This window comes from Oryza sativa, chromosome 11, assembly GCF_034140825.1.
Source record: "Oryza sativa Japonica Group chromosome 11, ASM3414082v1".
Lineage (NCBI taxonomy): Eukaryota > Viridiplantae > Streptophyta > Magnoliopsida > Poales > Poaceae > Oryza > Oryza sativa.
The window spans coordinates 25,046,681-25,186,273 of NC_089045.1; the positions used below are offsets into that span (position 1 = coordinate 25,046,681).

Sequence of the window (139,593 nt, forward strand, 5' to 3'; positions counted from 1 at the left end):
GCCGCCCGTCGCGTCCCGCCCCGAGCCCCGTGCCACGCGCCCCCACCCCCAGCCCCGCGCCGCCGTCACGTCTTCCCCTCCCCTTATCTCTTTCCCTTCCCCTATATAAGCCCCGCTATTCCCCTCTTCTCCTCCGTCTCCACCCCCTCATCTCTACCACTCCTCCACGCCATCGCGCCGCCGTCTCCACGCCGCCACGCCGTCGCTTAAAGCCGCCGCGCCCCCGCCACGAAGCCGCCGCGCCGCGCCTTGCGCCAACACCGCCACCGTCGCTGTCGCCGCCGTTGCCGTCGCCGTCGTCGGTAAGCCGCCGCCCAACCTTTCCCCCCCTCGCGTCCATCGTCGCCGCCGCCCGGGAGAGCAAGAGCCGAGAGAGAGAGATAGAGCCGGGAGAGGGAGAGGAAAAGAGTGCCGAGAGGGAGAGGAAGGAAAGAAAAAGGAAGAGAGAAAAAGAAAGAAAGGAAAGAAAAGAAAAGGAAAAGAGAGAAAAAGAGAAAAAAGAAAAGAAAGAGAAAAGAGAAAAAGGAAAAATTTAAGAGATTTAGAATATTTAACATATTAGAAATTAATTATAGGATTAATGAGAATACCGTTAGATGAACTCCTACTATTTAAAATACCTAAAGTACTAAGATTTGATTATAGAACTAATTATTTACGAATTAAAACAATTAGATGAATCTTAATAGATTGTTATAGATTATTTTTAGTAATGTCTATAGGAGATCAATTCGCGGTAATAATTTAGATCAATTCGCGGTAATTATTATAGATTATTTTGGGTAATCCCTATAAGTAATCAATTAACGGTAGAAAATTCGGATTTAGTTACTAGGGATTATAGCCGTGTAATATATTTAATCGTTTAGTCATAGACTAAATTAAATCATATAATGTTTCTAGGATTTTGTCAGATAGTTAGCTCGCGCTAGAAATCTCTAACCTATTATATGGATATAATGCTCAGGTAGATTAAATTAAAAATTTGTGACAATAAAACATTTATACCCGCAAAATAGTTTAAATCGAAATTGGGTTTGTCATAGTTCACAGATAGTAAAATTAATAAAAAGGAATCGACTTTCGCATGTGACTTTTATTTGGATTTATTTGGATTTTTATTTGAATTCTAACCGAATTCAAATCAATTCTTGCACGTAACTATAGAGCCCGAGGGAGTTGCGGATCCAAGCGAAGGCCAAGACCCGCAAGACTTTGAGCAAGGCAAGTCATCACTATTCTTTGAACATGTTGATCCCAATTGCGAAATTGTTTTGTTTACAAATAAAATTGCATGCAATTATGAACATCCTACTTGTGATTATACCATGCCTTGATTATTGTTCACCTTTAAATCTTTGTAACCATAGATACGTACGAGTCCCTAGTCAACTATGACACTTGCTTAGAAATGCTATTTTAGATTCATGCATACTCATATTTATCAAATGCTATATGCTTGGGCAATTACCTTTGGGAAGGTAATTGAGATGCGGCATGTGGAGACATGAGCGCCACATTGCCATGATATTGACGACATAATTTGTGAAAGGAAAATAAAGTAAAACAACTGTTTTCGACTGGGGCGGCTGGAGGACTTGGGTGGTGTCTGGAAAAGGCTAGTGCCGTCCCTGGTCAATTAAGGACCGAGCCATGAAGTTAAGCATGAAACGACCCCCGTACAACCGCACTTCTCGTATGGGTATAGACCTAGCGGAGTAGATAGCTGAGCGGAGGCAGTATCCATGCATAGTGGTTTCTTGATGTGTGAGGCAGGGGCTCTACGGTGGGGGCAGCCATTGGTAGGACCGCGAGGCGGGTGTCTACAGTGGTGTCGCCATCGGTAGGACTGCCATGTGAGAATCTAAAACATAATTATAACTTAATGCATGTGTGAGTCTTCCCTTCCCGGGTGCGCCAGAACTCCTCTCACTGCTAGAAACCGTGTACGCCTAGAGTGCATGAGGATGAAAAGTTCATGGAGCGGGTACTGCCAATGCGAGGTTATCAAAAAGCTTTGCCGTGACGCGTCTCATGTGTTGGGACGAGGCTCATGTGTTGGGCAGTCGCGGAGTGCGGGTAAAGTGTACATCCACTGCAGTGTGAGTAAACCAAATCTATTCGAATAGCCGTGCTCGCGGTTATTGAGCACCGGGACGTGTATTACACTTGGCTAGACTCTAAATTCTTAACTTGTGTGGGAAGGGATATTGCATGATGAATTTTATGCTGTTGGAGCCACTTCCTGAGAGGCGGGAAGGTGGACGTCCTCAGAAAACCATGACGAATCAATGGTGGGAAGCTATCCTTGGGATCACAATGGATGGTGGACAGAACCGTCGTTGTTTAAATACAAACTCTGGTACTAAAATTTGATCAGTCAATGCTAGGTCTTAGGCTTGTGAAAAGAATTACAAAACTTGCTTTGCGCAAAAGAACTATGGCCATCCTTTGAACTCCCCCTTTCATATGCATTGTTGCTGTGGTGGCTTGCTGAGTACGGTTGGTACTCATCCTTGCAAATATAAAATTTATCAGAAGCGGGAGATGAAGCCTCGGAGGATCCCTATGTCTACTATCAGGAGGGAGACGAAGACGATGGCGTCCAGTAGGTCTTAGTACGGTCGTTGCCTGTGGCAATGGCATGCCGCTGCCTGAATTCCGCTGCCTTATCTATTTCTGCTTTTGGATGTATTCCGGACCTCTCGGTCCGATGATTTAAGACTATGCCTGCGGGCCTATGATGTAATAATTCGTATTAGATACTCGTGTATGTGCACTTGATATTCCAGCTATGAATTCGTGTGTACCAAACTACTTGATCCAGGGAAATGGTACTGTTTACACGATTGATTCCTGTTATAAAAACGGGGGTCCACAGAAGCTATGCTAAAGATATCCCATATCTTGTTTTATGAGGATAGATATCCCATATCTTGTTTGATGAGGACTCTTAAATGACTTTAATGACATGTTCATCAGTGGTAGAGAGAAAGAGAGGCTCTGCTAATATGACATTGATAAACTTAACGCCATGTAAGCTAATGGCAAAAATATATTTGTTGGATTATTCATGCGTCGTCAGGAGGGATCTGGTCAATTTTACCAATATGTTTTTCAAGAACTGATTACAATCTAAACTTTCTTGATAATCTAAACTAGTTACTTTTCAGCTTCCTCCACCATCTTATAACTTTTCGAAAAACCATCCTATACTATACATGTGTGTGTGGTTAGTCTTCACATCTACTATCTATTTATATTTCATATATCACACCTCAATTGTCTCCCTTCTTGTTTAAAGTTGGTTGTATCTACAATGCGTTTATGGTGATGAGACATGCAAATGTTGCTTGATGAGAAATAATAATGAGTATAATTTTTTCCTATGATTTTCTCGACCCATTTGACCGGTAAAAAAAAGAAGGGAAAATCTGGTTCTATAACACTAAAAGAATGCAATTTTTTATTTATACTATATCAAAAATTTCCAGTTAATTCTAAAACCACTAAAAGTTTGCATGGTTTCCCTTTAAACCATTTCTTCAATATCTATTAGTTATATATTACCACCCAAGTCAGTGTTTATTCATTACATATCTCTACCAGATCATTGTTTAGTTATTATTAGTTAACAATATGAGCACAACTTCACCACCAACCAGCATACAAAATCACTATTAACTAATTATATGAACTACTACCTTTTACCTATTCTGATCCGTTTAGATTGGGCCATGAAACCCAACACTTTCACCATCGCTATATATACCATACCTTTTATCACTATCACAATGCAAGCACTTCCAGAAGAATTCGGTAACAACCAACGAATTAATTAAACGAGGCACTAAACAACATATTACCATTCTAAGGACTTTTTAATAGGGAAAATTACAAAAAAAAATCACCCTAGAAGTCACTTAAGTTTGACATTCCATCTTATAAGTCATTTTATTGCAAATGTCCACCCTCTACTCGGTTTTGTAGCAAAAACCACCCTAGTGCACACGTGCTTAAATGAATCGATATGTTTTCATAAATTGTCTTGACACTTTTCTTGAGTTTTCACAAATATAATTACTGATGAGAGGTTAAATGTTGTTGCACTAAGTTTCATTATATGCAGAAACAAAATAATGAAACACAAAGAATAAGTCTAATGCAAACACTTAGATAAGATTGACCCGGCTATCTTAGCCTATGAGACTATTCATCAATGATAACAGACTAATTCAGCATGAAATGGAGAGGGTGCCACTTGCTTAATTTACTCTATTTTAGATCAAGTTCAAGCCGATGCAAGTATCTAAATTTGTATTGAGGGTGGTACACACATGGTGAAAATATGTGAGGTATAGCTAAAAATTTTTTTTAGGCTGGGTTCCTGGGCACCCCCCCCCCCCCCCACATACTCTAGCTCCGCCCCTGAATTCAGCTAAACACGTGCGAACGGGATGGTTTTTTTTTACCAAAACCATGTAGAGGGTGGACATTTGCAACAAAATGATTTATGGGGTGTAATGTCAAACTTCAAGTATCTTTTGTGGTGGTTATTGTAATTTTCCTTTTTTATATGAACTTTTAGCACGTAAGCATGCATGAACTTTCTATGCTTACCTGTTCACTACTAAATAAATGTGTACATGCATGATTTATCACATTGGAGCGTCCTAAGAATAACTAATATCATGAATAGTACAAGCATACACAACATTTCCTGATCTAGTTCACCACGAGCAAAATTCTGATAAGCCCCTAAAAACGCGTGGGACATACGTTCTCAATCCTGTTCACATGATCCAAAGACCATAATTAAGCGGCCCAGCTGAAGTACACCGAGTAACATATCTATGCTAATTGCATGAGTTTGCCATCTCATACACAGCGATTTCAACTAATTGTGACAGGAATTTGTTCGATCATGCCTGATGTATTTATTAGCTGTGTTTTTGTGGTGACCATGCATCCATGATCAGCTGCCAGAAAACATATGTATATGATGTGTTCTTAACTGAATAATATATGCATAGTAGTGGTGTGAGACAGGGATGTTGATTCCATCCCCATGTTTGGACGAATTTGGCATGAGAAAGCAACATCTGCATTAGAGCGTGACTTTGTACATATGTTTGGCAACATACAGCCAGAAATGTGTTCATTTAGTATATTTTGTCTACTTCATCATATGAAATGGCTGGTACATAGCATGATCAGTTTTGGTTATATAAGGATTTCAATAAGAGTGAACGGGTAAACACATGTCTATGTTATCTTATATTAAGGTTATCTTAGATTAAGGTTAGCGCATTGCAAAGTTATATTAGATGTTGGAGGAAACTAAAAAATGGTGATCTATAAAGACCGTGTGTTATTATTTTGGATAGACTAGCATGATAACCCATGAGAAACCTGACCTCCCTAATATTGAATATATTTTGAGTGTATTGAAGGCGTGACCATCAACCAATCAACAAGGAGGAGAGAGGCCATCTTAATGAACAAGAATGATTAAAAGTTGTCTGAGTTCACAAGTCATCGAAGATTATAATGGTGGATCAAAGATTATAAATGAAGATGGGGTGGGCACTAAATAGTTTTGGGTGAATATATTGAGGTAGGAATATAATATAATATAATATAAGATTGAAATTTGATTCCAAAATAACGATAACAGTTTTTTATTAATGAGCAGCACAGAACTAAATATTGTAACAACCGATATGAATGGCCACCACTTCTATCTTAATGCTTATCAGTCATGCTATCACATGCAGCCGCAGTTGTATATCATTAGCTTCTCGTCTTAAGTGAAACTGTTACCAGATCGTTAGTTTGAGAATGTATTTTAACTCACTCTGTATTTATATATCCAATTATCCACTATTATGGATTGGGGCATCAAAGGCCTCCGCATTTGTCGTGTGCCTTTATGTACATACTAGTATAGATCTTGTGGTTCTCCTACCATCTCTCGCTTTATCCACCGGCAGAATTGAGCAACTGAAAAATTTGCTATGGGACATCCAAAAAACGTGTAATTAGCTAGGAGACACTGCAAAAACGCTTATTTGCTATAGGACACCACCAAAAACTGGTAATTAGCTACTGGACACCTATAGGATTATTTTATTATATCCGGAGAAATTGCAGAGAGAAACAATTGTGTAAGTACGATTCTACCCTTCGATTTTTTTCTTTTTATTTTTTATCTATCCTTTTCTACTCCTTCTTCCTTATTCTTCTCTCTCTATTCTTTCTCGCTTTCTCTCTTTGCTCTTCAAGCGAGCCCGAGGGAGCGCCGGTGACCGCGCGACGAGGCGCGGGCTAGTGTGGGCACCTCGGTTGGAACGGCGTTGCGCATTGCTGAAGTATGATGGCCTGTACTCGGGCGCCAGTGGCGCCGGGATGTACTAGCGGCGACCGAGCATGGGCTCCAGCACAAGGAGGCGGAGCCGGGTGGGGCTAAGGAGGAGGACGCGCCCGCCACGTGAGCCGATGACATGCCACTCGGCGTCATCGCCCAAGGCAAACACCCCGCCGGGATTACGCGCCGTGGCACCACGGCGGCGGCTCCGACGGCAGTCCCTGGTGCTGTCGACGCCGACAGGGATGGAGCGGTTGTTCGCCCAGGCGCCATGGTTGTGGTTGTGGAAGAACCCGACAAGGGAGCCCCTGGCGCGCCGCCGTGGAGGTCGTTGAATTGGCAGAGGAAGCGGCGGCTAGTGAGCATGCGGCGGAACCGACTGCTGACGAGGGAGACGTGGTGGAGGCAGGTCAAGTGCGGCGGTAGCAGTAACACGGCGAGTGTCACTAGCCACCCCTCCACGTTCTCGCTCGACTCGGCCACGCCCACCACCGCCCCGCCACGCCGCCCTCATCCGCCGCGTCGCCGCTGGGGCGTCTCGAAGGAGAACGCGGCGTCTCGCCGTCCTCGTGTGGGTATGCCATGGCGTGTTCCGGCTGGTCGACGTGGCGCTGCGTGGGAGAGAGAGAGGGGGCTTAAATTTGAGCTTACATGTGGGGCCCACGTTTGGATTCATTTGAGCAAGGGCAAACTTGTCTTTAATGATTGTTTTTCTATCCAATTTCTCCGGATATAATAAAATAATTTTGCGGGTGTCCAGTAACTAATTACCAGTTTTTGGTGGTGTCCTATAGCAAATTAGTGTTTTTGCGGTGACTCCCAGCTAATTACACGTTTTTTGGATGTCCCATGGCAAACTTTGCCTAAAATACTCCCTCAATTTCAAAATGTTTGACGCCGTTGACTTTTTATCACATGTTTGACCGTTCGTCTTATTCAAAAAATTTAAGTAATTATTAATTTTTTTCCTATCATTTGATTCATTGTTAAATATATTTTTATGTAGGCATATAATTTTACATATTTCACAAAAGTTTTTGAATAAGACGAACGGTTAAACATGCGCTAAAAAGTCAACGGTGTCAAACATTTCGAAACGGAGGGAGTATTAATCATGCATGCCTGATGAATTACACGTTGCCATTTTGTAGTGACTATGATTCCTCAATGAGCTTTGAGCTAGTGAAAGACATGCTCCTGTAGAAAAACTAATACAAATCACAAATGGTGTATTTTTCGTTATTAAAACGAATGATATTTATCTTCCGTTGCTGCTGGGAATACAAAATAACTTCCACAACAAGCTCTCAGTTTTATCTGGATTGAAAAGGCCTATTTTGATATTTTCAACTGTCAGAAAGAAATTCAAAGAAACATATTGAATGGCCAAAAGACTAGACTTTCTATCAGCTAAAAAAATATACAGTAGCAAATTGGAATTGCAATTTCTGACAATAATTAGTATAGCGTAATGGTTAGGCCTGTGGGAACTTGCTAATTGAAATATTCACTGTTATCTTCATTGTCTCGTCGATCTCACTGCACATACACATGCAAGATACTTCGATGTGCACAAGTGTTTGGTCAGTAATTCCCCATACACAAATCTTAATGAACACAAAGAAATTTGGATTTGATGTGTACTGTAGTATGTAAACAGATGTGCTTTCCTAGCGATAGTAGCTAGTATACTGATCATGTTCCTTCTGCAACTGACGCATAAGTTCCATCCATCCAGCTAGACTTGGTAAAAATTAAAGACAATAGATAAGCATGCGGCATACATGTGAACCTGACTGCACAGAATTGGAGATGTATATATATATATATATATATATTACACATAGAGTAACTTGAGGAGATGCTAAGCTAGAGAGGGGAAATATTTATGCTAACGGAGTATTATAGTGAAAATTTGAGATTTGTTTTTGTAAAATAAACATTCTAAGTAGTTTGGTAGTGCTATTGAAAAAGTAGCATAGCCAGACAGTTGGTGAGAATACACATCAATTTTTGTAATTGAAGAGTGATGTTTAAATGAGAGGAAATATGCTGGGAAAGTTGAAGCGGACACAACTGTAAAAGATGTTAGTTAAACCTTAATCGACTACAAGATTAAAAAACACTAGTGCCGATGGCTAGCGAGAATGAAGTTATAGTCTTTTAGACCAGTTAGAGATGTTGGTGAATGCTGAAGCTACCATAATTATAAGTGTCAGTAGTAATGTTGATTGAACCTTAAAAAACCACAACATTAAATCAACATTGGTGCTGGCGGATAGTGAAAATACAACTTAGTCTTTTATACAATTGTGTTGGTGAAAGCGAAAGGAATCACAATAACTAGTGTGAATTGAAATGTTGTTTCAATCTTAATCAATAACAAGATAGATTAAATTAATAGTGGTGCTAGTGGGAGAGAGAATTTAGTTTAATTGAGAGTGGTAGTAGTGGGAGAAGAGAATTTAGTTTTGAGCCAACAAATGGCATAACATTTTGATATTATTTCCGTAAATAAATCCACCACGATGATTAGAGTCAGATGATGCACCTTCCCCTATGGAATAGAAACCACCTCTTTTAAGCATGTAGGTAGGGATGGCAATGGGTCGGGTCGGGTACGGGTAGAGCAAAACCATGCCCGACCCGATACCCGACATTGCCCGCCCAAACCCTACCCACTAGAGTTAGCGGGCAAAACTCCATACCCATAACCATGCCCAGCGGGCGCGGGTATGTTCAGTGGGTATCCAATGGATCTCACATAAATAATAACTTGAAAGATATGTAATTTAACAAAGAGAAATAAAATCAATAATTTACCAAATTGTCGGTTATCAACAATAATTTGAATTACATCACAATTAATTATATCCCTTCGGAAATATTTTTTCCTTGATAATAATACCCTCCACGATTTTACTACGGTTAATTAAGATGGTATTATAAATAGATTTGAACCCTTCGATCAAATAAGATTAACAGTTCAGATTACTTTCTACTACCAGTAGAGAGCACCGTAATGCGCCTCTAATTAATTAATAGTGCAGTAATGCAGTGGTTAGGCCTGCCTGTGGGAGCTGCCAATAGAATGGGATAGCTATTCTACTGTCATCATCCTTTGGCTGTGTTTAGATAGTGGAAAAGTTGGGAGTTGGTAGTTTGGAAAAAAAAGTTGCTAGTTTATGTGTGTAGGAAAGTTTTCGATGTGATATGATGTGATGGAAATAAACTAAACATGGCCTTTGTCTCGTTAATTTACCTGTGCACTCACGAAATTCCTATTCCACGCATATGCACCAGAAGTGCTGTGTGTTTCTATTCCCTCGTGCGTCCCACCAGCTATATGCATTTCCCTTTTTTTTTCTTTTTTTGGATCTGGAAATAAAATTAGCCCCATCAACTACGCCATATGGTATACATGTATTTCCCTTGCGCATGATTCCCAGATCTAGAGAAACAATGATGAGTTTTTTTTCCAGGTAAGTGTATGTGTTTCATTTATTTGGTATACATGACATTTTTTTAACAAAAAGCAACAACTCAAATTTGAAAAAAAAAAAGGTCCAAATAAAACCTTCATCTCAAAATTCAAAACTTTGAACTCAGGTTTTCACTTTCAACTCAAAATTTGAAACTTTCAACTGAAATTTAAAAACTTTCAAATAAATATTTAAAACTTTTAACTCAAGATTTAAAACTTTCTATCCAGATTTAAAACTTTCAACTCAAATTTTCATCTCAAAATTGAGAACTTCTATATCGAAATTCAAAACTTTCAATTCAAATTTAAAAAACTTTTAAGTCAAAATTCAAACTTTTATCTCAAAATTGAAAACTTTCAACTATCTTTTTTTAAGTTGTTAACTAAGTTATTTATGTATTTTTAAAAATTAGAGCTAAGCATCATCATTAGCGTTAATAGTGATTTGCGTGAGTGACTGGGACGTACGGGCGCTTTATGCAGCCCGGCACACGTCCACTAGAAACCCCCGTACACTCATGCTAGATAGTACTTCAATATGCATGAGTTTAAGCTGATCAGCAATTTCAATCATGCAGAAACTAATGCCGGCGAACACAAAGAAATGTGGATTATTTTTCTGCACACTGTAAACGAATATGCTTTCCTATTGAAGAGAGAAAAGGTAGCATCCTTGTCGTATTCTTTTTCGACTAACACATATAAGTTCCACGCATGCATACAGCCGGTACCTAAGTAAAGACAATAGGTGTGCCTGAATCTGATCGCTCTGAAGCTTCGAGCAGCTACAGCTTCAGTTCTAGGATCTAGAGCTTCCCAAAACATTTCAATTTTTCGTCCAAATTACAAGAGCTTTAGTTCTATGGTCTAGAAAATGAATTTGAAGACATTAGTTGGTTTCCCCCGATTATTTGGATATATTCTTATCAGCTTTATTTTAACCAGCTGTTTATCTGAATATAAAGTTACCAGAACAACCCCTTGGTTGGTGACGAGGAAAGTGCCAAGAAAAAAAGAAACATATGTATGGAACAAAAACTGCTGATCAACTGATCAAGAAATATGAACTCGAAATCCAAAACATATGTAGTACTAGAGATTTTAACGGAGTTTAGCATCGGAATATTATTGGTAGGAACTATAAGAAAAACTTTGTATATAGTGAGTAATGGAAGGCAGAGAAAATGGTTAATGATTTGTTGGAGTCTGAAATCAACTACAAATCCAAAATAGATTAGTAAAAACTGCTAATACACCACGAATAGATGAGTAAAAACTGCTAATACACCATGAGCTACTATGCGTTGCCATTGTATTGTATTGTGTTGCATGTCATGCATATCAATAAAATTGTACTTCTCTTCGTAAGTTCCACTGACTACTTCTCTTCATGCATGTGACAACAAACACTCGTGTTAAACATACCGTGTGACAGTTAAAAGTGAACCGGGGAGGCAGGGGATGTAAAAACAACATGAGCTAGCTATATATATATATTTCATCACCATATCAAGGTCGTGCGGACTCATTCACAACGTGTGACCGAGATAACTATCTCCAATATAATAGCGTTTTTTTCACTTGTAGTTTCTCTGTGTAGTTATCCTAACGGTGGCTAGCTTCCACCTTATTAGCGCACTTCATACGAGGAGAACAACAAAGCCGAGATAACATGTTTCGAAAGAAAACATGTAATTAATATGATTGAAAGAGAGGAGCGGGTGGATGACATGTGAATGCATATATAATTAAAATATCCATTACCCATTAGAAGGGGATCAGCTGAAAAGCATTATAGCATTAAGATATTTGGCTGAAACAATTCAGTATTTTATATGTGCTACTAACATAGCGCGACTAGATAAGTGAAATGCGAGAAAAAAACAAATATGGAAAATGAGGTTTTGGAGGAAGCCAAAGAAAGACAGGTGAAATGCGAGCAAAAGAACAAATATGGAAAATGAGGTTTTAGAGGAAGCCAAAGAAATATATTTAACAGGATGATATGATGGGGATTGGGCGGAGGCCAGGGCTGGGGAGGAGGGATACTTGTTATAATAATAGCATTACTACTCCCATATTCTTGTCAAAAACTAATTATAAGGAATTTTTTGTGATAGATTGGATCCAACAGATCTTAACCCCTACATATCTAGTGCTATATGTGAGGAGATTTTTTATGGGATTTTGACTGGGTTTGGCATCGGGATTATTGGTAATATTGTTTGCCCAACAATAAAAGAGTACTGTTCTAACAGTATGAAACATCACAGGATATGTACTGAAACATTCGAAATAACACTACGTGCAACATTTCCAAATCAATTGCAGAACATCGAAAAGTACTTACTAGAAAATCCAAATAATACTGTATGCAACTTAAAAAATCTATGATAACAAATCGGGGACGACTCCGCGTCGAACGTCCGATATTCCACCAAATATCGGACACCCGTCTGTCTGCGCGCCTGTCATGCCTCCTGCTGATGCAGCATGCATCTTCCGTCTATCATGCACCTCTGTATGCCACATGCAGCCTACCACATATATTCTAGTATATGCGCCTGTCACACCACCTCTTCCTTTTCCTCTTTCCTTCTCACGTACTCCCTCCGTCCAAAAAATGACAAACCCTGGTTTCCGTGTCCAACGTTCGACCGTCCGCCTTATTTAAAAAAATTATAAAAAAAATTAAAAGACAAGTCACGCATAAAATATTAATCATGTTTTATCATCTAACAACAATGGAAATACGAATTATAAAAAAATTTCATATAAGACGAACAGTCAAAGTTGGACACGGAAACCCAGGGTTTGCCTTTTTTTGGACGGAGGGAGTATAGTATACTAGCACTTTTTTCTCCTTTTTTCTTTCACCAAAATTTAATCAAAATTTTCTTTTAAAATATACATCTAGTTTATGATCTAATTATACCATTAAGTTTGTTATATTTGAATTTTTTTATAAAAAATCTCATACAGTTATATTTTTATTAAAAATATATGTATAAAAATCAATTGTTGTTCACAATTTATATAAAATTGTTTCACCTCACTAATGAAATGCGTTCCAGAGAAATGCAACATATAAAATATATTGACTGTAACAATGACAACCATTGTATGAAACATTAAATACGAACTGGTGATACATAACAAAATCATATGAATATACAAAATATTTATAAATACTTAATTACTTGAAATATTTTCTTTATCTCATCCATGAAGCACAGCGTTGTAATTGTTGAAAAAAAAAACCCTGCTGAAACATAAAAAAGGATTATGTGCAACATTTGTACATGAAGTAGTGAGACACCCGGAATTACTTATTGAAACATTTATATAATACCATATGCAACATTAAAAAAAATTAAACGTGCAACATAGTCTAATTTTAAATGAAACATTCTCTTCTCACCGAGTGAAACATCGAGTTTTAATGGTTGAAACATATAAATATATGTTATCGAAATATAATCATGTGATATCTTGTTTTGAAGATTTAATTACAACGAATACTTCGATATAATTAGAGCTTGGATCGGATAAATAGTTTTGAAGAAAAATAATTTTAAAGACCACGTTTCATTTACACATCGGTGTGACCGTATATATGTGCTTGCTTGCATGTTGTGCATGCGTGCATCCATGGATGACGTAACGGAGTGAGCTGCCGTAGGCGTCCGACGTTTTTTATCTGATCGGACGTTCGAAGAGAAACATTTTCATAACAAATCAGCTATAAAAAAATTTTTCATCAGAATACTCTCTCCATCCTCTTTTATTTGACGTTTCCGACAAGTTTGATAAAATTAAGGTTTGCACGAAATGTCTTTTTTATCCTTCGTGAACTTCGTCTCCCCCAATGCTGCAGTGCTATCGTGAGCGAGCGATGGCAAAGAACAGAACACCCACGACTGACAAGCTCAACCTCAGCTGCCCCTACATAATCGCCGCTGCCCCGATCGATGTGCTGCACCATCTCAATCGTATGATGGTAGAGAGATTTGTGCCGCGGAGCTGCGCGATTCGCGAGCTCATCAATACCACGGTGGCCACTGCACAGCTCCCCGACGATGGAAATGAAACCCAATGGCAACAGCTCTTGCTACGTGATAGTGATTTAACCCCAATGACGGCATCTCTCCTCAGGCGAAGGTGAGGAACGAAACCCCAACTCCTCATGGTCGCCTCCAGCGACGCATATCCACCCAATTAGGAATCCATAGGGGGTAATTCATACTTTTTCTATACTATAAAAAATATACTTGAGTTACAACGGGTGAAGGCTATTTTAATCAATTATTGTTAGAATTTTTTTTGTCTAAAAAGTATATGCGATTTTATTTTGATAGTATTGATATCTAATTTGGGAATCTTATTGGGATGATAGTCATATCCAGTAAGTTGCTTTCTAATTATCTGGCAAGAATTCTAAAGCAATTATGAGTCCGACTCTCGTCCTTTGTAAAGCCATATACCACCCCCAAAGGGTATGAAAATACCGGATGACCTTAGCTTTTCAATGAATCCTCATCTCGTGTAGCGAAGTCCTGTTAGTAAGACCCCGCACAAAAATGGATTATATAAGAATATAATTCCGAATATTCCTCCGGGTGCGTATAGTAGCATTGCGATTCCAAATCTTTTTTCTTTATGAATAGAAAAAAATCATTGTAAAGTTGATATGTGAGTTTACTAAAATGATTTCTTATACGACTCCTTATGTATTTCCAAAAGTGTACGAACTTAAAAACTAACTCAATACGAATGACGTACCAAAATTCCGACAGAAACATCTTCAATTTTTATAATAGTAGAGACTGAAAAAATACCCATGCGTTGCAATGGGTAAAGGCATTTTTTTCTAGTGATACAACTATTAAGAGCCAAGGAATAAATTGAAACATAACTATTGCTATACATTATAATTGAAAAGGCGTTGACTCCTGCTTGCCTCTCTTAACTTCCATAAGACAGTTACGTGCCCGTGCAATGCTGAAGCCGATCCCGCACAATGCCAAAACTGTTCACTGATCATCCCATCAAATCGATTTTTTATCAATCTCCCAAAATTGATTGAGGGCTTTTGATCCACTTGATCAGTTCTTTAGTTTTTCCTAAAATCAGAGCGAATCCGTAAAACTCAGGATAAAAACGGCGGGGCAAGATCATCTGGATAAAAATGGCGGAGAAGATCATCGGCTAGCAATCCTTCACAACTGTTAAACAGAGATTAAATCTTGTGAATTAATGCCGAATTGAAAGGTGAAATTATGAAGGAAAGGATGAGTGAGGAGTGGAGAATCGGTTTTTGCAATTAGTTAGAGGAGAAAATGCATGTGGAGGTAGATAGATTTTTGCAATTAGTTAGAGGAGAAAATGCATGTGGAGGTAGATAGATGTGGCGGCGATATTAGGGTTCGGCCTGGGCGGCGCGGTGGCGGCTGGAGGCGTGTGGCAACGGATTAGACACGTATAGAGGACGTACAAAATCAAATTAATGGAATCATTACTTATTATAGGTATAAAGAGATAGGTTAGATATAAAGATAAATATTAGAAAACTAACTCAAACATGGATGACGTACCAAAAGAATGACATATATTCCATACGTATGACGTATATTCTATCACCATATGAAGGATGTATGTACGGACTCATTCACAACGTGAGACAGAGATCACTATCTCCAATTGCGTTTTTCATTTTCAGTGTCCCTACGTAATGGTTGTTGTCCTACCTGTGGTTAGCTTCCATCTCATTAGCACACTTCATACGAGGAGGAGATGAACAACAAAATGGAGATAGCATGTTTCGAAAGAAAACATGTAATTAAGATGATTGGAAGAGAGAGTAGCAGATGGATGGCTTGTGAATGCATATATAATTAAAATATCTATTAGTGGAAGGGGACCACCTGAAAAGCTTTATAGCATTCAGATATCAGATAATATTTGTCTATAAGAGGAGTTGGAGGGAAAGCAACTAAAACAAGTGTAGTCGGTATCTTAGCTTATTCGTATGTACTGCTAACATGCCGTGCATGTGGCAACAGAAAAAGAAACGGAGAGGCACAAGAAAAAGAAACAGAGAGTGAGATTTTGGAGTAAGTCAAATAAATATTTGATTACAAGATTTAACGGGATATATATCAAGATTTAGCGGGGTGATATATATGATTAGGGAATTAGGCATAGGCGAGGTTTGTGGGGAGAAGGGAGGCGAGCGTGCACGTAGTAGCTGAAAATGTCATGGGTTCATATTGAACTTATGGTGCTTGCATGCATCAATTAGTTAGCTAATTAGTTAGCGAGACTAGTACCGGTCAGTGCATACAACTGTTGCATGCAAGTAGTTAGTAGTGGCCGGATTGAGTGGATCGAGTGGAGCATGCATGTGTGGGCATGGCATGAGACTCAGACTAAGGTGTTGTGTGAAGGTGTGTGTCGCCGAGGTTATATAAGGCATGTATTGCGTTATTAGATTTCTAAATAACAGAAAAGAGAATAGACATTTGTTGTCATAATGCTCCTGCGTTGATTAGATTTCCGAATAACAGCAAAAGTATTTGTTGCCATAACACTTATTTACTTACTTGTATAATAATGTATAATAATTTACTACCTTGGGATGGATTGCTGGTATAATATAATGAATTGTGTAGAAATATACCTACGTATTTTTCATTCAAATAAAAAAAAATTCAATCAGCGATCATGGTATGTGATCGTGCATCACTCGTGAAATCACACTCGAAAAACATGCGGTCTGGTACAATCCTTGCAATCCCCCAAATTAATCTCTCTCTCTCTCCAGAAGGAAGCCCAATTACATAAGAGTGCGCGCCCCATGGGCCTAAGTACAAAGCAGCAAGAGAGTTTTGGCCCGTGCCATGCCCCACTATCCCGTCACGGGCCTCCACAACTCTACGTCTAAAGCCCAAATTCTCCACAGCCGCCCAATAACTTGTCGCCACTGTGATCGATGGATCGATCTGTCACATCCAGTCCAGGACGATTGGAAGAGAGGAGGGGAGAGGGGAGAGAGAGAAGAGAGGTAGAAGAAAGTGCTACCCACTAACATGTGTGGCCCGTGTGGGTCCCACGCCGACTCAGCTTGCCACGTCAGCTAAAACTGGTTATAATAATGTATAGTATTTCGGGTGATTCGGTTTTGTAAATTAAGGGACCCGCTATATCTGGTATTTCAATTTAGGGATGAATTTCGGACTCGGCGATAAATTGAGGAACCTAAGGTAAACTTATTCCTACTTTTTAACCCGCAACCGTCTGAGGGTTTTCCCGAATGCCTAAGAAAGCCCAATTATAGCTGAGACCGTATGAGGCCCATGATATGAATACGGCCCACGCTAACTGATCAAAGGCTAGCACGTTCGCGGATAAAATTTAAAATTATACTGTTGTAGTTTTTTTCTCAGAAATATACTAGATGCGAAAGGATTTACACAAATAAACCGTCGTCGTGGTTTGAAAGTGCGAAATCACAATGAAATCGTAAGACAAACGCGCAATACTGACAGAAATGTGCTGTCACGGGCGGTTTCGTAAGGCAGAAATGCGAGACCGACTTCGGTGTCGCTAATTGGCCGAGCGGGAGAGCTATTCAGCCTCGGTCTCGCTTGTTGCCCGAGCGAGATGGCCACACTGGCCGCTAATTAATAACACAATTAATCATACTAATTAGTGATTAATTAATTACCAATGATATTAATTAAAGAGATAATAATTAATTAATTAATTGCTAATGACACTAATTAATTAATTAATCATGTGAGTTTTTGGGTCTCCGGACTCGCAGCGCGATACTGCGTGGTGTCGCCTCCTCTCCACGCAAGACCGCTTTATCACACACTTGCCTTATGGTCTCGGATTTTTTATTCTGCGATAGTGGTATATTTTTGTTATTTTCTTCTAAACATGTATATACCTATAAAATTATTGAAAAAAACCTCTCGTATTTCTCGGATGCTTTCATCCACTAGGTTATCTATATATTTAACGTCTGAAAATTTATCAGAATACGCAACGGAAAGAGATGAATGTGTCATGTGTGACAGTAGAAAAGTTTAGCACAACACAAATGATGTGTTATCCTATCTTACTATAAAGTTATCCCCCACTAACTCCTTAAGCTTAACATGCAAAGATGCCACATCATCATCCACTAACGAGATGCCACATCATCATCCACTAATTAACAATATGTCACATCATCATCCACTAACAATCATTACATTTAAACATCATGCAAACATGCTATATCTTTATAGTTTTTATAATTTAAGAGCTTTTCAAATACAAACATATTAAATTATCATCCAACATAATTCACATAATGTTTCAATGTATATCTTCATGCAAAGATGCCACATCATCATCCACTAATTAACAAGATGCCACATCATCATCCACTAACAATCATCACATTTAAACATCATGCAATTACATGCTATATGTTTATAGTTTTTATAATTTAAGAGCTTTTCAAACACAAACATGTTAAATTATCATCCAACATAATTCACATAATATTTCAATGTATATCTTCATACTAAATTCCCGCAGCAATGCGTGGGGTTTCACCTAGTTAACTGAATAGCTAGATCATGCATGTTGGACGAACTTGGCAGGAAAAGAGCAATATATATACGCACGAGCATCAGATAGGGCGTGAGTGCGTCATGCACTCATGCTTAGCATATTGTTGAGCAATGTACCGAAAAATTAATGTTTTCTCCCCATATACATGTTCATCTCTATTTTCATCCTATGAAATGCATGCATCATCTGTAAAATCGGTTGGCTATATAGAGGAGCTAGGTAAATGGACATGCTCATTCTCTTTGAGAAGTTGGTGTCTCTTGGACAAGACTTTGAGTTAAGACTTCTTTACTTTTGTTTTTTTGTGACACTAAGACACGCGTGTCTATTAGAAAAGTTAGAGATAATCTGGTCAAGACTTTTTTTACATAAGGTTTTTTATTAATACATGCTAATCCTCTTTGAAAAGTTCATAGGACATGTAGAGATGTTGGTGAGAACTGAATAGATATAAACAAGCTATACTTCCTTGAACAAACAATAACTGAAACATCGCCTGAGAACATGCTAGAGTATAATTCTTATCGCCACATGCTAGAGTATAATTCTTATCGCCACTTGGAAGATATAAATTTTGTTCCATAATCAAGTTAGATAACCCTAAACGATTAAAATACATGTTGTAAACATAATTATGCATTAGTTTCTAATATTGAGTATATGATGAGATTTACCATTTTGTTCCACATTCAACTACGGATACAGCATGAGCGCGGCGGGGTCTTGAGCCCCCACTACTGGCGTGAAGACTATAAAGACCCCACTAAATTTTTTTAGCATATGTAGATGGGAGAGGGGACTATAACTCTATCTAGTTTGCTTAGAACCCACTGCTATTTCTTTCTGGATCCGCCACTACGTAATCCTAGATAATTGAAATATATGCATGCATTAGTTTGTAATATTGAGTATATGATGAGATTTACCTATTTCATTTGTGTTTCCCACTATCTAATTTTGTTGAAAACATATATTATATAATAAGAGGTGTAATCTTTTCATATTCGTCTAAGTGAGAACATATATATTATATAATAAGAGGCGTAATCTTTTCCATACATGTCTATATAAGTGTAATTATGTGCCGAAAAACTGCCTTGACATAGTGGTACTTTTGTTGTTTCAATATTCGTTTGTAGAGGAGGTCAATCGCCACCGACCTGCATTCCTGAACAAGCCCCGTTTGATCGATCGAACTTAAATGACTATTAATGACTATTGGCGCTTGAAAAATGACATGCCATCATGTGTTTTCTGGCATGAATAATTAGGTGAAACCCCACGCATCGCTGCGGGAATTTAGTATGATAACAACAAAAAAAATAACGTGTAAGATAGCTACATAACATCAGATTAAGTAAATTAATGTGGTTTATGATAATTTAAATTTAAATAGTATATAGAATGGTGATTCAAACTAAAAAGTAAGGTGGAGAAAAGTAGGGAGATAGTTTGGACCGTAGATTAATCATCTAAAGGCTAAAAACAATTGATGTGATATGACTTAATTAGAGAAAAAAAAAGGAGAAAGATAATTTAGACCATAAATTAATCATTTAAGCACTAACTAAGTGAGGATAAACTATATAAGCATATAGGATATCATAAGACATAATAAAGATATATATTGAAATATTATTTAAATTATGTGGGATGATAATTTAACATGCTTGTATTATGCTTGTATTTTAAAAGCTCTTAAATTATAAAAACTATAAAATTATAGATAATATAACATGTTTGTATGATGTTTAAATGTGATGATTGTTAGTGGATGATGATGTGGTATCTTGTTAATTAGTGGATTAGTGGATGATGATGTGGCATCTTTGCATGTTAAGCTTAAGGAGTTAGTGGGGGATAACTTTATAATAAGATAGGATACATGCCAAAACCATGTTATTATTGCACAGTAAAAAACAGAGATGTATAAATATAAACTTTATGTCTCTATAATTTTGATTCGAGTGAGATATGGCATTAAAGGTTTTTGTTGTCCTTATAGCGAGCGGAATGTATTAATTTGTTAAAACACATATGTTGGCGGGAGCTGAAATTACAAAGTCATGAATCAGTTAACACCAAGAACTCCAATAGATGCCATCATCCCAATGCAATAAAGAAATCTCTGAAATAACTTTCTATCACACTAGCTAATACAATTATTATGATCGTCAGTCAAGCTGATTGTGATAGTCCATATATATTGGCATAAAAAAACCATAGTTAGAGAATGAAAGGCAATTGAACTATCCTCTCTTGGTACTTTTGCAACAAAAAAAATCATATTGTTTCATTCATCCAAGTGTGTCCTTCAGACAATTGTGGTATATAGACATATTGGATGTCCTTAAACGTTTTAATCTGATTCGGTGAGCTCACCTGGAAAGCATTTCTATTTGCGGTACGGTTATGGTGTAAAAAACAAAGACTTCAACAATCAGAAGCACCTAATTCCGCATGTTAGTCAACATCATGGCGTCTGCTAATTCATTATATTTCCCAGATGACAATTTGATTGGACGTCACAGATGCTTATTGCTAACTATAGTTCGTTGTCACAAACGTACTCAAAGAATGTGCTAAAGACAGTGTGTACACTTTTGTGGTACGGATTGGATCTTTTGCTATGATATTTCTTAGACGATTTTTTAAGGAAAATTGTCTATATATGATGAGTGAAGAACAACACAAGTTGTTCTTCCCCACCCCCAATATATGTCCTATATAGTATGGAAATAAAAACTCACTATTTACACCTGAGGTATTATTTGTTTGAAAAGTTGTAACATAAACACGAAAATTCCAAACAAAGTTGGAAATGGAAAATGGATGAAAGAAAAAAAAGAGTTTGTTTAGGTTGATTTGGGTAATTTATATAGATGCAATCCACTGTTTGATTCAGAAGAGTAATACAGTGTTATAATTTCTGTACAACAAAATATACAGTACGATGCAGATCAAGACTAATTTCCTTTCAGTTTTTTCGAATGCATAAAAGCTTTACATGTCAATATATTAGAAGTAACATTTGAATACAACGGTGACACAAGTAGTGGTCAGGGGGGTTTTGCAGAAGACTAATTTCACATCGCGATTCGCAATCAAAACGAACCGAACAGACCTTTGAAACTCTTGAACAAGTTGATCGTGGCGAGGTGTTTTACAATTGTCTCTATCCGCAGTAGAATCAGTCTGGACCATAAGTATTTTTACCATCCAATATAGGTATAAAAATTTGTGGTACCTTGAGATACCAGATATTGGATGGTAAAATTGCTCCGAAACCATTCATATTAATCAGACGCCGAGAATAGAGACCGTGAAGGTACTCTCGTGTAATTAACTACTGAGGAAGACATAATACTGGTCAATAAAATTTCCAAGATCAAAATAAACGTACACACATTGTTGGAAGTATCTGATTTCATTCTATTTTGGCTCGTTACCGGCGAGAAGAACGAACGAACAAAATCAACATGTGAAGCGGCATACGCTTGTCTCACCAAAGATGCCGACATGAGTGACGTCATCGTCGTTGTTCCTCAAGGTAGAAGACGAATTCCCACAACTCTGCCGCTTAATTTCTTGTTGGTTCGTGTTCACCGGCGGCGTCGACATGATCGACATCGTCGTCGTCGCCGCCGTCGTCCTCGTCGTCGGCCACGATCACCCGATCGTCGCCGCCGATCCGGACGTGTGGTTCAACTGCGGCGCCACCAACTACACGGCGAGGAGCGCCTACGAGTCCAACCTCGAGCGATTGATTGCTGGGCTGGCCAAGAACGCGTCGACGCCGTCGCTGTTCGGCAAGGGCGCCGCCGGCGCCGCCCCGGACACCGTGTACGGCGTGGCGCTCTGCCGCGGCGACTTACCCAACGCCTCGGCCTGCGGCGACTGCGTCGCCGGCGCGTCCCGGGTGGCGCGGCGGGCGTGCCCGCTCGCCGAAGACGTGGTCGTCGCCGACGACGCCGGCTGCCAGCTCCGGTTCTCCGGCCATGACATCCTCAACCGCAGCAGCAACTCTACGACGACGACGACGAACGCGGACGATGCCATGGTGCTCATGAACACGGAGAACATCACGCAGCCGATGCTGCCCGGGTGGGACCCCGGCAACGCCGACAGCGTGGCGATCATCACCAACATCATCAAGGTGCTCGTCCAGGAGACGGCGAGGACGGCGGCGTACAACTCGTCGCCGCCGCCGCCGGCGACGACGACGTACTACGCGACGGGGCGGATGGACGTCAGCGCCACGTTCCCGACGCTCTACTCCATGGCTCAGTGCACGCCGGACCTGCGTCCCGGCGGCTGCTGGCGCTGCCTCCAGAGCATCAACGACATGACGACGAGGTACTTCGCCGGCCGCCGCGGCGGCCGGATCCTTGGCCTCTGGTGCAACTTCAGGTACGAGACGTATCCCTTCTACAAGGGACAGCCGATGCGGCGCATCGGCTCGTCGGGCGCCGACGCCGTAGCTCCGGCGGTGGCGGCGAACGCCGTCGCGTCGCCGCCGGGAGAGAAGCACAAGAGGAGGAGGAGGAGGAGCAAAGTCATGGCCATGGCCACGATTTTCCCACTTCTTGGATCATTTTGCTGCGTCATCTTTTGCTTCGGATTGGTCAGAAGGTACAAGAAAGGTAAAAGCTACTCTATTTCATATTATAAGTCATTTGACTTTTTACTTAGTTAAATTTTCTTTAAGTTTGACCAAATTTGTAAAAAAATATTAACATTTTCAATATAAAACAAACATATTATGAAAATATATTCAATATTAAGTTCAATCAAACTAATTTGGTGTTATAAATGTTATTAATTTTTCTATAAACTTAAACCTAAAGAACTTCAACTAAAAAAAAGTCAAACAATGGAAGGAGAAAACTGTAATTTAGCCACGCAATTGTGCAAGAAAATGAGCGGTGCTCTACTACCAGTATTATCGCACTAGAAGTATCTCAACATTTGATTTATGAGTTGTACCGCTCGTCGGAAAAATTATTCTATATAGTTGATAGGTTAGTACAAATAGATATGGTGTATTTGATTAGAAAAATGGTTTAGATTAATTCTACTACCGATAGAAAGCATGGTAGAACACCTCCGAGAAAATTAGACGGCAGCGGTTTTACTGAAAGAATTGTTTCAATTCTGAATTTAGGTGAAGTGAGCTTGCAGGGTGATATGAATATGCAGACAGATGAAGAAGCATTGGCCTGGGGAAGAGAAGCATGTAGTTCAGAGTTCACATCGTTCAAATTATCACAAGTGTTAGATGCTACAAACAACTTCTCTGAAGATAATAAGCTTGGGAAAGGAGGATTTGGCCCGGTATACAAGGTAACAGCAACATGCCCTATCATACATAGACTCGTAGAGATATGGAAATCTTAAAATCAGATATATCTCTTTTTTTAAGAGAGTCAAAAACATATGGTCCAGCATCTGGTAGCTGGTTGCTAATGAATATGTTTCAAATCCTCTTACAAGTCATACAATGAAAGTTATTTTCTTAGAAGGATGAGTAAAATGCTGATATACAGTACATAATAAATGTAAATAATTTTGGCGTGTACATCTGGTTGGATGTAGAGTCCAGGTTTTACCCACTTTTTTATTAAAAAAATGTACATAATCATTTATCACTGATAAATCTGTTTTGATGTTTTTTCCTAGGGTCAGTTTTCTGATGGATCCGAGATAGCAGTTAAGAGGCTTGTTGCTTCACATTCAGGGCAAGGTTTCACAGAGTTCAGAAATGAAATCCAACTCATAGCCAAGCTTCAGCACACAAATCTGGTTAAGCTCTTGGGATGTTGCTATCAAGGAGAGGAGAAAATACTGATATATGAATATTTGCCAAATAAAAGCTTGGACTTCTTTATCTTTGGTATTACTTCTCATAATATCCTAGTGCAAATTCATAGCTAAATCTGGCTGTTGGAGTTGTTTTTATCAACTACTTACGTTTATTGATATGCAGATGAACGAAGAAGAGTTACGCTAAATTGGAATAATCGCCTAGCAATAATTGAAGGGATAGCACATGGACTTCTTTATTTGCACAAACATTCTCGGCTGCGAGTCATACATAGAGATCTTAAAGCAAGCAACATTCTCCTAGACTGTGAAATGAATCCTAAAATTTCAGACTTTGGGCTTGCGAGAATATTCAGCTCGAATGATAAAGAAGAAAACACAAAAAGGATTGTCGGGACATAGTGAGTTTTTCTTACAATTAGCACATCCAAATTATATCATCAATTTACATAACACAAACTTCACATATAGTTTGTTTCTTTATAAATTTTACCTATGATATTTCAGTGGTTATATGGCTCCTGAGTATGCTTCGGAGGGACTCTTCTCAATTAAATCTGATGTATTCAGCTTCGGTGTCCTAATTCTCGAGATTGTTAGTGGGAAAAGGAACTCTGGTTTTCATCAATGTGGAGATTTCTTCACCCTACTTGGATATGTGAGTTCTTTTTCCTATACATAAACACATAACATTGTGTTGTCTTGTAGTAATCAACCTCTATTTATTGTGACCAAATTACTTGAAGGCATGGCAATTGTGGAAAGAATAAAGATGGGTTGAACTCTTGGATGCTTCGTTGTCTACTGAATTGCATGCATTTCAGATGATGAGATGCATTAACATTGCATTGCTGTGTGTTCAAGAGAATGCGGCTGACCGGCCCACAATGTCAGATGTGGTTGTGATGCTAAGCAGCGAGAATATGACACTGCCTAAACCCAACCATCCAGCATATTTTCACATAAGGGTAACAAAGGAAGAGGCATCCACAGCTCTTGAATCTCCCAGTCTTAATGATGTGACAATGTCTATCCTATGTGGCAGATAGTTTTTTTTTTTTTGGTTTGTCTCATATATGTTTTTTGTGCGATTGCTTTGATTTGAAGGGGATGTGTTCTATGTGTCATGTCTAATAATATTTGTCAATCATAGACGAGACAATTGTCAATGACTAGCTAGCTTAGTTGCTGCAAAACTTACATGTCTGCATATGAGCTTTTTTTTTCCAGTTTTTGTTTGTTCGTGAACAGAGAGGATGTAAAAGAAGAAATTTTGGCCATACCAAATCCCATCTTTATGCATCAGTTGGCAATTCTGAACAACTGAAAATAAGATGTTTTAATTGCTTATACCAATTGTATTCTTACCAGAATGACAAAATGATGTTATTTTTTAACCAAGCAGTATCATTCATTTTATTGCCAGAAAGTCACAATGATCACTCATCAATATATAATATTTCATTATAAGAATATCTGGTACATTTTGGATATTCATACATTCCGGTCGTCAATTTGACCATTTGCGTATACTAAATCTCATAGCATTGAACAAAACTGACAAAAGTGTGGGCTGGTGGCCAGTTGCCATGTCAAGAGTTGGGGCAAGCCAGGCGATGCGGTTGCAATGGGGCAAACCAATTAATGTCAACCATTTTAGGTTTTGAAACCAATTGCCTCAACATTTCAGCTTCCACCAACATGTCGTGCCACCGACAGTGGCGTCAGGCGTCTTACTAGTAATGTGGTGAAAAATGTCACTATCCTCACATTTTTCTCTTTATTCAGGCAGCAGCAGATGCCAAAAACATGTCCTTTAGACAAAGGATCGATGAATAACACAATAGGTCTGTCCATATATATATATACCTGAAGATTAGTGTAAATATCACTACGAAAACAAAGGCAACACACTGTTGTCTGGATTGTTCATTTCTAAGTGACTGCAATAGCTTACAGTCACTATAAAAACTGCATTGATCTCTCGTTAGCTTTTGTGAACCACATCACGTACATGACAAGGAGCTCGCCACCCTAGCTGCCTGCTTTCGTACCTGGTTTTTTTGAGGATGAACAGCATCGAAGGATTTTTGAGGATGAACAGCATCTCGAAAGATTTTGCACATGCCGGCCGGCCGTCAGTATTGCAAGCTTCCTAAGAGCATTTGCAATGTGGGTTTTTGAGAAGGTGCTAAAGGAAAGAGTAAGAGAAAGTCCTAAATATTGCCGATGTGTAGGGATCCGGCTCCTATATTGTGCTTTGTGCTGCAGTGCAGAATAGCGATTTGCAAGTTGTTAATGTAAAGCGTAATGTACAGAGGTACTGTTGATGTGCCCTGTAGCGCTCGATCTCGTTCGTTCGCTATAAATCGGACGGCTGAGAATACCCTCTCTTACTTCGCACATTGTAGCATCCTATACTGACAAACAGTTTCATGAAACTTAGGCACCTTGCTTTGAGCGAATATAGTGAAGGAGAACGTTTTTTTTTCTTATTAATATTGGAGAAGAATTTTTTTCTATTAATGACTGCAACGAAACAAAATAATAGCCACTAAACTGCTCAATCTAATCCATTTCTCGTGTAGGAATGGTAATGCAAACGCGGGAGGTGAATAACATCGAAAACAAATCGTCCAATACGTTCTGCTACTCGATATATTCCTCACAATCGGGCCCAAGACAGCCCAGAAAGAGCTTAGGTCTGGGCCTTCTGAAGTCTCGTCAAGGAAAGGCCATTAGGCCCGTTATACAAATACAGCCCACGCAAGCCAGTCCGGTCGGATTGGGGGCTTGGGTTTTTTTATTTTATTTATTAAAATATTTAAACAAATAGTTTTGTTTCAAAGTTTTATAAATCTACACCCCTAACGCCCAATGTACATGTGTCACGTCATAAAAAAACACCATCTCTGAGGCGTCAGGGGTGTAGATTTGTAAAACTTTGAAAAAAAATTTGTAAATATTTTAATAAATAAAATTAAAAATTTAAAAAATTCGGGGGCTTGGGGCACCAATGCAACATATTGAGAAACTAAACATCTTTTAAAAAAAATATAGATGTGAATGTGTAAAGTGTGACAGAAATATTTTTGTATCATGCATGGTTGATGACTTATGTGCTCAAGTAGAGAAAGTTTAACACAAATGATGTGTTTTTAACTAAATAATAGCTGGTAGTGTGAGCGCAGCTAGGATGTTCACATTGGATGAACTTGTATGCTTGCGCCATACACGCATGAGCATCCGTTGAGCAACGTGTGGAAAAATGTTTCTTTCCCATACATGCATGTTCATCTATTTTCATCATGTAAAATTGATTGGCTATATTTTTTTTAGATAATGAATAGAAAACCATCCTAGCCTTTGCGAGCTACAACCAATTATTACACCAATTCGTTCAAAGCGAGTGCAACTCAAAGAAAAAAAACATTTTATAAAAAACACTCCCAAACATGAAGCAAACCCAAACTAATAAAAAACAGCTATATAAAGAGAGTAGGAGTGAACGGAACCTCTTTGTAAAGTTGGCTATAACGTAACGTTTACAGCGAAAGCCCATTGCGTTTTTCTGCTGTTTCCTAGCGATGCAACACAAAAACGTTCACTATTTGTTAGAAATCGTATGCATAGCATTTTCGTTTAATCATGTGCATGCCATGTCGATCATGGACCGGATACGGTGACGAAGAATCGAGGAGATTGCCACCGGCCGGCCTGCATCCCTGCACCTACGTTTGTATCGTGCAAAACAAGCCGTTCAATCAAACTTAACGACTTGTTGGTGACATTTCTTTAATGTGAGAAATGTCATGCCATCATGTTATTTTTCACAATTAATACACGCCAAAACCATGCATGTTGTTCTTGGACAAACTATAGAAAGAAAAGCCGTATAAATATAAACCTATGTTGCTAAATTTGTTGATCCAATTGGAGAGATGAGGCATTACCATCGAAATTGATTGATTGTTAATGTTGAACTCTGACTGATATTATAGTAATAAAGGTCTTTTTCTGATTTTTTTTAGGGATCAAGGTATATTAGGTTGATGAAACACGATCTGACCATCATAGTCTAAACCTGATATTATTTATCTTGAGAAGTTGAACTATTATTAGAGCGAGTGACGAGTGAGATGTTAGCAGGAGCTGAAATTATGAAGGCACTATTGGATTCAAAGCAACAACTTTATTTCCTTATGAGCATTACTTCAAAATACTATCCCATGGTTGCATCATAAAACAAAATATTCTCAATAGTATCTAGAGTCACTCAAATTGGATAAAGTGAGGTAATATAACACCAAGAAGTTCGGAAAAATTACGAAGATTTATTATGTATAATCTTAATAAAAACTCTATACGAATTATTATGTATAATCTTAATGGAAATTGTATACATTTGGCATTTTGTTCATGGTATTTTACATATTTCTCCCTCTAGACGTTTTAGATTGGAGGCATTATTGGGTAGATAATTAAATATATTGAAGGATTTGCATCTTATCCATTTTTGTTGATGCTTAATCACTTTTTTGTTCTATTATATGGAAATAAGCACCTACACTACATGCTCCCTCCGTGGACATATGTTTGTCTTAAATTCGCAGTAATAGGATATGTCACATCCGGTACTGATTTGTTTTATATTGGACAGAGGAGTACTACACACCCATAAGTTGCACCATTAATACACGCTTAATTAGTTAGAATTTAATTTGTTCTTTTTTACAACCTATAGTTTTTAAATTTGAGCTTGCATGTTTGTAGGGTACCACGTTTTGATCAAAAGTTTTAATTTTTTTTTTCATAACTTATTGCATGGCATTCTCTTAGTAGGAAATAGACAAGCCCAAGATAATCAATCAAGTAGTTTTGTTTGCCATACATTTATGATATATCCACTTATTTCCCGGGCAGAAGTAGTCCAATTTTTATCCATTGGATTCAGTGATTCAGTCCAAATGTGTGATAAGGCTTTGATGTATTTCAACTAGTCTATCTATCTATTATATACTAAAAGCCTATTAAACTTCCTGCAAACGCTCTCAAGTTATCACATGGCGCTCTAATAAATTAGAGAAAATCCTAGAAATTCTAAGAAAAAAAGTAAAACATCTGCCCCGTAATTTTCATTGATTGGCTATATAAACGTGAAAGCCTGTCACGTTTTTCTGTTGTTTCCTAGCGATGCAACACATGTCGTTCACCATCCGTTAGCAATCTTATACGAGGATCGATATCGTACATAAAAAACGTACGCATAGCATTTTCATTTAATCATATGCATGCCATGTCGATATGGACTGGATATGGTGACAAGGAATCGAGGAGATCGCCGCCGGCTGGCCTGCATCCCTGCCCCTACGTTTGTGTCGTGCAAACAAGCCGTTCAATCAAACTTAACGACTTGTTGGTGACATTTCTCTAATGTGAGAAATGTCATGCCATCATGTTATTTTTCACAATTAATACACGCCAAAAACATGCATGTTGTTCTTGGACAAACTATAGAAGAGCCGTATAAATATAAACCTAATTGCATAGATGAGTCATTACTATCGAAATTGGTTGGTTGTTAATGTATAACTCTAACTGAGATTAATAGTCCTGATTTTTTAGGGAACGAGGTGTACGAAGTCGATGAAACATGATCTTGAGCATGCAAGTGACATGTTGGTGGAAGCTGAAATTAAGAAGACAATAGTTTTGAAGGAAACAACTTTAGTTCCTTCCATTAGTTAGAATTTAATTTGTTGTTTTCTATACTCTATAATAGGTGTTGAATTTGAATTTGCATGTTTGTAAGTTCCCCGTTTTAATCAAAAGTTTTAATCTTTTTTCATAACTAATTGCATGACATCCTCTAAATAGGACATAGACAATCCCACAATAAATAAACAATCTAAAATAGTTTGTTTGCTATACATATATGATATATCCACATGTTTTCTGCCCTTGCATCACAGCCTCTAAATAGGACATAGACAATCCCACAATAAATAAACAATCTAACATAGTTTGTTTGCTATACATATATGATATATCACATAATTTCCGGGCAGAAGAAGTCCAATTTTTATCCGTTGGATTTGGTCCAAATGTGTTATGAGACTTTTGATGTCTTCCAACTAGTTTAACTAAATATCTATGACACACTAAACTGCATAAAGCAAAATAGTTGAAACACTTTGTAGATAACTAAACCATCAAAATAGTTCTAAAAAAATATAAAAACTTTTTTAAAAAAAGGGTAAAAAATGGTTCGTTTTTTACCACTCAGATTATTTTTCCATAAATCGGATTTCAAAACATTTGCATTTTTCAAGCTTAATTTTATCGAGCAAACACTCCCCTTTTTTTCCATAGACTCCTCTTCTCTGTTCGTGAATCCAAGATCCGCTTCTTTCTCCTGCGGTTGCTCTGCGCTCTCAGCACCAACCAAATCCCCCTCCAATTCCTCATCTTTCTTGACCAATTCTTGAAATCAATCAGACGCAATAATCAACCACTATTCTTATTATAGTTGGATCATAATTAATCAAGGTTCCGTGCGTCGCCACTGTGATTTGTGCACTTGCATTTGATCGAATTCGTTGCCGTTGATTGCGTTTCTTGATGTTGTGTGTTGCAGGTTTGAGGTGGATCCATGGCGATCAAGGGCGGCGGCGGGTCGGCGGAGAACAGGGGGCGGAGCCCGCTCGCCATGGTGGTCGCCGTCGGCCTCTGCTGCTTCTTCTACCTGCTCGGCGCGTGGCAGCGCAGCGGCTACGGCAAGGGCGACAGCATCGCCATGGCCGTGAACCGGCAGACGGCGGCCTGCGGCGGCGTGGGGCTGAGCTTCGAGACGCACCACGGCGGCGCCGGCGTGGAGAACGAGACCATGGCGGCGCCGGCGCCGGAGTTCGCGGCGTGCGCGGCGGCGATGGCGGACCACACGCCGTGCCACGACCAGGAGCGCGCGATGAGGTTCCCGAGGGAGAACATGGTGTACCGGGAGCGGCACTGCCCCGGCGACGGCGAGCGGCTGCGGTGCCTGGTGCCGGCGCCGCCGGGGTACGTGACGCCGTTCCCGTGGCCGCGGAGCCGCGACTACGTGCCGTTCGCGAACGCGCCGTACAAGAGCCTCACCGTGGAGAAGGCGGTGCAGAACTGGGTGCGACACGAGGGCCGCCTCCTCCGCTTCCCCGGCGGCGGCACCCAGTTCCCCGGCGGCGCCGACAAGTACATCGACCAGCTCGCCACCGTCGTCCCCTTCGCCGACGGCTCCGTCCGCACCGTCCTCGACACCGGCTGCGGCGTAAGCGACATCATCGCCGACCACGCGCGCCGCCATTGATTCATTCCACCATAGCTCGCTCGCTCGCTCATGGAGGTGTTCGTCCGTGCGTGGCGTGTTCAGGTGGCGAGCCTGGGCGCGTACCTGGACGCGAGGGGGGTGATCGCCATGTCGTTCGCGCCGCGGGACTCGCACGAGGCGCAGGTGCAGTTCGCGCTGGAGCGCGGCGTCCCGGCGTTCATCGGCGTCCTCGGCTCCATCAAGCTCCCCTTCCCTCCCCGCTCCTTCGACATGGCGCACTGCTCCCGCTGCCTCATCCCCTGGTCCGCCAACGGTAAGCCCTACCCTCACCGCCACCGCCGCCGAACACGACTCCCAATGCACACATATACTACCTCTGGGGGCAACTCCAAAATTTAAGATTAGGGGGTGTGGGGTGGGGAAGAGGCCATAAGACCGAATAACCAATATCGATAGCAAATGATGTCAAATAGTCACCGTTAATAACAATCAATGTGTAAAATAGTTCTTTAAAAAAAACTTAAATTTTAGCTTTTTAATAATATCATTAAAAGTTTGGAACTAGACTTTATTACTAAATCCTTTTAATGTAAACTAATGAATAATCTCACAAATAAGAATCTTCTATTTTACTTTAAAAAGATGAGAAATCACAAAGTAATTTTGTAGATCATGTTTCTTGCTAATGTTTTTAGACTTTCTAACTAACTAAATTGATAATAATTGTAAGCTACACAAATAAACTAGATAAATACATATCTTAGTTAGCCTCAATATAGAGTAAAAACAGGAGGCGTGATGGTGGCGGTGTTCGTATAGGGGGGTGTTGACCTCCTCTGGCACCCCCATAGTTGCGCCACTGACTACCTCAATTTCAAAATGTGAGACACCATTAACTTTTCATATGATGTTCGATCATTCGACGAATTTAAAAATTTAGTATATATATGCACAAGTATAAGTTAAGACTATAGTTTCTTTAGTGGTAAAACAAGTCAGAACAAAATAAATTAAATTATAGTTATATTTTTTTAATAAGACGAATAGTCAAACGTTATATGAAAACTAAATGGTGAATCGTCATACATTTTTAAATGGACGGAGTATATGCTGCTCCCTCCGTCCCATAAAAACCAATGTGACACATTCTAGTACTATGAATCTAGACATATCCATGTCCAGATTTGTAGTACTAAAATATGTCACATCCAGTCCTAGATTTTTTTTTTTTTGAGATGGAGGGAGTATGTAGCAAGCGAGCATGAACTTTGATGCACATGTCGCCGGCTCGCGCGCGCAGGTGGGATGTACATGATGGAGATCGACCGGGTGCTCCGGGCGGATGGCTACTGGGTGCTCTCCGGCCCGCCGATCAACTGGCGGACCAACCACAAGGCGTGGGAGCGCACGGAGGCGGACCTCGCTGCCGAGCAGCAGCTGATCGAGGAGTACGCCGCGATGCTGTGCTGGGAGAAACTCGCCGAGATGGGCGAGGCCGCCGTGTGGCGCAAGCGCCCCGACGCCGCTGTTGTGTCTTGCCCCACGGCCACGCCGGCGCCGCCGAGGACGTGCGACGCCGCCGCCGCCAGCCCCGACGACGTCTGGTACAAGAAGATGGAGCCGTGCATCACGCCGCCCCAAGCGGCCGGCGAGGTGATGCTGCGGCCGTTCCCGGAGAGGCTGACGGCGGTGCCACCGAGGGTGGCCGCCGGCGAGGTGCCGGGGCTCACCGGCGAGTCGTACGCGGAGGAGAACGCGCGGTGGGAGAGGCATGTGGCGGCGTACAGGAAGGTGAACTACCGGCTCGACGCCGGCCGGTACCGGAACATCATGGATATGAATGCCGGCGTCGGCGGGTTCGCCGCCGCCGTCTTCTCGCCCAAGTCGTGGGTCATGAACGTCGTCCCCACCGCCGCCGAGCTCTCCACCCTTGGCGTCGTCTACGAGAGGGGCCTCATCGGCATCTTCCATGACTGGTAAATTCAACCTGCATTTCCATTTATTGCTTTCCATGACCTGAATATTACTACCTCTTGTTTCTCTCTGTATAACGTTGATTACTTTTCACGTAACGTTTGATCATTTATCTTATTAAAAAATAGTATAAATATATAAAAGTATAAGTTAAGATTACATATAGTTTCTTTGATTATAAAAGACATGTCACAAGAAAATAAATAACATTTATATTGTTTTTTTATAAGATGAATGGTCAATCGTCATATCAAAAGTCAATTGTGACATACATTAAAAAAACAAAGGGTGTATTATCCAAGAATATGTAAATATTTTTCTATTGATTATTTTTCACCTTCTTCTCCTTCAGGTGTGAGGCATTCTCCACTTACCCAAGAACATATGACCTCATACATGGCAATGGTGTCTTCACTCTCTACAAGGACAAGTGAGTCTCACTCACATTCTGTTCATATCTGTTTCTTGATTGCTTCCTCAGTAAGAAATAAGTAAGGTTTTGAAATACATGTAGTCAATGCATTTAAACTTTGACTATCAATATCTCTTTGAAATTTTTTTGGTTCAGTTCTGAAAATGCTATGATTGTATTTTTCTACAAAATTACTTTCAAAATAATATAACCTTCATACATTTTTATGATAATAATTAACAATTCAACTAGTGTCTTGTAACCATGTTAATGTCCAAAATGATATACTTATTTATCACTGGAGGAAGTATATGCTAATCATGCTGCTATGCTCTGTTGAGTGATCTCTGAAGTGATGAGAAATTATGAATTCTTGCTGTTTGATGATGTTCTGTGCCTAAACAATTTGTTGGTTTTAATGTGTGAGAGAAGGTGCAAGATGGAGGACATCCTGCTGGAGATGGATCGGATCCTGCGGCCGGAGGGCACGGTGATCCTCCGGGACGACATTGAGGTCCTCCTCAAGGTTCAGAGGATCGCGAGCGGGATGCGGTGGAAGATGATCATGGCGAACCACGAGGACAGCCCCCACATACCGGAGAAGGTGCTCTACGCCGTCAAGCGGTACTGGACCGCCGACGACAAGAGCTCGGAGCCGGAGCCAGAGCCGGAGAAGATGAAGAAGAAGGCGGGGAGCTCTTCACAAGAGAGGAGCTCCGAGGAGGAGGAGGAGAGTACAGCAAGTTCTTCAGAAGAGAAGGGTTCAGAGGAGTAAGAGGTGCTGATCATGTGTGATTATTTTCAGTTGTTGGGGAGTTCAATTCTTTTCAGTGTGATAGGGGAGATCAGGAGTTGTGTTCTTTCGATTTGATGATTGTCTTAGGATGAACAATATGATGTTCGGTAGCAGGACTTAGCATTTCCATAGATTCAAGAAGCATATACTTTGCATGTCTCATGGTTTCAGCTGTGCTTGTTGATCATTTCTCATAGCCATAAACATGCAGTTTGCAACAGATTACAAATATTTCTTCAACTTGTAATGCTGAAACAAGCTGCCCATGAACATACAAGATCAGATTTTCATGACTTGGTGACAGGGATCATATAATTATCATCAGTTAACACTGCTATCGAATTGCATCATTTTTCTCTCTTCCTGGTAAACAACTCTGTAATATGGCAACATATATCCGTAAAAGGACTGGAAGTGGAAAACTATAGTCAAACGTGATCTAAGTTTCAGAGCAAGCACTACAAATACAAATTACAACAGAGGGCAACTATCACAGTAGGTATCAGTAAGCGCTTCGCAGTATTTACAGGAGTGTGTAACTATCACCATTCACCAAGTATCGATTTATCGATTCTTTTTTAGCAACTGTCAAGTGTCAACTGGCCGGCTAGCCCTTTTTTCGACCTTTCTTGCTGCCGCTGCTGTTTTCTTCTTGAGAAGATTGCGGGAGGCTGAGGCGAAGCTGCCCTGGCAAAGAATCCGTCAGGCCTGAAGAAGTAGCCGGGGTGCTTCCACTTCCAGCTCGGGATCGTTCTCGCTCTGTTGATACTGAGGTCCCTGGAAAGAGCTGCAGCTCCTGAGGCCGTGACGCATAAACCTGGCTGGCACCAGCAGACTGATGGTGCTGATTGTGCAACGGAGATAATGTGTTTGTTGGGTGCACCATAGCTAAATTCGGACCATTGCCCCATATGTGATGTGGAACGGGTTGAGTTGCTGAGTTACTGCCATTGTTGGCTACTGGTTGTGACATCGCAAGATTGCTTTGATTGAGGTGGTTGTTTCCCATCCTTGCACAAATCTCATTATGCAGTTCTAATATTTGGGCTCTGAGCATGATATTCTCTTCTTGCAGCTCATTATTCTCTGAACCAACCTGTTAATATGTTCATTTTAGTATTAGCTGCAAAGGCAATGATGAATAGTACCTAAACAACTATCGGCAAGTAATAAATCAAGCAAACAGTTGAATTAACCCACTGGAAATATGAGAGGAAAAGGTGAATAAGAAAGTAATGTCTGCTAATTACATATTTGCAGTTTCCATGAAGGCATTTCAACTGCAAGTACACCTATGTGTGACTGTTACAGGAAAACTACATTACTATATGCAACTTAGGTTCTACTTATAAAACACACCAATTTCATTAAAACAACTCACGTATTGACGCTCAGTTAGAAGAGCGGACTGTTCCTTTCTGAGAGATTCTACTTGAGAAACAAGATCCCGCAGAACTCGTGCAGCATCACCTAACACAGTAGCCTTTCCACTATTTTGTCGTTCAGGATCTGTAATAGCAGAAGTACAATGATCAGAAAAGGTATATGAATTTGATATTTGAAGTAAAACTAAGAGCAGTAAACACAAAAAACTGTTTGGTCAAGGTAAGGTTCTCCAAATAATTCATCATGTGAAGAAAGTTCAGTGCAACGCACTAAAATTTATATGCACCAATCAGCAGACAACTTTTTCTAACTGTTTATCAATTTGCACAATTATGTCCTAGATCAGCAAGAATTATTTAAATTCTAATATTTTATTACATGTGCACCATATCAGCTCTGCATATATTTCTAATTATGGAGTACAATAAATGTAGCAAAGGTTAACATTGTGCTGTTTTGACAAATTAGCATCTTCATTCATGAGCAGGCTGCTACCGAATTGTCATTACTCCATATCAGATGAAGTTAGCATGGAAGATGCCAATGAGCAATAAACACAAAATTATGGATAAATTCATGGTTTATTCGCATTGTGTACTTGAACAGTAAGTGGCCGTTCAAAGATAGGGTTAATTAGATCTATGCAGTTTAAAGCAAAGATAATGCAAATAAATAGCAATCTTGGATTTCAGATTCACACTAAAAAATAGCATTGCATCAATCTTTTGTAGGGACCAAACAAGATTCTCTTGAAATTTTGTTCTCAGATGGACCACTCAAAAGGGGGCTTCGAATAAAGCAGGAAAGCCAGAACTTCACATGGGGATATTTTAGCAAATTGAACAGTGTAGGACCCATTCTTTTTGGGATCATAGAATGGCAGGATAGGAATGGCACAGTCTAACACTGCAAACTCCAAAATAGATAGAGACAACATATAACTATGGGACAATAGCAAATAATTGAATTCAGGAACTAACGTATGTCCACTTAGGTGTTGTATTCCTAATTTCATACTCTAAACAATACGCACATACTTACATCAGGTACCTGCGACCTGCTAAAACACAACCTAATTTAAGTTGACTTCGTATTCTCCGCAATGTACACTCAGTTACATATCATTAAGTAATTAAAGGAAAGATGGATTCAAGTAATAGAATGCAAGTTGCTGGTACTAATATTTATTTTCTCGAAAGAGCATAGTATATCTACTATAAAGATATGACATTGATTGATGATGATGGGACTGTGCTAACCAAGCATACTGCTGAGCTCAACAAAAAGGTCATTCAACTGGTCACGCTTAAGTTTCTCTCGTTCAGCTTTATGAGTTTTCTTTGGAGCCTTTTCCTGAGATCTTTTGTCAAGAGACCTGCACAGAACAAAAATAAGCATCACGGAAATAGAAGTACATCATGGTAGGAATTGCACTGCTATGGGAAATAAATGTGCGGAAAGCATGAACAGCAACAAGATTCAGAATAATCTGAAAGTGCACATGTAAACATAGGTCAATTTTAACTCACTGATAAACTTAAAAGGCGAAGCAATTCTGAATCATGGTGGATATCTGAATATGAAACTAAGCATCATACATATTTTGATTATCAAATATCATGTAACGTAAGCTCCTTAAATGATACCAATTGTCAACTGAATTGATGTTTTGAATATTTAATATTATTGCTACTCTGTCAGCAACTTACTATGGGCAATAATTTTTAATATCTACTCTTTATGCGAAAATCATTACAGCACATATAACAGATAAATAACTTCAAATCTATCATCCATAGTGAGCTCACTCCCCCGTCATATGACAGGATCACAGGGTAAAGGAGAATGGACCCAACTGCACGATCCTGTGTTTAGTGGTTACTCTTGTCATAATTCCTAAACAGTCTCTATCTCAAGAAGGTTTCTTGTCAACTATGTTTCTAATAAAGGAAACTCTATCGTCTTGGATTTGTCCATTTGTGCATTGTATATAACCTTTCTCTTTCAAAGTGACTTCAGAGAACAAGTCTCAAGCATACGGAGCTATGGTTAGCAAAAGAATATATGCATGAAAAGGAGAACTAAGACGAAATAGATGATGAGCAGTGCTATACATACTAAAAAAAAATCTTACCAACAAAATTCTTGGAAGTTATAGAAAATCAAGATTCAATCATAGTGTGCCACATCTGTGTTTGTAAAAATTCAGTAACATTTTCTTTATGTGTAGCTTTTTCCTCAGTTGGTTGATCATGATGAAGGCAAGTTTCTTGTGCTTGAACTACTGGCCAAATTACGCTTTCATGCACTTTTGCAATGGATATTTACAAATTACAGCTAGTTTCAATGTGGGAACCAAACCATGGAGATAAAAAAAAGAGAGAGATATTATGATTGACGGGTAGATGTTGGCCCTGTTTAGTTCACATCAAACTTCCCCCCAACTCCCAACTTTCCATCACATCACATCCAAAACTTTCTACACACATAAACTCCTAACTTTTTTTTCAAACTACCAACTTTCCCCAAACTTCTCCCCAATTTCAGGAACTAAACACAGTCGTTATCATTGTTCCACAACAATAGCCCAAAACAAGTAGTACAGAAAATGTGGTGATAAATACATTCAGATTCGGCAGGATATTAGAAATGAGAATGTAAGCACGTTAGCCAAAATTAGAGCATAAATACAACCTAAAAGTGTCTAACGCGACGACAATAGCCTAATTGTCCATAGCAATAAAAAGACATTGGTTATTGTTATGAAGCTTAATAAATGGGAATTGGATAAAAAGAAAGTAAACAGTTAACAACGAACCCATCAACAGCCTTGTCAGAAGCAGCATTTGAGCTGCCACCCAGTGACCCCGAGCTCTCCGTGTCAGCCACCATGCCCAGATTCTGGTTCCTGCATCACACAAAGGTCTACTGGAGCACCAAAAGAAACAAGGCTCAAAACCAAATCGAAAACAACTCCTCCTCCTCCAAACATCATCAAACTATTAGAAGATCAGGCTCAGTCCATTCAAAAAACCCAACAATGATAACACAGAAATCACCAGAAGCTACACTTTTTTATACCTACACAAGAAACCAAACTACAAATACACAAGAACTAACCATGTGTACTAGGAGACAAAGCTAGCTTAGCCCGAATTCTTCTTGCAAGAAACAGTAGTACTAAAGATCTGCACATAATCCCACCAAGAAACCGTTTTCTTCTCTTTCTTTTCCCCCACATCAAGAACAAGAAGCCAGCATGATTAGTTAACCAGGAGGGGGGCTGACCTCACTTGGGGCATGGGGAGGGGGGTTCACCCCCGAACCCCCAAAATCTTTCTTTCTTGGACCCTCAACCAACCCAGCCACCCGATCCGGCAGGTGTGGAAGGGGAAGGAAGCCAGTCAGGCGGGGTCAGCAAGAAGAGGAGGAGAAGGCGACGCCGCCGCCTACCACCACCAACACCACCAACACCAGCTTGAGCTGCAGATTTGGAAGGAGGAGGGAGGAGAGGGGAGGGAGACGAAGACCGAGAGGGAGGGGAGGGTGGGAAGTGGGAAAGGTGGGGGAAGGAGGCGAGCACGCGGCGAGCGTGTGGCGGCCACCCACCCGCACACTTGGGTGATCCGGACGCCAGCGAGCTGACACATGGCGACGACGACGACGAATCCCGTCGCCATCGGTCCCACGGGGAATTCGCGGATCGAGAACAAAAGCTGAGCTCCCGTTGGATTGGGATGATGGATCATGGATGGGATGGCGGAGGAGGATTGGGATGATGACAACTTTCTTTGCTTGCTTCTTCGTCACCTCTCTTGGTGATAAAAATTCGATCTTTATTCGTTCTGTCCTTGCTGTAAATTGTTGATGCCATTCTTCTTTTTTTACTACTTCCTCAGTTTAGGTTATACATCTATGTAAGTAAATATGAGCATTGCTAGTAAGAAAACTTGAAACAGAGATAGTACTACCTTTATCGGTAGTATATTATTTATGGGTTAAATCCGATTTATCTTCTTAACTATTCAAAAGTTTAAATTATCCTTTTAACTTTTATATTATACATTTTACACCACATAATTATTTAATTCGAACAAATTACCCCTTTTCTAGCTATTAGGTGGTTTTGGCTCTCATATGTATGTGCAAAGCCAAAACCAAATGTGAGACTAGTCACCTCCTTCCTCGTGCATCTACCCTCCTCACTCGATCGTGCAAAGCAAACCTCACCAACCACCTCCAACTCTAAGGCAATGTTTGGCTAATGGGAAATGGAAATGATTTCCCACCCACCAAAAGGCATCTTTAAATACTAACCATTCATTCTCCCTCTTTCATTTAATCCTAACCCTTCATTCATTTCCCAATCCCAATCCCACCCTCTATTTTCCATTATCCAAACACACTCTAAGTTCTTAAAGAAAAAAAAAACTCCAAAACTAGCTACACACGGGCCATCCAGCCCCATCATTTGGTATATTGGAGTAAAAAGCAAAACAACATATTTATCGAATGAAAAATAATTTGTGAATATAACTTTTATATACGTGTTCTTAATAACGATTTAAAAACAAATGAAAAAAAATAAACTACGATAAAAATACCTTAAAATCGACTCTAAATTTACGGTTGAAAATTCACGAAGCCGCCACCGCCGTTTCGCATCTCATCCTGAAGCTGGTGCTGCACAGCATAAAAACCAATAGTGTGTGGCGCGCCTACTCTCATGCTAAAATCTAGCCGGCATGCATGCAAAGATGCAATGGTGTAAGGGCAGGATTAAGGCCCTCCTTGTTTAGGCTTATAAGCCAACTTATAAATCGAAAAGTTTAAGCCTAAACAAACAAGCAGCTTTTTCATTTGTCTTTTTTGAAGCTGTAAGCCACTCTAACACTATTAAGCCAAAAGCTAGGTTAGAGAAGCTTTTTTGGCTTATGTGAGGTAGATGTATGACTCAACTACTAAATTTAGGACATTAAATCTACCGGCTTATAAATCATATAAGCCAATAAACTGACTTGAAAGTCTAAGTCAATAAGTTTAAGCCTAAACAAAAGGGCCTAAGTCGTTTTGCCTGTGAGCTGAGTCAACCTGATCAAATAACTCACAAGGTGTTGCTTCCGACTATTCAGACTTGAGAGCAGTTTACTACTCGTACAAGATAGTGGCCTTAATTAACTATTTGTTGATGGATGCTTACGCAAAGACTAGCTACCTTACTTCCCTAAAACCTGTATTAATTATGCAACATATATATGTAGAACACTTTTATGCGCACACAGCGTCGATTTCGAGAGAAAGAAGCTGACAAATTGGTCTTACGATTTGTTTCTAAGGGCAAGTTTTATAATATAGGTTGTTGTTACCTCTAATTTCATCTCTATCACCAATCTATAATTAAGAGGTAATCTATACAATAAAAGTTACCTCCAATACACAAAACCCAATAACTTGCTACAGGACACTCAAAGTATGTAGCATTTATCATGAGACACCCAAAGAACGTGTATCTTCTCGTGGACATTGCAAAAATATGGTAATTAGCTGCTGGATATATGTCTCATTATTTTATTATTTTTGGTGGAAACGGAGAGAGAAACATTGGTTAAAGACAAGTTTGCCCAGGGACCCACTTCTCAATCTCTCTTTCTTTGTTCATCTTCTTATGTGGCTACCTTCTTTCTCATGCGCGTGTTGTGGCAGCTATATAGCACGTGCAACAGCTGGCTGGGCTAGAGCACGGGGCGGCGCGCCGCCACTAGGTAGGGGTGGACGAAAAGCTCGTGGCTCGTTAGCTCGTTCGACTCGCGACAAGCTCGGCTCGACTCGTTTCATTTTTCTAACAAGCCGAGCTGGCATTTTAGCTCGTTAGAGATAACGAGCCAGCTCGAGCTAGCTCACGAGCTGCTCACGAGCCTTAACAAGCCCATACCTCATCAGGCTGCCAGGCCACAAAGCCCATAGGCCCATTTATTTAGAAGGCCCAATAGACAATAGTGAGCACTAAAAGTGAAAACCCTAGGTCATTCCCTTATCCCTCCCCTGTTCCCTTGCGGCTGGTGGCTGAGTTCCCCCACACCCGATGCCACCGCTCTTTGCCTCTCCCCCAGCGCCCGACGTCGCCGCTCTCCCCCAGCGTTCTCCTGCAGCGCCTGACGCCGCCGCCACCTACCAACCCACCCACCTGCGGCGCCGCCCGGCAGTGAACATGAGCTCCTCCCTATGGTGTCGGTGAGCTCGAGCTCTTCTCCTCCGCCATAGTGCTCCTCCTTGTGGTCCAAGTGCCGGCGGAGGTCAAGCTCGTCCCCTTCACCGTCGTGCTCCTCTCCGTGGTCACCGGCGAGCTCGAGCTTGTTTCCTCCACTGTCAAGCTCCTCCCTATGGTTGCAGTACCAGTGAGGTCGAGCTCGTTCCATCCACCGTCAAGCTCCTCCGGTTCTCCCCGTGGTTGCCAGCGAGCTCATCCCCATGGTCGCCTCCCTTCTTGCTTGCCCCCATAGCTCACGAGCTAAATCAGCTAGCTCGATCTTGCAGACAAGCCGAGCCGAGCTAGGTTTCTAGCTCGTTAGGATAACGAGCCGAGCCGAGCTAGCTCGTTATCCTAACGAGCCAGACCAAGCCGAGCCGAGCCAGCTCGACATCCACCCCTACCGCTAGGAGTCCTCCCCGGGGCTCCGTTTCAAATCGGGCAACAGCGAAGTGGGCGCCACCACCGTCAGCCAAATCCTCGCGCGGTATACGTGCCCCGTCCACCATTTTTGCCATGGGTAGATCGAGAGGGATGGCTCCGCCCACACGGACGAGTGGCTCATCCTCCTCGCCGGAAGGGGCGTCGAACCCTGACCCTAATCTTCTCGAAGTTCAACAATTTCCTCTTCCACACGCTTTACACCGCCATTTTCTCATGCCGCGAGCTCACCAAATTGGAGCTCAGGAGCTGCCACCTCCCGGCTGCCCTCGGACTTCTCAGGGTTCCCAAATCTTACTATGCTAATGCAACATCCTGAAAATGCGTCATTTTCTAATCCTGCATCATGCCGATTATTATGTTCTTAATAACTTCCTAAACCTAGGATAATATAATTAGAGGGACCTCCTAGAACTAACTCGCACAAAACCTCTCTGGTATTTAATCTCTTTTGTGTTTTTCATTTAAAAATATATATTTGGTTAAATTGAGGTGTTTCTTGATTTGGTTTAAAACCTTCTTTTGATTAAATTTTTTTTATTCAAATTTAGTTTGAAAACCCCTTTTTATTATTATGAATTGTGGTCCAAGAAATTCTCCACTATTGTCCTAGAACCTAAACCAAATGATTCCAATTTTATTGGATTTAATTGTCGACCCATCATTTGATTTTAAACCTATCCTTTGATTCCAAGCCTATTCTTATTTATCGCCAAATATCTAAATTCTTCCTTTTGATCTAGCCGCTAATTTAATTCCCGTGGCTTGATTTCCTTCTCGGTACAAGAAAAATATTATTACAAATATTGTGAATAATTGCTCTTGTGCTAAGAAAATAAATTTATATCCTTGTCACCTAAATTTCCTTTTAGCCTCAAACAATTCCTTGAAACCCATGCCATATATTTTAGGGTTCAAATCCTATCCTTTTGCCTCCACATATTTTCCTACCACATTCCAAAAAATATTTTGAGGAATACTATTAATTTACTTTTCTATTTGAGTGCTTCCAAATAAATTCCCTCAAACTCCACCTCTAAATATTGCACTCAAATAAATTAGAAAATCTCCTTTGTGAATTCTCTCCTAATTCAAATTCTTCGCAAAACCTAGTTATCCAAATCAAGTATACAAATTAGACTTCTTTCTTTTTGTCATCGGGCCGAAACTCCGTTCTTTCTTCCTTTTGGCCCAATCCTTTTTCTTTCTATTTTCCTCCTTCCTCTTGGGCTGCCGGCCCAGCTAAGCCGAGCCGGCCCAGTTCGGCCCACAACCCAACCGCCTCCCTCCTCCCAGTGCGCGTGCGGCGCACGCCGCCGCAACCGTCGCCGCTAAGGAATCAAGTCGGCGCCGTCATCCTTCTTCCCACGCCATCGCCGTCGCCGATTCTCCCTTGTCTTCCTCCTCTTCGAACCGCCTCTCATCGCCTATATAAGAGGATGAACCCCTTCTGTTTATCCCCCACAAACCGAGCTTGAAGCTCTCCTCTCTTTTCTCTCTCCTTGCCATGGCCGGCTATCACTGTCGTCGGCCGATCTCCCTCACCGGAGCAATACCGGCCAATCCCTCGCGCCATCGAGCTTGCCTCGATGAGAGGAATCCATTTTTCCCCTTTCCCCTCTTCCTCCACCTCTGAATCAAACCTCACCGGAGCTCTCTCTCTCCTCCCGGTTCACGACCTTCCATCCGCCGTTCCGGCTATTTCCCTTACTCCCTTTTCCGGCCACTGCCATCCCTAGGTGCCTTGCAGTCGGGAACACCACTGGCCGCCGGCGTCACCGCCTCCTCGCCACCGGAGCCCGGCGCCCCCTCTCCTCCTCCTCTCTGTTCGACCGAGGAGAAAAAGAAGAAAGAGACGGGAAGAAGAAGAAGAAGAGGAGAAAAAGAAAAAGAAAAAGGAATCCCTGACAGGTGGGCCCATGAACAGTATACTTTCGCAATTTACTCTATTTAATTCAAATTCCAATATTTAGAAGCCCATATCTCCTAAACCGTAGATCCGATCTCAGTAAAACCTAGACCTAAATTCATCTAAATTCAAATGCTTCATTTTGATGCCTAATTTGTTATTTTATAATTTTATTTGAATTTATTCAAATATCATTTGAATTTATATTTGCCTTTTTCAAATATTTTCTTTTACCCCAAAATACCCTTTAGCCACTAAAAAGCCGCCGGTTGGAACTTTATGCCTTCCATGGGGACGTTTGCGGTCTATTGGCCCCAACGTCGAACCGTTGGTTGTAAATCCCGGCAAAACCAAACCCAAGGTCGAAGTGCTGCTCCCGGCATCCCACGCCTTGATGCGTACAATGGTCGGAGCTTCACTATTCCCTCGACCTCCACAGCACGCCGTACAGTTAGCTCTTGAGCTCTGTGTGATCCTAGCCGCTCCGCCGCCACTCACGGTTGTCGGAGTAACACTTCCGCCTCGCTAGACCTGCACAAACCTCCCATCCCTCTGGCCGTTATATTGTCTATCGACACCGGCTAGAGAAGATACCAAACCTAGTCGTCATGCTTTAGCTACGACTAGCGAACACCCAAACCCTAGCCAATATTTATCTTACCTCGATATCGGCTTAGACAACTGAAACCTTAATCAGCCTGCCATCCAAATCCCACATCAACTACAATATTACTTATCCACCATATCTTAGCCACCTACTCTCCATCTACCCAGAACCTATACATAAAATATAGAACCTGGCCGATATACTGCCCTACTCCTCAATCGGCCTAAATATAACCGAACCCTAGGTATAATCCTACCCAAACCCACTATCAGCCAATACCAGTCACATATCTGCTCAACCAGTTCAATTATCCACTATACTCCCTATCCACCAACCAATCAGAGTCTGCACATAAAATATAGGTGACCTTAGCCGCTTAATTCCCTCTCTACCCCAGCCACCAACTCTTTAGAATCCACATATAAAATATCAGCCCAGTAATCCATATACCTGCATAAAAGAGATAAGCTATACCCTAAACCCTAGTCCTCCTAACCGTTTATCTCTTTCTTGCTATTTTATGGCTTTTATTGAATTTGGATCTTCCTCTTCTTCAGTAGAGTCTATTTTATATGGATGGCAACCTGTGGTATTTCAAGCATCAGATAATCAGGTTGCCTATTTCGGATTTATTTGCGTTGGAGCAAGGCAAGTTATTATTCCTCCCCTTGAGCATAATTACCCTATATTCTATATCCCTTTTCTATGCATTAGTCATTCATGATTTTGAATGCATAACCTGAACATATAGCAAACCAGATATGCTAGCTTTTGCTTAGCCCTGCCTAGTTAGATTATGCACAAAATTTAATGAACTTAGATTGGGATAGTATGGTAGAAATGGTTGATTTCCGGGTGGCTAGTACTGTTCCAACCGACATAAGATTGCCAAAGTACATGTGAAGAACATACGAGTACGACCGCAATTCTCGTATGGGCATAGACCTAGCTGATTAAGTTATCTAGCAAAGGTGGTACCTCTGTGTAGTGGTTCTTATTTAAGTCCTCGCGCAGGAGGCAAATTTACGCCGCGAAGGGCGATTGTGATATTTACCGAGGCGCAGGTAAATATATGAGATGAATTGTGATATCACGAACTGTTTGTAAACCCTGATTGCGATGACATGGTGTCATACAATCAGTTCTCTCTAAAGGCCTCGGGAACGCTAGAACTCCTCTCGCTGCTGATAACGTTACGTTCAGAGCGCATGGGGACTAGAGTTCATGGAACAAGTACCACTGATGTTAGTGACCGAAAAGCTTTGCCATGACAAGGCTAATGTGTTTGGCACGTCATGGATTGCGGGTAAAGCGTACATCTACTGTAGTATGAATATTATTAAAACTATTTGAATAGCCGTGGTCGCGGTTATCGGGCATTGGGACTCACAATGGCATCTTGGTTACAAACATAATTTCAAACTTTATTAAATACTGTTGCATTTAAAACATTATAGACTTTCCTTCTATATTCTCTGCTTTCTGCAAGTAAATCTAACCCTACTCAAATATTATTATTTCATGCATTCGTTGTTGATTAATATAATAGCTTGCTGAGTACGTTGTACTCACCCTTGCTTTAACCCCACCTTTTTCAGAGTCATTTTAGAGTTCTTACCGAAGCTGGGAGTTCAATCATATAAGTTAATCTCATTTTAACTTAGTTCTCAAGTATAGATTAGATAGATGGTTTAAGTCTATAGCAAAACACTAGAGTTGAGTCATCGTATAGCTTCTGCTGTAATAGTTAGCCACAAGTTTGTAAATACCCTATTATTTTATGTAAAGGAATCTCCTTTGGAGCCTTGTCAAAATATATGCAATGAAGAACCAGATTGTTGAACCTATATCAATCTACTGATCCAGGGCTTGATTCAGCCTAAACATGTCGGTTACCGAATCATTAGTTTCGGGACCCGACAGCTAACCCTCACCACGGTTGTTTTTCCGCCGCATGGGGAGAGGACTCGCTGTGGTCGAGAACAACGCATGTGCTCCTCGGCTCCAGCCGTGGCCCGCAGATCGATGGCACGACCTCGTCATCCGCCTCAACAACGCGCCCATGGCGGAGCAGAGCCCTGTGGGAGAAGAAAAGAGGAGAATAAAGAAAAAGGAAGAGAAGTAGGAAGAAGAATAGTGTACTGGGGCATTTTGGTACTTTCAATGCTCTTTCTCTCTCCGTTTCCACCAAGAATAATAAAATAATAAGGTGGGTGTCCAGCAGCTAATTACCTCATTTTTGCAGTGTCCATGAAAAGATACACGTTCTTTGGGTGTCTCACAACAAATGCCACAAACTTTGGGTGTCCTGTAGCAAATTTTGCCATAACTTTAGTACTATCACATTTTTATTGAATTTTGTGTAGAGATTATCCAGAGGTGGCTCCTTCACTCTCTTCTTCCTTCTCTTTTCCACATCAGCAAATGAGTCTACATGTCATCTAGGGGCAAGTGTTTAAGGGCTTATAGTACTTGCCCTAACTGGGCCACCACATCAGCTTAAAACCACAAAAGAGGATGTAATTTATCTGGATTAAATAGTTAGGAGGTGTAAAATATATGGTATAAAAGTTAAGGAGGGTAATTTATAGTTTTATGATAGGTGAGGAGGTTAAACCGAACTTAACCCATTATTTATCAGACTCTCAGGGATGTAAGGTAGGAAAAATTCAGAGACATGCATAAAATGAATTAAGTGACATATCTATACTTACTATAAAGTTATAAAGTTATAGTCCACTAAATCTAAAGCTCAATATATAACCATGTCACATCATCACCCACTAATAATAATACATATAACCTCATACAAGCATGCGACATCATCTACAATTTATTTAATTCTACAAATTAACATACAAGCATATCCAATTATCATCCCTCACATCATTTGCACAATATTTGAACAAATCTATCTATCATTTTTATAATATTTAATATATATTTAAATATGTTTCATATTAAAGTGCAAGTATTATTTGATTATTTCATGATAATTGCTGATAAACCCTGATGTTTCATTCTGTCTGTCATCTTTTGAAAAATCCACAGAGTTACGAGCTTTTTAATGAGTCCTATGACAGCTCATACTAATATTACTAGACATAAAAAATTGTCTCATATGTACTATTTGCGAGGGACCTAGATCGAATTACGGAAACATAGAAGGATCTTTTCGCAAAAAAACCACCCCACGCACCGTTTCTATCCAACGTGGCATAGCCGAGCGGGCGCCCCTTCCGCTGCTCTTAATAGTTTCTCATTAGATGATATATGTTGTAGACAGCTTTTCTTGCACTCCGGTACTATAATACGCGCCAGCGTGTCACTAGAGCAAACATAGAAACTGAAATTGTTCCAGTTGATAATGGTCATGCGCCATTTCACTAGTAAAGAAAAACACCTTAATTATATTTTTAAACCACGGTAAGAAGAAATTTCACAAACTTTTTATTCTTATTAGGCGCTATATATTTAAAATGAATGAATTCTGTAGAAAAATCACACATGAAAGTACATGACATAGTACATAATCGAGATTTCATCTCCATTCAAATAACATAGTTCTAGTTTTTTTAAAATTAAGACATTCCCATTACAGCCCCATTCTTTTTTACTAATGCCGAAAAATTAGGTACGGATTATTAATGCCAACTTTAAAAGTACAATTCAATTCCTCAGAAATTTTATTGCACATACCAATTCTCGATAGACATTTTATTTCAAGCTATCTATTAGGTTAATAATATATAATATTTAATTCATCTGATTTAAGACTTTGTTCTTTTTTGATGCTGGATTTTTATTTGCATGTTTCCCAATCTCATAAACGATACATTTCACACAACAACTTTCTTAAAAAAAGTTTCGTAGACTACTTTTCTAAAATAACCTTTTCACTTTGTAATAGTTTTTTTTCACTTGTTTATACCCACAAATAACTATCACAAAATCAAATTATCCATAGATCCATCAATTTTATCTCTCCCAAACGGGACTCTATCAGGTGGTGTCTGAGATAAAGTTGAAGTTAACGCATGCAAAACGAGAAATCCGTTAACATATTGTTAATTAAGTTTTAATTATTATAAACTTGAAAAAATAGATTTAGTTAATATTTTAAATTAATTTCCGTATAGAAATCTTTTAAAAACACACTATTTAGTAGTTTGAAAGACGTGCTAACAAAAACCAAAATAAAATCTACATCAGGGATGTAGGTATCGAATTTTCTCATTATTCGGGCTATAATAAAAATGAACCATGGGTGTGTTTAGTTCTTTAGGTGTAAAGTTTTTAAAGTATACGGACACACATTTAAAGTATTAAACGTAGATTAATAACAAAATAAATTACAGATTTCACCTGTAAACTGCGAGACAAATTTATTAAGCCTAATTAATCCGTCATTAGCAAATGTTTACTGTAGCATCACATTGTTAAATCATAGCGTAATTAGGCTCAAAAGATTTGTGTCGCAATTTTCATGCAAGCTGTGTAATTATTTTTTTTTCACGTTTAATGTTTCATGCATGTGTCCAAATATTTGATGTGTCGTTTTTGGCTAAAAATTTTTTGGAATCTAAACAAGTCCCGTTTCAACTTTCGAGCGGTAAACATTCACTACGCCGAACAAAAAAACGGCAGCTTCACACTTCACAGCAGCGAGACTGACAAGCTGACAGGCCAGTACAGCACACCTCCTCCAGTACTGGACCAGCAAACGAATCCGCATAATCTGAGAGGTTTACCCGCATAAATCCTAGGAATTATTCTACCGACTGTATTATTGATCTAACGATCTGAGAGAAAAATTATGCCCTACGAGCACTTGAACCCCCTCCTTATATAGGGGCAGGAACCGAAATTACAATGTACAGCCCATATGCCTTACGAACGACTAGGCTAAGTAACTGACTAAGATTACGGGATATTTCCTTAATATACAAGTTAACAAAAATACCCGAGTCCTTTCCTAAACATATTATATCTGTATAGGCTATCCCCTATAACCAGTTGGATATACATGCTATGGGGGTACGTGGTATCTATAATCTCCACAAGAGTATATTTAATTCGACTGTTACAATTCAGGGACTGGATTAAATACCTGAATTTCATGAATCGCTAGGATTTGCCCATTCATGTGTCACGAAGATGTGGGTGATTGAGAGTTAATTACTGACACATGCATTATGTTAGGGTTTTGGCGGCACTCAGGCGATTTTGCGGCGGCGGCCGTAAGTCTCGTCGTGAGATGTTTCTGGATGGAGCTCGTCTTCGATCCACGTGTGTTGTCTGCAGGGTTATCGCCTGCTTTGAGGATTCGTCGTCCGGCTTCCAATCAGATTGTTTGAGGGGTTTTGATCTGAGATCGGATTCATATTCTTATCATCAATGGTGTGTCCGGCCTGGTTGCAAGGTTCAGTCCTTTCCCTAGAATTTCTTAGTTCCCAATCGTAACATACCAGGAGATCTTTGCCTTTGGATATGGAGATGGATTGTGAAGAAGGAAACGTCACGATCTGGTCCGGGTGCCGTATTCGTTCTGGATTCGTTCTTGGTCTCCGGCCCTTATATAAACAACCCTGGGTCAGATCTGTCAAGCACAACCAACAATTGCTGCTTCTGCATCTAATCTGACGAATTAGGGCTCCGGTTTCTTTGTCGTCTCTTTCGGGTCATGGCGTCTTCTAGCGGTGGGGGTGATAAAGGGATCGTCACTGGGATGGTCACCCACCCGAAGCCCCTGGTCGACGCGATGCTCTCCCATCAAGAGACGTCTACTACGGCCAAGGAGATCATCTTGGCCCCAAATAAGCAGGCTTTGGAGTCAGCGAGTCAGAGTAAAGATAAGATGATCCACGCTAATCCCAAGACCTTGCCAGCGACGGGGGCTAGCGACACCTACTCAACTGGGCCGGGTGCATACACAGAAGGAGATGTGGAGGAGGAGGATGATGAAGCGGTGGAGGTACTGCTAGAAGATGATGAAGTACAACTAGCTGGGCAGTGGACAGTTTTGTCGAGATTCTACTCGCTTCGATCACCCAATCAAGCGGCTCTATTTGATGACATGAAGCGTGCATGGAGATTGCGAGCTAACATGAAGGTCAAGTCCCTGAGAGATAACATGTTTATCATCACCTTCAGCTCGGAAGGGGATTACAACTTTGTGCTCCAGGGCGGTCCATGGCTTCACCGTGGAGACGCTCTGCTTGTTGCAAAATTCGATGGCCTGACGAGCCCGTCCATGGTTCCCCTTGAGTTTGTGCCAATCTGGGTCAGGATTTATGACCTCCCCTTGGTGCTTATGACAAAGAGGAGGGGAGAACTGTATGGCAGCAAACTTGGACATGTGAGGGAAGTAGATGTTGGTGAAGATGGCAGAAACAAGCATGACTTCTTCCGGATCCTGGTTGATTTATCAGTCAAGAAGCCGCTGAAAACCTCGCTTGCTATAAAATTAATGTGCAGGGAAGTGAAGCTGTCTGACGTTTCGAGCTACGATATGAGAGGGTGCCCTTTTTCTACTTTATTTGTGGTTACATCGGGCACTCTGATAAAGACTGTGACAAAAGAATTGCCAATATTGATCAACCTTTTCGTTACTCAGCTGAGCTACGTTGTTCTCCGCTGAAGCCTTTTGAGAGAAGAATGAGCACAATCCATGGCCAACAAAAGTCAGGAGTGGCACGCAATCTGGCCTTCCGTGGAGCAGGGAGTGCAAGCTCGTCATCCTCCAAACAGGGGAAAGGTAAAAGCAGGGAGGAGATTATTCCTGACAGGGTCGATGCTCAGGATGGCTTTGAGGGAAGAGAAGATGTGGGGGACGGGGTGGTGGATGAACTGCTAGCTAGTCAGACTAGCAATCTGAACATGTCAGGTGAGAATATGGTGCAGAAAGGAGAACCGGTGGGTATGGAGGAGGAACAACGCCATCAGCTGTCAACATCTAACCTTGTTTCTGATACTGATATGATTCTAGCAATACAGAACCTGCAGCAACCGGCATCCTTTGGAGGAGAGTCTTCCGAGGACATCAGTGATACCAACCGGAAAAGAGTGCAACCACAGAGCGGGAGCAAGATATCCGACAGAGTTCAACAGGCCTTAGTATTGTATGGTCAAGGATCTGGTAGAGAACAGGCTAAGCAGGTGGACCCAAAGGAGCCAGCGAGAGCTCTCAAACGGTTTCGGAAGACGGAGGTGGAAAGTATGGAAGTTTTGGAAGCAACCAGTCCTGGGGCTACTGGTAAACTGACGGGACCCGCTCTCAGGGCCCGTCAGGAGCAATGAGTTGCCTATCATGGAACTGTCGTGGTTTGGGGAACGCTGCGACAGTTCGCGATCTGTGTGGCCTAGTTAAAGAGGCCGATTCCCAAATTGTTTTCCTAAGTGAGACTAGACAGAAGGCGGATAGAATCAGGCGTTTACGGAATAGGTTGGGTCTTAGAGGTTTTGCTGGAGTTGATAGTGATGGAATGAGTGGGGGGCTCGCTTTGTACTGGCATGAGTCTGTTAATGTGGAAATAAAAGCTTTGTGTGAGAGATATATTGATGCTTATGTTCGCTTGTCGCCGGATGGCCCTCTGTGGCATGCCACCTTTGTGTATGGTGAACCTAGAGTTGAGAATAGGCACAATATGTGGTCGATGCTCCGGTCTCTGAGGAATTCATCCAATTTACCTTGGCTTGTTATTGGTGATTTTAATGAAGCTCTTTGGCAGTTTGAGCATTTTTCATCTCACCCTAGGGGAGAGCCCCAAATGTGAGCTTTCTGGGATCTTCTTCAGTCGTGTGCACTTTTTGATTTGGGATTCAGGGGCACACCCTTTACTTATGATAATAAGCGCCAGGGAAGAAACAATGTTAGAGTGAGACTTGATCGTGCCATTGCTGACAATGCATGGCGTGATACCTTCCCTAATGCGACTCTTGCACACCTGGCCTCCCCCCGTTCAGATCACTGTCCCATATCCTTGCAACTGTCTCAGGAGATGAAACAGCCAGCCAGGAAGAAAATCTTGCATTATGAAATATGTTGGGAACGTGAGCCGTCTTTGCCAGAAGTTGTGCAGGAATCTTGGGTGGAAGCAGGGACTAAATCTGACCTGGGTGATATTAGTGCTGCTCTACGTAAGGTCATGGCATCTCTGCATTCCTGGAGTAAGGTAAAATTCAAGAATATTGGCCGTGAATTACAGAAAGCTAGGAAAAAGCTTGCTGAGCTGCTGGAAACATATGCAGATAGTGCTGCTGTTCGCCAAGCCTCGGATCACATGAACGAACTACTTTATCGTGAAGAGATGTTGTGGTTACAGCGCTCACGGATTAACTGGCTAAAGGAGGGCGACCGTAACACTCGCTTCTTTCATAGTAAGGCTGTTTGGAGGGCAAAGAAGAATCGGATTCAGTCTCTTAAAGACAGTGCTGGCACTGTACACCGTTCGGCAACAGCAATGGAGCAGCTGGCTACTGAATATTTTCAGGAAGTGTATTCTGCCGACCCTAGTCTGGATCACAGTATAGTGTCAAGTTTCTTCCAGTCGAAAGTTTCAGCACAGATGAATGAGGCTTTATGCAGCGATTTAACAGAAGAGGAGATCTCTACCGCCATCTTCCAGATCGGCCCGCTGAAAGCGCCGGGCCCCGATGGATTTTCGGCCAAGTTCTATCAACGAAATTGGGGCACAATTAAAAGTGAGGTAGTCAAGGCAGTTCATAATTTCTTCATCATAGGAGTGATGCCGGAGGGGATAAATGACACAGCAATTGTTTTGATTCCGAAGATTAAGCAGCCCACCCAACTGAAGGACTACCGGCCGATCAGCCTCTGTAATGTCATTTATAAAGTGGTAAGCAAATGTCTGGTTAACAGGCTGAGACCGTTCCTAGATGAACTGGTTTCGCCTAATCAAAGTGCTTTTGTCCCTGAGCGTCTTATAACTGACAATGCTCTAGTAGCTTTTGAGTGTTTCCATTTCATACAAAAGAACAAGAATCCAAACAAGGCTGCATGTGCTTACAAGTTGGACCTGTCCAAGGCTTACAACAGGGTAGATTGGAGGTTTTTGGAGCAAGCAATGCACAAGATGGGTTTCGCTCACCGGTGGGTTAGTTGGATAATGTCGTGTGTAACCACAGTGAGATACTCTGTGAAATTCAATGGGACCTTGTTAAGTGCATTCGCTCCAACAAGAGGTTTACGCCAGGGCGATCCTCTCTCTCCATTTCTTTTCCTGTTTGTGGCTGATGGACTGTCACTCCTTCTAGAGGAAAAAGTTAGGCAAGGAGCTATTTTGCCTCTTTCACGTTTGCCGACGGGCACCAGGGATCTCTCACTTATTGTTCGCTGATGATACCCTACTGTTTTTTGAAGCAGTGAAAGAGCAGGCTGTGGCAATCAAGCAAGTGCTGAATGACTTTGCCGCAAGCACTGGCCAATTGATTAACCCGTCGAATGCTCAATCATGTTTGGTGCGGCTTCCCCTGCAGCAATCCAACAGGATATCAGATCGATTTTGCAAGTTGGTGATAATGGTTTCGATGACAGATACCTGGGGTTTCCGACACCGGAGGGTAGAATGAAGAAAGGGCATTTCCAGAGTTTACAAGAGAAGGTTTGGAAACGAATTCTGCTGTGGGGCGAAAACCATCTGTCATCGGGTGGAAAGGAAGTGCTTATAAAAGCTGTTCTTCAAACCATACCGGTTTACGTCATGTGTATTTTTAAAATCCCTGATGCAGTGTGCGATGAGCTGACAAAGGCCATTAGGAACTTTTGGTGGGGAGCAGTTGGGGGCAAAAGCAAGACGCATTGGAAATCTTGGAATTCCATAGCCAAGTCGAAGCAAAGAGGGGGTCTGGGCTTTCGTGATACTAGGCTCTTCAACCAAGCGCTTTTGGCCCGATAAGCTTGGAGACTGTTAGAGAATCTAGATAGTCTCTGTGCACACCTTCTAAAGGCAAAGTACTATCCCAACGGTTCCATCGTTGACACCTGTTTTAGCGGGAATGCTTCACCTGGGTGGAGAGGAATTGAACATGGGTTGGAGCTACTCAAGAAAGGAATTATTTGGCGGGTGGGTAACGGACAGTCCATAAGAGTATGGCGAGATCCCTGGTTACCGAGAGATTATTCCAGACGGCCCATCACCCGCAAAGGTAATTGTTGTATCAAGTGGGTGTCGGATTTGCTACAGGATGATGGAACTTGGAGGGTTGATAAAGTGCAGGAACACTTTTGGCCGATAGATGTAGAAATGATCCTGAAGATTCGCACCTCAGCTTCACTTGAATCCGATTTTTTGGCTTGGCATCCTGATAGATTGGGAAAATTCTCGGTCAGGAGTGTGTACCACTTGGTCGTTTCGCTTGCAGAGACCGGTGATTGCTCCAGTTCTACAGAGGTGCTAGTAAATAAATCTTGGAAGCGTATCTGGGCGTGCAATGTCCCACAAAAAGTCAGAATCTTCGCTTGGAAGGCTATATCTAATAGTCTCCCCACAATGAAGAACAAAAAGAAGAGGAATCTGGAGTTGTTGAGCACTTGCTGCATATGTGGAGCCGAGGAAGAGGATGTTGCCCATGCGCTTTGTCATTGTCAGCAAGCGAGGAACCTGTGGTCGGCTATGTATTCTGCGAGAGCCATCTCTCATGACGTGAATAGTGCTTGGTCCGGGACGGATTGGATCCTGAACCTTTTGGAGGATGCCATGTTTCTCATGCTAATGTGGCGCATTTGGCATAACAGAAATGAGATCACCCATGGTAAATCAATTGCGCCAGTGGCTGTCTCTCAGAGATTCATCTTTAGTTATGTTAGCTCGCTAACTACTATTAAGCAGTACCCTCAAGCTGACATAATTAAAGGTAAACAGGTGGCACACCCGGACCGCATTAGGCTTCCCAGCCAAGCTCCCCCCGCAGTCAGTTCGCCTAGGCGCTGGGAGAAACCGAGCACAAGGTGGATGAAATTGAACGTTGATGGATCCTTTCAGGCTTCGGATGGTAAAGGTGGAATTGGGGCTGTTTTTAGAGACAGCTCTGGAAATGTTATTTTTGCTGCCTGTGGGTCTATGCTGGTTTGTGGTAGTGCTATGGAAGCAGATTACTCGCGTGCAGGGAGGGTATTGCAATGGCGCTTCAATGGACGTTCCTGCCTTTCATTGTGGAAACTGATTGCTTAGAGGTGTTTAATCTAATTCAATCAAAAGAGAAGGTGCTGTCCGAGTTAGCTTTTGTTGTCAAGGAGGTTCAGGTCCTCATGACAGGCAACAGGGAGATTAAAGTCAGGAAGGAGTCCCGTGATCAGAATAGTGTTAGTCATCATTTCCTTGCTAACAAGGGAAGATGTGAGGCCTTAACTTCTTTCTGGCCTGATAACACTTGTAATCTCATTTCACATCTCATCGATGTGGACTCAATTGAGTAATATAGCTCCCTGTTTTCCCCCGCAAAAAAAAAAAACCTGAATTTCATTAGCTAAAGATCAGCTCGACGCATTTACTGTGTGTCAATGTGTCGAAATGGCATGCGGCAAGGATGGTCTGCACAGATGGTCTGCAATATATATATGTATGTATGTATATATATATATGTATATATATGTATGTATGTATCTTATGCACACGGGTATGTAAATGCACCCATGCACACGAGAGTCCGCAGCCATTCGATCAAGATCCTGGGGCCAAATCACAAGCGTGGCATTTTTCCAAATAAACGCCCGCCTCCTCCACTCACGTTTTGCAGAGCACCCCTCACAACGTTCCTCTTATCTCAAGCAAGTCCCAAAAAATTCAACCGATCTGGATCGGCTCCAATAGCAAACTGCCAAGTCAAACCGGCCATCTCGCCCAAGCACACGACGGTTCGTCTTCGGAGGAGACGGCGACGACAACACGCCCGCGGAGGCAAATCAACAACGTGACCTCAATCAATGGTGCCAAAAATAAACGATTTGATTTTAGATTTATTTCTGTGCTTTGCATCCCGTTTCATCGGAGAAACTGGTATGCGGTAGCTAGCCATGAGGATAGACGTTCGTGTTGTTCCCGTCACTGGGCTTCGGCCACCTGAAGCCCACGGTGGAGACTATAAATGGCTAAGCACCTGCGTCACCAGCCACTGTGGCCTAGGGCCCTAGGCGTCGTCGTTGTGGAGATCTACCCATGGACAACGACGCTACTTCGCCCGATCGATGCGATGGAGCACCCCTCCGTGGCCATCGCGTTCCGCCGGTGCCGTCCAGCCTCGACACGCTCCGGCTCGCTGCCCTCCGTCGATGCCCTCGTGCCCGACATGTCCTCCACCTCCCGTGTTAGTTCCTCAAGATGCTGTCGTTGAAGAAGATGCGAAAGGTGCTCGATGAGGGAAGAGGAACGTTGTGAGGGTTCTTTGTAAAATGTGAGTGGAGGAGGCGGGCGTTTATTTGGAAAAGTGCTACGCTTGTGATTTGGCCCCAGGATCTTGATCGAATGGCTATGAACTCTCGTGTGCATTAGTGCAGCTACATATCTGTGTATAGGATACATTATATATATATATATATATATATATATATATATATATATATATATATATATATATATATATATATATATATATATATATATATATGGGAGCGTATTCTATGCACACAGGCCCTCGCGTGTACATACCGTGTACACCAACTAAAAATTATCACAAAAAATTTTAGGAAAATTCATACATGTACTTTCAATAGTATTACATCTACGTGCAAAGTCGCATCTTCAAATTCATTCTACATAGAGAATAACAAAAAAAAGATAAAATTTTGACAAAATTGCAACCTTAAAACTGTCAGATTTTTTGTTTTTTTGTTACGGCTAAAATATAATGAATTTGACGTTAAGATTTTAACCCTATGTGTAATACAATTGAAAGTATGTGTATGATTTTTTCTAGATTTTTTGGTGACATTTTTTAGTTGGTGTGCACGTGTGTACACGTGAGGGCTTGTGTGAATATATATATATATATATATATATATATATATATATATATATATATATATATATATATATATATATATATATATATATATATATATATATATATAACTTTTCAGCCTCAGATTACCGTGGGTCGGATGGTACTACGTGCGAATTGTGATTTTGTTAATGTGATCACTGAAACTTTTATTTGTGTCGACAGCCGACAGGTCGATCGAGGACAGTTAAGAGCAAGATCATACCAACAGTACAGCCAGTTGATAGCTGCAAAAGATTTCCATATCATCTTCATTTGATATGATCTTGCTCTTAACTGGCTGTGTACTATTGGTACCATCCGACCCACGGTAATCTGAGGCTGAAAAGTTGATACTTGCATGGTACAATCTGCAGTGGACAGTAAATACTCCTTTTCATTTTATTTATTGCATTCTATCTTCTTCATTTGTATAGAGTAAAGCTCTTTTTAATTATTGGATGGCTAAAGATCCACTACCTCTAGGTGTATTTTTAAGATTATTGGGTGCTTTATGTGTCAGTTTATTATAATCTAGTTTATAATAATCTAGCTAAGTATTCTAGATTATAATAATTCTAAGCTAAAATAAATAGAGTCAAAGTTATTGTGGTTATTTGTGTATGAATGGCTATTAAATAGTAAAACTAATTCCAATCGCGAAGAATTATAAATTTAAAAAGGTACTGAGAGACCCAGTAACCGTATTGAATGTACATGCAATGCGTTCACAAAGTTACTTCAACGGATATATATACATCGCGTGCGACCAAATTAAATTGGAAAAAAAAACAACGGTATGTGATGATTAGGTCATATTATTTTTATGGACGAGTATATACATATCTGTAGCTTGCATTTGCGCCCACCGATTACTACCACTTAATTAACATTGTTTCGTTCTAATGATGTTTAGGACATAAGCATGTAGTCTCTGATATATATACGTATGTGTTTGAGCATATAAAAAATATTAACAATATTGGTAATGAAATTGTTTTTTTTTTAATTTTGATAACAAAAATCTACCTAGTATCATTTTGATCCCAGAGCAAATCTTCAATTTTTTATATCTATTTATCTATTTTTGTGACAATATTTTAATTATTTAGTAAGCTAAGATTTTGGGATCAACGAAATCTGCATTATAAAACATTATTTTAGAAGGGAATGACTACTTGGTTAATTAATCGTTCTTCGGTGAAGTAGATGGCCGGTAAGGCGGTTAATTTAGGGTGTGTTTGGATAGTAGGAATGGCTCGTCTAGGATATGCCCGCTGAAATTTCTGGGGTGTTTAGATGGAGAGCAGCACTAGGATATGGCCACCACATATAGGAAATATTCCCTCCAGATACTGGCTCTGCGCGGATTAGGCCGGATGGGGCGGCTCAGGCTCTGCGCGACTCGCGCACGTGAATGCCTTCGCTGTGCTCACCTCCTCCCCCGTCCCTTTCGAAAATCCTTTAAATCGGTCGGCGGGGAGGGGTGGAAAAGATGGAGCGCTCCCACCACATGACCCTGTAAACACCTGCCACGTGTCCTCACCACATACTCCGTTGCAACAAATCACCCACATATTATAGAAACCCTATATTAAGGGAATCCGTTTCATTTTTTGTTCCACAAAAAATGTTTCACCTAGTGTACTCACAATATTTCATTGTGTATAGATCTAATGTTGCGGTGAATTGAAACATTCTTTTGCAACAAATCAGCCACATATTATGGAAAACTCTCTATTTAGAGAATTCGTTTCATTTTTTGTTCCACAAAAAATGTTTCACCTAGGTACTTATAATGTTTCACTATGTATGGATCAAATGTTGCAGTGACTTGAAACATTCTTTCTCTATTTGCTGAAACACTGTTTAATTATTGGAAGGTGAAACAACGCCCGATTTAAATGATTGGTGTAACAACATGCAATATTTAAAAATAATTCAATAATAAGCCAAAAAATTTTTCATCGGAATATATTAATGTGTGGTTTTATTTTAAAGATTTAATTGTAACGGATTTAATGGTGTAATTAGATCGTAATTTGGATAAATAATTTAAGAGAAAAAATAGTTTAAAGTAGTTTTACATGCATGCTTGCTTGATAACATCGTGCTGACATGGGCATCCGATTTTTCCAGTCAGAGAGACGTGAGACACTGACGTGTGGGCCCAACCTTTGTGGGTCCCACGTGTCAGTGACAAAGTCCTAATGACGTTATCAGAGGAGACTCATCCCACCCGATCGGCATAGTCGTCTCCAGACTCCATCCCTTCCCCCCCTTTTTTTTGCCTCTCTTCTCACCGTGCCAAAACCCTAGAGCTCTCCTCCCTCCTCTGTACTCACCTTCCGGCGGCGCACCAGGCGGGCTCGAGGGCGGAGTGGGAGACGGGCGGCGACTCCGGGCGGCCGCGGGCGGCGGCGAGGGCGGGGACTCTCCTGGCGGCCCAGTCGGCAAGGACGTAGGGGGCAGCGAGCAGACCAATTTTTTCTCCTTCCACTCCTCTTCAAATCAAGGTATACTACAAATCTGAGCATACTACTTGTATTTTGGGGATTGATTTGTTCAGATCTGAGTGCTATAGTAGTTTCTAAGCTTGTGCATGAATGCCTGATAGTGCTAGAGTTGCCTTTTTTTTTTGATATTTTGTTCAGATCTGAGTGCTATATGTTGTATGTCTCAATATATGTGTGTATGGATGTGGTAGACCTGATTTCGTATCAAACTTTGGCATTGTAGATGGACAGGTTTCTGGTTTATGCGGCTGCATCGTATTTGTTGTTGTCAATGATGGCTGTGGTTATCGAGTCTAGAAAAAAGAAAAGGAAAAGGGTTCCAAGGAGAGAAGGGATTACCTATGGGCCAATAGATGAAGGTGGTTTGGATTGATTGAACTGAGCCTCACCACATCCTTCCATGGCCGCACGCCCGTCGCTGGATGGGGATCATGGATGGGTAGGTAGCTTGCCGAGGGTTTCGTATGCATGGAACGGGGAGGGGTTTTGCGATTGAGCTAATGTAAGGGCAATCGTTGCGACTCTTTCGGTGCTTTGTTTGTAGGTTTTTATATTTATGTGTGTTAATGTAGGAGATTGGTTTTGGCCATTAATGTGCTTAGGGGATAAGGCGACGACATGCCCCTCCGTGGGCTGTTCTCGCGCCATATGTATTTATTTATGGGGGGAGGCAGGCAATGTTTCTTGCTTAGCCCCCTTTAAGAGTTGGAATAACATAATTGGAATCCTTGGATCGGATGACAAGAATGGATAGAGACAAACGGAATTAGCTAATAAAGTGGGTATGGTGCCCAATAGCGAAACACTACCATCAGTTATAGCTGTGATGATATGTCAGCGCGGTAGCACACACTGGTATGGCGGTTCGACTCCAGTGATGCGTGGGGACGGTTTCACTCTTCATGGCTTTTATTGCATCATGTGTCCAATAGGGGCCATTGGCTGTGATTCTATCTAGTATGCTGCTATGAGACAAATATTTAAATGTGTTCTGTTGCGCTCATCTCATAGTCGACAAAATAGAGTGTGGGTAAAAGACACCTACATTAGTTGTCACGGGAAGGTGCAACCCCCTTCCCGCTATTGTGCTTATACACTACCGAAGTGCATGCCTAGTGACCCTCCTTGTGCTGATTCGCTATCTTTGCCATCCTGTAAATGCATGGCTATCTTGTTCCTTTTCCCTTCTAGAAAGTGATTTTTTTATCAAATGACTCTAATCTATAGCAGTCACAAGGTGTTATTCTCAGGAAACTTTTGGTTTTCTTAAATGATCTAATTATTAACAAGCATCATTATTCTTTGTTTTACATGCAAAATGGTCTCCACCCATCTAATTATCAACAAGTGTCGTTATTATTATTTCTATTTTTAACTTGTTGCGACAAAATAGGAATCTGTTTCTAATCTTAGCTTCATGTAAAATATCTATTCAATCTCTTCCGCTAGTTGATAATCTTCTAATGGGATGTTCTATTGATTTAGTCTTTGCATGTTGATTTTTATCATGCTTTAGTAATTCTTAGTCTTCTCATATCGATGTTTACACATATCTCTTGTGTTGCAGTTGGTTAGCTCAAGATCTGTGATGAACGACCAAGCTTCCTTTTAGATCTTCTGTTTATTCTCCTTGGTCAGTAAAACAGATGACTTAAAAAATGCTGCATTAAATAAACATAGCTTTAATTTCTTGCTCAATTGTATACTGATAGGTCTCCTTTTTACCCCTATCCAGCTTAACCTAAACTATGACTGGTAAACAAACCTAGAGAAGATACAAAGGAAATAACGGCATAAACTTTTGTTTTGCAAAAGATTAACAGTGGCTTACCATGGCTGGAACTCGGCAGACAACTTCAGTTCCGATGGATAATGCAGCAGTTGTTGATGCAAAACCCTTGCGCACATTGACTCCCATGTTCCCTGCGGCACTTGGTCTGCACACTTTCACTGCTAAAGAAAACTCATCTTCGATTGTCTGTATTACCCCGTTTGGACCATATGCTGGGGGCACTGAACAGGCAATGCCTGCTAGTATTCCACCAATGTTTGCATCACCGGCTGCCCCTGCAGACCCCAACCAGAGGCAGCCATATGCTGTTCACTTGAATGGAGCTGCTCCTGCTAACGGTACAGCAAACAACACAGGGGTCATCCCTGATTTGCAAATAGCTGTGGCAGGTACAGTGGAATCTGCTAAGAGGAAGAGGGGCAGACCCAAGCGCGTGCAAGATTCTTCTGTTCCTTCAGCTCATTTGGTTCCTTCAGCTCCAGGAGGTAACATCACTGCTGTCCAGACGCCTCCTTCAGCAACCACAGATGAATCTGGTAAGAAGAAGAGGGGACGGCCCAAGCGGGTACAAGATGTACCTGTCCTGTCAACTCCTTCAGCTCCTCAGGTAGATAGTACAGTTTTTCAGACACCTGCTTCTGCTGTAAATGAATCTGTTACGAGGAAAAGGGGACGACCCAGGCGTGTACAGGATGGTGCAGATACTTCAGCTCCTCCAATTCAATCAAAATATAATGAGCCTGTTTTGCAGACACCTTCTGCTGTCACCTTACCAGAAGATGGTAAGAGGAAGAGAGGGCGGCCAAAGCGTGTGCCTGATGGTGCACTGATTCCTTTAAGTCACTCAGGTGTTTCGATAGATGATGACAGTGGTGAAATAATAACAGGGAAACGTGGACGGCCTAGGAAAATTGATGTCAATCTTCTGAATCTGCCATCTTTGTTTTCAGATGATCCTAGGGAATCTGTTGATAATGTACTCATGATGTTTGATGCACTGCGGCGGAGGCTCATGCAGTTGGATGAGGTGAAGCAAGGAGCAAAGCAGCAACATAACTTAAAGGCCGGGAGTATCATGATGAGTGCTGAACTTCGTGCAAATAAGAACAAGAGGATTGGAGAGGTTCCAGGTGTCGAGGTTGGTGATATGTTCTACTTCAGAATAGAGATGTGTCTGGTTGGACTGAATAGTCAGAGCATGTCTGGGATTGATTACATGTCTGCTAAGTTTGGTAATGAGGAGGATCCTGTGGCTATCAGTATCGTGTCAGCTGGTGTGTATGAGAATACCGAAGATGACCCAGATGTGCTGGTTTACACTGGACAGGGCATGTCTGGAAAGGATGACCAAAAGCTTGAAAGAGGTAATCTTGCACTTGAAAGGAGTTTGCATAGAGGTAATCAAATCAGAGTTGTTCGTAGTGTAAGAGATTTGACTTGTCCTACTGGTAAGATATACATTTATGATGGCCTTTATAAAATAAGAGAAGCATGGGTGGAGAAAGGAAAAACTGGCTTTAATGTGTTTAAACACAAGCTGCTCAGAGAACCTGGTCAACCTGATGGCATAGCAGTGTGGAAGAAGACTGAAAAATGGAGGGAGAATCCTTCCTCTCGAGACCATGTTATATTGCGTGACATATCATATGGTGCAGAAAGCAAGCCTGTTTGCCTTGTGAATGAAGTGGATGATGAGAAAGGTCCTAGCCACTTCAACTACACAACTAAACTGAACTACAGGAATTCTCTCAGCTCAATGAGAAAGATGCAAGGCTGCAATTGCGCAAGTGTGTGCCTTCCTGGTGATAACAACTGCTCTTGCACTCATCGAAATGCCGGTGATCTTCCATACAGTGCTTCAGGCATACTTGTTAGCCGGATGCCTATGCTGTATGAGTGTAACGATTCCTGTACATGCTCACATAATTGCCGGAACCGAGTTGTACAGAAAGGTTCTCAGATCCACTTTGAGGTGTTTAAGACAGGAGATCGAGGTTGGGGACTTCGTAGTTGGGATCCAATTCGGGCAGGCACATTTATTTGTGAATATGCAGGAGAAGTTATTGACAGAAACAGTATCATTGGAGAAGATGATTACATCTTTGAGACACCGTCTTCTGAGCAGAATTTAAGATGGAACTATGCACCAGAATTACTGGGTGAACCCAGTCTTTCTGACTCAAGTGAGACACCTAAGCAACTGCCAATAATTATCAGTGCAAAACGAACTGGAAACATAGCTCGCTTTATGAACCACAGCTGCTCACCAAATGTTTTTTGGCAACCAGTTTTGTATGATCATGGTGACGAGGGATATCCACATATCGCATTCTTTGCAATCAAGCATATTCCTCCGATGACAGAGCTTACATATGATTATGGTCAGAGCCAGGGTAATGTTCAACTGGGAATCAATTCTGGATGTCGGAAGTCCAAAAACTGCTTATGTTGGTCTCGCAAGTGCAGAGGTTCCTTTGGCTAAAATGCGAACCCTGCAACAAAAACATTAAAGCATAATCTGCCATTGCAAGGTGAGTCATTGGATGTTTTCTCATTTCGTCACCGACAGTACTATTTTTTCTTGAAAATTGCATGTTCTTATTTGTGACAATTATACTTTCTTTACTATGTTATGGAGTTCATGGCTAGATACTTGGTACTTTGGAGGGTGCATAGTGTTCCACCTTTTGAACTGGTTGATGGATTGGAATTTCCAAATAAAAATGGAGTTAAGTAATTTAGTGCCTTCCAGCAAAATGAAGTTGTTATAGCTGGTTCTTATTCATTTAAGTGAAGTCAGAACTCACAACTTCTGTGAGTTGAAGGCTGCTCCTTCACATTCGCTACGAAATTTTACTCGCGAACTGTGATTTAGCCTGTGTTTCCTGTACTACTATAGATTTATATACTGTTATAAGCGGCCAACATGGAAAACTTGGTAAATGGAAATTATTTGAAAAACATATACACATTAGTTTTGTGCATACATATAGTTGAATCACAAAATATTTGTTCATGAGTACCACTATCCATTTTGAACTTTCTAGCGTTGAACACAAATAATATGACCAGAAGCAACATAATGTTATGTAAATGTATTTATACCATGAAGTATCTTCAGTACCTTTCTAAAAGCCTGGCCCTCCTTACGTCATATTCTTATTACTGAGCATATTTTCTTTAATTTTTTTAAAGTTTACATCACTGTCAACACAATAAAAGCTAAATATCTCCTTTTTGGCACATTTTGCCTGTAGATCCATGTCGATTAACAGATATTGGCAATGTATTCCATCTCCATTCTGACAAATTGAACTGTCCTTACCTACAGAAGTAGGCGATTGTTGTAGAACTATGAAGCAGCAGGGTGCATTCAGTGTTTCAAGATGCCATGTAATAAGGTTGGCCTTCGTCTGGATGAGAATGCAAAAGAGGGTATTTATTGCAGAAAGCATTGGCATTGTACCAAACTTTATTGGAATAACTAGTATTTAGCGTAGCATCTGAATTCCGAGAAGGTTGGAACCGTGTTACTATGTTCTTGTAGTGTAGTTGTTTCTCCTGTTTAAGAGAACTTTACCAACTGTAGAATGCCATGCATATGGTTGCATCGCAAGATTTTCCTGGGCTTCGCATGCCAGTCGTGCACTCGCCGTATGTTTTTCTGTAATATTAATGGCTACATAATGCATCCTGTAATAATCATGGTAGTAGCTCCAGTCATCTGCTGAGGTTGAAATGATACAGAGACCTGTTGCATATGGTGATTATGCTGTTAGCTGATATCTGCCTCAGTAAACCAGCAGGTCACATGATAGCGTATACTAGTAGTATATTGTTTGTTTTGCAGCAAAGCATACCTGATATCTATCTCTTCATCAGGTGAATCAGTTGTATGCAGCAGCTGAACCATTGCAGGATTGATTTGATTTCTTTAGATGCCCTGGTCATGGTAATTCCTCCTGCACTGAGCAATTTGCAAAGAGCGATGAAATGATAAGAGCAATTGCTTTCAGAGAAAGTTCAGGCCGATATGATTCTTCAGAGAAATGCATGTTTTGTAGGTAAGCTGCAGTTCTTTTCCTCTTCCCAGATTGACCGTCTTGCCAGAAACTTAGGCCTGGTTTAGTTTTCAACTTTTTCTTCAAACTTCCAATTTTTCCATCACATCGAAACTTTTCTATACACAAACTTCTAATTTTTCCGTCACATCGTTCCAATTTCAATCAAACTTCTAATTTTGGCATGAACTAAACACTCCCTAAATATGTGCTGTAGAAGCCATAACATATGGACGTGTCTACAAGTGTCTACGATATGGTCATAACCAGCTACCTCAATTTCATATTTAGTTGCTACTAGTATACTCAAAAGTGCGTGCATGTATTTTTTCTTCTTATGGAATTTTCTCTTAGATTACCCATCCGATTTACGATCTGATTACATCATTGTGATCATAATAATTAAATCTTTATAACAAGATCTTACATGACTATACTTTTATTAAAAATAGAAATTACTTTTATAATATATCTAAATAACTTTTAGATTTCATTAAATTACTTCTTAGTCATAAAAGTAATTTAATTAAGCCTGAAAGTAATTTACCCTATATTGTAGAAGTAACTTAAAACAAAAGTGAAGTAACTTGTTACGGTATTAAAAGAAATCTATACATTCATGTTGTGAGTTGTTTATTTTATACACATTTTTAGTCAATGATGTAATTTATACTTATTAAATTTAATTTCTATATAGACTCATGTTTTTACCTCCATAACGGATTTACTTTTAATGTCGTGATAAAGTTACTTTTTTTTCTAAGTTAATTCTATAATATATGTAAATTACTTTTAGGCTTTATTAAATTTACTTTTATGGGTCTAAGAAGTAATTTAGTGAAATCTTAAGTAATTTAGATATATTATAAAAGTAATTTCTAATTTTTTATCAAATATAATCATGTGAGATCTTGTTATAAAGATTCAATTCTTACGAACACAACGGTGTAATCAGATCGTAGATCGGATGATTAGTTCAATTGCATCGATCCGTGCAATCATCGCTTGCCTTTGATGTTGTACGTGTCTTACTTTTATGATGCTATCCCTAGGATATCATGAAATTTCGGGCTTGCTTAGTTCGCGAAAAGAAAATTTTTGGGTGTCACATCGGATGTTTGACAGGATATCGAAAGGGTTTTTCGGATAGGAATGAAAAAACTAATTTTATAACTCGCCTGGAAACTGCGAGACGAATCTTTTGAGCCTAATTAATCCGTCATTAGCGCATGTGGGTTACTGTAGCACTTATAGCTAATCATGGCCTAGTTAGGCTTAAAAGATTCGTCTCATGATTTACATGCAAACTGTGCAATTAATTTTTCTTTTTATCTATATTTAATGCTCTATATATATGTCAAAGATTCGATGTGATGTTTTTGGGAAAAGTTTTTGGGTAGCCCGAAGTGTCTCAGAACTTTGTCAGTTGTCAAGTTTGAACTTGGGGAGAGGCAACCAGGTGGGGAATTTTTTTTTCATTTTAAATTTTTTTTTAATTTTTACAAAAAATATTATATCGGTGGAAAGATTTACAAAAGTAGACCCTGCCGCCCTTTATTTGGGCGGCAAGCTGACGTGGCACATGGGCGCAGGACGGACGTTTTTGGGGGCTATGAATTTTGCACGTGGTCCCCTTGCCGTCTTCTGTCTGGGCGGCAAGGGGCCTCCGTGCAAAATTTGCAAGGGCGGCAAGGGGCCCAGATGCAAAAAGAACTAGCCAATTGCTTGTTTGGCAGGGCAAAAATTGCATTTAGCCTCGGCAAAGGTCTAAGCGCAAAATGAGCACATGGCACCGTCACGACGCCGTATGCCACGTCAGCTTGCCGTCCAAATAGAGGGCGGCATTGTCTATTTTTGTAAATCTTTCCACCGATATAATATTTATGTAAATATTAAAAAAATTAAAAAAGAAAAAAATTCACCAGGTGGGTGTTGGAATTGGGCTACGACTTGGACCAAGTCTGATCGATGGCCAGCCCATTTCCCAGTAATAATAGGAATAAGTTCATCTGAGATCCGAGATCCCTTAACTTGTTAACGAATTCGATTTTCGTTCTTCCATCAGAAAATTAGATACAACAGTTCTCTCAACTATCAAAACCGGTCCAGATGAGGTCCCTTGACAGTATTGATGGCGATTTTGGCTGACGTGGCGTCTACGTGACTAATTTGACTCGGTCTTCGTCCCACATGGCATTGACGTGGCGCTTACGTAGCAATTATATCACGGAAAAATAATAAAAACTGTGGACCTACCTATCAGTCACACAAAAAATAATTTAAAAATGGCGAGGCCCATGTGAGCCCCGCGTGTTAGCCTCACTCCTCCCTTCAACCCTCTCCCTTCTCTCTCTTCTTCCTCATCCTCACTCTTATCTTCTTCCCTCTCCCCTCTCACTCTTCTCCCGGGGAGCATCGGAGCGGATGGGCGGGTGGGCGGCGGAGCAGGCAAGCGAGGCGGGCTGTCCGACCTCCGGCGGTGGCGGCTCGGCATGCGCCGCGACGGGGATCCCTAAGATGGTGTACAATTGCGCCGGCGACGAGACCCTTGACTGGGGGAGAGGAGGCGCCGCGATGGTTGGAGCCGGGTTGGCGGGGGTGGTTGTCGCGGCGGTGGTTGCGGTGGTGGTACGTGCGGTGGCGGGCGCGGGGTGGTGGGGGCCGGGGTGGCGGGGGTGGTTGGCGCGGCGGCGGGCGCAGGCGTCTTGTTGGAGGAGACCGGTGGTGTGGTGGTCGGCGCCACCGCGGGGTCCTGTGCCGGCCACATCCCCGTCCTCAGTACCACCGCCGCCGCGATCGAACTCCATCTCCTCCCGCACGTATGTAGGCTCATTAACAACCTCGACAACGCGCACGAGCAGATCGACACTGCCATCGCGACGGCACTAAGTGAGAGCAAGCCCGTGTATATTAGCGTGGGCTGCAACCTGGCGGGCCTCTCTCACCCGACGTTTAGCCGCGAGCCAGTGCCCTTGTTCATCTCGCCAAGGTAATACTGACCTAAAACGCATGCGTCTTTGTGTTAAAATCTTTTTTTATCCATTAATTAGTTTCTTAATTATGTTATCTTTGTTCCATCAGATTGAGCAACAAGGCGAACTTGGAGTACGCCGTCGAAGCCGCTGCGGACTTCCTGAACAAGGCGGTGAAGCCGATGATGGTCGGGGGACCAAAGTTCCGGGTGGCCAAGGCGAAGAAGGCGTTCGCCGGCATCGCGGAGTCGAGCGGGTATTGACATTAACTTGTGATTGCTTGTTTTGCTGCGATTCTGTTCAATTTAATCCATCCAAAACCTCTCTAATACTTCAATGATCAGATCTGGAAAGCTTTGTTGATTGGATCTTGCTAGTTTCGAATTTACTTAAGTTTTAGGTTTTATTCAGATTTGCTGAAATTCTGAGACAGCTGACTTTTGAGGATGTTTTCTCTTAAATTGTTTATTATTTTACAAATCCCTCCGGTGGAGTTGTTTCTTAGCTTGTCTAGTTTATTCTGTCAAGTTTACAACTTGTTCCAAATGGTTGGTTTAAGAGAAATTGAGTTTTTATAGAAGCGTTATTGTGTTGTTTTTTAGATTGACGGTCAGACCGCCGAGTCACCTATTGTCAGACCGGCCATGCCTCGGACAGACCGACCCTATTAGGTTGGATAGACCGCCGAACGTGTGTTTCATTGGTTTTTGAGATTGCGGTGTGTTTTGATCTATCAGGATTCGATTATTTCACTTTCACTGACGTAATCTACCATTTAGCCTCTCTGGTAGGTTTAGTTGCTTGTGTCTAATCCTACAGAAACAAGGTTTTTAAGAGTGAGCTTGGATCCCTTAGTTGTTTCCATATAAAATTTATCATAGATTTTAAAGTTAATTGAATGCTTCAGTATTCTCGCACTAAGTGTCTCCCGTGCACATTTGCACAATCAACAGGTAAGGAGCAAGGACTAAGGAGTACCCCTACGTAAAAAGAGAGACCAATCGATGTTCGTAGCTAGGACTTCGATTTTTTGACGGAATAGTAGCTAAAAGGAACGAGGAGATCGAGCCAGGCAATCCTGAACGCTCATTTCTTGATGGATGGCTTGGATTGGCAAGTACTGCCTAAACCTTATCCCTATAGTAGTACTGTACAACTTTGCACAATTAACAAGGCTATCTATCAGGATCAGAATAAACAGGCGGATCATCATCCTCTTTGATGAGTTGTGTGTAATCTGCTGTTCTGCATCGATCCGTGCAGTCATCGCTTGCCTTTGATGTTGTACGTGTCTTACTTTTATGATGCTATCCCTAGGATATCATGAAATTTCATATGCATCTAACTACTTACATTTCACAAACACGAATGCAGCTAAAAAGTTTAGACTCTACATTCTCTTGTGGTCATTTCCCTTTCTGTAGATATTGTGTTCTTAGGGTTTCACGAAAAGAAAATTTTTGAACGTCACATCGGACATTTGACCGGATATCGGAAGGGGTTTTTGGACACAAAAAAACTAATCTAATAACTCGCATGAAAACCGCGAGACGAATTTATTAAGCCTAATTAATCATTAGCACATGTAGATTACTGTAGCACTTATGATTAATTATGGACTAATTAGGCTTAAAAAATTTGTCTCGCGATTTTCATGCATACCGTGCAATTAGTATTTTTATTTATATTTAATGTTGTATGCATGTGTCCAAAGATTCGATGTGACGTTTTTTGGTAAAATTTTCTGGGAACAAGGCCCAGTTCCTACCATCAACATTTTCTGAAAAAAAATCCACAAAGTTATGAGCTTTTTAATGTGTCCCATGACAGCTCATCCTAATATTATTAAATGATATACTATGTTGTAGACAGCTTTTTGTTATACTCTGGTATTAATACGCGAGCGTCACTGGAGCCAACATAGAAACTGAAATTATTCCATCTGACAAATGGTCACGCGCCATTTCACTACTAAAGAAAAACACATTATATTTTTAAAACATGATAAGAAGAAATTTCACAAACTTTTTATTCTTAGGTGCTACATATTTAAAATGAATGAATTCCGTAGAAAAATCACACATGAAAGTATGTGACATCGTACATAATCAAGATTTCATCTCCATTCAAACAACATAATTCTTCTAGTTTTTTAAACTATAAGATGGCCCCATTCTTTTTTACTAACGCCGATAAATTAGGTATGATTATTCATGCCAATTTTAAAGTACAATTCCTCAAAAAAAATATTGCACATATCAGTTTTTGACAGACATTTTATTTTATTAATAATATATATATATAATATTTAATTTATCCAATTTAAGACTTTGTTCATTTATTGATACTGGTTGTTTATTTGCACGTTTCCCAAACTCATAAACGCTACATTTCACAGCACAATTTTCCTAAGAAAATTTTGTAGACTACTTTTCTAAAATAACCTTTTCAACTTTGTAATAGTTTTCACCTGTTTATACTCTCGAATAACTATCACAAAATCAGATTGTCCATCGATCCATCAATTTGATCTCTCCCAAATGGGACTCTATGAGGCGGTCTATGGGATAAAGTTAAAGTTAAAGTTAACACATGTAAAACGAGAAAGCCATTAGTACATGATTAATTCAGTTTTAACTATTGTAAACTTGAAGAATAGATTTAGTTAATACTACGTAAAAAAAATCAATTTCCGTATAAAAGAAATTTGTAATAAACATATTGTTTAGTAATTTGAAAAACGTGTTAACAAAAATCAAAATAAAATATACTCCCTCCGTTCCAAAATATAGTAATATTGTAGTAAAACGAATCTAGATATACCCCTGTCCAGATTTGTTGAACTAGTATGTGTCCCATCAAGTACAAGAGTGCTATATTTTAAGACGGAGGGAGTACATCAGGGATCTCGGTATCGAATTTTCTCATTATTCGGGCTATAATAGGCCTGGTTTAGTTCCCAATTTTTTCTTCAAATTTCCAACTTTTTCATCACATCACAATTTTCCTACACACGCAAACTTCCAACTTTTCCGTCACATTGTTCCAATCTATGTTACCCTGATACGGGGATACGGATACACGATACGGGGATACATGGATACGTCATTTTTCATAAAACACGGATACATGAATACATCTATATATGTATATATAAAACAGAAAATACAAAAATGTATAGATTCTAGCAAGGAAATAAAGCCCAAATGATCTCAAGTTGGTGAAGCTATGAAGCCCAAATAATGAACAGGCAGACTGCTAACTTGCCAATAACTGAGAGCAAACCAAAACATGCATGTTTTTACAACTAAAAGAGTAATGATTAGACAAATCGGAGGTGCTAGCTGCATTAGTACTTCCAATAACAAAATTTATTAGATCTAAATAGAGTACTTGTGGTAAAAATAATACATAAAAAATATATAAAATTACTTGTGGTAATTTAATAAAAAATTTATTAAATTACTTAAATTTTTTGAATAAGACGAACGGACAAACATTTTTAAAAAAGCTAACGGCGTCAAACATTTTAGGATGGAGGTAGTAGCTTCGTTCAGAAAAAAAGGAAAAGAAAATGGAAAAAGTTAATCCCAGAACCAATCATGGAGAGGTAGAAATGGGCCAACGAACTTTCCTCACCGAGGAACGAAGGAAGCTGGTGTCTAGCGACGGTGGCGTTGTGCCCTGTGATGGTGTCCGCGTTGTGTCCAGTAGAGATGGTGGAACGCCTTGCAGAGGTGGCGCTACAGCCGGCGTCCAGGCGTATGGCGACGGCGGCGCTACAGGGCGACGACGGCAGCGCTACGTTCGATGTTCGCAGCGCTGACGCTGGGAGCCGCGAATCGAGCCCCAGCCGAGAACCACGGAGGCAATACGCAGCGCAGATGATTACCAGGATGAAACAATGAATCGATTGTGTAGTTCTTTGATCGCATCTGGGAGTTATCAGACCGTATCAGGGACGTATCCTGCTTTTTTTCTTTTTCGGAAAATCGCGAAATTGGCTGATACGTACGGATCCGATACGTATCCGTATCCTATTACGTATCCGATATGGATACGTGGTTTTTTACCGTATCTAAATATCATAGATTTTAATTTCAATCAAATTTTCAATTTTAACGTGAACTAAACACACCGACATGCAGCACTTCAAACTTCCTAGCGGTGAACATTCAATACACCGCAACAAAAAAACGGCAGCTTCACACTTTCACATCCAGCGAGACCTGCTATAGCGAGCGAGTGAACAACTGAAAAGCTGACAGCCCACCACCACTCCACCAGTGGACCAGCAACCAAATCCTCACATCCTGAGGGGCTTACCCGCATAAATCCCCTCCTCTGTACGCGTGCGCTCCGTTCCGTTTCGCCATTTCCAACCCGTCGTCTCGCCTTCGCCTCGCCTCGTCTGCTCCACCATCCACCACCACCACGCTACGCTTTCCTCCTCCCCCTCCACTCCAGATTTTGCTCCCCTCGAGACCACCACCAAAAGCAGCAGCACCACCGAAAGAGGAAGCAAAGCAAAGCAAAGCAGGCGAGGTTTCAGTCTCCCAGGAATCCCCTTCCAAGAACTCCCACCCGATTCGAAGCGCTCGAGGAGGTTCTTTGCTCAATCAGAGTGGATCTTCTGCTGGGAGGATTGGGAAGAGCGGGGGAGAGATGGGGTCCGGATCTTTGCTCAAGGTTCTTGCCAAGAACTTCGATGTTCTTGCTGGGTCAGTCAGTCGCACCGCCCTGCCTTCGCTCTCCCCCCCCCCCCCCAAATTAATTTTCGGTTCTTTGTTTTTTGGTTCATCTCTTTACCGTTTTGTTCTTTCCTTTCGGAATGGCGATGATTTTAGCAGCAATGGGTGGATTCTTAGTGATGTGTTTGCTCGTCCGGTTCAATGTAGCATTGCGGTAGCTGTTCTTGATTCTTGTGGTCCGTGAGGTGCTGAGGGTGTTCTTTTTTCCCCCCCGCTGGTTGCGGCTTGGAATCGAGTAATGTTGGTTTCGAAGAGTAGTACAATGCTTAAATTTTTCAGTGGATATTTCAGGATCGGAAATGTTCTTGCTTTTCTTGATGTAACTGGCGATTTCATTTGAAAGAAATAGAAATAAACACTTCCTTCCTAGTAGATTAGTAGGAGTACATTTTTTTCCTTTTTATTAACCTGCGAAGGCTTGTTCTTCCTGAAAGAATCGATCTTCTATTGCAGTCTAACATCGAGGATTTCTTCTTGTTTATTCTGCTGGAGGAAAGGCGTTTGATTTTTCGTTTATCTGTCACCAAATCCTCGCTTTTGTAGATTTTTATGTTGTTGTTGGGTGCGTTTACTGTTTTGGACTTCGAAACGTCAATTTCTTATCCCAATCTTGACACAAGAACATATCCGTTGATGCTGACATTGCAACCCGCACCTTTCCCGAATGCTTATGCGACATCAAAAATCTAAAATTTGCCTGTGATGCACGTGCTGTGGGCTGCTCTGCTGTAGATCACCAAGTCTGCAATCTGAACATGTAGATCAGATGTGGAGTTTTTGTCACTTCAATCTGCTAGTGCGGTGTATCTTTCTACTGCATCCTGACCTCTTCACAGTCTTTTAGAAAAAGCTAGTATTGCTTTCCGATTTGTAGTTTTGCTAGTGGTAGTGGAGCAATTGTAGGGTAGTTCGACCTTTCGGCATTTCCACTTTCAATACTAGTTTGTTTGTTTTCTTTGTCCAATTATCTTTTCCATTAGCTGTTTCTCATTCCTTTCTATGCAGTATGTAAGAGGTCACATGCAGGAGAATGGGTGTGATTGAATAATCTGCTGCTGTTTCTTTATTATTTGGTAGATTGTCATTCATGTCTCGTAGCGATCATGGTGCATAAAGAAACAAGTGCCAGTTTTGGGCACTGTGATTTCTTTAATTCCAAGTGTGGACCGATGCATGCTGTAGAAATGCACACTACCTTCCTCTAATCGATGTCATGTTTTAGTATGCTATGTTGGATTAGAAAATATGGACATCCCTTTAGCTGCTGCGTAATTTGTAAAAGTAATATAAGAAATGATGTGGTTAATTTTATACTGACTTACTGACTTGTCAAGGGGTGCTTTTCTACTATGTTAGAGACCATCTAATACTACCTGTTTTATCCTGAATTTAGAACCGTTCCACCTTTAATTTCCTGGCTAGCTTGGATGCTACTATGAATATGTTGTTAATGCTTTGACTTTACCTTCAGCTTAACACTTTTTTTTTAATCTCTCATGCAGGCCTTTGGTTGCACTAGCTTATCCGTTGTAAGTTGTTTGTTGCTTTTATCCTGTTTCAACATATTCATGTTTTTTTAAAGTTAATTTGTAATGGTAAACACAAATGTAACTCGATGCTATTACAGGTACGCTTCAGTTAAGGCAATAGAAACCAAATCCCCTGTGGATGATCAACAATGGCTCACATACTGGGTGATGTACTCATTAATAACACTGTTTGAGCTCACATTTGCATCAATTATTCAGTGGTAAGTACTCTTGTGATATTTGTGGTCTTTTTAATGTAAAAAAACTTTGTACTAGTAGTTTTAGAGTTATTTATTGTTTTAGTCTGAACTATTGGTGACAAATCCCTGATCTTTGAACTAGTGGGATGTGCATACCTGCATTGCCATTTTCACACTATGTAGTATCAACATTCTGACAATCGTTAGAGCAAGACACGTGTGCATATGTCACCAAAGTTCCTGGGTCCATGGGTTGAGGAATGGGATCAAGGAGCGTGGGACGTTTCTTTCAAAAGGTTTTAACAGCGCAGGGGCAAGATTGTCCATGTGTTCCCAGGATGGGAACAACATCCTCGAAGGAACGCAATATAGTTCCACGGTCCTGATTACTTGTGTGCTTTGTTTAGTTAACAGGACACAAGTACAGAGCATTTCATTTCTGGGCAGGTAAAGACACAGTGTTCCTTAAATCAGGGTTTCAAACATAAATGATTAATCATTCTTGGAAACAAATTATAGCAGTAGAAACTATATCCAATACCATTCTACATAGAACTGACTACTGATCTACTTTCACTTGTAAGAGTCCCTCTTCATAAAAGTTTTTTTAAAAAGAGGATAATTACAAATGTTCCACAGTTCTGTTGTTTTATCCCTGCCATTGCAGTGTGATGAAAGGTTTGTAGGGTTTGGAATAATACACCCATGTTATTTTTTTAATTGCATACTTTATTTGGATGGTGATTACAACATAATGTTAAGGAAGAGAGACCTATTAATTCGTACTTGCTCTAGTCCTTCTCTGAGTCTTTTCCATTGGCTTGGACAAATTTACAGTTAGTCATCATGGTACACTGACTTGCTGTTCCATTGTCTTTCCATCTTCTGTTTCTACAGGCTTCCTTTTTGGCCATCTATGAAATTGATCTTTATTTGCTGGCTTGTCTTGCCATACTTCAATGGTGCAGCCTTTGTGTACCAAAATTATGTGAGACCTATGTTTGTGAAGCACCAAATGGTTAACATTTGGTATGTCCCTCAGAAAAAGGGCCTTTTCGGTAAATCCGATGACTTCCTCACAGCACTTGATAAATTTATTGAAGAAAATGGACCTGAAGCTCTGAAGAAACTGACTAACAAGGTATATTGGTCTAAATTTAGTTAAGTATATCCCAACTTCATGCACTATTGCACTATACAATTGTGAAAAATGCTCTATATAACACTAGTCTGTGTGCCCTTTCATGTTGTATGTAGTTAGCTATGATCCTGAAGTCATGGTGTTCTCTGTATAGATATGATGACAGCATTTTGATATTTGAATATGCTTACCTTGACCTAAGGCTGCAGCTTGATGGTCCACATTTCATCAGTTACTGATTAAGCAATGCTTTTTTTCCACCTCAATTTTGAGTTGTTACCGTGAACATGTTGCTATTGCTTTTAAAAGTTTCACAACCCATGTCATTTTGAGAATAAGTGACAAATTCATTATTATCTGTGGTGTTGTCTTTCAGGCTGGCAAATCATCTAAACAGTCTGGCAAATCATGGAAAGATTCAAAGTCATCAAAGGAGTCAAAAGATTCGAAGTCATCAAAGGAATCCAAAGAACCAAAACCATCGAAAGATTCAAAGCAACTGAAGCCACCAAAAGTTTCGAAAGAGTCAAAGCCATTGAAGGACTCGAAAGAAGACAAGAAGGCAGTGAAAGAAGATAAGAAGGCGGCTGCGAAAGATTCGAAAGAACAGAAGAAGGCACTGAAGGACTCGAAAGAACTAAAAAAGGCGTTGAAGGACTCGAAAGAACAGGGGTCGCAGAAGGATTCAGATGAACTTAAACCAAAGAGCAACAAGCGCGTGACGTTCGCCGAGGTGGAGCCCGAGAAGGAACTCAAGGCCTCCAACAGCGACTGGCATCCGACCTCCGAGTATCACAGCGTGTACCCGGAGCACAACTCATGGAGCAGCAGCTTCATGATCTTTGAGGATGAGAACAGTTACTGGAACTAGAGATCTCTAGACCTGTAAGCCCTGAACTCACCTCATCCATTTTTCAATATTGATCATGTCAACTAGACTTGATGTGTTGATCAGTTGCATTTCTTGTGCAGGCCAAAAAAAAAAAGCAGCCCGGTGAAGAGTCTTCAGTTAGTTAGAAGTAGCTAGGAGGCCATTTAAACTCTCTTGTTCTAGCTGTCCTCTATCGATTGTTCTGACTTGGGTCACCATGTAACATATTTCTCTAATTTACACCAGTAGATGATGAGTAATGTAGAAATCTGCAATGTGGGTTGGTGATGAAAATGGTGATGCTGGTAGAATTCAGATTATATCAGTTCTCAGTGCATCCTAATCCTCTCTTGATTATGTGGGTCTCGTTTTCTCTTACACTGATAAATTTCTAATTTTGTTATAATAAAAAATGTAATAAAAATGAGAAATTATTGTGTAGATGCGATGCAGCAACGTAAGCCGGCCCGCTAGTTTCTAGGCCAGAAGGCCCATGAAGATATCATTTTGTGGGCCTAAATTCCGGCCCATCTATGTTCGGCCCATCGATAGGGTTTCCTCTCGCCGCCGCGCTCCTCCCCTCGGTTGAGCAAATCAATCCGCGGTGGCGGCGGCGGCGGCGGCGGCGGCGGTGGTCCACGTCAGCTTCTACTGCAATTTTAGGTACCTTCTCCCCCATCTCCCTCTCGTCGGAGAACGGCGGTTTAGTTAGCTTCTTCGTCGTCGCCGTCTTGATTGGTGCTTCGATTTGGCGCAGCGATAGATTTAGATTTTTTTTTTCCTTTTCCCAATCTCCCCGTAGTTGCTTCGGTGTGTTTGTCGATGCATACGGCATACGCATCTTACTGTCGAAATACGTACGGGTTCTGCACAACCGAGTCTGAGGTCATACGAACCCTGATTTCTCATCATTCTCTAGTTGAAACTTTGTGTGGTGTAGTGCGTTTCAAGTTCGGAGATGTGTAGAGGCTTATTTAGGACGGTTTGGGTGATAATATAGATTGCTAATATATGTTCTTTTTGTATCGAGGAATGAAGGCAGGTTGCTCTTTTGGCATTTGATCCTATGGAGCTTGAAATGTTTGCACTAGTAGAGGTAGGGGTGATCATGTCCCCTCCTCTGTTCATGGTTAGGGTTCATGCCATCTTCTTCTATAGCGTTTGGTTGTATAGGTAGGTTACACCGAAATGTTCAGCTTCATTGCCTGAATTTCAGCTTGAATACAAGCAGCTGCATAGAACACTGAAGCCTAGTATTACACACACCCCAGTGGTTGAATAATAACTAGTACGCCTTTTCTTTTTGCTGGTCAGTTCTTCCCATGTAAGGTTTGGACCATTGTTCATGGCACTGCTGTGGTATCTATCTCGTGATTGTTCTCAATTATTTGGAAATGACCAGATTTTAGAAACTTTTTCCGTTTGTGAATTTCAAAAGCTCGTGACGAGTCTATTGTTTTGTTTCATTTTAGAAGTCATTCAGCCTTTACTGTCCTTTCCTTTTCTTTTCGCCAGAAGAGCAATCCTCAATTCCTAACCCTTAGCGCAGTGGACAAGTCTGCAAGTTGTTGTCGGGCCTTCGGTCCATTTCCCTTTCTCTTTCAACCCGTGAGGCCATAACTTAATGCATAGTTGTTTGGCAGATTATTTATGTATCTATGCTTTACAAATTAACATGTTCGATAAATTAGTGATGCATGTAGTGAATCTTCCTTTCTTGAGGTATTTGTTTGGACAACTTTGTTTACTTGTTGCTTTATTGTCGTTGCTATTCACTACAGCATTTGACCACGCATCAATTTTAGTCCATCCTCTGCGAGTGGGTTCAGCATATGGATTTGCCAGGTCCAAGATGGAAGAAGGGCAACGATGGCAAGGACTTCTCAGCACTAGCAGCAGCTAATCCCATGTCAGTCATTGTTGCTGAGCTCAAGGCCTCATTCATAAGCTCAAAGCCTGTGGCAGTTTTGTCAGGTCCAGGTGGCGGTGCCATTCTTGGAGTTGAGCCAGAGCAAGCCGTGATCCTAAACCGTGCTGCCTTTGGCCACGCCGTCGAAATTGCTGCGGCACAGAAGCACTGGTTCCAACTTAGCCCTGAGGAGGTCTTCTACCTCTGCCATGTTCTGAACTGCATCAGGGTTGAGTCACACGACAAGAAGCAGATGAGTGATAAGCAACTGTGGAATCACTTCAGGTCCATGTCGGAGTCCTTTCCAGAGATGTACAAGGCTTACTCGCATCTGAGATTTAAGAACTGGGTGGTGAGATCAGGGTTGCAGTATGGTGCAGATTTTGTGTCTTACCGTCACCATCCAGCACTCGTTCACTCAGAATTTGCGGTGGTTGTGGTTCCAGAAGGCGCAGCGTTTGGCAATAGGTGTGGTCGTATGGAGGTGTGGTCTGATCTACTATGTGCTCTCCGGGCTTCTGGCAGTGTAGCCAAGACATTGCTTGTTCTGACCATCAGCAGCGGCAGTTGCGAACTGAGCTCCCCAGATTGCTTAGAACAGCTTGTTGTTCACGAGAGAACAATCACTAGATGGATACCGCAACAGTGCCGTGAACAGCGGTCTGAAGCAAGCAGAGATGAAGCCAATAGGGAAGAACTGATTAGCAAAAAGGAAAGTGTAGAGTTCAACCTCTGGGGTGTGATACTTGGCTTCAGTGTTCTATCTAGCTTGCTTGTATACAAGCTGAAATTCAGACAATGAAGCTTAGCATTTCTATGTACTGCGGAGATACTAGTTTTGATCCAGTTGCAATTTCAAATCCTCAGTTGGCACTCTTTGTGAACATTTCTTTTGGCTTATTGATATGACGAATAACTAGAACGCAACCGGATCTGACTGGAGAGAGAGGGATTTTCTTTGTGAGCTGTGAATAGACCTTTTTTAGATCTGAATACAGGCACCACATTGGCACTCTCGGTACTAAAGGGCTACACGGCCAAGTGAAATCCAGGTACGCTAGATGCATATCATTAGCATAGAAACAGAATTACAGAAGTAGTAGCTATGACCATACAATGTTTGCCTACATGAAAAAAAACAATTGCAAAAATTTAACAAATAGGCTTTGAATCATTTTGCCATTTTTTGGGGGAATACATGTTGCCTATTGTAATGCAGGGAAATTATGAGTTCACTTTTTGGTCACCCCGCAACTGCAAGCATTATTTACTTCTTTTCATGCATTCCTTAGATACAGTATAAAAACATGCACCTTTCCTTTGTCAGATGAAACTATCAAAACTATCAAAAAGATTCGAAACAACTGAAACCACCAAAAGTTTTGATAGAGTCAAAAGTCATCGAACTCGAAAGAAGATATGAAGGCACCGAAGGATTCAAAAGAACAAAAGAAGGTACTGAAAGACTCGAAGATACTGAAAAGCGCAAGAAAGACTCGAAGATACTGAAAAGCGCAAGAAAGACTCAGAAGAGCAGGGTTCACTAAAGGATTCAGATGAACTTAAACAAAAGAGCAACAAGAGTGTGGCATTTGAGCCGGAGAAGGAATTGAAGTGTGACTGCCATCCAACCTCTGCTTATCAGAGCACATATCCGAAACACAACTCATGGGGCCTCTTTGCTGCCTCATGATCTTTGAGGATGAATAGTTACTGCAGCTAGAGGTCTCTAGACATGTAAGCCCTGAACTCAACAAATATATTTTTCGTTGCAGTCTTGATCATGTCAACTAACTTGATCATTGCATTTATTTTACGGGCCAAAAAAAATCAGCACGGTGTAGAGAGCCTCTTTGATTAGGTAGCAGTCTCCAGGAGCCATTTCATCAAGAAAGCAAGGATAATGGAACTCGCCTCCTTGTCCTAAGTTTATCCTATGTCAATTGTTCTGACATGTCATCATGTAACATATTTCTGCAATATACACCAGTAGATGAGTAATGTAGAAATCTGCCATGTTTAGTTGGTGATGAAATGATGATGCTTTTTTCCCCCTGAAGCTGTAAACCTTGTCTAGTTGGTAGAATTGAGACCATATCAATCAGCATTGCATCGTAATCCTCTCTGGTTGATTATCTGGAATCGTTTCCTCCTGTTGATGAATGCCCGGATTTTGTTGTTTATAAAAATAAGGAAAAAAGAACGAGAAAAAGGCCATTTAACGAGCGGTGTAAATATGACCCCTGCACCGAAGGCCCATTTATGATCTCGATGTGTGGGCCTAATTCCCACCCGTGCGTTAATGGGCCGGGAAATCTCGGCCCATTTAACCTAGCCCTAAAGCTAGGGTTTCCTCTCGCCGCTGCCATATAAAAGCTCTCTCCTCTTCACTCCTCGCCGCCGCGCTCCTCCTCCCCTCGAGAAACCCAAGCTCCAGCAATCGGCGGCGGCGGCGACGCGGGAGAGGCGGTCCGGCGACGATGGTTCACGTCAGCTTCTACCGCAACTGTACGTAGCTCCTCCTCCTCCTCCTCTCCCTCTCTCTCTCGTCCAAGAACGGCCGGCCTTAGCTGTTGTGTTCTTCGTCGTCGTCTTGGTTGGTGCTAGTGCGATCTGACGCAGCGAGAGAATGTTCTCCTTTTATTTTTCCCTCTTTTCTTGCTTATGTGTCTTGGTTGATTAGCGAGTGGCGGTTAGGTGATGAGGCGATGGCTGGTTCGGTTGGCGAGATGATCTGGATCAAGATTTGCCTCGACGCGGTCTGTTCCCGTAGCTTTGTTCATATTCTCGTCTCCACTGCGTTGGGTCCGTATCTATGCCGATTAGTTCGTGCTGATTTGAACTGACCGCGCATTCTGTGGTTGAAAGTTGCGTGGTGCGGATTTAATTTCGAGATATGTAGATTTGTGTGTTGAATACCCATACTATTATTGGGCGTAATCTCAACAACTACTGTAGTTTTCTTTATTTGTATTGTTGCATTGTCTTTCTGGGTTGTGTGTGCAGTTGCTTTCTTGCTTTGTATATTTTTGGGGTCAGGATATAAGGAATTTGGGACTGTAGGGCTTCTTTCTATGTTATTGTTTGGTTCTTATGAACAACTATACTATCTACAGTGGTTTCTTTCTCTGTCAAGTGTTATGAACAAATTTATTACTTCATTGCAGATGGTAAGACATTCAAGAAGCCACGTCGCCCTTACGAGAAGGAGCGTCTTGATGCAGAGCTGAAGCTAGTGGGTGAGTATGGACTGAGGTGCAAGCGTGAGCTGTGGCGTGTTCAGTATGCTTTGAGCCGTATCCGTAACAATGCAAGGCACCTGCTCACACTTGATGAGAAGAATCCACGCCGCATCTTCGAGGGTGAGGCACTGCTTCGCCGCATGAACCGTTATGGGCTCCTTGCTGATGGGCAGAACAAGCTTGATTATGTCCTTGCCCTCACTGTTGAGAACTTTCTCGCAAGGCGTCTTCAGACTCTTGTCTTCAAGGCTGGCATGGCCAAGTCCATCCACCATGCTCGTGTCCTGATCAGGCAACGCCACATCAGGTATGATTATTTAACTACTACAGATCCCCTGTCTTGTAAATGGGTAAATATGAAGCTCTAACCTTTATATTACAATTTCCATGGCTCAGTATGTTCTCTCTTTAGTTTGGATTCCCAAGTATGCTTCTATATGATTCTTCTACAGCAGCATGGAAGCTGTATCATTCTCTCATAGTAATCGTTCACTGTATATTCATCATTTCTGTTGATCTAGCATTGTGTAGGCAGAGCTAAAATGTCATTTTAGGCACAACACATGCTCTATGAGCTGAAAGCTGAAGGTCATAATATATTAGTATTGGTCCTGTACTCCTGTTAACTTCCCATCATTTGAGTGTGCAGATGCTTTCAAGTTAGTCTTTTTCGTGCATTTGATACTCTTGTTGGGCTTGTCAATGTCGCATTTGAGAGTGTTACTCTTTTCATGTGTACATATTACCTGCGATGTTTAACTTTGAACAAGCAATTTGGCACGCACCACGTGCTGTTGCTGTAGTTCGTTACTTTACATGATGTTCCTTTACATCAATGTTCCTTTACTAGTGTTACTCTTTTCATATGTACATATTACCTGTGATGTTTAACTTTGAACAAGCAATTTGGCACGCACCACTTGCTGTTGCTGTAGTTCGTTACTTGCCTGCTGCAGTGTTATAAATCTAGATTAGTTTGTTAGGTTGAACTATGTACAGCGATGATGAGAACATTTGGCAACTTCACATGATTGTCCTGAAAAAGGCTACTGCCACAACATTCTTTAATGCACTCTAAAGTTACTATTTTAGAGGACTTGTCGACCATAAGTTGAACGTGATGTTGCTATTGCTAATATTTTTTTCCAAGTTGATAGCCTTTCTGAAGATCATTCATTAAAGTTTCAAAATCACTGGGCAGGGTCGGCAGGCAAATTGTCAACATCCCATCATTCATGGTGAGGGTTGAGTCTGAGAAGCACATTGACTTCTCACTGACAAGCCCATTCGGTGGAGGCCCCCCTGGTAGGGTGAAGCGGAAGAACCAGAAGAAGGCAAGCGGCGGTGGTGGTGACGGTGAGGAAGAAGATGAGGAATGAGAAGAAGTTTGCAGCTAGTTGTTTCCGTAACGATCATAAAACTTTCTGTGCTGAGTAACTGGGCCCAAATTCTGTAGCTTGCCTATCTGGGTTTCAGAATTCAAGCAGGTTGTGTCCTTAATATGTTGGTTTATGTTAGCACTTTTTGGCATTATGTTAGATAGCTCGAATTAAAGATATATCTGGAGATGTTTTTGCATTCGGCATAGACTTGTGGTTAATGCTGTTTTATGGATTCGTTTCATGGTAATTCTCACTCGTACCAGTGTGCTTGAACTAGTGATACTCGTACCGATGCTGTTTTTAGTGTTTTTATGGATTGGAAGTTGCAACATGGATTATGGAGTTGTTAAGATTAATTTAGTAGCGTGTCAGGTAATATTTACATGTTCAGACCAAAAAGATCCAAATCCAATCATACAGCGCATTTTCCTACAAATGGCGTTCGCTAGATAATTCACTCCTATGTGATCGACAAATTTTGAAGAAGTGTCATCAAAATCCATCGAATTCCATCAAAAACCTGTTACTGATGGCATTATTCAGAAGATTTTTCCTCCTGTTCTTTTTGCGTTTCAATACTCTGCTCGAAATTTTTTTCCCCTCCTATTTTTTTGTATTTCAACTGATATCACCATCATCCTGATGTGATAATCAGAGCAATGTACAAAATTCTCTCAAACATTAATGAGGTTCAGAAAATTTCTCCTTTTGCATTTCAAAATCAGTAAACAACAATGATTCATTCACTATGCATCCTGGGAAGAAAAGAAAAGAGGAGGCAGCGGCGAACGGGTAGCAGCAGCATAGCCAACACCGGCTGGTCATGTAGGCGTATGGCCTCCTATGCACATATAGCAAAGGAGGAAAATGAGCAGCTAACCATTCATACATGCAAAGATATTTTTTAAAGCATAGGCAAGAAATCACCACAGTAGGCAAGAAAAAATGGTTGCCAGATTTGCCAGGTCCGCGTAACATAGAACACATGTCAGGCAGATGGGAGCAACACTGCTATTACAGCATCAAAATTCACCGGCTCGACGGCGATCGCCGCGCGCGGCCGCGGCAGTCGCCCGTCGAGCAGGTAAGCTGCGACCCCGGAGGTGGAGGTGGAGCCCGTGGAAGATGGAGCGAGGTGCCGGAGGAGCATGAGGCCGTGGCGGCTGCCCCGACCGCGAGCTCCATGGATGCCCGTGATCTGGAAGAAGAAGTCGAGGCAGGGGTTGTCGGAGTCGGCATAGGTGGCGGATCGAGTCGTTCTCGGTGCAGGCCTTCCATGGCTTTTGGTTTCTATCCGGAGGTCCTCCCGCTCCTTCGCGGCCTGTCCGTCGCCGCCAAGAAGCTCGCTTACGGCTGCCATGGCGCCTGCCTCCACCTCTGCGCCCGTCGCCGCGGCGCCCGGCCTCGCCTTAGCCTCCACACCCACCGCCGCGGCGCCCCACCTGCGCCCGGCCAGCCGTCGCCACCGCTCCACCGCGCCGCCCGTATGTTGTAAAAAATGAGAGAGAGGAGGAAGGGAGAGAAGGGAGAGAGATGATGACGTGGTCACATGACGTGTGGGACTCATGCTGACTCTGTTGCTACGTAGGATAAAACCGGGGTCAAAACCAGCCAAGAATATAAAGTGAACGGTTTTGTTAGTTGAGGGACGTATCTGCTTTTACGGTTGAGGCACGATTTTGTATCTGGATGATAAGTTGAGGGACCTTTTGGTGTACTTTTTCCTTGCAAATATGGGCCTTCTCACCGAAGGCCCATTTATGATCTCGATATGTGGGCCTAATTGCCACCCGTGCGTTAATGGGCCGAGAAATCTCGGCCCATTTAACCTAGCCCTCAAGCTAGGGTTTCCTCTCGTCGCCGCATATAAAAGCGCTCTCCTCTTCACTCCTCCTCCCCTCGGGAAACCATAGCTCCAGCAATCGGCGGCGGCGGCGACGCGGGAGAGGCGGTCCGGCGACGATGGTCCACGTCAGCTTCTACCGCAACTGTACGTAGCTCCTCCTCCTCCTCTCCCTCTCTCTCGTCCAAGAACGGCGCGTCGTCTTGGTTGGTGCTAGTGCGATTTGGCGCAGCGAGAGAATGTTCTTTTCTTTTTTTTTTATCTCTTTTCTTGCTTCGGTGTGTTAGTTGATTAGCGAGTGGCGGTTAGTTAATGAGGGGATGGCTGGTTCGGTTGGCGAGATGATCTGGATCAAGATTTGCCTCGACGCGGTCTGTTCCCGTAGCTTTGTTCATATTCTCGTTTCCATTGCGTTGGATCCGTACCTATGCCGATTAGTTCGTGCTGATTTCGACTGACTGCGCATTCTGTTGTTGAAACTTGTGTGGTGCGGATTTAATTTCGAGATATGTAGATTTTGGGGGGGTTTTAACTAGAATGCTAAGATGTGTTGATTAGTACTGAGGAATGAGGACATGTTTACTCATTTGGCATTTGGTACTATGTAGCTTGAAAATGGTTGTTTCTGTTATGGTACAAAATTTGATAATTTACCTGTTTTAAGGACTGGAAATATGAGTTTCATTAGCTAGAGTTTTTTTGTTCTCAAGTATTCTGTTTGATCACTCATTTGGTGGAATGGAGTTATGCATAAGCTTGTGAATTTTGTTACGAAAATGAATCATGGAGCTTAATATAGAGGACTATATACTTGTAATGCACTAACTGTTTGTTTATACATAGAGTGGTCCATCGAGAACTATATTTGTTATTTTTTTTAAAATTTCTGTGTAAGTTGTAGTATGCTAATTGTATTCTATATGTATATTTTCTTAAATATATTATATGATAGTTCCTGATGAGATCTTTCAAGTATTGTCGCTTTAGGTCATGAATTCCATTTTACAGTAGAACAAATAATTTAGGTATGTATGATATGGCTAACCAGGGATAACACAGCAAAACTAAATCTGGCATGTAAGCTATTTATGGGTTAATCAGACACAATGTTATGAATTGTTTTATAAATCCTTGTCAAACATGGTTGTATATCTGAAGCTCTTATAGTATTTACTGTACACAAGATCCCTACTACTATTTGTCTTGAATATCCATACTATTATTGGGCGTAATCTCAACAACTACTGTAGTTTTCTTTATTTGTGTTGTTGCATTGTCTTTCTGGGTTGTGTGTGCAGTTGCTTTCTTGCTTTGTATATTTTTGGGGTCAGGATATAAGGAATTTGGGACTGTAGGGCTTCTTTCTATGTTATTGTTTGGTTCTTATGAACAACTATACTATCTACAGTGGTTTCTTTCTCTGTCAAGTGTTATGAACAAATTTATTACTTCATTGCAGATGGTAAGACATTCAAGAAGCCACGTCGCCCTTACGAGAAGGAGCGTCTTGATGCAGAGCTGAAGCTAGTGGGTGAGTATGGACTGAGGTGCAAGCGTGAGCTGTGGCGTGTTCAGTATGCTTTGAGCCGTATCCGTAACAATGCAAGGCACCTGCTCACACTTGATGAGAAGAATCCACGCCGCATCTTCGAGGGTGAGGCACTGCTTCGCCGCATGAACCGTTATGGGCTCCTTGCTGATGGGCAGAACAAGCTTGATTATGTCCTTGCCCTCACTGTTGAGAACTTCCTCGCAAGGCGTCTTCAGACTCTTGTCTTCAAGGCTGGCATGGCCAAGTCCATCCACCATGCTCGTGTCCTGATCAGGCAACGCCACATCAGGTATGATGATTTAACTACTACAGATCTCCTGTCTTGTAAATGGGTAAATATGAAGCTCTAGGTATTACAATTTCCATGGCTCAGTATGTTCTCTCTTTAGTTTGTATTCCCAAGTATGCTTCTATATGATTCTTCTACAGCAGCATGGAAGCTGTATCATTCTCTCATAGTAATCGTTCACTGTATATTCATCATTTCTCTTGATCCAGCATTGTGTAGGCAGAGCTAAAATGTCATTTTAGGCACAACACATGCCCTATGAGCTGAAAGCTGAAGGTCATAATATATTAGTATTGGTCCTGTACTCCTGTTAACTTCCTATAATTTGAGTGTGCAGATGCTTTCAAGTTAGTCTTTTTCGTGTATTTGATACTCTTCTTGTGCTTGTCAATGTCGCATTTGAGAGTGTTGAACTTAATTGCACAACATTTTTCTAAACAGGATTCAATGTTCCTTGAGTACAAGTGTTACTCTTTTCATGTGTACATATTACCTGTGATGTTTAACTTTGAACAAGCAATTTGGTTCGTACCACTTGCTGTTGCTGTAGTTCGTTACTTGCCTTCTGCAGTGTTATAATTCTAGATTAGTTTGTTAGGTTGAACTATGTACAGCGATGATGAGAACATTTGGCAACTTCACATGATTTTGTCCTGAAAAAGGCTACTGCCACAACATTCTTTAATGCACTCTAAAGTTACTGTTTGACGACTTGTCGACCATAAGTTGAACATGATGTTGCCATTGTTAATATTTTTTTCCAAGTTGATAGCCTTCCTGAAGATCATTCATTAAAGTTTCAAAATCACTGTGCAGGGTCGGCAGGCAAATTGTCAACATCCCGTCGTTCATGGTGAGGGTTGAGTCTGAGAAACACATTGACTTCTCACTGACAAGCCCATTCGGTGGAGGCCCCCCTGGTAGGGTGAAGAGGAAGAACCAGAAGAAGGCAAGCGGCGGTGGCGGTGATGGTGAGGAGGAAGATGAGGAATGAGAAGAAGTTTGCAACTAGTTGTTTCCGTAATGATCATAAAACTTTCTGTGCTGAGTAACTGGGCCCAAATTCTGTAGCTTGCCTATCTGGGTTTCAGAATTCAAGCAGGTTGGCCTTCAGATGTTGGTTTATGTTAGCTCTTTTTGGCACCATGTTAGGTAGCTCGAATTAAAGATATGCCTGGAGATGTTTAATTTTGGTGTTTTATATGTTTTTGCATTCGGCATTGTGGTCAATGCTGTTTTATGGATTCGTTTCATGGTAATCCTCACTCGTACCAGTGTGCTTGAACTAGTTTATACTCACTCGTACCAATGCTGTTTTTAGTGTTTTTATGGATTGGAAGTTGCAACATGGATTATGTAGTTAAGATTAATTTAGTAGCGTGTCAGGTAATATTTACATGTTCAGACCAAAAGATCTAAATCCAATCATACAGCGCATTTTCCTACAAATGGCGTTCGCTAGATAATTCACTCCTGTTATGTTATCGACAAATTTTGAAGAAGTGTCGTCAAAATCCATCGAATTCCATTAAAACCCTGTTCCTGATGATTCAGAAACACCCTGTTCTTTCCCGTGAAAAAAAGAAACAACCTGTTCGTTTTGCATTTCAACACCCTGCTCGAAAATTTATCCTCCTGTTTTGTTTTGTTTTGTTTTTTGTTTTTTTTGTTTTTTTTTTTTTTTTTGCATTTCAACTGATGTACCCATCATCCTGATGTGATAATCAGAGCCATGTACAAAATTCTCACAAACATTAATGAGGTTCAGAAAATTTCTCCTTTTTTTGCATTTCAAAATCAGTATACAACAATGATTATGCATCCAGGGAAGAAAAAGAGAAGATACAAAAATTAGGGAATAATTACAGCCAGAGGAGGAGGGCTAAGACGCCACTATGCTTGCCATTTGCCAACTTGCCTTCACATCCACTGTCAATGCTGCCCAAGCATATATCATTTTCCAACAGGGAAAGTTTGGTGATCCTACTTGTTGTGATTCTATATGACATGGACTACCTCATGATCGTCCGTTTTTCTTCTCCCCTTTTTCTTCTCTTTTTTCTTCTTCTTCTTCTTTCTTGGACAGGACAGCACAGGTGAGAGATGGTACCTCTCACAGAACTCATGTCCACTTCGGCATCTCCTTTCTTTTTCCTACTCTAGCACAAAACAAAAATGAAGTGAGGAATGGTTTTGTCTTTTACGGAAACCGCGTGATCCGAGCAAAATCTTGCAAGGAGAAATGGAAACAAAATCTTGCATGAAGTGAGCAATGCTATGAGTGAACTTTCATGGACTTAGCAAAATATGCTGTCCATGTTCAATAATTTAAACTTGATCAGTCGGTCTTCAAACCCATAAAACTTATTGGCATAGCATGTATGGACACTAGTGTTCAATTAAGTACGGTCACTCTTTTCTCTATAACGAATTTAGAATTACTTGGAACTTCCAATAATATGGAAGTATGGTGTGGAACGAATCTTAATACGATAATATATTTTTTAATAATTTAATAACCTACAAAATAGAATAATATAATAATTTTTTTGTTGGTCAGTTTTGAAATAAGAGTCATGTTGTCTAGTGTCAACTATTCGAAAAAAGGTGGGAGTATGAAGCAGGCAATAAAATCGTGGCCTCCTTAAACACCACATAGAATTGTCTCTAGTTTTTTAGGATTCACTTTCTGAAACTAGTGATCATGAAATTATTATGCTGCCATTGTCATCATCTTCTTATAAAATTATCACCTATATCAATTGTTGTCAAATGAATAGGTACTATACCCATAGGCTCCTAAAAGAATATCTGAATGGGCATTATATTATATTAATATAGGCTAGCATCTTCCACACTTATGCAATTCTCTCAAGACAAGTGGGTATATATTAGGATGTGGGCCAAACATATATATGAGAAATGGCAAGAATGTCACATTGGCCAGAGTGCTCTTCGAGTAAAAAAACAAAGATCCTAACTATTAAAAACCAGAACCATGTTTCAGGAATGTTGGATGGACAAATGGAAACGAGGAATCTCGAGATTGGAAGGTCCTCCGCAACGAATTCTTTTAATAGGTGGAGCAAGTTGGACTGCTGGAGGAATTGGAGCATGCTAAGGTCATCAAAGGAAAGATAGAGTGCCATTCATACGGTAACACATCTTGATCTATGTGCAAGTTCTTAAAATGTAACCCTATGGAAAGATAGAAGAATATGTAAGAATAACCTAGCAGTCGAATAGTTGACGCTAAGATGGCATCGCTTAAATTTGCTGCACATAAATGAACAAAAACATGGCGATGAAGACCAAGGACTCTCAAAAGGAAAAGAAAAGGAAACACCTGAAGAATCATAGGGTATACCAGATCAGTTGTGCACTCTGTTATGGACCGCAAGTGAGGGAACTGCAAAAAGCAGAAGATGCCACGATTCTGCCAACTTGTGATTAGTGCTAACGCAAAAGGCGCCACTTTCCCAACAGTTAATGTTTGGTAACTTGCAGTATGCAATTTCTTGACATGACAGCACCAAGAAAGTAGTAAGCCTGAAAAACAACTTACAGGTCTCCATTGGCATAGCCTTTCGACTCGACCAGCAAGTGACAAGTGAAGTGAAGTGAAGAGAAACTGTAGCGTTGAGACGAGCCTGATGCACATTCACTTGCATGTTCAGTTGGGGTCGACATGTTCGGTAATGCTAATGTCTTCTCAAGAGCTAGTGCAACGTCCACATAAAAGCGATTCACATGCCCCTCAGCTGAGTGAGTTGCATCTAATCTTGTGGGTTGTGACCTGTGCAAATTGATAGGGAAAACACATAATTGGACTTCATACCAACAAAATATAGACACATCATGCCCATAAAGCAGTGACATTAGCACCTTTATGCTCCAAGTAGGTGCGTATCAAGAACAATATAGGGCAGGACAAATTCCATAGCAATGACTTTATGCTCCCAGCTTCCTTTGGAGGGAATTTCTAAAATGACACATGGCATAGTTACATCATAGAACTGTATATAAATTTGCTTTCAATCAAGTAAATGGGAAGCTTTTACATACCGCCGTTCGATCCCCACGCGTAGATAGTTTACAGAGTTGAAATTTGATCTTGGATATTGGAGCTTTCATCATCATGTAGCCACCAAGACATATGCTCCTAATGGAGTGGTTCTGTTGGAGATTCTACCAAATCGAATCCTGCAGCACATATGAACGGAATGGGGATTCTCTGGATCAAAGAAATATTTATAATTAAAATTTTAATATAATTAAAAATATCTCCATTAATGGGAAAGAATTTGATTCTACTTTGAGAGGCTTGTTGCACTTCTGAGTAACACCGTTTGTTTGATTGCTTGTCTTTTCTGCTTCTGCTTTTCTTGGTTCTCCAGGTGAAGCACCAAGGAAAAGTTCTTCAAGAACATTTTATATGCTTGTTCCGTGCTTTAATTTGTTCTCCACTGATATTATCCCTAGTAAAGAAGGCATTTCTAAGTTCTAACTTCTCCATGAATCAAAAGATCAAAGCAATGAAAATATTGCCCCCGGTGTAAAACCAACTTGACAATCTAAAAATTGCTTTGATAATTGAACAGGGATGAAAACCAAACATATTAGAAATATCAACAATACTGCAGTAGCAATATACATATACAAAAAGTAAATTCAAATTCTGTTAGGCATCAAAAGGGGAAAACATGTCATTAGATTCAAATGCTAAAAGAAAGCAATGTGAACAAATAGGCAACATCATTTTTTTTTAAAAAAAAAAAACTAAATGTAACATGGCATGTTGACTTATATTTGAACAAAAAAAAGAACTGCTGGCAAAATGATGATGGGTATGAAAACTGCTGATAGCTCAGGTGAATAATTTTGGCAAATTATAGAAGACCAGGGTGTGATTATGAGACTATGCAGACAAGACTATTCTTCAATGTTTGCATTTTGACATTTTTAATCTCATAATAGCTTAGAGCAGAATAATTACCACCGAAGTATGATGGCAAAGTAGAAATTCATGTATTGCCAGCAGGTCTGCAAATTACCAAAATGTAAAGCAGGTCCTATGCCATTCTCTGGAGAGGGACATAAAATACCTACTCCATTGTCCATAACTAAAATGGTGCAAAATTCATTGGACTAGAATATCTAGGAACTAGAGGATAGGCACAAGTAGCCACAGAAGTGAATAACATGTACTAAATATTATCATAAAATATCAACAGTGATTTGTAAGTATATGCTTCAATGCTTAGTAAAATTCTACAAACATAGGGGTCTAGTTTGAGCTACATAACTGAACTCATTAACTCAAGCAAACAAGGAACTAGTCTAGAAAGCAATGCAGCTGTCACTACTAAATTCATAGGTGGACAGACATTTTTTTGTACCCTAGATGATCCAAGCTTTATTCTCAGTTGCTTTGAACAACTAAGTGTTTCCCATTGTTCTATATGAAAAAGAAAACTCCTCTCGCAGTAATGATGCAGATAAATACTATGGCAGAAATGACCTATTCTCTAGTATAAGAGTTAACATGATGAACTATACTATAATTCCATTTATATTTTGAATTATTTTTTATGTAATCATATCATGTCTATTCTACTAGACAAACCACTTCAAGATACTTCTCACAACAACGGACAAATAGCCAAAGGCACAAAAGGTATTTGGGGAAGGGATAATAAATTCATCACTACACATAGCAAAAACCAAATGAAACCGACACCCTAATTTCCACAAAGTGCATGAGAATGTCTTATATTATGATCCTAATTTCCTAACCTCATATCAAGATATTGTGATCAAGTTTTATGAAGTAGGGCTATTAAGTAAGTATCAATAATGACTCCAGAAATATCGAGATGAACTTCAAGTTCAAATATAATGTACCATTGCTAGTCAACTAGCAGTACTTATTGATTGAATGTTTTACACCTTGCTTCCAATTCCCAAGTCACTTTGTATTTAGAAATGGCTTATCCACAAAAATATAAATTAAACGTCACAGTTCAAGACAGCCTGAAAGCCATGAAGTTCCTACACGTTTGTATGTTACTAAATACTAACTACTATTAACCTGCTAAATGGTTAAAGGTACTTAAATCTGATTAAACATGTTAACAGTATTTTGATCCAGCCAACAGAAAATGATACATCTATCAACAGTCTTGACGGACAATTTAAACTCGGAAGATGGAAGGATGTATGATACTGAATATCACAAGAGAGGATTAAGTGGTTTTACTTGACATGTATTAATAATTAAAGAAATGAGATAAACAATGCCATCGATACCATGCAAAAAAGGGTAATTAAAAGATGTATGTAGCAGGATCTCTGGAGCATAAACATAAACAAAATAAATGTTATTATGTTAAGTGGTAATCATCTACTGACCTAGTCATGCCAGAGACACCACACAATCATCGGATTCCTTTTCATGAATTTTAACTCAACATATGCTGTAGAAGGCGTGAAAACCTAAACAAAGAAAGGGGTAATATCTTAGCTCCAAATAGGAGTAACATACCATGACGATTGATATATAGCAGGTTAGCAACTGAAACTGCGATGCACTTCAGTTGAGTATAGTGTCATCAATATGAAGTTTAATGTTACCTAAGAATATAACAGCACTAAAGAGGAAATTATAACTTCAAGATATGCAAAACCTGCTTCTGACAGGAGTCCAGGACCGAACCAAGAATTTATAGCAGGTTAACTGTGTAGAAAAGCAAAGCGGCAACTGCATGATACCCACTAAAATAACTGTTAACTTTGAATCTTATCTGTATTCCCTACAAAACATTGGAGTGACACAGAGCATGAAATGAAGCAATAAAATAGATAAGTATATTCCTTTCTTCTTCTGTTCATGCAAACCTTGTTTATTAGTCAGGATTACGCCATAACATTTGGAATAATTCCTACTGCTAACTTGGTTACATTGAATACTGCATTCCACAAACTACCTGCTAACTCATAACATGTTCCACATATGACATCCGACTTGAAGCTCTCTGAGATAGCCTAAAGTGTTAGATATGTACTTTTCAGCATCACAAAGGTTTTCCATAAGAATGAACACTGAGAAAAAAAATTGGGCAACCTTGAATTTAAGCAGGCCCATGCACACAGATGTTAAATTTTGTAAATATTCACTGTGGCTAATGACCTATATGATTGGCCTCAAGTCAATTGAAAAGAAGAAGAATAACAAGAAAATTAGCCAGGCAGACATGAAGAATTTATTCCCAAATGTCATTCGCAAAAGAATCTCTCACAGACTACCACAAAATGCCCATGGTATATATGAACGAACAAAAAGGAGGAAACAAAGATATGCAGATAAGGACAAATGTGATTTTTATTTCAAATAACTACGCCAAATAAATACATAAGCTTAGTGAAGATTATCTATAATCTCATAATGTGTCCTGCAAAGACAAAGTATTGTAGGCTGTTATTTTTTAAGCCCCATTAGCAACACAGGGTAATCGGTATACTTATTGTTTTCAATTCGCAAGGGATTGTGATACAATTATTATTAAAAGAAAATGAACAGAAACTGATTTGGTCAGTTGTTACAGTAGATCAATTGTTGTTTCTGCTCAGTACTCACTATTCACATGTAATGTCAAGCCCATATGGAAGAGTAGTTCAATGTTATCATACTTCAGGTAAATACTGCCGATGTGCTTCAAAAGACTGCACCATAGGACTCCATGTAAGAAGAATCTGTCGCCTGGGGACTCATTAGACAATAAAAATGTCAATCTAACACATATTTAGTTTGCTTTTGAACAGATGAGGAGAAAAATGCATACGACAAGCATGATATTTTTTCTATAATAAAAAAAGAGAAAGCACTTATCATGAGTAGCCCTTTGAAGTTCCTCCAATGTGCAAGTGTATAAGGCCTTCTGAAGTTCATCCAATGTGCAAGTGTACAAGGCCTTCTGAATTTCCTCCAATGTGCAAGTGTATAAGGCCTTCTGCTTGTCAACCAGACACCTCCTCACCAGCTTAAGCTTATCCAGGAGCTTATTCAATAAGCTCAAGATAAGCTGCATGTTAGTCCTAGCCTAAACTTGTAGCTCAAATGTGCTGAAGTAGTTAAGGTTTAATCCCCGTTAGGCATTAACTCAACAAACATACAACTCACTCCTGGCTATTATGCCCTTAACTAACATAGTTTCCTTAAATTGATCATAACAAAGTCTTAAGATGGAACAAACAAATGCTGTTCATAATTTCATATATAAGTACTAAGCTGAACATGTTTAAATGTTAGTGACAAAATGAGGGAACACACTGTGTTCCAAACTCAAGTATGTTAACAACAGGCACCATACAATAAATACTACACGGAGGATAAGTCTATTGAACAAGTTCAGAATGTCAATTTAATCTCATGCAGCCTTTTGTCTTCCAAAACTAGAATGTTAGGCCACACGAAGACCAATGATGGTCTTCTAACCACAAGTGAATCTCACAGAATCAACAACTCAGACACCATAATTTAGATAGTCAATGGGCAATTATCACTCAATATATCTAACAACTCAATTCATAAATAAACAAAAAAATCACAATGTTCGCTAGTCACAGCTAACCCAGAAGAGGCAAAGAAAACAAGGCAATAATCGTCAACAAGGACATTTTTTCTTTCTTCCTTTATTTCTTACAATCTATGGGCAAATGGTTTGCCAATGTAACCTACTCTCTGGAGCTAAAAAACTTTCATGAAGGTATCCAAGGTAGATCAAAATGTTGAGGTTGCACCAAATTATTAATCTAATGCTGCGCTGCATGTCCCACTTTCTGGAAACCATTTGCAGGCCCTCCAAATGGAATTAAAATGAAGAGATTAGACATAAGCAAGTAAGAAGCTACATGAGAAATTCTACCCAATCTTCAGCTCAGCCTAAAATGCCAGAGAAGGCAGAAATTACCCATCGAGCACAATCACTAAACAAGCTCAGAAGAATTTGCCTCTTTTATCCTTCCTTTTGGTCAAGATGTACAGTCAATAATGTAATAGCCCTGGTATGTCAACAGCCCATCACAGCACAATTGTACACAAAGCTTCCAGAACGGCGGCTGCCAATGATTTTCCAATCTGGCTGTCCATTATTGGGTATCCATGAACAAATTTCAATCACTCCACCACCAGGTGCACTCATTCCACCAATCACAATGAGCTTATCTCCACAACCACGAAATGCCAAACCCCAGCCATTAACTGATGTATACTTCTCAGGCAATGATCCAAGAGTGATCCATGCATTATTAACCTTGTCATATCTCCTCACCTCCTTCTCTGCATAATCAGCAGCATAAAGTTCATTATTCACAACAGCAACAAGTGGTGGAGCACCACTGCCGCCATTAAGGCCAGATGCCATATCTGGGATCAAACGCCAGGTGCCCTTCTCCAAATCAAACTCCTCACCACAATTAAGGATCTCATTATGGTTATCAGCTTTCCCGCCAATAACATAAAATTTACCATCCATGAAGAAACCAGAACACATCTTCCGCGCCCTATTCATGCTTGGGAGAGTGGTCCATGTCTTCGCTTCAGAATCATAGAGCTCAGCAGAGCTCAATGTACCATTATCACCGATACCACCAGCTACGATTGCCTTCTCACCAAAGCTTGCCGAGCCAAACAAGCACCTGGGCGAGTTCATCATATCTCCTGTTGTCCAAGAGTTACTTAGGAGGCTATACCTCAGCACAACATGGGCCTCCACCTTCTTCCCGAAAACAAGGATATTGGTTCCCACAGCAAGGGACTCCTTATCAGCAAGCGTGAAGCACTCTATGGGAGGCATGGAAGGGATGTTGAACCAGCGCTGGCGGCACGGATCAAAGCCATCCCACTCAAGCACATTGCAGGAGCAGTAGATCATGTGCTCAACAATGCGAGCCTCCCGCCGCAATCTATACAGCTGCCCGGACCTCATAAGGGAGCAGAAGGACCGGTTGAGGCATGCTATCATACCATAATAAGACCGGGGGGTATGGAGCAGGCATGTAATGGCCAGCTCCCGCCCGATCGCGCCTATGAGCTCGCTTGTGTTGGCTTCACCATTCTGATCAGCATCCTGCATTTCTGAGTCCCAAACTCCGGTACCGGAATTCCCCGAATCACTGGCAACCTTATTCTTCTTGCTTCTACGGTTCAAGAGCTCCTCCTCCTCCACCTCTTCTCCCTTCCTCACCCCCGCCGCCGTCACCGCCACCGCCGAGCTCTCAACCGCAAGGTTCCGGCTTCTTGAAACAACCTCTTCAGATGATGAGCTCGCTGACTCTAGCAGGAATTTCCTGCGCTGGTCCCCCAACATGACCAGCCAACCCTTCAATCTCCTCACCAACAGCAAACAAACCTAACCTAGAGGCTGGATTGGATCTTACCCAGCAGCAAGAAACAACCCAATAGGGATGATTCCTCTTGCAAACTCCCCTCTTTTCGCCCCTAAATTAAGGATCCAATCTGCAACGACAGCACACAAAACGATCAGAACCAATACAGAAAAAAAAACCGCAAAAAAAAACTGCAAGCGTTTCAGAAACAAGATCTACACAACCTAATCCCTGCATCAAATAGACCCAACAACAACAACCCAAAAAAAAAAGAAAGAAAAATCTGTCTGCTCCCCACAAGCACCGGGGTGGCTCGAGCGCCCATGTGTTCATCTCAAGCCCCGAAATTTCTCACGAAAAACAAAATCTTCCATTCGATTCGAACCGAGATTGAAGCACAAGGAGGTAGTCGGCGACGCACCTTCAAAGATGAAAAAAAAAAAGAAAAGAAAAACAAAGACTTCTTGCCGGCGAGGCCGCACCGGCGGGGGCGGGTGGTCGGCGAGGACAGGATGCCGCCCACACCGGCGCCTACGGGCCCATCTCGCCGGCGGCGCCCACCACCACCACCACCACCTCCGCCTCGCGCCGCAGATTGGAAGAAGAGAGAGAGAGAGGGAGGGAGAGAGAGAAAGCTCTGTTTTTTTTTCTCTCCTCTCTCCTCACCTGCTGTTTTTGTATTCTATTGGCAAACTCCAAGTGTGATGAGATGAGAAAGAAAAATATGGAGGAGAGGAGAGAGAGAGAGAGAGGGGGGGGGGGGGTTGTGGTGACTGATGGAGGCCACCCTCCCTCTACCCCTTTTTATACCACTGATTTAACCACAGTTTTAGCCTAATACCAAAAAACCATACAACCAGCAAACAACAAAAAAAGATGCATGCACACATGGGAGATGTGAGGGAAATTCATCTATTAATGTTGGAGATGTAGGGGAGGGGGGTGATGTGTATATTTTTGGATTTCGTGTGCAACTATTAATGTTGGAGATACACGTCTGGTATGTAATTTTGTCAGAGGATATCTTTAACGATACGTTTAAAAGATGTAGGTAAATTAAATGTTGGAGATACGTCTTGTTTGTATTTTTTTTTTTGCTGGATTGTGTATCTTTAAAGATATGCTTAAGAAGATGTAGGCTTTTAATGTTGGTGATATAACTGTTATATCTTTAAATTCTTTGATGGCTGCAGATGTGATCAACCAAATATACCCACTAATCTCTATGGATGAATATATCTGGTTAATCGTATCTCTAGTCATGAATGAATTTAAATATATAACAATTGTATCTCCAACACTAAAAATCTACATATCTTAAAAATACAAACAAGATATAACTCAAACATTTAATTTACCTGCATCTCATGAATGTACGGTTAAAGATGCTATCAAACAAAATACAAACTAGACGTATCCCTAACATTAATAGTTATAGACAAAATTACACATCACCACCTGTATCTCTAACATTAAACACATATACATGGTGTTTATGTATTAATGTTAGGGATATATATAATTGGTAGGTATTTGTTAAATTAAATGTTAGAATTTATATGCATAAGGTTTGCATTTATTTATTGCAGTTTTTACTGTTCAACTTCATATCTCCCATCAAAGAGTTAATATTTTTTTACAAGAGAATGAAAGCTGGTGAATTAATTGATATTTTTGTGGCTGGATATCTTACATCAATGAATCGAAACATATGTTTGATCTAACAATTGATGTTTTGTTTTTCCCTGCATAAGTATCAACAAAATACTTTGGTAGAATTTTATTTTGATTGGGAAGGAAACGGCATGTGTGTGTCTAAAAATGTTTCAATGAAAACATCGAGATGGCTATGCTATGATATTATGGTTAAATGTAAATTGTCAAACTTTAGTAGAAGAAAAATATAAATATGAGTAAGAAGCTTAAAACTATCTTAAATCATCTTATAGATCGATCGATCTCCAACATGGCAAAATATCATACATACTAGACCATGTTTTTCATATCTATACTCTCTGAAAAGGAGGAAGTGGTGGTGGCACCACCAACTCCCTACTTTTTTGAGAGCATAAAACATAAAAGATAGGTGGGGCTAGAGGGCTCACACATGTCAACCACCCCTAACAACTCTTTACTTTCTGTGGGGAGGAAAAAGTATATTGTAAGGTCAAAGGATTCACATGTCAGTAACAAATATATGCAGCAATTAAGAAATGATATATACAGAAAAGATGGTAATAACTGATTAATGATAATTTTCTTTAATTAAAATCTCATGTAACGCACAAACAACATGCTAGTGACACAAATTTAAATATACAACATTGGTCTAGATGAGACTTTCCATGGGATATTAAAAGAGATTTTCCAGAGTATTGAAAGCAAAGAAAATGAAAGGAGATCAGAGGGGGAGATTGAATTCCATGAGAAATACTTATGAAAATAAGTGGTATAGAAGATAGGAATGAATAACATTACCTACGAAGGAGGGTTACATGGGAGCAAAAGGAAAACCCTCTATCCCAGTCTTGCGATTGAAAAGTCGCAAAGGGATAGAAGGCGTTAAATAGAAGTTCAAAGAGCTACACGACAACATACAACATATGCATAGTATTAATAGTCACAATTAACAGTTCGTCAAGCCATAATGGAATATTTACATTATCAATTGTGGCAGTGGGAAGATGTATTTTTAATCATGCAATAGGAACCTTACGCGATATATTCCAATGAAAAAGATATGATTAACACCGACTTAAACAATGGTTCCTAGGCCAAACTCTTATTGAATCGGTAGCAGTCACCCATAAGAGACTGGATGAAGATTTCTCCCCTCTTTTTTTCTTCATTTTTAAGCCATCAAGAAATATAGAATAAATCCAAGCTTGTCTATATATTTCATATATTCAAGCCTTTTTTTTCAGAATTTATACAAAGTATGCTAGTAAGAAAGGCTAAAATAATATTTCGTTTTCAATAATTTTAGAAAGTATTTTATAATGAACAAGAGGAAAAGCTTAAGTACTACTGTACTAGTAATGGACAATGTCATCAGCTTCTCCTAGACACATGTAGTCCCTGTGTATATTCCAAAATAAAAGCAACTCTTATTCCAAGACAACTTTAGTAGGAGGAAAAATGACCAAAATCATTAATAGAAAAGTAGTTGGTGGTTGAGTAGGTAAGGAGTATTAAAGGGATAAAACTTCTCATTTTACAAATAGAGGATAGGTAAAAGAGAGAAAAAACAACTATTTTGAGAGAAAAATTAAAATCTAGAAATTGTTTGTTTTTTACAGAGAGAAGAGAGGTTCAACACAACTCATTTGAGTGTGTATCAGGCTTTGCCAATAGAACAAATATATCTACGAGAGTTACAGCTTCTCCAATGTTGTTTGATTAACCGATGAAACTAACCACTTTACCCCTCGTTAGTTGAAAGCGATGGTGAAGCTTAGCTCATACATGATGCAAGTGAATACTTAGGCCAGTCACAATGGCTAGTGTCATTGCACGGCTACCCAAAATATTATACCATCTTCTCTCAAATGAAATCTTTTATGAAACAATCCCCACAGTGGAGGGGTTTCACTTTGACGTTTCCAAGACTAAGCAAAGCATTTAATTGATACAAGTTGCTGGGATCATTTGTACCCAAAATCCGGCGCGGCGCGGGAGAATGCGGAGGTCGCACGGCGGAGGCGGACGCAAGAGATCCGGTGAATGAAACGAATCGGCCTCAACGGGGGTTTCACTCTGTTACCGAGGACTTGGAAACGACGCTGACGAGTTTCACCAGGATGAAACTCTTTCCTTCTCTCTCATCCCCATTTCATGCAAATAATCATTTTTTATTCAGTCTTACCCCTATTAAATGTGCATGACACACCAGTGAAACCCCCATTGTGACTGGCCTTAGGACTACTTTGATAGCTGGTGTTACTCTCGTAAATTGTGTACACTTCTCTCGAGCCAAAACATTTTGGATGGAGCAAAAGGCAGTACAGAAGTACTGACTCAGTGTCTCACCATCATATTTGGTTCTCAGGCTAGGTGTACCATGCAACTCCTCCCCAACCCCAACACTATACACTAGTATAATGTGATCCATTGCAAAATACTTCTCCGTTTCATATTATAGGTTATTTGATATTTTTCCTAGTCAATCTTTGTTAAGTTCAATCAACTGACAGGTAAAGATATTAACATTAACTCCAAAAAGGTTGCATTGGAATAACCACGACGCACATCTTCAATCGCTAATTCCACATAACCAATCTCCGCACGTACGTCCTTTTTGAATTTTTTACGTAACCGGTTCTTTTTATTAAGCGGGTTTGTTTTTCCAACGTTTATTTTGTTGGTTCTTCCTCTCGAGAATAATTTGCGTTTATGTGCGCAAAGAGTTTACCCACATTAATGTGGGGTTTTAATTAGATACTTCAATGCTAGTAGTAGTAAATTGGGGCAATTGAATTTGCAGCTTTGTATGCCAACCTTACACTAGTAGTTGCTGTGTGGTCCTTGCCTTTTTTATCCTGTGATAGGCAAAAGGGACAGGCACCAGAGGCACAGAGCCCTTTTCTCCACGATGGAAATTTGATGGGGTTTCATTCCCAAAAAGGGTAGAATTTGACAGTGTACTCTGTACTGCCTGCCGTTTTTGTTCCTCTGCTACTTGTACCATGGATGATTTTGCCTTGCGTACATTTACCTCGAACTCCAAAAAGGAGAGGCCAAATGAAATTAAAGGAATTAAATTCTACTGCACAATTTTCATCACAGAGCTCGGTTTAATTACGTACATGATGCATTATGTATAAAGTGAGAAACTTCAACTGATCTTTATTTAGATAAACTATTACTCCCTTCATCCCACGGAATAAGATTTAGCTCTTTAAGCATTTGAACAAAAAATAATTTATTATAAATTAAATTTTATTTGATAAAAATAATATTATTATATTAACATTTGAATTTGCTCTCATATGATTATTATATTGTTGCTATAAACATTATAGTATATAAAAAATTTAAGGAGACCGAGTTAAATCTGATCACGCCTTATTCAGTTGGATAGAGGGAGTATATGTTAATGATATTAAATTACTAGTTAATTAAGTACTAAGTTAGAGAAAACATCAATTTTAAGTTGAAATGGTCAAAGGGAGAGTACATGAGCGTAATTGAATCTTAGTCCTCGTGATGCTAACGTTTACGAGCACATGGTAATTAAGTTTTCATTTTGTCTAACGCGTACTCACGCGTCTCCAAAGGTTTTGAAGATATCTCACGTTGTGGTCGTCTAATTATGATTATCTTCCTGGATCAACCTGAGGTAGACAGCATATATATCATTCCGAATTATCTATTGATTTTAGTACGTTACACAATGTTAAACAATTATACGATGAAACAAATATGAGAATATTTGGTAGAAGGCCAGCTTTAACCCTATTCCTTTTTATTGGCACACTATAACAAAAGTTTAATTACACAGTAGAGAAGAAATGAACTTGATAGTGTAGTGGTGATGAGTTTATGATTTTGACCTCAATATAATCTTGTGTTCAATTCTCAACACGCTCAAGCTTTTTTCTAATTATTTGATAACCAAGTTAAGTAGAGAACTTGTGTTCAGTCCTCAACGCGCTCACATATATAAATGTGTCCCCTAATCAACCCGCATTGAAAGAGATAGAAACACCAATGAAACACCAATGATACATCGTTGATCTCACTAAATTTCTATTGAAATCCCAGTTGGGACGCTTAATTATTTAGAGGGAGGGCGTGAACTAATTATTACCACCTGGAAAGCATTGTTAGTGGATAATCTATATTAGTATTTAAAAAAAAAGTAGTCGTGGTGGTTGTTAATCTGCCACCTCACCTACTTTATTTGTAATTTTTGCAAATTACTATTCCAACTTCATAATATTAAAAGACAATCAAATCTAAATGGATAATTACATGTAAAATCAAATTAAGATAAATATTTCGTAGAGCAAAAGGATAGGAACACCATATTTTGTGGAAAACATATATTTATTTATTTTATATAATATTATAGTATATTTTCTTTCATCCGTTGCAAAGCACGACATTCAGCAAGTCAGGTTAAATATATTTTAGCTTCCTTTAAAAGTTAAGATAACTTTGGTATCAACAAAATAACTAATTAATTGATTCAAAAAATTAGATATATATGCACATGCAGCTATATGCATACACACACGTACATGCTGCATGTAAATGAGTAGGGTAAAGTTGGTTATCAATCTTCTCATGTGCTAAACTAAGTAACCCTACCACTAAAACAAGCCACGACACCTATCTTGGTCAGCCTAAAAAAAATTGCAAACCTAAGCAAAACCTTTCTAGTTAGGCAACACCCTCGATGCGCAGCCACACCCTAACAAAGCCACCTTTCACATCACACAATGTGCAGCAAACCCCGTTTCGAGCCAGCACCCTAAACTTCTCTACACGAAGTAAAAGCTCACGCGCCAATTAAGAACAATCCTTGGAGAGATGTCCTAGTGACAACACCATTGCCACGATGGGGAAACCGTTCTAACGACCGTCCACAACGGGCGACGTGCCAAGGGTTACTTTTAAAACACCCCGCACATTGCTGCGGAGAAAAAGATATATCAACAAGTACAGCCACAACCCCGTCGGTATATATGTGTTATCGCTATTCGCTAGCTGCGCGTGACACCGACAGGCGGCTGGCGCCGGTGGTGCTAGCTCCAGCAGATCACCGCATGCATGAAGATTGCAACCTTTAGGGGGGGTTTTCCGCCATTGACAGCAACCGGAGGTCTATTGGCAGCCACTCAAAACGGGGAAGAAGGGGGTGACGCTTTCGCTGTTGCCTTTTCTACGGCGATGAACTGAACGGAACCAGTCTCTTTGGCGACGAGGGCCTTTGGATTGGCTGCTGTTGCTTCCCTGCTAATAAGGGCTTGCCACTTGCAAGAGAGTTTGGCAGCCTTATTTCCCACATGTGCCATAGTGTATATATATATATTGAAATGGAATCTGAAAAGAGAGAAGGAGAGGGACGCAATTGACGCAGCTAGAAGCTGTTACTATATGTGCATGGTTAATTACAGTTAATGCTTGAATGAGTAGTTTAAGTTTAGACCTCTTAGAATTTTGCAGGGTTTTTAATTAAATCAATTGATTAAAATCCAGCAAAAAAAAATCCATATGCAAAATTCCAAAATCACTGTTACATGGGTCACACTATTCTATTACCCCACATGTTAGTGTTTATAATGGTAGTACCATTATGGTAGAGGATACGAACCCGTTCCAAGAAGGTATTTAATCTTTTGATTGTGGGGATATGAATAGTTTAACTTGTTTAATTAGATGTAAGGAAAGTCTAATTTTAGTCTATCAATCCTAGTTCAGGTTTAATTTATTTGATATTGTTTAATTTAGAAAATGTCTTTACTATAAAAAAATGCAAATCATGTCCAAGGATGGTTGTGAGCCTATTGAGTGATTTGGCATTTCACATGGTGTGTGGGCCAATGCGATTTGATGATCGATGCATGAAAGGAAATCATGCATGCATGCGAGAATTCTACAATTAATTAATTTAATCATGAGGATGGCATGTGTAAAAGAATTGATAGATGGAGTGGCGCCCCAAAAGAAATGCTCGCTTGAACAGTTATATGGACATAATTTGCAACGGATTTAATTAACCACTGGGTATTACATTATAGGGTGTAAATCAAACCCAAACTAGAGCTAAAGAGGTTGACCAATGGAAAACTTTTTTTTCCTATTGATTAGAAACATTTCATTTTGTTTTGGTGTGCATGTGCGTGTGTATGTAGTACATCTTGACCGGTGCTTCATTCATCTAGGATCGATCAAGGACATGTGTCAAAATAGATAGCTACTAGCTAGGGTAAGAAAACTTGCTATGGGTCAAAATAAGTTAATATATAACACATGTTAATCCAGACTAGATTATCTTCCCGTAGACATGCACAAATATTGTCTCGATGCATGCACTCCCTAAGTATTCTTCGTTAAAGCTTGGAAGGTAAAGTTTGAAGTGATCGGCTACTAATCATCTCATGTTGTGTCATGTAGAAGGAAACATGTATATGCAGTCACTATCCACCATGATCAGTTCCATTTACTTAGCTCCCAGAAAATAAACCATATAATTAATAACGAATCTCAAAGCAAACCTTTAGACCATACCGCCGATCTCAAAGCCAATCTAGTGGTTAATAGAACAGTTTGACATCGTCAACAAACAAAAAACCATGACGACCAAAAAATGTGAACAAACCACGTAAACTACACATATGCATGTCAAAATCAGGGAGAAAGCTACGTGTCTTACAGTTAGCTAAGAACTCATCTATCCATGCACGCGTCTCCGAGACTCCTTCTCTTCCCCCTTTTATATAGAAAATAGATGGCTGGTACCACTAATGTCGTGTGTGTATTCTTCTGTTCCTGCTGCTAGCTCTTGACTAGTGATCACTCTCTGATGATCTCCAATGTGCCATCTCCATCAGAGATGGGTGATGATCCACACCGTTCAACACAGCGTCAATACTTTCGGTCGTGGACAAAAAAAATTAAACGCAATCATTCATGAAACCTCTCTTTCCACGGCCACCGTCACATCAGATATTAGGAGCTTTCATATATAAGCTTAGGTCATTATTAAAAAAACAAGCTTAGGTTTAATCTTGTAGCAAAGCCGGCTAGTCACAATCATTTATTCATGCGTGGTGGTAATTAAATTGAAAATGCATGGCGTACATATGATGCATCCTGGATGGTTTTAACTGTTCCGTCCTGATCAAAGCATGTCGTTAGACATCGATGTCCAAAACAGAAAAAAATGAAGAGATATACTAACTTATTCAGAGATCAATTTAAATCTCCTAATTAATGCAACTTTAAACGATGACTGATGTAAATGAATGCAAATGTAAACTATGATGAAATTGTAAGATTATGAAGGTGCCTTTGATCGAGGTGAAAAACCTACACATGTTAACATCATGTCAAATATTTTAAAATATATTGATGCTCATAATTTTTTAATCTTGCGTCTAGAATGGTACATGTTCTTGCAACTAGACGGAGTAATTTGTCCGTGTAACAATGGTAATGCACTGGGGCCTAATTTTTTAGATGACTAGAAAAAATACCCGTGAATGTGTTACAACGGATGAAGACTATTTTAATCTAATTATTGTTATATACGGGCACCATGGAGCACCAAACAAATTTACTATATATATATATATATATATATATATATATATATATATATATATATATATATATATATATATATATATATATATATATATATATATATATATATATATATAAATCATGAGCTGCAATTGAGTGTCCAATTGTCTCAAGCTAGCATGCGGGTTTTTTTAAACAGATTTCTTGTACAACTCCTTCTGTATTTTCAAAAGCGAACGAACTTAGAAACCGACTCAAATACGGAACTGTATTTCAAAAACGAACGAACTTAAAAACTGACTCAAACACGGATAACTTATCGAAGTACCGACAAAAAATATCTTCAATTTTTATAATACTAGAGAAATGTGGATGAAGGCAGAAGGTCGATGAATTATCTTCCTTTTATATATGAAAGAATTAAATATAATATATCATAAATCTAACAAATAGTTGCAGAGATCGGTTGTAATTTAATTTTTTAATGAAATCTTTCCGTTAAAAAAAGATAAATCTAACATATAGCTTAAAACAAAGTCTAGAAAAATGCAGATGTTGACTTTTTTTTTTTTGAAAAAATGCACTTTCCGAAGTGCGGCATAAATAATTAGAAAATAATTTTGTGCCAATAATCCATTCTTACTGAGCATCATGATAGATCATGACAAGTGTCAGCCTTGGAAAGACCGACAATTATGAAAAAAGTTCAACATTATATTAATATCTTGCCGGCGGCTTGGCGGGCTATAGGAGCATTAACTAGTGCGTGAGTGTCACTCTTAATTCACTTTTGACCGGTTAATGACAGTGACTAGCTTGAGTATTGACAGAGGCAAATATACAACATTTTAATTGTTGGTATGTTTTGACTGCGTGTCAGCGTGCATATATATATGCACACTTGACAGCAGGGTAAAAAAAATATTAGCTAATCAACCACTTAAAGAGATATTCTCAATTTTCTTTGACTGGTTAATGCGAATTAATTAGGTGTGCCGCAGTTAAAGAGTACGCACGTAAGTGCAGTCTTAAGTCACTTTGACTGGTAATGATGATGACACGAGCTGAGTGTCTTACCCAGCTTGCCTTTCAATTCATGAACACAAATTCACTGCTGGTTATTGACCAAATATGTCTACGCATATTAACCACGCTAATATTTCCTAAAATAAAAGGAAAACCACCCATAAATCATTTAAAATTTAATATTTCATTCCATAATTAAGTTATTTTTGTTACAAATATCCACCCCCACCTCCTCGGTTTTATTATAAAAACCACCCAATTGCGCACCTATTTAACCGAATCAGACATTTTATCGCTCATGTAGAGTAACCACAGGTTAAGTTAGCCGAATCAATTTTATCCAAGTGCTTGCATTAGACTTATTCTTCATGTTTCATTAAACTTTTTATACATATAGCAAAACTCGGTACGATAATGTTTAAGCTCTCAGCAACAATTCTATTAGTGGAATCTCCAAGAAAAGTGTACTCCTATAAATGTTTAGTTTTGGTAAAAAAAACATGTTGATTGAGTTAAACATGTGTGGACTGACAACAACAAAAACAATAACAACAACAAGTATGGGGTAAATATTTGCAACAAAATGATTTATAGGGTGAAATGTCAAACTTCAAGTGATTCATAAGGTATTTTTTTAAAAAAACAATTCCTAAAAAATGGCTAATATTAAGTAGCTAGTACTCTCCTAAAAATATTATTAAGTAATACTTCATTAGAACCAGTTTGGATCAAAGGAAAAATGAGAAAAGAAAAGGGAGAATTGCATGTATTAATCCAAACAAAATATTTTCTTTAATATTCGAAATGGAGGAATATTGTTGTAATCTTTGTACATAATTTTTTTTAACTAACCGTCACTAGAATACATGCACACACATATAACATCTTTTAATAAATTTGACGATGAGAGCCTCCCCTATAATACTTTCAGTAAAAGAAAATGGAGAAATGTTTCCTCATTCTCTTTTGGTTATTTTCCCCTATATATGGTTTGGTGGAAATCGAAAATGAGGTGAGATCATGAAAATTTTCATGGATAGTTCCAAATCTATATCTCTCTCTTTGTATCTGCCTCTCTCTCTCTCACACACACACACACACACAGATTTTTACAATTTCGTGAGTTATACCCGCATTTGATCTGACTCACCCTTTCTTTGCTTTTCTAGATAAGTTTTAAACATATTTTTTTTCTCTTTCTTATTCAAGTGTTGGAGCATTTTTTTTAAGATAACGTTGTGTGCCATTATATTTACAAGATTTTTAATTTTATTATTCCTATATATATCTTGAACATGTCTTACGTATGTACTACTCTTAAGTGAAAATTAAGTTTCACAAATAAGGACATTATTTTTGCTTTCAAATTTGTTGATACACGCAGCATGCTGCCACTCCATTTCGGAAAAAAATAAAATTAAAGAGGCTTGATCCCACTAAAAACAACGTACAAGTAGCTAGTACTACACTCCATGGCACCTTTTTTCTCCCTAAAGTCTTTTGAGCCCATTCTTGGGGTCATGACAACTAAGGACCATAGAGTGCACAAGGCACACACCTAATAGCCTAGGCACCCCCTGGCCTGTCTTTTCCATGTAACTAAGAGAGAAGAAGAGTAGGCCTTGTAGTTTGGCAAGGCAAGTAAAGAGGAAAAAAAAAGGGAGATTGCTTAGAGACCAAGAACACCTCAAAGCATGCCAAAATGCTCATGGGTTTCAAATGGTGAAAGGATGCATGATGCAAGGTGTGCAAGCAGCTGGGGGCCCACACAAGCAAGGGCACAAATGCCTCTGGGGAAAAAGTGGCCAAATTGATCCTATCCCTCCAGTGTCCAAGAAATTCCAAAAACAGTTGGTCAGTAGCTTTTTTGTTGCATTATTATGGATGCTCAATTCATATGGTGAGAGAGGGTGAGAGAAGGAATAATTTGTCCATTTATAAAGGGCTATAGGTTTACACTGCATCATGTACTCACGAAAAATTTGATCGACGACGCGGAGGAACTAGATTACCTTTCCCCTTTTCCTTTTCTTATGCGCGTTGTCACATCGAAGTTCTTGGACATTTAATGAAAATTTAGGATGTTCTTTCAACGTCGACATGTGTGAGGATGTAGCAAAAGTGTTTTCCTCTAAGAGGCCTTTGTTAAACAATTATGGTTTACATTTATTTCCTTCCAAAATTGCTGGCCGTATAGCCTATAACCACCCTTTTCCCCTATTTGGAGTGTTCCATTTGGTCACATCATCATGGACTTTATATGAAGTGGCCCCAAATGTAAACATGCACACCACAGATGATGTATTCACATAACAGGATTATATAATGCAGCTTTACATATCAATCTGAAACCAGAAAGTAGCTAGCAATGCATGCAATCTAGACTGTAAATTAATTATGAAGGCATGCACTGCTGATGATTGGAGTGCACTTGCACAAACAAACAAATTAACAAGTGAAGAAGCCTAGCTAGGCATGGTAAAATATTTAGTTTTCCAATTTTGGGACCAGGCATATGACTGAACACATATATTGATATATCATTTCACCCTGAAAAAAGTCTGAAATTCCTTCACACAATGCAAACATGCATTTTTTGGTATATACTTGTGTAACGTACTAATTTAAGCGTCCATTTTTCGTTTTCTGGACTTCTGCATTCGTCATACCGTGGACCACAGAGGGTAGCCCCAAAAGTACATACGTGTACATCATCATGCTACATGACATAGATTATCTGACCATGCATTGCAACCATATACATTTGTGCTCATGCATCATATACCATGCATTCATATATACATGCAAAATCAATCAATAAAAATATACAGGCTGTAAGCAGGCTAAGCTGCTTATAGGCAAAATTAGTGGATAGCCCGTGGGTTACCTACTAATTTGATCTATAAATGAGTTTATGGATCGACCCACTTATATCTCTAGGTGCGGCAAGCCAGACTATGACGTGAAAACCCGCGGATTACCACTTATTGACAAATAAGTAGATTTGTGGGTCGGCCCGCTTACATATCTGTATATAGTCCCATTGTTTGGCATATTGGAGAAAAAAAAAGCAAAACAACATATCTGTAAATGAAAAATGAAAAATAATTTGTGAATAAAATTTTTATATTCATTTTCTTAACGATCTAAAAACAAATGCTAAAAAATAAACTACGATGAAAAACCCTAAAATCAACTTTAAATTTTAGATTAAAAATTTAAATTTTAGCTAATAAGTATAAGCATAATAAAAAGATGAGGCTGATAAAAACATACAGAAAGGCACACAAAGAATCAACTTATTTGACGCTGAACGATGATGATTAATTATGTATATAGTTATTATATTACAAAATAAAATGTACTTGTAGAGAACACACAAGCAAGAGTGTATATCAAATCTAATTGAACTTAATTATAAAAATTATCTGCACGCCAAGTTACGCTTGAAAATCCGCAAGATATGTAAGGCATGTTTGGTTTTGGAGCCAATTTCTGCATGAATAAAATTTCGGCAACTTCAGTAGTATCAAACGAATATTAAGCAAAATGATATGCTTGCTGTCGTTGAGCAAAGACGGGGATATTCTATTCCATTATCTAAAATCAAACAAATATTTGGTTTGCTACCAATGTTTGTTCATACTAGTTCAAATTATATGCTACAATCAAATTTGATAGTGTCAAGACTTACTAAGTAACCAAATTTTAGTAGGGTAAAAATTACCTCCAAACTAAACAAACCCATAGTTTTTTTAAAACTAAAATTCGTTACAAATATTTCTTCTCCAAAGTTAAAGCATATATACACGTACACACATCATCATACTAGGAAGAATATGCATGTCAGGTACGTGAATGGCTTTATTTTTTGTGCAAGGACGTACAAACAAATCATTTAATTTTGACCAAAAACCAAAAGGAGGTATACACAATACATACATACAAACATAAAATACATGTATACGTATGTACGTGTGTACTCTACCGCGAGTGCAGACAAATGATGCACCGTGTACAACACATGGAAATGATTTCTACGCCATGACGATCGATCGAGAGGCTACCTAGGTTGCCAAAAGGCCAAAGGAGAGATGGCCAAAAAGAAGACGAAATCGAGAAGCTTTAATTTCACTGCAAAAAAAGAGGAGAAAAATAAGACAAAAATAATGAATGATATGCTGTTGTTGCTGACGGTGAAGAGCTGCTAGTTTCAATGAGTGACGAGATCAGGTTCGGCTTTAAGAGAGAAGGATTTGGGCCGGCTCGGCCCGTTGGGCTCCAAGGGCCCATGGAAGAATGCCTTGCAAAAACATCAGTTGGAATTTTAGGACAGTTTTCCAACTTGTTATTGGAACCCGAGTTCATGTTGAATTCAATGTTTGGCTAATTAGCTTGAGCTTGGATGGAGGGAGAAGAACTCGGGTGAGTTTGAAGCTAAGGGTGTTGGGAACCTTTTCCCTCGACAAGTAAATCAGAACGGTAAATTAGCACATACTTCCTCCATCCTATTTTGTGAGTTTACGTTGAAGTGTTCAACGTTTGACCATCTGTTTTATTTGAAAATTTTATGAAAAACTTAAGAAAATAAGTATTCATGTTTTATCATCTAAAATAATAAAAATACTAATCATAAAAAAATTAAATAATACAGACGGTCAAACGTTGGAAAAAAAACCACAACTGTACTTAAAATGGGACGGAAGGAATAATATATACTTACTAATATAATTAAAAAAAAGCATAGTGGTGACGGTGACTCCAACCCTGACATATACACGCAATACTAAATCGTACGATCATGAGATCCAATGGCTCATGTCGCATCTCTTCCTCCGCACGCCGCCGCAGACCGGATCCACGTAGCGCACGCGCTCTTCCCTCTCTCGGTCAGGGTCGCGTGTCAGCCACACCATTGGGATTGGCGAGAAGATCTCCAAGAGACAGGAGATGGAGTACATTGTGATGCCTGAGCACGATCCCGAGCACCACTGGCTCCATGAGCGTCCGTGCGCATGAAGAGGACATTGGATGTTGAGTCACGGAAGAGGTGTGCGGTGGCTGGCGACCGATAGGGAGAAGGGCAGCGGCCGTTGGGCAGCGGCGGTAGGTAGAACCCTGACGACGACAACTAGCGATGGGCGGGGAGAAGGCTTGCAGCTGTCGAGAAGCTTGATAGTGGAAGGCGGCGCGAAGATGGAATTGACCTTAAAGACGATGCGGTAGAGCCACCAGTGCTCCTCCATGAAGGAGAGGCAGAGCTCAGGGATATCTGAACACATCGGTTTTTGAGCAGCTCGGCGGGGGTGGCTTTGAGCTTGGGGGCCGGGATAGGAGCTTGCCCAAGGTGACAAGGCGGAAGCCCCAGCCCTCATGCGCGTAGGTAAAGATGACATTGCCATTACAGGTAGGACCAGGCCGCACCGCGCACGCGCTCCAGATTGTTGGGAGCCACGTCGGCCAGCGGCCTCCGCCGTCGAGCTTTTCCCCGTCAGCCAACACTATTCTCCCTACCTATTGGCGGCTGTCCTGGAGGTTTGGGTTGTGATGGGAAGAAAGGGAACTGAGATGTAAAAAGATTGCCAAAAATTGTGAAATTGTGGATAACCATTTTTTTTTAAAAAAAATCACTTGTCTTTGTGTCTCTCCTCAGTTCTGCAGTATACACAATTGCAGCTAAACCAGAGGAGAGAGAGAGAGGAGGTGGGAACTGGGAAGAAAAAAATGGCGGCTTTGCTCCGCCACGCCGCGGCGGCGGCGGCGGCCGTGGTCCTCCTCATCGCGGCGGCCGCCTCCACCGACGGCGCCACCAGCTTCTACGCCTCGGACCCAAACCTCGGATCCGCCCGCGTCGTCTTCCAGGTTCGCCACGATCTCCCTCATTTTCCCGAGTTGCTGTTCTAAATCAGGGAGGAAAGGAGCGGTTTTTACCGGGGTTCATGGAGAAAACGGGGCCAAAAGTCGGATTTTGGCACGGTCAGATTCGTAGGCTCATCAAAGATTTCGGAATTGTGAGTTGTGAGTGAAGATCTACGCTGAATTCCGACGCCGTTGCTCTTGCTGTTCGCCAGATTCGTCCGACTGTTGGAGAATCGGTTTAGTGCTGTGTTGGAAATTTAAGAGTTGTGTTGCAATTAGATGTTGCAAAACAAGGGGTACAAGGTGTCAATCCTCATGCGCAGGCAGTGTTGAACTGTCCGTTCCTATGCTTATTGCGAGATTTTACTAGGATTAGGTTAAAATTTAGATGTATGCCACCTAGTGTGCAATTGGGAGAATGCCAGGACGCCGATCAGGCAACCAGTCTCATGTGGCATTCGTTGCTACAAACTTCTGATTTCCTAAAAATGAACAAGAACACTTACGAGGAAGAGGAAGTATGCATCTTTATTATTTAAGCCGGTGACAGGGCTGAAGCTAATTATCTCGTTAATCAGGATTTAAAATAACAGGATATCTTAATATTTTGGATATGTTCTTCCATTTCAGATTCTATATCTCGTATTGGTGTTATAATATCACATCATTTTATTTTTCAATTTGTTATGAAATGCCTTGGCTAATGTCCTGGTGCAGCTAATACACACTAGGCAAAATTGGTTCTATAGCATCCAAAGTTGGTAGTATCTGTTCTTATTTCTGATTAGGCAATTTGATCTGCAGACAACTCATGGTGACATTGAGTTTGGCTTCTTTCCTCATGTTGCTCCTAAGACAGTTGAACACATTTACAAACTTGTGAGGCTTGGGTGCTACAACACAAATCACTTTTTCCGGGTAATTACCTCTTAGTGCTAACCTTTCATTTTTGCTAAACGACTTTGTCAGTTTCATTATGTAAAGGGTCGATGACTGGGTTCAGGTTGACAAGGGTTTTGTTGCACAAGTTGCTTCTGTTGTGGGTGGTAGAACTGCCCCCATGAATGATGAGCAGCAAGAGGAAGCAGAGAAATCGGTTGTTGGTGAATTTAGTACTGTCAAGCATGTCAGGGGGATTCTGTCCATGGGAAGGTATTTCCTTTGTCAATTTGTGAATACATTGTTGATGTTTTAACAGATCACTTTTGCTACCTTCTGGTTATAGCCAAAACAACATGAGCATGTAGTACCTTCTGTAATCCCTCAAAAGTTTATCAATGATTACCAGGTTGATAAAAGGATAGGTATTGAAGAAGATCCTTTATATATTCCATAGTTAATTTGTCTATTTGTCTAAATCAAAATGAATGCGATAGTTATTGGGCAAAGTAGTCCTAGAAAATATCATGAACTAATTTCCTTGGCGTTTATCTTGATTTTTTTATGAAATCACTTATTTTCATATGCCTGCAATGATATAACATCACCTATCACCTTTTCCCCCCCTTCTCCAAGGCACTCTGATCCAAACAGTGGTGGTTCTTCCTTTTCCATCCTTCTTGGAGATGCACCACACCTTGATGGACAGGTGTTCAACAATTTCTTCAGTGGTTCATGATTAAATACCAGGTGCTTAAATGATTAAACATTGATTCATAATAATTTCAGTATGCTGTATTTGGAAGGCTCACAAAAGGTGATGATACATTAAGAAAACTTGAGCAACTTCCAACTCGTAGAGAAGGCATATTTGTAATGGTATGTATACGTCCACCTGCAATGTACAGCATTTTCTTTTATGTAGGCATAAAACATCCTTTAGTTTTTCCTTAAATCACATAATGATTTCTCTGCTGCAAATCCTCTGTAAAAGGTTTGTAGTTAAAATAATGTATTCAAGTTTTTGGTCAGATAGATATTCCTTTTTTTTTTGCCTCATTAGTGTGTGTTTTGTCCAAGCAGGCTCACTGAACACGCATGGCTTTAGAAATACTTGAACCCTTACGCAATCTTATCACTTCTATTATATTCTTGAACTTCGTGTCAAAGTGTATTACATACATGACAAATGATGAAATGAAACATTAACATTTTTTTTTTGGTTATTTTCAGCCTATTGAGCGTATCAGCATTCTGTCAACATACTATTATGGTAAGGAATTGAAAAGAATTAAACGTTTCTTGTTTTATCTCCTATTTATCTCTTTTGGTGCTTCTAAAATCTTATAATGCAAACCAAATGCAATTTAGCATTATGTAACACATAATGTTTGACATACAGTGTTATGTGTTTCCTTAGAATGCATGTCCTTGAGATGAGATCATCTTTACAACGTTTTAGAATTTATTTTTAATAAAATGTATATGTTTTTAGATTTCAAGCTTTTAGTTTGTACCATTCAAATGTTGAATTTGCTCTAGTAGTGGAACAGGCAGGTGGAAATTTGAATATTGTTGGCATTGGGTATGTATAGAGATTAGATAGGTGTGTACCACGCTGATAAAGCAACCCTGTCATGTGATAAGAAACTATAATGTTAGCATCTAAAGTTCTGACCTTTACGTAATAATGAAGTAGTATTAATTCATGCCATATTCTTAGTTCAATTATTCTGATCTCTGCCCAATCACCAAAATGTCTTACCATATTCGGATTTCTGATACCGTACTTGCAAGTTGTCTAGCGCTTTTATCATGCCATGTTTATTACGCATGTCCTGATTAAGGCCTCTGATATATATATTTTTTGACCTGTTCTATGTTACATTTTCCAATGTTTCTCTATATTTTTATATCAACACATCCATATGCAGTATATTTTATCCATATATTTTATAGTGCATATGTGTAGAGCCGGCATAAACAGAGTTTTATATGTAGATGTTTGTAATTCGGATTTGAAGTGTTCACATTTCTGGACATTTTGTTATCTTATGCAGATGTTGATTTAGAGAGCTGTGAAGCAGAAAAGTCCATTCTTAGGAGGAGACTTTCTGAATCAGCATCAGAAGTTGAGAGATGGGTGAGAATCTTATGCTAGAAATGTTAAGGGGAAAACTTCTTACGCTATGACTTCAATGCAGATTCCAAAGAAATAGCTCATGTGATCAACTAAGTTAACTTATGTTTGTTTTTGCAGAGAAGAAAGTGCTTTGCATGATGCTGGAGTTATGTTAGGTGATTTTCTTGTTTATGATTTTTATTAGAATATGATTTACAAAATGGCAACTTGTTAGTTAGAAACTTAGAATGAAAATGATATCCAAATAATATTGATTCTTTCTTGCCTTCAGTTTTGTCCTGTTTGTCAGAAGATTATCAGTTTGCCAATTTTTAGACAGGAGAGCATATCTTTCTTTAATTTTGGTTAATCAAAAGTGATCTTGTTCATGTAAAAGCTTCGGTAGCGCTTAAACAATTAGCTTGTCTAAATTTCATTTAACCACCATCAACTCGACATTTAATGTCATGACAAAACCATGTAATAATCTTCCCTAAATCTTAATGAAATTTTGTCGGCCAATCTTTCGGCTGTCCGCCAAAAATATAACATATAAGTGAACATGTAGTTTCATCTTGTATCTCTGTAGTATTTCCTTAATGATTGATCTCACCACTGAGCTTGTGAGCTAGTATCCTCATTGATTAATTACTTCTGCTACCTTCAACAAAGTTAGTGCCATGCTAATGCTTGTTATAGACTAATAGGTGTTAGTACAGTACTGTCTTGTTTTAATGATAATCCGGGAGTCACCATCGGATAGCAGGCTGTTGGTTCTCTATTCTCATCAACCCTGTAGAGATTAATCTCGCTAGAACTATATAAGTAATATAACTCAGTCTTTACTGAATGATAATGGCTTCTCTCAACTGTTAGATTCGACGTTGTTAGCAGATAATGCAAATGAAAGTAGTTATTTCTTGATCTCTTATTTCTTCCATCAATAAGTCTTCATTCTCCATCAATATGGAAGGAGAGGAATAACAGGGTCTTCAACCAACAACAGAAGCCTTGGGTCGAAGTGGCGAAGGTTATGGCTGCCGAGGCGGAACTATGGCACTTAGTAAATGCAGCGGTGCCAGAATTGCCTCTTCCTAGCTTGGTTCCACGGTCGCAAAATCTAGTCGGAGATTAGGCCTTTAGCTCCATTCTGTGTCCTGTAACCTGTCCCCTTCTTTTTTTCAGTTTTCGGATCCGTTGTTTATAAACTTTATTCCTCTTAATACAAAGATGCGCCGCTTGCGTATTCCCAAAAAAACTCTATCGCGGACCTTTTAGCACAGTACTTCATTGGCAAGTAGTAAGGGCTACAAGGATAAAATCATAAAATTGACTTGATCTGCTGATCAATTGGCTACAAGGATAAAATCATAAAATTTCAGTCCTTACAGAAAGAGAAAGAATGCATAGTTAAATTTGTAGTTGAATTTCTTCATTCTTTGCACATACTTGCCTGTCCATGTGTATTCAGTTTTCTCTGTTATGCAGCAGAACAGGTTCAAGCTTCTCCCTGACTTGATTGCTGAGGCCTGAATATTGAAAGCATGGCGAGGGAACCCCTGGAATGGAATTTGTATGTTGTGTGCATTTATCCTAGCAAAATGCTGTAACAGTTCAATAGAAGTGTGGATAATTCTCTCTTCTTTTTTTCTGTTAATCTTTCCAGCACACTTGGATCTGTACACAACTACACATCATACTGAATTTGTCATTGCTTTTACAAAAAATACATTGTACTAGTATCTTATTTTACGAAAATATTGTATATTACCATCTCCATTTCTGCACCTAACATCTCAAAATTTGATCATGTGCCTTTTAGATTGTCTGTTGGCCTGAATACACTCTGAATTTGTGATTCTTACATATCACAAATCGCCAACTAGACAAATCCTTCAAATTTCAAAACGAAGGAAACTTGGAGAGCATATATATGATACAATTGCTGATTGACACAGTTGATTCATCAGAGATATCCTCCAAGTATTTTCACAACATGTGGGCACATTGCAGAAACCATTCCTGACATGAAATTAACTACTAATATAACAGCATCTACATACATTGATTCTTGTCTTAATCCCATTTCTTCCTGTATATATATCTTCACTTGCCTGCACTGATAACTGTACTTGTCACAATCACCATCCCATCCATGTGACTTTGTGAGAGTTTATACTACTGATGCATTTGCGGGATAATACTTCGTCCTAAAATATAAGCATTTATGGAGGGAGTACTACTAATATTACTTTCCCCGTCTTAAAAAACAATCTAGGTGACGAATCTGGACAACCTTTTATCCAATTTATTATCTTAGGTGAAATTATATTCTCACGTAAGTTAGTTTTTTTTGGACAGAGAGAGTACATCGTTTGCTAGCAGCTAGCAGCTGAAAACCAAGCCCCCAAGTTGAGGCATGTCGTCCCATGTCAGGCAGCAATTATCATGGAGGACCAGACATGATTCTGATTTATTTCTCCACCATTAAATATATATATCCAACGAAACCATGGAATCTTAGTTCCGCCCATTGTTCGTTAGGTCTGGCCTCTGTATCATCGATGCACATAGTTAACGAGTATCGTGTACGTAAGGATAAAGCAAATTAAAGAGGTGACGGAACAAACCCCCATCTCCCTTCGGTTCTCGGAGAAATTTTGGAGGAATTCAATCTTCTAAAAGACTTTTTTCGTGTGGTTTTTTGGATCAAAGGAATAGCTACTCGAAAAGTCCTATGATATTCCTTTCGATTGGCTTAAAAAAATTCTTTTGTGTAGTATATCCCTCTCTCGTGAGGAGAGCGTTTTGTCAATTTACTAAGTCACTATAATTCTATAGTTTCTTATGTTTCTGTTTTAAGAATTAGTATGTTTCAAATGAGGGATGACTGGTAAGCCGTTTGTGAGGCAATTCATAGGGTTATCAAAATTCTGACATTAATAGTTTTAAGTCATCCAGGGATTTCTTTTTAAGCTAAAGCATGGGCAACAGCTTACTTATTCTATTCCCTATCCTCATATTTAGGAAAATTTGGTTAAAAATTGCATCCAACAGAATCCCTAACCTGTTTCTCAATAATTCAGGTTTCCAACTCCGCATATCTCGTTCCTCACTTCAAGGGAGCAAATTTTTGTTCCCAATAGCTCTCTCGAGCGCGCAGGCATAGCGCGATGTGCGCGTATGGGAGGAGTTCGGCTTAGAAAAACTAATTTTCTCTATTGGTAGTTAAAGGGATGGCCTACTTTTCATTATAGGAAATCAATGAAGCTTTCTGTTGGAGAGATAGGTTTTCTCACTTCCTATATTCAGTTTATGAGATCCAAAAAACATTGTTTTGGGAATTGATTATTGGGATACTCTTAATGATGCTCTAACAAGTTATTTTCAAGTGCCTAGTGATTAACTAGCTAGCGATGTCGTATACACTTAGGGCCCCTTTTATTTGGGGGAAAAACATAGGAATTTTAGAGGATTTCAATCCTATAGGAAAATTTCCTATGAAGCCCTTTGAAACAAAGGATTGAATCCTATCCAATCCTTTGAAATTCCTATGGAATGGACAATCCTATAGAGATTTTGGAGGAAATTTAGCAAGAGCTTCAACCTCTTGCTAACTTTCCTTTGAGTCTATCTCTCTCATCCAATTCTTGTGTTTTTCCTGTGGTTCAATCAAACGGTCATTCCTGTGTTTTTCCTGCGTTTTGTTATCCTCTGTTTTACACTTACATTCCTATCAAAATCCTACGTTTTTCCTATTCCTACGTTTTCTCAATCCTGCGATTCAAAGGGGCCTTTAGATGTGTTTATCCTAAGTGGCGCTTAGGTCTATCAGAGTATAATTGGTAATGCCAAAACATTGCCTCTCCTTGCCACACTTCATGTTAAACAAGTTTAACCAGACAACTCATTTGTACTTCACAACCACACCTATAAAAGTATTTTCTCTTTCATCTTTACCCTAAAGTCATTCACTAAAAAAAGTGACATTTTTTCCTAGCTAATACAATATGTGCCATCATTTCGCTAATCATATCTTAAGATAAGAGTGGTAGAAAAGTAGGGATGCAAGTGGACAGACAAACGAGTTTTTTCTTTTTGCCTATCCTAATTCTACTTAATTTCTTGTTTCAAATTTTGTACTAGCAAGTAAAAGATAAACTATAAAAATGAGTTTTTACGTGGGTAACGAGCATGCACATACGTACCCCACAGAAAGTTTGACAAGATTATGCATTTTGTGCATCCTTGGTCTGTCGACCAAATTAACAACCACTTAATCAAAACCCTTTTGGGAATTAAATACTGTAGCAATATTGTCTCTGACACCGAGGAAAAGCCATGTGTAATGTAGTGTGTTTGCGGAGGAAAAACATATATGTTTATGTTAATTAAATGGCACAAAACACATATGCTAATTCAAGGACATATATTAAAAATGCAGATGCACCCTCCTCTCCCAACCAAATAACCTTCACGATCAAGCATCCAATTTGATGTAAGGAATGAAGTCAACATATACAATTGGAGCATAACCTTCTCCATAAAGAAACTACATATAGAAGTTAAAAGGAAATTAAAAATGGATAACCTTGGACGTCTGGCACATGCATGTTTATTTATCTAACATAATCTTCAGAAAAAGTAAATCAAGAATATGGTTGCAACCTACCCACAGGTTTGGAAAGACGGCCCAATCAATCAATCAACTTTGGGAATTAATTCACTTCCTCCATCCCTGTTGAATGGTCGCAATACAATGGATTGATGGTTTTCTTTTCTTGATTTGTTCATATGCGCTGTCCAATTATGGTGCTTCATGCTTTCATGCATGCATGTAGCCAACAAGTTATGCTATGCATGTGAATGGTTAATCCCTTTGAAGTTAGCCATGTTTGAGGATGTGACAGGAGTCATAGGATAGAGTCATGCAAATTATGAGGAAGGGATAACTTCGCGTCTCATTCATCTTGAAATTTCACATGTCAGTGGAAGCACCTGCAGAATATAAGGAAGAGATAATTCCGCGTCTAACTAATCTTGAAATTTCACGTGTCAGTGGAAGCATCGTCGTGGTACATAGCTCCACCACCGGTTATTAGAAATACTACATACATGCAGGTGCGGTTTTAATATAATTTTAGTAAGGTTGGGTTATGACTAGCCTAGATGTACACTTTCAATAGGATTTTAATCAGTAAGAGGCTAGGGAATTGTCACTAGTTTTCATTTCTTTAAGCATGTGTTAAGAGACACTTTCATGATTCATAGATGTGTAAATTTGGTGAGTGCATACATGATGCGGTTTTTGAGCAATAAAAAAAAGATTCACATATTAGTGGAAGCACCAGATTCGAGTAGAGTTGTGGTGTATGTATAGCTCCACCGCCAGAGTTTTAAATCGTGATGCCTAAAGTACTATGTTATGGGATGCAGTCTCACAAACCATAATATTTTTAGCGAGAATGAGTTGCCACAGGTCCATCCCGTTTCACAATGGGATTTCTAGTAAGGCTAGAGAGGTTTCTATCTCTTCTCTTTGAGCATATATTGTTAAGGGGTGCATTCGTGGAGGCGTTAGTGCGGTTACGAATATGCGTTCTTCCTGTAATAGAAAAATAATGTATGTCAATCCTAATTTACGAGAGAGGGCAATACTCAACTTACATGAATAAGAATATATAGACGAGGTTATTTTAAATTTTTAATCGGCAATAAAATCCTCTAAAACTTCGTACTGATACCATGTGATTTTCTCAGTTACTATTTTTTTGGGAGGGCCCATCTCCGGGCTGTCTTGACCAACAAGCTGAAATTTAATTTAATCTGTTGGTTAAAGTTTGTGTGTGAGCGTGTGAGTCCACCTGACAAAGCAAAAATGCTTAATTCTGTGACCATGATACGCAATCACAGATCAAATCTCCGGATGATCTGATCAGCACATGCATAATGCAGCGTGTCAGCTCGATCTTAACTGCATATTGGAGGGTGTTACAATGCAGTTCATACTTTTGATTATTTTCATATGATCTTCCACTCTTACCCGATCGACATCTTGTTGGTGTTGAGTGCCCTAATATCTGATAAACTATTTATTTATGCATGGCAGCACGTGAAAGGATCGTCGAGAGCAAATAAGATATATATATGATCATCCATGCAAGAACAAACTAACCAAACTGGCCTTTTGTTCTTTGCATGAGCATCATATATACCTATATATACATGCAAATCAAATGACATCGTTTAAACATGCCATTTTCCATATGGGAAAAAAATGGAGTATCTTCATATATCATTCAACTGAGAATTAATTATTTTGTTAAACTTGGGGAAATAATTAAAAATAAATTAAAGAACTTATGACACATTCTGCCTTTGGCCCCACACAATTGCCGATTGATCGATCCAACATCATAAGTGCACCAGTTGTCCGTCCACTGGTCCACTGGATCAGTACAGTGCCAACTGAAGCTGAAGCTGGCATTGCTTTCTTCACTTCTCACAACTTTATGTACATAACGACACACATGTATATGCATATATGCACTGGCTAGCTACGTGTACTTATTGTAGCAGCTCCCAGTTAGGCATGTAACATGGCTAGCTCAATCTCTTAGAGACTAACACCTTTTTTGATAAAAGAAACTTTATTGATCTCATACCGTTGAACTAAAATGGTACAATTAATCCAAGGCTATTTTGGACGTCTGCAAATATAGCTGAATTTACACATCATACAAATATTAGAAAAGAAAAAAAAAGACATGATAACGGATATCGATCATTTTAATTACAACGGGCTACAACCACAAGATATCTTTATCCTTAAACTATACTATAAGAGACTGTTTGGCATAGCTCCAGCTCCACCTCTTCTGGAGCCGGAGTTCAGCCAAACAGTTTCAGCCCCGGAGCTGGGTGGAGCGCTCTTACAAAATGAACTAGAGAGGTGGAGCTGATTTAGGCCGCTCCACAATTCTACTCTAGACCCAACTCCTGAAGCTAAATTTAGAAGCTGGAGTTATACTAAACATGTCCTGACTAACACTTTAACCGTGTGAGACTGACATGGCTAATATTATTATTTATTGTTGCTAGCTACCAACATGCATGCATGTCCCCATGCATGTCTCTATCACCGTATGTGAGCTTGTCCCCAACGCAACGTGTACGCATGCACAACGTACGTGCTCTTCTTATATATGGACTGGACTGCCCATGTACTAGTACTGCTCATCGATCGATCCTCTCCTTTGACTGTAGCTTTGCCTAGCTAGGCTCACAAGCTCAAGCTCTCTCTCTCTCTCGATTAGCAATGTCGTCGAGCCGGCGGAGCCGTACATCGTCGAGATTGGCGGCGGCGCCGCCGCCGACGGATGAGCAGATGGCGGAGCTCATCTCGAAGCTGCAGGCCGTCCTCCCCACCCGCGGCGGCGAGGCCAATGCCAAGGTAAGACGGTGATCTTTGATCGATCTCGATCAAATTAAACCGGTTTTGATTCGTAGATTAGAATATATTATCATATTATATGTACTGGTTTATCTATTTGGGATTGCGGGAATATTTTACGTTAGAAAAGGGAAAATATTAACATGAGTTCGATCTCCATCCCTAGTTTAATTACTCCATAGCTAGACGATGCAATCGATGATCCATAAGGTCGGAATTGCGAAAGGATCAGTTACAAACCAAGCATGCATATACATGCATGCATTGCATTGGCAATTAATATATAATATCCTCCCTTTTGGGTTTATATCCGTCATTAATTGTGCCTGTCACTAACTCACTCGCTTGAGCTACTAGGTTAATCATTACGTGGCTAGTGGATATTGAATTTTTAGGACGTGATAATCCACATGTAGATATATGTGTTTATATTTTTTTTTCCCTTCGTCAGTTGTACGGAAAATGCACACGCACACAATGCTTATCGCCAGCCCCACTAGCATATCCCCGTGTTACCATTCCGCTGAAAGAGCTGGAGACCACAATTCCATGTCTCACTGATCCCACTAAATTGTTATTGTAAACACACACGCATGACGTGTAATATGCGCATGTTTATAATCACATCATTTTATTGGTTTTTCCCTTTCCCCATCTGCAAGTACAATTTATATATCCCATTATAATGTAGGGATTAATATATATTCCTCGCTAAAATTTGATTGATTAATCAAAGCAGGCGTCAAGTGCCGAGGTGCTGCAGGAGGCGTGCCGCTACATCCGGAGGCTTCACCGGGAGGCGGACGCCCTCAGCGAGAGGCTCGCCGAGCTCCTCCTCCTCCAGCCGTCCGATCTCGCCATCAACGGCGCAGATGTGCCCGACCTCATCCGTAGCCTACTCATGTAATGCATCAATATATATGCTGTCGGCCTAAAATGTTCTCTAGCTTCTTCATCTGTAGTAGCACAGATTAATTCAGCAAATGAAACCAAAAAAAAAAAGAGAGTTACTCAGAGTAAGCCTTGTCATCTACTATGTAATTATAAGCAAGCATAAATCATAATTCATGTGTTATTGATCATTTTTATGGAGTAATCTGGGTGTGAAACTGCGAATAATTTATCAGTATTATTATGGGTGCTTTACACGTTTCGATGATGCGCTTGCATCGTGAGACCGTGAAGAGGTAGATGTCGATCTGCCGCCGGATCATGAACCAACGGCCTGGCTGTATTTGGTGGTTGTGTAGGGAGATGGGGAGAAGAAAAGCCCGATTCTCTTCGCTGTGATGGGCTGGATGCATGCGGGGGAGCGGGAGGCCCAAGTACGTGCACGGTGAGCGGCCCACAGGGCGAGTGTGAGCGCGAGAGGCGGGAGGAACAGTTTAGTACCACATTGCCCAGCTAACTCGAACGCGACCAACTTATAAACCCGCGCGCTGTCGCTTGTGTTGTCTCTTCGGAGACATCCGATAAAATTGGAACGATACAGAGAAGATTAGCATGGCCCCTGCGCAAGGATGACACGCACAAATCGAGAAATGGTCCAAATTTTTTTGAGATTTCCATCCAGGTCCCTGAGTTACAAGTATTTTCGTTGCAGATATGCCCCTCCGCCTATTACGAATCTTACAATTCGGTCCTTTTTCCACGTTTTCTTTTCAGTTGCACCCTCAATCTCTCCCTTTGCAGACAGACCCACAAATGGTCAATTTTGTGAATTCACGAGTTAGTCCCTGACGACCATGGTTTTCCTTACATATATGCCCCCGGGATCTTCTCATCACGCCCTTGCCTATTCCCCTTTTCTACAGGTGGGTCCTTTTGCCACTTTGCAGTCTCTCGTTTTTCCTCCATTACAGATAGCTTTTGGCTACCTACATTATTCAATATCGTCCCTGGTATTACCCCTAATTTGACATTTTTTTAACTTTCCGTTTCATTTTGTTCGTCTCTTCTGAAATCATTTCACCTTTTCCTTTACGAATCCTATAAGATCAGTATGCTTGTTGTTCACTGCACCGATGAATTCTTCAGAATCCAAACGACTACTAATTTTTAGCCCGCCTGTGGTATCAAAGAGATCGGAAGAAACCATTTTAATTTTAAAAATTGCGAAAATAACTCTCGACTTCACTATTTACAACATGTGCAATGTACAGGCTACAAATCAATGGCTTTCATCCCAGGCAAAATCAAAATTAACCAAGAATTTATTTTCTTTTTTTACAGCAAAGAATTCCTAGACAGCCTAACATTACAGATGCAACGAGCTGTTATATATGGAACACCAACATCCACCAAATCACCAACAGATCGATCGGTGAGAGATGGCAGAAATACGAGGGAGAAATTAAACATGTATGAGCACTAAGTTTTTTCTTGAATTGCCTTCTTGCATTTGAATTTTTTTTTTCTGCCAATGCCCTTCATCCAGCAATGCAACAGAACAGGTAGCCCAGCTTGCTCCTCTCCTGCTAGGATCAAAACTAAACAATGGTCAGAATCAAAATTAAACAAATAATAGTTCAACAAATTAAGCATGACAATCTGGCGCGACGACTTGTGTGTTCTGAATTTTTTAAGTATAGTACATTGTTCAATCAGATGTCCCAAAGAACATTCAGACAGAAATATTAAAAGGAGCGATGAAGTGCGCAGCATGTCGCATTTAATCAATTTGCAGCAGTTTCAGCAGAGTAAAATATATACATAAACATTTCCTCAAAAAACAAATATACATAAAAATATCTTAAACGCGGGATTAACATACGTCAGTTTGCCCCAAGAACATTCTGAATTTTTAACTAACGGGCAGCATGTTGACATTTACAGTGTACGTTTGTGTTGAGAAAACAAATTGACCAGTGTGTTGAACGAATCATGCTTATTAATTTCACTTAATCGCGGATAAGTTCATATGGTTATAACCGTGCAGCTTAAAATGATTAACATGGTAGTAGTAACACAGACCTTGGAATCTTCACTTTTTAGTAAACCATCAGAAGAACACCAAAACGCATGAAAATTAGCAGTTTAATTAATTAGCTGACCTTGGGAGCTGCAGCACGGTCGTGCCGGAGCGGCCGGCGGAGGTCGGCGCCGCCGTCGCTGCTGTGTCGGCGGTGGCGGTGGCGGCGGCGGCGGCGATCACGGCCGTCGACGACGACGCCGGCGGCCGACGATGAGCGCCGCTCCGTCTCGCCGCCGACCTCTACGCCGCCGGCGGCGGTGGAGGACCAGGTGGTGAGGGGCCCACCCTCCTTGCGCTGCATGCGGACGGCGCGGATCTTGGAGAAGTCGAGGGAGTAGTCCGGCAGCACGCCGGCGGCCTTCATCTCGTCCCACTCGCCGAACGCCGGCACCCTCGCCCGCCGCTGCTCCTCCTCCTGCTGCTGCAATGCAACCACACACACATGTAGCTAAGCTACTACCTCAATTTGGCTCTGAAATTGCATGATCAATTCAGATTTTCTCACTCACCTCGTTTCTGTTGCCCATGGCGATCGATCGATCGATTGATTCGTAGCTCAAGAAAACTTTGCTTTCTTGATGTGGACGAGATAGTTGTCGATCGATCGATCGAGATCAGACAACTAGAGGATTCAGAGCTAGCTAGCTAGCTAGTGATGCAGGTTTTGCACAGCAGGATGAGTTCTAGCTATAAGAACGTACGCTGATGAACGCGTATATATATCTATCTATCTGACGAATTAATTGATTAACTGGCTGGGATTAGCAACGAAGGACGAAGCTAGCAGAAACTTGAAGGCCACGATGTGGTTTTAATTTGGCACGGCACAGCACAGCATGATGTGGCTTTTGCTTGGTGGAATATATCTAAGACGCGTTGCTAGCTAGTTCAGAGCTTTAGTACAGCAATGCAGTTTCGTGGTCATGTGTTTATCTGGGGATTTAATTAATTTCTTCCCATGGCTAGGGCTCCAGCTAAGAGTGTGTAGTACACTAAGCAATAAGAACAGACTAATTAATTAATTGATTTCTTGAAGCACAACATCAACAACCAACTAACTAACAGTTGTTGCGCTAGCTGATTATATAGGCGATTGCTAATTAAACCAGCTGGGCTTGCCTTCGGCTCTCGCTCTACCATTTGATTTTGGACGCAATCAAGCTGGTCAATCAGTAGTTCTGCAAGCGGTCAGACATATAGTTTACAGTTTACTTCAATCCTAAACTTAACTTGCTTGTTTTTCATTAGGACACTTGTTAAACGGTATAATTTTCTTTAAAAATTCAAATGAACATATTTTTCAAGTTTATAATAGTTAATAATTAATTCATCATGTGTTAATTGTTTTATCCCTTTTTCGTGCCACTTAGAACCTCAGTTGTTATGCAAGAACGAACTAAGCCGGACAAAAAAAAAAAGGAGCACATATACAAACCGGTTTTATTCATGAATGGTCACGATGGATGATGGGGCTCAGACTTGAGCTACGAGGCCGCAGGCGAGAGAAGCCTAGTGTGCTCTCTGCTTGTTTGGGCCGTAACGGAGGATACGGCCGACGAGCGTGTACTACCGCGCGGGATGCCGCTGGGCGCTGCGGGGGCCGTTGGATGGGGATCGGTGGGTCGCGGGAGCGTTGAGGGGAGACAGGTTTAGTACCACCTCGCCTACCGAACAATGAAGAACCCACCTTATAACCCCGCGCGCTGCCGCTTGTGTTGTCTCTTCGGAGACATCCGATAAAATTGGAACGATACAGAGAAGATTAGCATGGCCCCTGCGCAAGGATGACACGCACAAATCGAGAAATGGTCCAAATTTTTTGAGATTTCCAACCAGGTCCCTGGAGCCCATAGTTTTCCTTGCAGATACGCCCCTCCGCCTATTCCAACTCTTACAACTCGGTCCTTTTTATACATTTCCTTGTCAATTGCACCCTCAGTCTCTACCTTTGCGGATATACCCACAAATGATCATCATTTTAGAATTCACGTTCTGGTCCCTGCGTCCAGTTTTTCCTTGCAGATATACCCATACCTCCTTACAACTCGGTCCTTTTGCATCATTTTTTTTCCTTTTGAGCCCATATAGTCTCTCTGATTTGTCCTCAATCCTGTCTATGCATGTTCTCAGGCAATGAAAATGTTTGTGCTTTTGCCCTGGTGTTTTCAACTTTTCATTGCCACACCACAAATCAAAACTTAATATCTCCTTCCTTTTTTCAGGTTTATTACTGGGAACAGTATTTCTTAACCACTGGCTCTTTCTCACAGGTTTAAATTCCTGACTCCACCACTGGCTCTCTCTCTCTCTCTCTTTGTGCGGGTAAGCTCATGGTTTTCTGAACATTTCAGGGAGCAAGGGCTGTAGCCTGTAGCAATGGATGGCAAAGCTGCGTGCTTTATCCCCGCGTGACACGTGTGTGGCCGCGTGAGCTCGCACGATTCCGTGGAGGGCCACACGCTCGGTCCAGCAACGGCTTGGTTGGTGACGAACTGACGATGGCAATTGGCGTCGTCGTCTTCCTCCCGTTGAGCCTAGGCCACAAGAAAATTTTCCTTATGGTTCCACACTTCCACGTCCAATTTTTTGTTCATGATTGGAAAATTAGTTTTTCTTTCTTTTGAGGCAAGAAAAAACGGCTCATTTTTTGTTCTAGAGAGTAGTGTCGTGATCAAATGAAAATCGGTAGAAAAATTGGTCGGAGATTTGTGGTAGTGTGTTGGCTTGCGTACAGTGGTTTATGTGGTTTTAGGTTTTGACACGATGAAATGTTGACAATGAGTTTAGAAGGTAGGAGTGGAATTCAACTTGATATGGTGGTTTTATTGAGATATTTTTCTTCAGCTTCCTTTTAGGATAACAAAGTTTTTATTTGATTAGCACTGAAACATACACATAGACATCGACATGATGCAAAGCGTTACTTTAACTTGTGTTAAACATCAAATCATCTCTATTGGGACCAAAGCATACAGATATGTGTATATCTACAATGCCCTTTTAAGATTAAATGTAACACCAACTTATCCTTTAAAAAATCGTGCTACTATTCTTTTGTATGATATTAAGAACTTCATCACAAATAGCTTAGAAATAACATTGATCCATGAAAAATAGAAACAGGGAATAGATGTACAATCTATTTTATTACTCTGTATTATATTGTAAAGATAAAGATAGCTTAAAAACATGACATCACGTTCTGTCCGATGACATAGAAATTACCATATTAATAAAAAACCATTTCCATACCATTAGGGTGTGGTTGGACCAAATTATAACATTATTGATTGATATCAACACTTGTATGCATAATTGCATATATATAAGAAATAGAAGCTATGAGTTGTATAACCCATCCAGTTTAACTAGCATGTACAAAATTACGTGGAGAAATCCCTCTTGTCGTACGTTATTTCAATAGCACAAGTGCTCGAACAATAAAATGGGAGAAAAAAAAATCGATAAGTAACAATTACACGTTGGGTGTCCAGCCCACGTAAAAAAAGATCAATTGGTTTGGAGAACTTTTCTATGCGTCATATAATATTCAGACACGAAACAAACCGCAAAAAATATAAACCATTTCTCCAATTTTCTCCTATCTACCACAAATAAGAATATGACTTCCCACTACAAAACAAAAGTGGCATATGTGAATAAAATCAACATAAAAGAAAGTAAAAAGGTTCTTTTCTAAGGTGAAAAAAAAATAACCCTTCTCTCACCTCCCCTCCCAACAGAAAAACCCACCCAAAATTTTGTTTTTGATAAAACTTTTTCTTTTTTTTTCATAAACTGCTAAAACTCCATCCATGATCTCTTCCTCTCTCACCTAAATTTTAGCTTATAAGTATAAGCATAAGCAAAATAATGAGACTGTTAAGTCTTTCCCTCCTCTAAAAAAATCGCCCAAAAATTGTTTTTGATAAAACTTTTTCAAAAGAAAAAACTATTAAAAAACTCCATCAATCTCTTTATTTCTCTCACCCATACACTCCCCTTCCCTCCCTCCCATTTGGGCTTTTATTTTTGTGTGGTGTGGCCACTCCCTCCTCCACCCAAACCCCTCTTCCCCCAACCCAACCTCTCGCGCGCGAGGAGCTCCATCCATGGCGGCGCCACCCATGGAGCTCCTCTCCTCCAAGCTCCTCCGCTCCTCCCTCCGCCTCCCCCCCTCCCCTTCCCTCCCCTCCCCCTCCTCCCGCCGCCTCCGCCGCCACGCCCCCATCCACTGCCGCCTCACCTCCTCCACCACCACCACCACCACCCAAGAAGAGCAGTCCGCCGCCGACGACCTCTCCTCCCTCCTCTCCACCTCCACCTCCGACGAGCCCTCCTCCTCGAAGAAGAAGCGGTCGAATAGCAGCAGCGGCGCGTCGAGCATCCCGACGGGGGTGCGGCTGGAGGGCATCGCCAAGTCCTACAAGGGGGTGACCGTGCTCAGGGACGTTTCTTGGGAGGTGCAGCGCGGCGAGAAGGTCGGACTCGTCGGCGTCAACGGCGCCGGCAAGACGACCCAGCTCCGCATCATCGCCGGCCTCGAGGACCCCGACGCCGGCGCCGTCGTCAAGGCCAAGGACAACATGAGGATCGCCTTCCTCAGCCAGGAGTTCGAGGTGTGCGCGTCGCGCACCGTCAGGGAGGAGTTCCTCGCCGCGTTCGAGGAGGAGATGGAGGTGAGGTCCCGCCTGGAGAAGGTGCAGGCCGCGCTGGAGGGCGCCACCGAGGACATGGACCTCATGGGGCGCCTCCTCGACGAGCTCGACCTGCTGCAGCGGCGGTCGCAGGACGTCGACCTCGGGATGGTCGAGGTCAAGATCCAGAAGCTCATGCCCGAGCTCGGGTTCGCTCCCGAGGACGCCGACCGCCTCGTCGCCTCCTTCAGTGGTGGGTGGCAGATGAGGATGTCCCTCGGCAAGATTCTTCTTCAGGTACAGATAAAAAAGAAAATTTGAGCTCTACATGTAGCAATCAATGGTTGTCATATTGTGATGGAGAGAAAAATGAGTGGTATTATGGCCAATTGGTGATGAATTTGGTCTGGATTGTTGAATTTGAATTGTAGTTTTTAGTGTCTGTGTGCATTTCCAATGCTGAAATTGATTGTGTGCAGGATCCCGATTTGCTGCTGCTCGATGAGCCGACCAATCACGTCGATTTGGACACCATTGAGTGGCTGGAGAGTTACCTCAAGACGCAGGAAGTGCCGATGGTCATCATTTCTCATGACAGGGCTTTCCTGGATCAGTTGTGTACCAAGATAGTGGAAACTGAATTCGGCGTGTCCAAAACGTACAAGGGAAACTATTCGGAATACGTTTTGGCGAAGGCGATTTGGGTGGAGACTCAATATGCCGCATGGGAGAAGCAGCAGAAGGAGATTGAGCAGACAAAGGAACTGATAAACAGACTTGGGGCTGGAGTTAACGCAGGGCGTGCATCGAGTGAGCAGAAGGTAACCACTACAATTGCATGATTGCGGCATGCTTCAGATCAATACAATCTATCTCTTATTTCAGCCATCTGTCATTACTTACTAATAACTTTTGTCTAATTTCAAACACTAGAAATTGGAAAAGCTTGAAAAGGAAGGATTGATTGAGAAGCCTTTCCAAAGGAAGCAGTTGAAGATCAGATTTCCAGAGCGTGGGCAAAGCGGTAGAACTGTATTGACAATAAGGAATCTCGAATTTGGATTTGGGGAAGAGGTTAGGTTCATTCTATTGGAAACTGTTTCAGAGTCAATTTCTTTTTGATTAACCGTACCCCAACTATTTGTATTAATGCTCTTAATTCCTCCTTTGGTATCATCTCCAGAAATTGTTCAATAATGCAAATCTAATAGTTGAGAGAGGTGAAAAGATAGCCATAATTGGCCCCAATGGATGTGGGAAAAGCACTTTACTTAAGCTTATTTTGGGGATGGAGAAGACACAAGGAGGCGAAGTACTTCTTGGGGAGCATAATGTATTGCCTAATTATTTCGAGCAAAATCAGGTACACCAAATCCCTGAAATGGATATCCTTTCTTTCACTATGGTTTCATCATGACAGTAATACTGTACAGTAGTATATATTTGATTTTCACTGTTTGATTAAGCTATCAGGTCAAGTGGTTGTAAGCCTATTGATTAATTGCAGCGCATCATCAACCTTTCATTATTTCAGTAGTAAAAAAATATTTTTTTCCTGACTAGATTCATGTACATGATCTTTACCAGGCTGAAGCACTTGATTTGGAGAAAACTGTGCTGGATACTGTAGCAGAAGCAGCAGAGGATTGGAAAATTGATGATATCAAAGGTCTCCTTGGTCGTTGCAATTTTAGGGATGATATGTTGGATAGAAAGGTTCAATTCTTAAGTGGTGGAGAGAAGGTAATATACGTTTGCCAGTGAATTTCTTTTATTTGTATGATGTAGTGTTACTGTATATTTACTCACAATTTATCTGTTATTTCCCCAGGCGAGGCTTGCCTTCTGCAAGTTCTTGGTGACTCCATCTACTTTATTGATATTGGATGAACCAACAAATCACCTTGATATTCCATCGAAAGAAATGCTTGAGGTTAGATGCAATTCTCGTATGTTAAAAAAATTGTAATGCAGTTCTCCTGCATAGCAAAACTTTTTTCTTATGATCCATCAGTTCCTTGTTTAGCATGTACTTACAGTAAATGCTTGTGTGTGCATGGCAGGAGGCAATTTCAGAATACACAGGCACTGTTATAACAGTTTCTCATGACCGGTATTTCGTAAAGCAAATTGTTAACAGAGTTATTGAAGTGAAAGATCAGACTATTCAGGACTATCAAGGAGATTACAATGTGAGTTATCCTGTGATATAAGTTACTCAATATTACTTTGCAACCTGTATTTGCTGTATTCGAGTGAAATATGGTTAACTCTTCTTGATTATAATAGTTTCCCATAGTGCAGCAACATAATCTATAGTTTTCTCCACATAATCCGAATTAAATGCTTCATCTTATATAAAAACTCTTACCTCATCACGTGCCAAACTAGTGCTCAGTAAAAGATATAGATTCAGGCCACCAAGATATAGATCATAATTATCCCAGTAACTTCAGCAATACTAATGGTAGAAATCAAGATATAAATCCTACAGAGGGCCAGAGGCATCACAAAAAACAGAGGGGAGTCTGAATTTTTCATATTAGGGTGCCGGAACACTGAAAAATACTGGAACACCCAGAAATGATGTTATTTTCTTCTTTGTGTTTGCAGTATTACCTTGAAAGGAATCTTGAGGCCAGAGAGAGGGAACTTGCACGTGAGGAAGAGCTCGAGGAGAAAGCCCCCAAAGTAAAGGCCAAGTCAAAAATGTCAAAGGTGAATATCTCTACTGTCTTTTCACGATGTGAATTTGGATGCGAACTACAATTAATTGGGTTTAGCTTCTATAACTGACAGTTCTTTTTTCTAACTGTAATACAGGCAGAGAAAATTGCCAGAAAGAAGCAGAAGATGCAGGCATTCCAGCAAAGCAAGCAAAAATCGAAATCGCTGAAAAACGCGAAGAGGTGGAAGTGAGAATCCTGATTCATGGTATCATCCACGGTGCCATACACCTCATTTGCGACACCAGTGACAAGGCAGGCGCATGGCCTGCTGTAATGCTATTATACTCCATATATCACTAGCAACTGGTGTACATACATCAGAAAGGAAGTAATCCTAGCAGTAGCATCATAGGAGGACCAAATGCTGTAACTAAAGCAGGAAATGATACATGACCTTGTACATAATGCAGGCAGTTTCTGATGGAGGCATGCTTTATTTTGTATCAAGTAGCAATACCAATTCATGTTCTTCCAGCTTTCACCCATACGGAGGAACCACACATTGTAAAAAGTTACTGCAGCTGGGCAATTATATCATGGTGTAAAACCTATACTGATTGGTTATACTGAAGATAAAGGAAGCAGATCAAAATGCTCTGTTTTTGTCTATCCTAAGAATCACATGAATGAACTACAGGAAGCCCTATTTATGCTGTTGGAGAAGTTTTCAATGATGAACTACCGTGCAGCTACATATTGTCATATACAACCGAAAATCAGAAACACAGAAAACCCTGTGAATTAACGATTACTCCTGTTACATGGCAAGGAAGATTGGCACAACAAAGATTTTCCTTTTTTCCCTGAAAAAGGAGCTAAAATTTGTACCCTTTCATGGCAAGGTGTAGCTATACATCGCAATAAGAGCACGGCAAATGCAAATGCCCAAATATCCCAAAACATATTTGGAGTGCTAACAGGTCAGGTGAATACAAGCCAATAAACTGGGATTGAATTTCCAACGGGAAAAAATAGTTCAGGTCCAAGGATGATCTCCTGTTAGATCCTCTACTCAGATGGCTACTTGGGAATTGAACACTAACTGCAGTCTATATCATCTCTTGATTGCTTATTAACATTTTAAAAAAGCATGTTCATTGATTTAGTGTTGTTTTCTCAAGATAACATCCAGCAATAGCTAAACAAATGAGAAACCAAGACAGCTGCACAAAGTAGGTTAGATTCAGTTGGAGCGGAGAACATGTTAACACAAAATGGTTACAAGTAACCCTGAAGAACAGAACTGCTAAAATCTAATGAATAAGAACATAACCTCCTTAGAATGTGTTTCGTCAAGATAGTACGGAACACTGTACAAAATTCCGAAAGTTGAAGAGAGGATCAGAGGATCACATGGATGCTTCATGAACTGTATTTGCATCTATGGTTCAGGTTAGCAAAGAGCCAAAGACAGAGGCATCTACTGACAAGCATCCTAGAGGGTTTGAGGCATAAATGCAACAACTTAAGCCTCTGAGTGTGACGTAGATTTGCTGCTCCCATACTCCATTGGTCCATACCTGCACATCAGTATCCAAATACAGGATTCAGTCAAGCTTGCATAAATCTGTGGTCTGGAATGGTTCTCGGACATAAATCACATCAAGCAGCAAATTCAAGTGTCATTGAGCATAAGGTAAACCAACTATAAATACAACCAACACTAAGCTGAATAGTGAATTATCTCAGTAGAAGGTTCATCATGATTCCAATCTGATTAATATAAGACTTGAAACTAGATCTTTGCTATATATCTGATGTTCCAGGCCACAGTGCCTAATGCATTTTGTTTTTCATTCCCATAACATGGGCAAACACATCCTAACAAATGTCATCTTACTGCCATCCAAAATCAGATATCAACACCCATATTCAAGTTCTAACCAAAGCTGTAGTTTTGGAGGTTAATCAAGATGTGCAAGAAAGTTTTTAATGATCTGCACTATGACAGAATTAAAGGTACTCCGTACTCTACTACTCTACTTTGCTAGCTTGATCTGGTCAGAATTCAGAACTTCAGCTAAGCTTGAGGATATGTATTAACAGTAGTGTAGAGTTACTTGGCTAAACAAGACAGGTGTATCTGGAAAAAAAAACAAGTAATCTATTCTTGTATCAACAAAAGATGATTTGGAAAATTAACCAATTTAGGTCTCACATGAAAAACACATTCTTATTACTTCAACATATTAGCCAGGGAAGTGTAAAACAGTGTTGAATACCAAGAATAGCTAAAATCTAGGCAAATATGGACCACATGAATATTTTTTCCTAAGTTGGCTATAGCATCGTTAAGCATTACGAAAATATCCAACCATGTAACTGACCCAATGTAGCTACCACCTACTAGTATGATTATTACAAAAAGGCATCATTTTTGGAAAGGAAGATATCCCACCATGTCAATGGTTCAATCTAGGGTTTAAGAGGTCAAAATTCCTAAGTTGAACTAAGCTATGTATGCAGCATTCCACTATCATCAGCACAAAAATGACTCAAGCCATAGGGCTTGGGCAAGCAAACCGATTTGGTACCATGTTGAACACCCAGAAGCGAGGTTCACAGGCTCAGCACTGATCCCTTTGTCCAATGGAGGAAGCCAACATTGGCGAGGACGGTGGCTTGTATGGCCCAAGCAATCCTGCACCGCCGCTTATTCCAGCAGCAATCTTCACCGGAGATGGCACCACCGCTGCTGCAGCAGCTGCTGGACTCCGAGGTGCCAATGGCTTCATTGCAGGTGCAGCCACCGGACTACTGCGGGCAACAACAGCAGCCGGATTTATGGATGATGCAGCTGCTGGGTTCGGCTTCAGCGCAGCTGTAGTGGATGCCAATGCAGAATTCAGCACAGCAGCTGCAAGAATCGGGTTCTTCCCGAGCAATGCCGCGGCCTGTGCCGGGTTCTGCGCGTACTTTGCAAGGTCCCCGACGCCGGACGCCACGACGGCGTCAAGAACCGGCTGCAGCGCCGGCAGCGGTGACGCCACGGCAGCCGGGGCAGGTGGTGGCGGCGGCGGCGCGCGTGGTTTGCTCTTCCGGGCGGGGTCGGCGGCGAGCTGGCAGTGCAGCGTGCGCCCCTCGAAGACGCGGTACGGCTCCTCGAGCGCCCTCCTGGCGTCCTCCGCCGCGCGGTACACGAAGAGGGCGCAGCCGCGGGAGGAGCCCGTGTCGGCGTCGAAGCCGAACGGCCCGCCCTCGAGCTCCCCGAACCCCGCGAAGAAGGCGCGCAGCCGCTCCGCGCTCGCGCCCGGCGCGACGTTCGTCACGTACACCCGCCTCCCCGCCGCCGACGCCGCCGCCGCGGCGCCGGCGGTGGCGTACTGGGCGGAGACGGCGCGGCCGGCGACGGCGACGCCGCCGCGGCCCACCTCGCGGAGCGCGCGGCGGGCGGCGGCGCGGGACTGGAACGTGACGAAGCCGAACCCCTTGCACGCCCCCGTGGCGCGCCGCGCGACGACGTCGCACTCGGCGAGGGGGCCGAAGCGGGAGAACGCCGCGGCGAGCGCGGGGGCGTCGGCGTGCGGTGGCAGGCCGTGGACGAACAGCCTGCGGTGGGAGGGGGACGCGTCGGCGGCGGCGCGGATGCGGGCCAGCAGCGTGGGGTCGTCGTCGGCTCCCGCTCCGGCGGTGGCGGCGGCGTCCGAGAGGAGCGCGAGGAGGCGGGGCTTGGAGTAGGGGTCGAGGAGGCGGCGCAGGGAGGTCGGGGAGGACGGCGGCGAGCAGTCGGAGTCGGGGCCGGGGCCGGAGTCCGGGGAGGGGTCTTGCCGAGGTTTGCGGCGTTTGCGGTTGGGTTTCTCTTTCTTTTTCTCCATGGCGGCGGCGACGGCGGCGGCGACCGGGGGATTGGGGA

The 139,593-nt window shown here is 40.7% G+C and overlaps 14 protein-coding genes, 2 long non-coding RNA genes, 3 other non-coding genes and 1 pseudogene across 35 annotated transcripts in view; 15 read left to right on the top strand and 5 right to left on the bottom strand.

Annotated features, from left to right (window-relative positions):
* Positions 1 to 21,976: 21,976 nt before the first annotated feature.
* Positions 21,977 to 25,477, top strand: LOC4350862 (cysteine-rich receptor-like protein kinase 6). Its single transcript, XM_015762331.3, has 6 exons — positions 21,977 to 23,122; positions 23,644 to 23,822; positions 24,159 to 24,372; positions 24,466 to 24,703; positions 24,810 to 24,960; positions 25,049 to 25,477. The coding sequence occupies exons 1-6, from the start codon at positions 22,099 to 22,101 to the stop codon at positions 25,070 to 25,072; spliced, it is 1,830 nt and encodes a 609-aa protein (XP_015617817.1). The 5' UTR covers positions 21,977 to 22,098; the 3' UTR covers positions 25,073 to 25,477.
* A 5,215-nt stretch (positions 25,478 to 30,692) lies between these two features.
* LOC4350863 (probable methyltransferase PMT2) lies at positions 30,693 to 34,942 on the top strand. The gene is made up of 6 exons (XM_015762330.3): positions 30,693 to 30,851; positions 30,940 to 31,605; positions 31,708 to 31,918; positions 32,906 to 33,581; positions 33,932 to 34,009; positions 34,424 to 34,942. Exons 2-6 carry the CDS (start codon positions 30,955 to 30,957, stop codon positions 34,764 to 34,766), a joined length of 1,959 nt encoding a protein of 652 aa, XP_015617816.1. The 5' UTR covers positions 30,693 to 30,851; positions 30,940 to 30,954; the 3' UTR covers positions 34,767 to 34,942.
* A 129-nt stretch (positions 34,943 to 35,071) lies between these two features.
* On the bottom strand, positions 35,072 to 39,697 carry LOC4350864 (transcription factor BHLH062-like). Of its 6 annotated transcripts, none has more exons than XM_066305294.1 (6): positions 39,462 to 39,697; positions 39,294 to 39,361; positions 38,992 to 39,081; positions 37,433 to 37,548; positions 36,169 to 36,296; positions 35,072 to 35,883 (listed from the first exon to the last, which is right to left on the bottom strand). In XM_066305294.1, exons 3-6 carry the CDS (start codon positions 39,063 to 39,065, stop codon positions 35,395 to 35,397), a joined length of 807 nt encoding a protein of 268 aa, XP_066161391.1. In that variant the 5' UTR covers positions 39,066 to 39,081; positions 39,294 to 39,361; positions 39,462 to 39,697; the 3' UTR covers positions 35,072 to 35,394. The 6 variants fall into 6 exon arrangements, with proteins under 6 accessions (XP_066161391.1, XP_066161393.1, XP_066161392.1 ...); XM_066305296.1 differs by having other exon boundaries at positions 38,992 to 39,098; XM_066305295.1 differs by having other exon boundaries at positions 38,992 to 39,101.
* A 4,626-nt stretch (positions 39,698 to 44,323) lies between these two features.
* Positions 44,324 to 47,220, top strand: LOC9272044 (uncharacterized). Its single transcript, XR_001541094.3, has 2 exons — positions 44,324 to 44,772; positions 45,935 to 47,220. It is a non-coding gene; the product is annotated as an uncharacterized lncRNA (long non-coding RNA).
* A 3,647-nt stretch (positions 47,221 to 50,867) lies between these two features.
* LOC107279392 (uncharacterized) lies at positions 50,868 to 56,814 on the top strand (annotated as a pseudogene).
* A 3,848-nt stretch (positions 56,815 to 60,662) lies between these two features.
* LOC4350865 (histone-lysine N-methyltransferase, H3 lysine-9 specific SUVH3) lies at positions 60,663 to 66,404 on the top strand. 4 transcript variants are annotated; one of them, XM_066305427.1, is made up of 5 exons: positions 60,663 to 60,889; positions 61,113 to 61,328; positions 62,457 to 62,522; positions 62,625 to 65,212; positions 66,013 to 66,404. In XM_066305427.1, the coding sequence occupies exon 4, from the start codon at positions 62,722 to 62,724 to the stop codon at positions 65,161 to 65,163; it is 2,442 nt and encodes an 813-aa protein (XP_066161524.1). In that variant the 5' UTR covers positions 60,663 to 60,889; positions 61,113 to 61,328; positions 62,457 to 62,522; positions 62,625 to 62,721; the 3' UTR covers positions 65,164 to 65,212; positions 66,013 to 66,404. The 4 variants fall into 4 exon arrangements, with proteins under 4 accessions (XP_066161524.1, XP_015616963.1, XP_015616962.1 ...); XM_015761477.3 differs by lacking the exon at positions 61,113 to 61,328 and having other exon boundaries at positions 65,939 to 66,404; XM_015761476.3 differs by lacking the exon at positions 61,113 to 61,328.
* A 2,700-nt stretch (positions 66,405 to 69,104) lies between these two features.
* On the top strand, positions 69,105 to 70,939 carry LOC112936926 (uncharacterized). The gene is made up of 3 exons (XR_003239430.2): positions 69,105 to 69,731; positions 69,824 to 69,970; positions 70,668 to 70,939. It is a non-coding gene; the product is annotated as an uncharacterized lncRNA (long non-coding RNA).
* A 39-nt stretch (positions 70,940 to 70,978) lies between these two features.
* LOC4350866 (HVA22-like protein c) lies at positions 70,979 to 78,526 on the top strand. 2 transcript variants are annotated; one of them, XM_066305431.1, is made up of 6 exons: positions 70,979 to 70,998; positions 75,968 to 75,994; positions 76,093 to 76,215; positions 77,092 to 77,335; positions 77,712 to 78,220; positions 78,308 to 78,526. In XM_066305431.1, the coding sequence occupies exons 1-5, from the start codon at positions 70,994 to 70,996 to the stop codon at positions 78,204 to 78,206; spliced, it is 894 nt and encodes a 297-aa protein (XP_066161528.1). In that variant the 5' UTR covers positions 70,979 to 70,993; the 3' UTR covers positions 78,207 to 78,220; positions 78,308 to 78,526. The 2 variants fall into 2 exon arrangements, with proteins under 2 accessions (XP_066161528.1, XP_015616967.1); XM_015761481.3 differs by lacking the exon at positions 70,979 to 70,998 and adding an exon at positions 74,076 to 74,435.
* A 263-nt stretch (positions 78,527 to 78,789) lies between these two features.
* On the top strand, positions 78,790 to 81,001 carry LOC4350867 (probable tRNA-splicing endonuclease subunit Sen2). The gene is made up of 2 exons (XM_015760145.3): positions 78,790 to 78,869; positions 79,988 to 81,001. Exon 2 carries the CDS (start codon positions 80,039 to 80,041, stop codon positions 80,915 to 80,917), a length of 879 nt encoding a protein of 292 aa, XP_015615631.1. The 5' UTR covers positions 78,790 to 78,869; positions 79,988 to 80,038; the 3' UTR covers positions 80,918 to 81,001.
* A 1,513-nt stretch (positions 81,002 to 82,514) lies between these two features.
* LOC9268088 (small ribosomal subunit protein uS4y) lies at positions 82,515 to 84,986 on the top strand. Its single transcript, XM_015761489.3, has 3 exons — positions 82,515 to 82,623; positions 83,283 to 83,664; positions 84,559 to 84,986. Exons 1-3 carry the CDS (start codon positions 82,596 to 82,598, stop codon positions 84,734 to 84,736), a joined length of 588 nt encoding a protein of 195 aa, XP_015616975.1. The 5' UTR covers positions 82,515 to 82,595; the 3' UTR covers positions 84,737 to 84,986.
* Positions 84,987 to 86,640: 1,654 nt separating this feature from the next.
* On the top strand, positions 86,641 to 89,682 carry LOC4350869 (small ribosomal subunit protein uS4y). The gene is made up of 3 exons (XM_015761487.3): positions 86,641 to 86,729; positions 88,042 to 88,423; positions 89,240 to 89,682. Exons 1-3 carry the CDS (start codon positions 86,702 to 86,704, stop codon positions 89,415 to 89,417), a joined length of 588 nt encoding a protein of 195 aa, XP_015616973.1. The 5' UTR covers positions 86,641 to 86,701; the 3' UTR covers positions 89,418 to 89,682.
* A 499-nt stretch (positions 89,683 to 90,181) lies between these two features.
* Positions 90,182 to 94,968, bottom strand: LOC4350870 (uncharacterized). Of its 3 annotated transcripts, XR_010737605.1 has the most exons (7): positions 94,835 to 94,968; positions 92,738 to 92,901; positions 92,489 to 92,626; positions 92,309 to 92,405; positions 91,989 to 92,219; positions 91,770 to 91,859; positions 90,182 to 90,577 (listed from the first exon to the last, which is right to left on the bottom strand). It is a non-coding gene; the product is annotated as an uncharacterized protein (transcript). The 3 variants fall into 3 exon arrangements; XR_010737603.1 differs by lacking the exon at positions 91,770 to 91,859; XR_010737604.1 differs by lacking the exon at positions 91,770 to 91,859 and having other exon boundaries at positions 92,489 to 92,657.
* A 2,112-nt stretch (positions 94,969 to 97,080) lies between these two features.
* On the bottom strand, positions 97,081 to 99,506 carry LOC136351135 (F-box/kelch-repeat protein SKIP11-like). 2 transcript variants are annotated; one of them, XM_066305430.1, is made up of 2 exons: positions 99,292 to 99,506; positions 97,081 to 98,939 (listed from the first exon to the last, which is right to left on the bottom strand). In XM_066305430.1, exon 2 carries the CDS (start codon positions 98,788 to 98,790, stop codon positions 97,492 to 97,494), a length of 1,299 nt encoding a protein of 432 aa, XP_066161527.1. In that variant the 5' UTR covers positions 98,791 to 98,939; positions 99,292 to 99,506; the 3' UTR covers positions 97,081 to 97,491. The 2 variants fall into 2 exon arrangements, with proteins under 2 accessions (XP_066161527.1, XP_066161526.1); XM_066305429.1 differs by having other exon boundaries at positions 99,231 to 99,506.
* A 15,232-nt stretch (positions 99,507 to 114,738) lies between these two features.
* LOC4350871 (peptidyl-prolyl cis-trans isomerase CYP23) lies at positions 114,739 to 119,734 on the top strand. Of its 2 annotated transcripts, none has more exons than XM_015759779.3 (9): positions 114,739 to 114,949; positions 115,751 to 115,864; positions 115,950 to 116,098; positions 116,462 to 116,534; positions 116,615 to 116,704; positions 117,059 to 117,098; positions 117,886 to 117,968; positions 118,086 to 118,123; positions 119,436 to 119,734. In XM_015759779.3, the coding sequence occupies exons 1-8, from the start codon at positions 114,812 to 114,814 to the stop codon at positions 118,104 to 118,106; spliced, it is 708 nt and encodes a 235-aa protein (XP_015615265.1). In that variant the 5' UTR covers positions 114,739 to 114,811; the 3' UTR covers positions 118,107 to 118,123; positions 119,436 to 119,734. The 2 variants fall into 2 exon arrangements, with proteins under 2 accessions (XP_015615265.1, XP_015615264.1); XM_015759778.3 differs by having other exon boundaries at positions 119,439 to 119,734.
* A 5,444-nt stretch (positions 119,735 to 125,178) lies between these two features.
* Positions 125,179 to 126,496, top strand: LOC4350872 (transcription factor ILI2-like). Of its 2 annotated transcripts, none has more exons than NM_001423218.1 (2): positions 125,179 to 125,400; positions 126,137 to 126,494. In NM_001423218.1, exons 1-2 carry the CDS (start codon positions 125,266 to 125,268, stop codon positions 126,305 to 126,307), a joined length of 306 nt encoding a protein of 101 aa, NP_001410147.1. In that variant the 5' UTR covers positions 125,179 to 125,265; the 3' UTR covers positions 126,308 to 126,494. The 2 variants fall into 2 exon arrangements, with proteins under 2 accessions (NP_001410147.1, XP_015616701.1); XM_015761215.3 differs by having other exon boundaries at positions 125,181 to 125,400; positions 126,140 to 126,496.
* A 357-nt stretch (positions 126,497 to 126,853) lies between these two features.
* Positions 126,854 to 126,956, top strand: LOC112937212 (U6 spliceosomal RNA). The gene has a single exon (XR_003239727.1). It is a non-coding gene; the product is annotated as a U6 spliceosomal RNA (small nuclear RNA).
* Positions 126,957 to 127,588: 632 nt separating this feature from the next.
* LOC9269043 (uncharacterized) lies at positions 127,589 to 129,197 on the bottom strand. 3 transcript variants are annotated; one of them, XM_015761094.3, is made up of 3 exons: positions 128,884 to 129,197; positions 128,454 to 128,795; positions 127,589 to 127,874 (listed from the first exon to the last, which is right to left on the bottom strand). In XM_015761094.3, the coding sequence occupies exons 1-3, from the start codon at positions 128,899 to 128,901 to the stop codon at positions 127,830 to 127,832; spliced, it is 405 nt and encodes a 134-aa protein (XP_015616580.1). In that variant the 5' UTR covers positions 128,902 to 129,197; the 3' UTR covers positions 127,589 to 127,829. The 3 variants fall into 3 exon arrangements, with proteins under 3 accessions (XP_015616580.1, XP_015616581.1, XP_025876971.1); XM_015761095.3 differs by having other exon boundaries at positions 128,454 to 128,792; positions 128,884 to 129,050; XM_026021186.2 differs by having other exon boundaries at positions 127,589 to 127,889; positions 128,884 to 129,050.
* An 894-nt stretch (positions 129,198 to 130,091) lies between these two features.
* Positions 130,092 to 130,194, top strand: LOC112937214 (U6 spliceosomal RNA). Its single transcript, XR_003239729.1, has one exon. It is a non-coding gene; the product is annotated as a U6 spliceosomal RNA (small nuclear RNA).
* Positions 130,195 to 132,433: 2,239 nt separating this feature from the next.
* On the top strand, positions 132,434 to 136,349 carry LOC4350873 (ABC transporter F family member 5). The gene is made up of 9 exons (XM_015762281.2): positions 132,434 to 133,308; positions 133,491 to 133,832; positions 133,945 to 134,085; positions 134,195 to 134,374; positions 134,599 to 134,754; positions 134,843 to 134,944; positions 135,075 to 135,203; positions 135,625 to 135,729; positions 135,835 to 136,349. Exons 1-9 carry the CDS (start codon positions 132,487 to 132,489, stop codon positions 135,928 to 135,930), a joined length of 2,073 nt encoding a protein of 690 aa, XP_015617767.1. The 5' UTR covers positions 132,434 to 132,486; the 3' UTR covers positions 135,931 to 136,349.
* A 555-nt stretch (positions 136,350 to 136,904) lies between these two features.
* Positions 136,905 to 139,593, bottom strand: part of LOC107279393 (UBP1-associated protein 2A-like) — a 2,725-nt gene continuing 36 nt past the window's right edge. The window contains exons 1-2 of the mRNA XM_026021348.2: positions 138,275 to 139,593; positions 136,905 to 137,260 (exon numbers count right to left, since the gene is read on the bottom strand). The exon at positions 138,275 to 139,593 is cut by the window's right edge and continues 36 nt beyond it. Of these exons, the coding sequence (XP_025877133.1) occupies positions 138,308 to 139,555 (1,248 nt within the window). The 5' untranslated portion in view covers positions 139,556 to 139,593 and the 3' untranslated portion in view covers positions 136,905 to 137,260; positions 138,275 to 138,307. The remainder of the gene's footprint in view (positions 137,261 to 138,274) is intronic.

Coding starts and splice junctions, on each gene's coding strand:
- LOC136351135 (XM_066305430.1), bottom strand. CDS start 98,790: ATGTTGGGGGACCAGCGCAGGAAATTCCTGCTAGAGTCAGCGAGCTCA.
- LOC4350863 (XM_015762330.3), top strand. CDS start 30,955: ATGGCGATCAAGGGCGGCGGCGGGTCGGCGGAGAACAGGGGGCGGAGC. Junction 31,606..31,707: donor TCCTCGACACCGGCTGCGGC/GTAAGCGACATC, acceptor TGGCGTGTTCAG/GTGGCGAGCCTGGGCGCGTA. Junction 33,582..33,931: donor ATCGGCATCTTCCATGACTG/GTAAATTCAACC, acceptor CTTCTCCTTCAG/GTGTGAGGCATTCTCCACTT.
- LOC9268088 (XM_015761489.3), top strand. CDS start 82,596: ATGGTTCACGTCAGCTTCTACCGCAACT. Junction 82,624..83,282: donor CGTCAGCTTCTACCGCAACT/GTACGTAGCTCC, acceptor ACTTCATTGCAG/ATGGTAAGACATTCAAGAAG. Junction 83,665..84,558: donor ATCAGGCAACGCCACATCAG/GTATGATTATTT, acceptor ATCACTGGGCAG/GGTCGGCAGGCAAATTGTCA.
- LOC4350866 (XM_015761481.3), top strand. CDS start 74,380: ATGGGGTCCGGATCTTTGCTCAAGGTTCTTGCCAAGAACTTCGATGTT. Junction 74,436..75,967: donor AACTTCGATGTTCTTGCTGG/GTCAGTCAGTCG, acceptor TCTCTCATGCAG/GCCTTTGGTTGCACTAGCTT. Junction 77,336..77,711: donor TGAAGAAACTGACTAACAAG/GTATATTGGTCT, acceptor GTTGTCTTTCAG/GCTGGCAAATCATCTAAACA.
- LOC9269043 (XM_015761094.3), bottom strand. Junction 127,875..128,453: donor ACCGTGCTGCAGCTCCCAAG/GTCAGCTAATTA, acceptor TGATCCTAGCAG/GAGAGGAGCAAGCTGGGCTA.
- LOC4350871 (XM_015759779.3), top strand. CDS start 114,812: ATGGCGGCTTTGCTCCGCCACGCCGCGGCGGCGGCGGCGGCCGTGGTC. Junction 116,099..116,461: donor GGGATTCTGTCCATGGGAAG/GTATTTCCTTTG, acceptor CCCTTCTCCAAG/GCACTCTGATCCAAACAGTG. Junction 116,535..116,614: donor CACCACACCTTGATGGACAG/GTGTTCAACAAT, acceptor TAATAATTTCAG/TATGCTGTATTTGGAAGGCT.
- LOC4350873 (XM_015762281.2), top strand. CDS start 132,487: ATGGCGGCGCCACCCATGGAGCTCCTCTCCTCCAAGCTCCTCCGCTCC. Junction 134,755..134,842: donor TCTTAAGTGGTGGAGAGAAG/GTAATATACGTT, acceptor TTATTTCCCCAG/GCGAGGCTTGCCTTCTGCAA. Junction 135,730..135,834: donor CCAAGTCAAAAATGTCAAAG/GTGAATATCTCT, acceptor ACTGTAATACAG/GCAGAGAAAATTGCCAGAAA.
- LOC4350872 (NM_001423218.1), top strand. CDS start 125,266: ATGTCGTCGAGCCGGCGGAGCCGTACATCGTCGAGATTGGCGGCGGCG. Junction 125,401..126,136: donor GCGGCGAGGCCAATGCCAAG/GTAAGACGGTGA, acceptor GATTAATCAAAG/CAGGCGTCAAGTGCCGAGGT.
- LOC4350862 (XM_015762331.3), top strand. CDS start 22,099: ATGATCGACATCGTCGTCGTCGCCGCCGTCGTCCTCGTCGTCGGCCAC. Junction 23,823..24,158: donor GATTTGGCCCGGTATACAAG/GTAACAGCAACA, acceptor GTTTTTTCCTAG/GGTCAGTTTTCTGATGGATC. Junction 24,961..25,048: donor TCTTCACCCTACTTGGATAT/GTGAGTTCTTTT, acceptor AATTACTTGAAG/GCATGGCAATTGTGGAAAGA.
- LOC4350865 (XM_066305427.1), top strand. CDS start 62,722: ATGGCTGGAACTCGGCAGACAACTTCAGTTCCGATGGATAATGCAGCA.
- LOC4350864 (XM_015762333.3), bottom strand. Junction 37,549..38,991: donor TCTGACAAGGCTGTTGATGG/GTTCGTTGTTAA, acceptor TGTTCTGTGCAG/GTCTCTTGACAAAAGATCTC. Junction 36,297..37,432: donor TGAGCTCAGCAGTATGCTTG/GTTAGCACAGTC, acceptor CTGCTATTACAG/ATCCTGAACGACAAAATAGT.
- LOC4350867 (XM_015760145.3), top strand. CDS start 80,039: ATGGATTTGCCAGGTCCAAGATGGAAGAAGGGCAACGATGGCAAGGAC.
- LOC4350869 (XM_015761487.3), top strand. CDS start 86,702: ATGGTCCACGTCAGCTTCTACCGCAACT. Junction 86,730..88,041: donor CGTCAGCTTCTACCGCAACT/GTACGTAGCTCC, acceptor ACTTCATTGCAG/ATGGTAAGACATTCAAGAAG. Junction 88,424..89,239: donor ATCAGGCAACGCCACATCAG/GTATGATGATTT, acceptor ATCACTGTGCAG/GGTCGGCAGGCAAATTGTCA.